General features: G+C 41.2%; 1 protein-coding gene across 1 annotated transcript; it reads left to right on the forward strand.

Annotated features, from left to right (window-relative positions):
- The first annotated feature begins 24,763 nt into the window (after nucleotides 1–24,763).
- Nucleotides 24,764–100,458, forward strand: SLC7A11 (solute carrier family 7 member 11). The gene is made up of 12 exons (XM_036241319.1): nucleotides 24,764–25,381; nucleotides 29,607–29,733; nucleotides 33,521–33,636; nucleotides 43,777–43,902; nucleotides 47,727–47,826; nucleotides 54,749–54,793; nucleotides 82,974–83,097; nucleotides 84,973–85,076; nucleotides 86,196–86,292; nucleotides 88,175–88,324; nucleotides 89,991–90,168; nucleotides 99,593–100,458. The coding sequence occupies exons 1-12, from the start codon at nucleotides 25,105–25,107 to the stop codon at nucleotides 99,658–99,660; spliced, it is 1,512 nt and encodes a 503-aa protein (XP_036097212.1). The 5' UTR covers nucleotides 24,764–25,104; the 3' UTR covers nucleotides 99,661–100,458.
- Nucleotides 100,459–144,179: the final 43,721 nt, after the last annotated feature.

The following is a 144,179-nucleotide window of genomic DNA, read 5'->3' on the forward strand; positions in this document are numbered from 1 at the left end:
CACGTTTAAAATGTCACAGAAACGTGACTTATTGTACAGGCTTCCCCTGCCATCCGAAAGGAGTGTGTTCCTGGGAAACCTTCCGTGAGCCGACATGGCATAAGTGAAGAAGCAATTACCTGAGGACCATCTTGCTAACAGATGCAGGAAATACAGATGCATTGAGATACAGCACAGATGCTCACAGACACCGTTCAACCCGGGGGCTTCATGCGGAGATGCTGAGTGTGGCCCTGGGGAAGGGAAGTTGGTGGGGCCCCTCCTGCTGCTCGGGGGCTGCGGACTCCGTAATGCTCTCTGCAAAACAAGTGCTGACCCTTATATGTGCCTCCCCCCCCCTTTTTTTTATAAAAACAAAAACTCTCTTTGGATTTCTTTCAGGGAGTGAAAACAGGTACTGATGTAGGTCTTTCATGGAATCAAAGGGGCTTGTACTGTACATTACATCATGTTATTTATCAATTTTATCTCCATTGAAGTCTCTTTCTTTATAAAATACAGTGGCACAAAGCAAACTTTTCAAACAACAGGAGATGCCTGTCTTTGGATGTGTTTTCTCATATGGCACTCTCCAACTATAACTGAAAAATAAAAAATTATTTAAAAAAATGACTATAAGCCCAGGCAGTATGGCTGAGTGGTTGAGCATCATCCCATGTACCAAGAGGTAGCAGGTTCAATTTCCGGTCAGGGCACACGCCCGGGTGGTGGGCACATGCCCAGTAGGGAGTGTGCAGGAGGCAGCTGATCATGATGTTTCTATCTCTCTCTCCCTTTCCCTTCCTTTCTCTAAAAATCATAAAAACATTTTTAAAATAATAATAAATAAATGACTGTAAAACACCCAGTTATGTACATATTTATTATTATTATTATTTGTTAATCCTCACCAAAGAATAATTTTCCATTGATTTTCAGACACAAGGGGAGGGAGAGAGAGAGAAACATCAATGTGATAGAGACACATAGAGTGGTTGCCTCCTGCACAACCCCGACAGGGGCTGGGGATTGAACCTGTGGCCCAGGTCTGTGTCCTTGCCCGGAATCGAACCTGAGAACCTCCGGTCTGTGAGCCAATGCTCTAACTGCTGAGCCAAACTGGTCAGGGCTGTACATATTTTTAAAAAATGACTTTCTTCTCTCTTCATCTTTTCCTTTCTTCCTTCCCTCCTTCTTTCCTTTTTCAAAAATGCAAACTAGTATTGACTTACTTTGATAGGAAATGATATTTGACACTAATAGCTACTGTTTGAACCCTTATTTCATTGGCACGTTGAACACCAAAACTTCAAAGCTATTATTGGCCCAATTTCCAACCACTCTTGTGAAGAAATCTAAAGCACAAAAGTCTGGTCAGATAACTAGTTGTGACAAAGGCCCTGAAGGTTGCAGCTGGGAACTGAACTAACACGGCTGCCTTCTGAGTTGACATTAGTGGAAGGAAAAAGGCCTTCTTGCCAAATTAAAAACTCACTTCCAACTTAGGGCTTTGGAAATTGAAGCTATTGTCAATCACGCTGTATTTGGGTATGTAAACCCCAAGCATAGCGTAACAAATGCATTGTTTCAGGATGTTAAACACGCTCTGTCTGATCAGCTGAGTTTACACCTTCCCCCCCTTCCAGTCTTCTCATGAACACCGACCTGGCAAGTCTCTACGTTTTTCCTTTCATTTGTTTTTCTTTTTTTAAAAAGTGTCCATTCCAGATTCATTGTCACTTTCCCAGGATATATGTTTTTGGCTAACGCCAGCCTGGATTTCCTTTTGGTTCTGTCGCAAGGTATGCATTTGGTCATTGGAGGGTCAGATGGGACCCCCTGCTGGGTAGCACTTTGTGCGTGAACCTGGTAGATTGATCAACTCAGAGTTTCCGTGGAAGGCTGCACATGTGTAACGTTGACGTGTTTGGTATAGTTGTCATTTGAGTGGCCACTTTAGCAGTTCTATATTTGCTACCCCCTCTTTTCAATCAACATCTCGCCGACACACACACACACACTTATAATGTCTTTGACTTTCAGGGGTCATAACTTTCCTGCTATTTCTGAGGTTTCTTATTTCTTTGTGCTCACATGTGTTATGCCATATAGTAAATTTTTGATTACTATTTTAGGAACTGATAAACACACACACACACATATATTTGAATAAAACTTGTATTTTGGGGGCAGAATTTTATTATTATTGTTTCAGTAGAGTACACTATACTGTAAGGCACTGGCCAGGACTTTAAAACGTATTTACTACTGCATATTTTACCCTTCAATATTACTTCCTCAAGATTGATTAGTTCTGTTTGCTTTTTTTTTTTTTCTCCTTTTCATTTACAGTATGCTTTCAAAATTGTAATAAGGAGGAAAAAAGAATCAGTTAGTGTCAGAGCTAGGAGAGGATTTCTCTTCTGCAGAACACATGCATTTCTTGAGACAAGTGCTGGGATGGGCCTTTTGTTTTGCGGAATGTCTCCCTGTGTAAACATAGGCTGGGCTGGGCGGGAGGCAAACCTGATTGCTCTGAATGACAAAATAAGAAGCCCACGTCTCTCCAGGGAGCCTGAGAATGAGAGAGAAGAAGAAAGTCAGCGAGGGAAGACAAACAGCTAGCAACATTTCCAGGTGGACATTTTGTCTGAAAGGAGTTTGGCCAAGCAGAAGTCTCCAGTGTCAGAAATGGTTAAGGAGCTTTAAAAGTTGACATATCTCATTTTAATCACAAGTTGTTCACTGCGTTGGTCTGATATGTAAGCCCCACCCCCACCCTGCCACCAACTCCCATTGCACCCAAACTTCACGATAGTCTGCAAGACACATGCAAGTCTTCAACTTTGGTAGTTGCTATTTGGGTGAATGTAACAGTGTCGGGGCCATATTCACTGGGGTGAAGAGGCAAGGAAAATCAAACAAGCAAAAAGCAAAGTTGGAATTGTGATAGAAAATTCAGCAGAAGTAAAATTTCAGTGCCAATGGTGGTTGGCAGAAATGTAGGCAGCTTCCTCCTTTCTCTCCAAGTCTTTAGCATATATTAGTTAAGAGGTTTGTCGACTTTACTTAAAATGAAGGGACAAGAGCCCGGCCAAAGTGGCTCAGTGGTTGAGTATCAACCCATGCACCAAGAGGTTGCCGGTTCGATTTTCCATCAGGGCACATGCCCAGGTTGTGGGCCAATCCCCAGTGGGGGGCATGCAGGAGGTGGCCAATCCATGTTTCTATTTCTCTCCCTCTCTCTCTAAAATTAACAAAAAAAAAGTTTTTAAAAAAGAAGGGACAAGATGACCTCAATACCATAAAGTACTTACTGTGCCCAGGGGCTAACATTTGCATTACAATGTAATCTGCATGAGGAAGGAGCTATGGGTATATTAATACCATGATATAAGTTTTTTGTTCTTTTTTGTTAATTTATTTTTTATTAATTAATTTTTTTACAGATGTTTCTCCTTTCCCCCCCACTGATTCCCCCCTCCCCCTCCCTCCCTGCCCTTTCCCCAGTTTGTTGTCCATGTCCACTGTTCATGCATACATGCATATAAATTCTGTGGTTTATCTCTTCCCCACCACTCCCCCTATTTAGGGGATTGTCAGTCTGTATCCCACTTCCACGTCTCTGGGACTACCCCCTTCCTCAGACTGTTATGTTCATTATATTCCACAAATAAGTGAGATCATATGAAACTTGTCTTTCTCTGTTTGGCTTGTTTCACTTAGGATGATACTTTCCAGGTCCCTCCATGCTGTCTCAAAGGATAAGAGATCTTTCTTTCTTACAGCTGCATAGTACTCCATTGTGTATATGTACCACAGCTATAATGGTGCTGGGAAAATTGGACAGCTACTTGCAAAAAAATGAAACTAGACCATCAACTTACACCCTACACGAGAATAAACTCAAAATGGATAAAAGACTTAAATGTAACTCATGAATCCATAAAAATCCTAGAAGAGACTGTAGGCAACAAAATTTCAGACATCATATGCAGCAGAATTTTTACTGACACATCACCTAAGGCAATAGAAACAAAGGAGAAAATGAACACATGGGACTACATCAAAACCATGATATAAGTTTTAAATTGTGCATTTATGTTTATTGAAACCAACAGAGATAAAAAGGAATACAAGTGAAATGAGAACAGAAAGCAGAGGGAAAAATAACAGGTGTTGGTGAGGATGTGTAGAAAAAGGAACATTTGTGCACCGTTGGTGGGAATGCAGATTCTACTATGGAAGACAGTATGGAGACTCCTCAAACAATTAAAAATAGAATGACCAGCCCTGGTTGGGTGGTTCAGTTGGTTGGAGTATTGTCCTGCTCACCAAAACGTTTTGGGTTTGATTCCTGGTCAGGGCATATACCTAGGTCACAGGTTCATTCCTCAGTCGGGGCACATTTGGGAGGCAACCGATTGATATTTCTGTGTGTGTGTGTGTGTGTGTGTGTGTGTGTGTGTGTGTCTATCTCTATCTCTATCTCTATCTCTATCTCTATCTCTATCTCTATCTCTAGCTCTAGCTCTAGCTCTATCTCTATCTCTATCTCTATCATCTCCATCTCCATCTCCATCTCCATCTCCATCTCCATCTCCATCTCCATCTCCATCTCCATCTCTGTAAATCAACAAAACATATGCTTGGGTGAGCATTGAATGAAAACAAAACAAAAACAAAAAAAAACCCAGAACAGATATATGATCCAGCAAGTCTTCTTCTGGATATTTAACAAAATAAAATAAAAACACCACCTCAAAAAGATATGTGCAATGCACCCCAGGTTATTTGGAGCATAACTTATAATGACCAAGATATGGAAACAACCTAAGTGTCCCTTGATGGATGAGTGGATAAGACATAGTATATATGTATATTCCATTATATATATATATATGTGTGTGTGTGTGTGTGTGTGTGTGTGTGTGTGTGTGTATATATATATATATATATATATATATATATATATAGTATAATGTTATTTAGCCATAAAAAAGAATAAACTATTGCCATTTGCAACAACAGGATAGATCTTAATGGACATTGTGCTAAGTGAAATTAGTCGGAGAAGACAAACACTGTATGATCTCTCTTACTTGTGAAATGTAAAAAAACAGCAAATAAAACCAAGCTCATAGAACAGATTGATGGTTGCTAGAAGCAGAGGCGGGAGATGGGAGACATAGGCGAACTTTTTGTTTGTTTTTGTTCTTAATCAAATAAATTGCATGAAAAAATAATAGGAAGAGAAAGAAAAGGGAGAGAGAACAAAGGCATGTCAGTTTTCCTAAAGAGATCATGAACTTTCTGCCAGTACTCTTAACTTCTCTTGCTTCTTTCTCTTCCTTTCCCCCTTCTTTTATTCTCTTCCTCCTTCCTGTTCTCATTTTCTTTCTTGCAACGAAAGAGAACAGACGGGGTGGGAGTGGTGTGTAAGAATTTTGACGCTTTCAGTCAGCAATTCCTGCATTCTCTTTGGTTTTGCGTGTACAGTGCAGGGACATAACTGTGTGTGAGTGCGCACTGAGTCTTTGCATGTTCACTGGATGACGTATATTTTCTAGTCATGGAGGTGAAGGCCAAGTACGGGCTTGTTGCTGAAGAGCAGGCAAGCACACAGCCGAGGAAGGGGTAAGAGGGAGGAGAAGGCTGAGCAAGCTTCCTAAGGGTACAGCATTGGTTTTCAGAGGAAAGCAGTATTGAATAACTGAGCAAGAGAGAGAGGGGTGGTTGGTGGAAACCGAGAGCGTGCCTAGTCTTTCTTAGGGACATTGTCCCCGGTGTTCAGACCGTCTCCCTTTCATTTAAGTCTCCTAAAGGTTTCCTTCTCAGCATTTATTGTCATTGCAATCAATTTACTAGTTGCTTCTTCCCTACTAGAGTGTAAACTAGACTATTAACTTTATGAAGGCAGGGATTATAAAGTGATTACGTAGTACTAGGCACATAACACATTATCATCATCATTATTATTAACCACTAAATACTCCCACCTACTATAATGCCTAGCACATAGTAAATATTCATTAAACATTTGCTGAAGAAATAAATAAATGGGTAGATGCACAGGGAAACATACAGATTGAAGAGTCTATGATTGGAATGGTTCTTCCAAAGTGCATGTTCTCATTTAAGGACTTCCCCATACAGGCAGGTGTATCACTGTATACCATTTATATGTCTTCGGAGGATGGTCAAGTAGAAAGGGAATTTGGTTGGCAAAATTTATTCAAATATTTACAAACATAAACAGATTTGAATATTAACCCAATTTTAGCAAAGTTTTCCATTAAAAATTGTTTACAATTTATTTCAAGTTCTTTGTGATACCTGCTATTGGGAGTTAGCCATTTTATAGAAATTGTTTTGATGAATTCTGGCCCTACATTTTGCATTGAGATTTTCATTTGACTCATGATTGAATTAACCAGGTCTGAAATCATAGTTTATTACTTTTTTTTTAAAATAGAGAAAATGTGTGAATTTGTTTATGTTAGAGACAAAGACTCCACCCTCTTCTACTTTCAATAATGCTTTTTTTTTTGTTAATCCTTACCCAAGGATATTTTTTTCTATTGGAAAGGAGGGAGGGAGGGAATGAAGGAGAGAGAGAGAGAGAGAGAAATCTCAATGTGAGAGACACATCTGTTGGTTACCTCCCACAGGACCTGAAGGAGTCCCAATCAGGGCAAGAGATCAAACCTGCAACCCAGGTACGTGCCCTTGACTGGGAATTGAACCCTCAACTCTTTGGTATGCAGGCCAATGCTCTAACCACTGAGATCCACTAACCAGGTCAGGAATGCTTTTGTTGTACTTGCAACTACCCTCTGGCAAGTTCCTTTAATAAGTACGTCCCAGTACCAAGTGTGAAGTGCAGAGCCTCTAACAACTTAGTCTAGTGAATGTTGACATACACTGTATTGCAGATATGCTGTCAGTAGTGATGAGGAGTATATCCTTTTCAGAGACTATAAGATTTCCTGCTTCCTAAAAGCACAAGGAGTGGAAGTCCAAGTTGAGACTTGCCTGTAGTTAAATTGTAATGACTCAATACATGATTGAAATCAAGGCACGTGCTTCTTTTATAGCTTGGATTTTTGACATGGAAATACCAGAAGAATTATGGTATTTCAGTTGTACATTAGAGTCATATTTATATGTATAATATAATTTTCCTTCATTGCTTCCGAATATTTTCTCTGGAGTTTACACATTTAAAAAAAAAAAATCCAAAGTTTAATTACTGTATCCTAGGTATTCATGAACGATTTTAGTTTGTTTAGGTTTTAATGTAACCTAAACCTCAACCGTCTGTTACACAAGAGTACTTACAGGCATTCCCTGCTGATTAATAAAAATTCATGTTACAGGAGGTTAAGTGATCTCCAGATCTCTTCCATGTCACAATTTAGGCTTAGCTGAGTAAAATAATTACAGACAAGACTGGACACATCTTCTGATTCCACAGAGTTCCCACTGCTGCGTGCCATGAATCCTTCCTGCCAGTGAAGGTGCGCACGGGGGCTTCGGGGAGGGTTTGAGATGTCAGGTTATTTTGTTCTGTAATTTAACTAAGTTTTATTGATAAAAGTATTCAAACCTACAGAAAAGTATAAAAGAATATATCAAACAAAGAGTGCCCAATTTAAACTTAACAGATGTTATTTTGCCACATTTCTTTGATCTCACACCTTGTTTTTATTTGAGAGAAAGAAAACATTCAAGAATCCAGCAAATGCTCATCCCCATAACTCTTTCTCCTCCTGCCTCCTCCAACATAATTACTTTTCCGGAGTAGTTATACCGTCATGTGTATGTTAGTTCTTTGCTACATATGCAATGGATTCATAAGCAATATACAAAATTGTACTATGCACTTTTAAACTTTATGTAAACGGTATCACACTGTGTGAATCCTACTGCAACTTGCTTTTTTCCCATTTAAGCTTACCTTTATATGATGCTAATACATGCAAATTTAGTTAATATATTTTACCAGTTGTATGGCATTTCATGGGAATGAACTACAGTTTATTCATTCCTCTATGATGAGTAGTTAGAATGTTTACACATTTTGGCTGTTATGAACATCAGCCAAAGATCCTTGTTTGTACTTGTCTCCTTGAGCACTTGTACGGGAATTTCTTTAAGGTAGGGTTCTGGAAGTGAAATGTATTACTCATAGGGAAAGTGCAACTTTAACTTTTCTAGATATTTCTAAATTGCTCTCTCAAGTTGTTGTATAAATTTACACTCTCAGATCAATATTTAGGTCTCTTTTCCCCATAACCTCACCAACCTGTGCATGTTATCCATCTTAAAGAGTCGTCAACTTGAGAGGGTTAACACATTGACTTTTCTTTTATTACCCTGTGTAAAAGAGCCAGTTAAGATTTGTTACTATGAGACTAGAAGATACTATTATTTCTTTTTATTTCCTTTAAGATCTCAGGCATAAGGAATTATAGTTATTGTATTCCTAGGTTCATGATACAAAATCATTATTAGTGCATGAGTGGCCATTTTTTAATTTACCTGTTTATTTATAAATAATGTCCCGGACACCCATGAACTCTCAAACCCGCTCCCTCTGCATCCCATAACCCCGAATGTTAGAGTGTTTATCATTTCCTTGCCTTTTAGAAATGTAGTGTGTTTGTTATTGCTTTTGCTTGTTTCTGAACTTCATGAAGACAGTATTATATTGAAAAGCTTTTGAGGCTGTTTTACTTAACATCATGTAAGATTCATTCCGTGGTTGCATGCAGCGACGGTTTCTTCGTTTTCACACTCAATTGTGTGAATAAAACACAATGTATTTAACATCCTCCAGTGGAAGAGAATTTGGTGGGTTTTTCTGGGTAATTTTTGCTTTCTGGTTTTGCTTGTGACATCTCATAGTGTGTGTGTGAGACTCTTTCTCTTAGTAAATTGCTATGAGTTGAATTGGTGGGTTGTTGGGTATGCAAATTTCCAACTCCATTAATCTTGAAAAGTCTTTGTAAGGTTTGCCTGTAAAAACGTCTGGACCTGTGTCAGTTAAAATTTCATACCTCTTCAATTCCTTTCATAGTTATCATGCCATTCAGGTGTTCTCTGTCTTCACAGGTTAGTTCTTTTTTTTTTTTTTTTATCCTCACCAGAGGACATTTTTCCATTTTTTGTTCAGATAGAGTGGGAAGGAGAGAGAGGAAGAGAAAGAGAGAGAGAAACATCGATGTGAAAGGGACACATCGAGTGGCTGCCACCCGCACAACCAACCAGGGCCGGGGACAAACTACAACCGAGGTACATGCCCTTAGTGGGAACCGAACCTGAGTCTTTCTGGACCGCATGTCAATGCTCTAACCGCTGAGCCAAACTGGCCAGGGCAACAAGTTAGTTTTATTAGGTTAATTTTCTATAAGACTTTGTCCATTTTACCTAGGTTTTCAATTAAATTTGAATAAAGTTATTGATAATATTTACTTCTTGTCTTTTAAATTTCAGTTGTATCATTGGTGAGATGTCTCCTTTACCTTTGATGATGTCATTTGTGCATTCTCTGTCTTTGTACCCATCAGCAGCACCAGAGGTTTGCTTTTATTCCATCGCCTTCTCAGAAAGATCTGACTTGGAGTTTATTAAACATCTTTATTTAATCTTTTTCTTCTATTCCATTTTTTTAGTTTTCTCTTTTTCTTTGGGTTTATTGTTTGTTTCTAACTTCTTACACTGAACATTTACTTTTTTTATTTTATATTTTTCAATTATAGTTTACATTCAATATTATTATGTGTTAGTTTCAGGTATACAGCATAGTGGTTAGATAATACACTTCACAAAGTGTTCCCCTTCGGTATTTCCAGTACCCACCTGATGCTATACATAGTTATTACAATGTTATTGGCTATATTCCCTAAACTGTACTTTATACCCCATGACTATTTGTAATTACAATCTGAACTCCTCAATTTCTTCACTTTTTTCACTCAATCCCCTAACCACTCTCTCCTCTGCCAACCATTAGTCTGTTTTTTGTGTCTATGAGTGTATTTTTGTTTTGTTTGTTCATTTATATTGTTCTTTAGATCCTACATGTAAGTGAAATCATATGGTATTTTTCTTTCTCTGACTGGCTTATTTCACGGTAAGATTTCATTCTTTTTCATGGCCGAATAGTATCCCATTGTATATATGTACCACAGATTTTTTAATCTGCTTTGGACATTTACTCTTTCAATTTTCTTCTTTCATCTTTTCTAATGTGACCGTTTTTTATTTTTGGTTAATCCTCACACAAGAATATTTTTTCCTTTTATTTATTTATAGAGAGAGTGGAAGGGAGGGAGGAGAAGGAGAGAGAGAGAGAGAGAGAGAGAGAGAGAGAGAGAGAGAGAGAGAGAGATCACTGATGTGAGAGAGACACATCGATTGGTTGCCTCCTGCACATGCCCTACCAGGCTGGGGATCGAACCTGTGACCCTTCAGTGCATAGGCTGACACTCTAACCACTGAGTCACACTAGCCAGGGCCTATTTTGTCCATTTAAGGCTATACATCCTCCTCTCTGTGAGGCCTCAACTGCTCTCCATAAATTTAGATACAGTATTTTCATTTTTATTTATAAGAATTTTAAAATTTATTATTTTTTTGACCAATGAGTTTTTAATGGGGATTTTACTTTTTCTGTTTCTAAATTCTAAGTTAATTGCATTGTTGTCAGAGAACATAATTTGTATACCTTCTTCTGAAAGGTTGTGAGGTTTGTTTCATGGCCTAATGTGTGATCAACTGTGGTAATTGTTTTGTATTATTTAAAGAGAGTATTTTTTTCCTTCTGACTCTGATTTGGATGAGGCTGTGTTAGCCTGGGGTGGATGAGAAGGTTTGTTCATGTCTAGGCATAAAGTACGGTAATTTGTAATCAAATTGTGGATCTTACTCTTCTGAGATTGATGGATACACTTGGCCCAGAAGAGGTGATCCTGGCATTTACCCAGGTCAGCTTCCATGCAGACTTGCTCCAGAGTTATTGATGTCACAGTCGACCTGGAGAGCATATGTCATGCTAGCAGAAAGCTAGAGGGACCTCAGTCATCTCATTCGTGTGTTATGGTCTGCAACTGGTGAACTTGAACCTCCATCTGTGCTGAGGCATGTAACAGATCTCTAGGGTACATCTTGAGTGCACTTGCTTCCTGTCCTGTGGTTTCAGTAGGTAACCTCATTAGATTTTCCCGAGTGGTGCTGGCCATTCCGTCCCGTTTATTACTGCCATTTGCCAAGAAAGTGTTTGTATACCTTCATCAGGTACGCATTTTTATGTTTTCTGCCAATGAGGATTTCTTTTCGTAGTCTGATTAAATCCTTTGTCCTAAATTATTTTTCTTATCTTATAGATTTGCATCTATATCTTTATATATCCAGGACTTTAATTCTGTATCTTACGGGAAATGTAAATATACTCTTTCAGATATTGCTTATGTCTATAGTTATGGTGATTTTTATTTTATTTATTTTTAAATATTAGACCTGCGATACATTTTATTTATTTTTTTGTTAATCCTCACCTGATGATATTTTTCCACAAATTTTTATTTATTTATTTTTTAATCTGTCATCTAGCTTTTATTTATTTATTTATGTATTTATTTTGTTTTTTTTTATTGTTGACAGTATTACAGATGTCCCCCTTTTCCCCACTGACCCCCCCTTCCCGCTCCCACCCTCCTCCACCTTCCCCAGCCTGGTGTCCTTGTCGATTGGTTGTGCATATATGTTTATAAGTTCTGTGGTTTATCTCTTCCTGCCCCTCCCACCCCCATCCCTCTAAGGTTTGTCAGTCTGTTCCCTACTTTTATGAATCTGGATCTTTTAGTCGATAGCTTATTTTGTTCATTATGTTCCACAAATAAGTGAGATCATGTGGTACTTGTCTTTCTCTGACTGGCTTATTTCACTTAGCATAATACTCTCCAGATCCCTCCAGATCATCTCAAAGGGGAAGAGATCTTTCTTTCTTATAGCTGCATAGTATTCCATTGGGTAAACGTACCACAGCTTTTTTATCCACTCATCTACTGATGGACACTTGGGCTGTTTCCAGATCTTAGCTATTGTAAATAGTGCTGCTACAAACATGGGGGTACATATATTCTTTCTGATTGGTATTTCAGGCTTTTTAGGATATATTTCAAGAAGTGGGATCACTGGGTCAAATGGTAGTTCCATTTTTAATTTTTTGAGGTAACACCATGGTGTTTTCCATAGTGGCTGCACCAGTCTGCATTCCCACCAGCAGTGTGTTAGAGTCCCCTTTTCTCCACACCCTCGCCAACACTTGTTTGATGATTTGTTGATGGCAGCCATTCTGGCAGGTGTGAGGTGATACCTCATTGTTGTTTTAATTTGCATCTCTCTGATGATTAGTGATGTTGAGTATTTTTTTCATATGTCTCCTGGCCATTTGTATGTCCTGTTTAGAAAAGTGTCTATTCAGGTCCTCTGCCCATTTTTTAAATGGATCATTTGTCTTCCTTTTGTTGAGCTGTATGAGCACTATATATTTTGGGTATTAACCCCTTATCTGATGTATCATTGGCAAATATGTTCTCCCAGAGAGTGAGTTCCCTTTTCATTTTGATGCTGGTTTCTTTTGTCATGCAGAAGTGTTTAAGTTTGATGTAGTCCCATTTATTAATTTTTTTCCTTTGTTTCTCTTGTCCTAGGTGATGTATCAGTGAAAATTCCACTACATATGAGGTCTGAGATTTTTCTGCCTACATTTTCTTCTAGCATTTTTATGGTTTCGTGGGTTACATTTAAGTCTTTTATCCATTTTGAGTTTAAACTTGTGTATGGTGTAAGTTGGTCTAGTTTCATTTTTTTGCATGTAGCTGTCCAATTTTCCCAGCACCATTTATTGAACAGACTGTCTTTTCTCCATTGTATGCTCTTGGCCTCCTTAGTCAAATATTAATTGTGCATACTGTCTTGGGTCAACATGTGCATTCTCTATTTTCCATTGATCTATATGTCTGTTCTTGTGCCAGTACCAGGCTGTTTTGATTACAGTGGCTTTGTAGTATAACCTGATATCTGGTATTGTGATCCCTCCCACTTTGTTCTTTTTTAAAATTGCTGTGGCTATTCGGGGTCTTTTATGGTTCAATTACGGTTATTTTTAATGAACAGAAGAATTACATCTTAATGTGGTGCATTTGTAAATGCTTCTCTTAATTTTTTTATATTTTTATTATTCTACAAATGTTACTGAGGGAAGCCTGTGTGCTAGGTACCAGGTCTTGGGGATGGAGGAATAAACACAAGAGACAAAGTTCCTACCCCCATCTCAGCAATGGTAATAATTGCTGTGATGAGAAATAAAACAGGGTAATAATGCAGAGAATGTCAAGCATAAACTGTGAAGGCTAGTATTTTGTATCTGGTAGGTAAAGAAGACCATTATGATTAGGTGACATTACAGTGTACAACTTATTAGGTGAGGAAACAAACCATGTAGATATACATTTTATTTAAGAAATCTTGCATTATCTGACTATATAAATTTACTTCTGTATACTTTTGACTGTTTTTTGAAGTTAGCTTTTTATTCTTTAGGTTTTTCATCTGTCTAAAATATTTGTATGTATGTGTGGTGTGAGGTAGGAGTCTAATTTCAACCTTTTCTGCTTGGATAGCTATTTCTACACCATATTTTGTAAAGACTATGATTTTCTGAACTTTTGTTATATTTTTAGACACTGTACAAGTTTGTTTCAGTTATTAACAATGCTATTTTTTTAGAAGGGGTAACATAGCATTTCACTTTTACTGATCATTTAGAAGGTATCAGACAGTGTTCTCTATATTTCTCTTAGCTTGTTTAATCCTCTACCATAGACCCATAATTAAACAAATTTTAATTAATGATATTTTTAATGTTTCTTTTTAAACTATTATATTTTATAATTGTTCATTCTATGTGTTTAGAAATGTAATTTTTTATAATGATTTTATTATTATTTTTAACCCTCACCCAAGGATATTTTTCCATTGACTTTCCAATAAAGTGAGAGGGAGAGAAAGAGAGAGAGAGAAGTATTGATGTGAGAGAGAAGTATTGATGTGAGAGAGACACATTGATTGGCCGCCTCCCGCACGACCTGAACCAGGGTTGGGGACCAAACTACAACCAAGGTACGTGCCCTTGCTTGGAATCAAACCCGAGACTCTTTGGTCCTCGGGCAGACGCTTTAACGGCTAAACAAAACCGACCAGGGCTGTATGATAATTTTATATCCAGCAACCTTATAGAACATTCTTATTATTTTAATATGTTTATTTATGTGTATTAATAAATATATTTATTCAATTTATCTCAGACTTTCTACTTAGATAATGTCTTCTGTAAATAACAGATTTTTAAAAAGAATTCTTAACATTTTGTTTCTTTTTTTGTTCTTGTTTTTTTTAGAAATTCTAATAAAATGTTAAATAGATTATGTCTACATTTTACTATATATGCTTTTATAAAAATAATATATTTCATATGAAAGATAAAAACTAATAATTTTTCATTAGTCAATTACACAGTTAAAAGATTACACTGATTTTTATATTATTAAATTCACTTTATATTGTGAGATAGCCTGATTTTATTATTATGAATTAATAAGTGCATTGTTGAATATAGTTTGCTAATAATTTTAGTATTTATGTTAATACTTTAGTATGCATTTATCTGTGTTTCAAGCAAAACTGGACTCTCATTTTTCTTATTTATTTTGTCTTGTTCTATTTTTTTTTCCTTTTCTTTATTGATTTTAGAGAGAGAGGAAGCGAGAGGAAGAGAGAGAGATAGAAACATCAGTGAGAGAGAACATCAATTGGTCACCTCCTGCATGCCCCCCACTGGGGATCGGGCCCACAATGTGGGCATGTGCTCTGACCTGGAATCGAATTGGCGACCTCTTGGTGCATGGGTCAGTGCTCAACCACTGAGCCACACCTGCCGGGCTTGTTCTATCTTTTGATATCAGGATTACACTAGCTTTAAAAAGAGTTAGGAGCTTTTTTCTCTTTCACTATTCTTGGTAACAATTTCCTTAAGACAAGAATTTTGTGTTTTTTGAATGTTTGTGCATCTTTCCTGTATAACCACCTGTATGTTTTTTGTTCATCTCTCAATATGGTTTTTAACTGCTGATTTATTTCTAGCTATTAAATAATTCAAAATTTTTATTTATCCTTGAGTAATTTGGCAATATAGATTTTTTTTCTAGAAAGTTGTCCATTTAATCTGATTTTTCAGCTAAATTGACTTCAGTTTGGACCACTTTATAGTTTGTAAATTTGTATTTTGTTAGTAGTTATGACTCATTTTTCTTTTACAAAGATTTATTTGTGCCTTCTCTCTTTTTACCTTGATACATCCTATCAAAAGTATTCTTAATTTGTTAGATTTTCATAGAATCATGTTGTTTTTGTTGTTATCCTATTTATTGTTATTTTATCATCTTTATATCAATTTCTATTATTACCCTATTTTCTCTGCAATCTTTGTAGCTTTCTCTACTGTTCTTTGTTACAGTTTTTGTTGTTTTCAAAATAGGTTTTTGTTCACAGTAAATATCAAATAGTATTTAAAAAGTATATAGTGAAAAGTTTTTTTCCTCCTCTTACCCTGTCTGCTCAACTTCCCTGTGAATAGTTTATGCAATCATTTATATACAGCCACACAATTGTTGCCCTTCCTTTGTTATGTAATATTATTTATACTATATTATATTATATTTTAGAAATTGACATCAACATTAAGAAATTTGAAGTTTTGTCCTGGCCAGTTTGGCTCAGCGGTTAGAGCGTCGGCCTGCGGTCTGGAGAGACCCGGGTTCGGTTCCCGCTAAGGGCACGTACTTCGGTTTCAGTTTGTCCCCGGCCCTGGTTGGTCGTGCGGGTGGCAGCCACTCGATGTGTCCCTTTCACGTCGATTTTTCTCTCTCTCTCTCTCTTCCTCTCTCTCCCTCCCACTCTATCTGTACAAAAATTGGAAAAATGTCCTCGGGTGAGGATAAAAAAAAAAAAGAAATTTGAAGTTTTAAAAAATAGCTGGTTAGTATTCCATTGTATATTTGGGTACTTACTTGACTATTAACAGTTTTGATGGGCGTTGATGTTATTTTGAAACTTTTGCTACTACAGTCAATGATGTAATGTCAATATTTTACTTTATGTGGTTTTTCTCTCTTTACACATCTTTGCTGAACCATTTGAAAAGAAATTACCTACACCATGACCTATGTATTTCATAAATATCTCTGAAGAATAGTGATATTCTCATATGCAATCACAATTTTCTTATCACATCTAAGAAAATTAATAAAGATTTTATATATCATCCAAAATATAATTCTCAAGTTTCCTCGATTGTCCCAGATATATTTTTACTATTTTTATATCCTTTTTAGTTTCTTCTAATATAGAGCAGTCTCCCTCTCCCCGTCCCTACATATTTTAAGTTACATTGAGTTTTAAAAAAAAGTTCTAGGCTGGTTGTTGAGTAGATTTTCTCCTGTTGTGAATTTTTATGATTGTCACCTCATCACTGGATTCAGGTTATACATTTTCAGCAAGAATTCTACATAGGTAATACTTTGTTATCAATATTGGTTACATCAATAGGCACTATTGATGACATTTATTTTGATCAATTAAGATGGTGACAGTATTGATAAAAAGCAGGTGTACTTGTGTTTTAATATCCCTTTCCATCTTTCCGTACCTCTTTTTTTATTCCCTGGGGTCAACACATTTCCTCTGAATTTGAGTTTTCTCCTGTTCTGTGCCCTTGGGTGTTATCCAGTGACCCGCTGATCTGATCAAATGACAGTTCAACGCCGATGCCTTGAGTTGAGACAAACTCTAAGGTATATTTTACCCCCAAGAGTTCTTCCTGCAGTATTACATGGGGCTTCACCTGAGATTGTACCTTTGCTTGTTTTCTTTCCCATCCCTGCTCCGCTTTCTACATTCCCTTGCCAGTAGTCGTGAAAGCATTTCTTTAGCAAATCACTTGTATATGATTTCTCAATTCAAGGTCTTTTCCTAGAGAACCTGAAAGCTAAGGAGATTGATACTGAAAGTACTGTAGTCTAAAATGCAAACTTTAAAAAAGGGATCTGTAGTTTCTACCTGTCAGATGGAAGTAAGGACCCCCATCACCAGTGCAAGTAGAGTATTGATAGCCCCTGCCAGGCTGATGTACTGCAGCTACTGAGACTTTCACCTGAGGTGACCTCGGATGGAACACAGTTGGAAAGGGATGCACCCACTGCCTGTGCAAGCTCTTTGGCCTCCATATCTGTAAATAATAGATATGCAGAGCCCATGGACACCGGCAACAGTGTGGTGATGACCAGAGGAAGGGGGTGCGGGGCTGGGTAGATGCTGGTAAAGGAGGGGGAAATGGGGAACATCTGTAACAGTGTCAACAATTGAAAAACATGCCTGTTCTGTTCTTTTCTAGTTCTAGTTTTATAACAGCTTTCTACTGTGAAAGATGATGAGTCAGCTCTTTGGCTACTCCTCTGTCCCCCCTCATCCATCCCTTTCACTCTTCCTATGGAGCTCTGTAATAATATTGTTTATGTTTCCAGGTTAATAACGATCAAATGTATATCCAGTACTGACTACTGGGTAACAGATAATGGGCTAGACATTTTGAGATACAGAAATAAAAATTTAGCCCAGGATCAGGGAGCTCACAATCTAATGAGGGACAGAGAAAAGTAACAAGCGAACTGTGCAATGTAATGATTATTGTGATAAAAGTGAGTACAGGAGGTGAGAGATTGAAGTGTCTAAATATTATGGGGATATAATTGCAGGCAGAAGGAGTAGCAGTTTCAAATGCCATATGGCTGGAGCCTATCGATCTTGTAGGAATATCAAGCTCGGAATGAGCAAGAAGAGTTAGTAGTAAGAGAGAAAATCAAAGAAGTGGTTTGTCAGTTCCTGCTTGTCCTTTGAAGCCAGATCAGCAAATGTTTTCTGTAAAGAACCAGATGGTGAACATTTTCCACTTTGTGGCCCATTCCGTCTCTGTTGCAGCTGCTCACCTCTGCTGTAGTGTGAAAGCAGCCAAAGACAACATGTGAATGGGTGGGGCTTTAATAAAAATGTACTTACAAAAGTCTTTGTCATAACCATTGCAATAACTCCAATTGTCTCTTCCTATTTGCAGTCATGATATTACCGGACCAAGGGTTGGCAAGTTCCCCAGGAACTAAGAAAAATGTTTACATTTTTAAAGGGTTTTAAAACACACACATGTGCACACATGCACACACAAAAACTCGACATTGGACAGAGACCATGTGCGGCAATGAACCTTAAAATATTTACTACCTAGCCTTTCAAACAAAGAGTTTGCCAACTGCTGCACTAGACTCACAAAGATGAGTTGGATATTTTTTCTTCGTTTTTACATTCTCTTGAATAACTTCTCTAAGAAAGAGATTATTTCGTGAATATTTGGCAGGCTTTATCTGTAAAACAAAGGATACCTAGCTTTGTTTTGCTATTTTTGCGCATCAAATATATCCTTGCTTACCACTTTTAAATTGTTATTTAATTTTCAAATTTTTAATTTATTCTATTTTTCTATTTTTTCTTGTGCCACTTCAGTATTTGTTTTCCAGAAATTTGTCCATTTACTCTAGGTTTTCATATTACTGGCACATAGCTCTTCATTACATTCCTTTGTTATTTAAAAACCCCAGGTCACTAAGATATTTTCTCTTTTTTATTTCATATTGGATTAATTTCCTAATTTTTTTCTTGTTCACTTTGTTAGACTTTTATGTATATTATTAGTCTTTAAAATAATTAACATTTTCTATTGACTTTTTGTTCTTACTTTCCTCACTCTTAAAATTATCTTTTTCTTCTTTGAATATAGTATTTTTCTCCCAAATTTTGTGTTGACTATTTAGCTTATTTACTCTAAATCTTTCTTATATTTTGATTACTGTAACTTATAGCTTTAAATTTTTCTTTAAGTGATTTCTTTACCGAGTCACACACATTAAAACACACTTTTCATTATTCAATTTTAAGTATTTTCTAAATATTTTCTCACCTTTCTTTTTTAATCAGAAGAAGTTGAGCCCTGACGGGGGTGTTTAGTGTTTAGAGCACCAGCCCATGTACCAAAAGGTCACAGATTCGATTACCGGTCAAGGGCACATAACTGGGTTGCAGGTTCGATCCTGAGCCCCAGTTGGGGTGCGTGCAGGAGGCAACCAGTTGATGTGTCTCTCCCACATCAATCTCTCTCTCTCTCTTTCTTCCTCTCCCTCCCTACCTTCCACTCTCTCTAAAAATCAATGGAAAAATATTTTTGGGTGAGGATTAACAAAAGAAAAAAAAAGGTAAGTTGATATTATGTTTTTAAATCTCCAGACATACAAGATTTATTTTTTTTGCTCTATATTGTTATTAATTTCTAATTTTATTACATTATGATAAGAGTGTATAGTTTGCAAGTTAATTCTTTAGAACTTCTTGAAGTTTTTCTTGTATCTTAGACATGGTATTTTTGTTAATGCTTTTTATATGCTTTGATTTAATCTGTAATTTTTTTTTTGGTGGATAGATAGTTCTCTATAGAAATACTATCCTAAGTTTATTAATCATACTCTTCAAATTTTCTATAGTTTTTCTTATCTGTTTGCTTGATCTATCTGTTTTTGAGAGGATGTCATATATTTTCAACTAAAGTACTTGTTTTTTCTTTTTTTGCATAAATACAGAAAAGTACAAAATGTAAGTGCACCACCCACTGAGTTATCATAAAGTTAGAACACTGAAATTACTACCCAGGCTGTAAAATAGTACATTACTAGGACCCTAGAACTGTCTTTGTGCCCATCAATTATTAGAACCCATTCATCTCCAAAGACAACAGAGCTCTCACACCACAGAGTTGTTTTGCTTGCTTTTATACTTTATGTAAATTGAGTCATACAGTATGTTATTTTTGTTTCTGTCTTCTAACATTATGTGGGAGTCATCCATATTATTGTACATAGTTACTGTTTGTTCTTTTTTATTGTTTAGTAGTATTTCATTGAATTAACCCAATGGTACATGTATTCATTCTACTGTTTATGGACATTTGCATTATTTTCAGTATTGACTATTATAAATAATGCCCAATATGAATATTCTCATTCACGTCTTTTGGTACATGAATGCCCTGCATTTTTATTGGGCATATTCCTAGGAGTGATGTGTATATTTAACTTAGTAGATACTACCAAACAATTTTGCATAAAGATACAACAACTAACACTCCCAGCAGCAGAATATAGGAGTTCTTCACATTTTTACCACTCCTGGTATTGATTCTGATATGAGATCTTTGCCAATTGTAAATACCTTCTCCCATTTCATGGTTCACTTTTACAGACTCTTAGTCACATCTTTTTTTGTTTTGTTATCCTCACCTGAGGGCATTTTTGCATTTATCTTCAGATAGAGTGGGAGGGAGAGAGGGAGGAAGAGAGAGAAACATTGACGTGGGAGAGATACATGGAGTGGTTGCTACCCACACAACTGCAACCGAGGTACGTGCCCTTAGTGGGAACTGAACCTGGGACTCTCTGGTCCACGGGCTGATGCTCTAACCGCTGAGCAAAACTAGTCACATCATTTGATGAACTGAAAGTCTTTATATATATTTGATGGGTTGCCTCTTGTGTGCACTCTGACCAGGGATCCAACTCCCAACCTGGGCATGTGCCCTGACCCAGAATTGAACCAGTACCTTTTGATGCATGAGATGAAGCTCAACCAACTGAGCCACACTGACCAGGGCTGAAATTCTTAATTTTTTATATATTCTAATGTATCCTTTTTTTATGGTTAGTAATTTGTCTGTCCCTTTTAAGAAATGCCTGCTTACACCAACTTGAGTACTACATCATTTTCTTCTGGATCAGCACTGTCCATAGAAACATAATGTGAGTCACAAATTTGAAACACGTTTATAATTTTAATTTTTAAGTAGCCACATTAAAAAACAGAACCGAACCGGTGGAATTAATATTAATAATAAAAACATTAAGGAGATCTTTCTTCTCCTTTCTTTACAAATAAGATATCAAATTCCCGTGAATAGTTCGCACTTACAGTATATCTGGTTTGAAACAGCCACCTTTCAAGTGCTGGTGACCACGGGTGTCTCATGGCCGTCGTGTATCCTATCAACCCAGCTTAGGGGCTTTAAATGACCTTCCACTTAAACTGAACGCTACCTTCCACGTGCAGCTGTTCGGGTGGGGGTGGGGGAAGGTAGCATACCCAGCAAGGGAATGAGGAAGCTTCTAGAAACAAAGGAAGAACCTCAGGATCCACCGCCAATCTGGGTCCCTTAGGACCTCAAACAGGGCTTGATGATACTGGCACTTCTAAGTCTGTCACCTGTGCGTAGTCTCAATTTCTTTCATGGGCATTTTTTCAACATGACAGGGGACAAGGCCCCCAGTTGTTCTGAAGTCACATTGTCATCAGTGGTCAAGGTGGTCCGGGCGGAGATGGCCTCTGGCCAGAGACACTACTCTGTACTCCCAGTTCTTGTCTTGCTTGTAGGAACGAATTCAAACAAGAGACAGCAAAAAGCAGCAAAAGCAGGTGAGGGTTTCTTTCTAGGAGAGAAATACACTTAGAACCTGTGTGGGCAACTCAGCCGGTGCAACCAAACCGAGGGCCCGACGCTGGTATTTGGAAGTTCAGAGGACTTATGCCCCTAGGCTGGCACACCCCTAGGCAAGGAGCAAGTCACTCCCTCCCTCAGATCTTAAAAAAAAATGTATCTTAAAACTCTAAGGCTCCTTGTGCCACTGGTTAGACCACATCCTGAAAGGTCTCTCCATGTTCTCTCCTCACATGGGGGTCTGCTGCCTCCATGGTTGATTTTTGGTTTGTTGAGGCTCACAGGTATCCCCTCCAAGCCCCGGCTGCCTTTCCCAGCTCGTATCTTCTCATCTGCCTACTCTAACGACATTGTACAACTTCCAGCAGGTGAGAAAAGACAAATCTCGTTCCGTTCCGAAATATCCCAGCTCAGGTCATATTCCTATGTCCTGCTGCTGGGGAGATGATTCTTTGGGGTCAGATCAGTATATGCCCATATTTATAATCATTGGATAGAAATAATTTAGCACGAAGGGGGAGCTACCATAGCATTTTACATCTGTTTCTTCCATGAGATGTGTTTAGGGAGCTGGGGCTATTCCTTGTACACAGTAGGCACTAAATAAACACTTGCAAATAGCAGTAGCGTAGTCTTCTAAGTTGATAGGAGTATTTAAAATAAGGCCTAGCCCTGACCGGTTTGGCTCAGTGGTTAGAGCATCGGCCATGGACCAACGAGTCTCGGGTTTGATTCTGGTCAAGGGCAAGTACCTCAGTTGCGGTTTGGTCCCCAGCCCTGTTTGGGGGTCAGGTGGGAGGCAATCATTTGATATATCTCACATTGATCTCTCTCTCTCTCTCCCCTCCTCCCATTCTGTCTGAAGATAAATGGAAAAATATCCTCGGGTGAGGATTTAAAAGATAAATAAAATAAAATAAGGCCTAAAGCAGGAGGAGGAATATAAATGCATTTGCTTGGAACTCATTTTTATGATACACACATATTTGAAGACCATCCAAATTCTTAGTTTATATGTTTAGACTGCTGACAATTAGGGTTTGTTAACACTGAAAATAGCTCGACACATACTTTGTAACCTGCGTTTTCTGCCAGTATCCAGGTGATTAGGAGAGGTCAACTGGTGTCTTTGGTGACTACTGCCACTCTGCAGAATTTTTTAGTGTGACTCCATCTTCTCTGATCGTCCACTCTTTTTGGCCGTAAGTGAAACATTTAGTGATTTTTCTTTATTAATTTTTAAAAAAATCGTGTAAAGGAGGAAAATGTTATTTGATATTGAAAGATCATCTTTTTCCTCTTTCAGAATTTATCTAACTTCCTGTCTGAGTGAGGTCTTGGTCTCAATTTATTAGTTCAGTCATTTAGCACAACATGTAAAATTACAGTGTGCTCTGTGCTCGTTAGAGGTGGAACACTGTTCCCTGGGATGCTGACTGTTCCCCTTCTAATCTGTCCTTCTTCAGAGCTGATATGTTCCCACTTTGGGGAAACAGGCCTCTCTTCGCTCCATTATGTTCATCCATCAGGAGAATTGTGTGAGTGGAAGGACGTGGAAGAGGAGGAGGAGGAGGAGAAACAAAAGAAGACTCTGCCTTTGCTTTTCTTTTTTTAGGAACTTTCAACAAGATCAAATGAGAAAAACTACCCATTTCTGTTTTTCAAAAGATACAACATCTGGATAAAAGTATTTATTTTGACTGTAGAAAAACTCAGACTTGGTCTACCCAAAGCAGATTGTGTAGGGCTAGGTAGACAATATAAAAGGTAAAGTTGCAGCCTCAGTTATTTGGATGGTAGAGTATCAATGTGGTATAACTTTCTCAGGTGCCAACATAAAGTCGTTCTGGCCCACAGGCTGCTTTCGCAGTGGCCTTTCTCTGCTGTGGTGTCCTGACCTCTCCCCACCCCACCTGGCGTTTTTGTTTAGACGTTCAGAAGCATATTTAATAGTGTGCGTACATGTAGCTTCAGGGGAAAGTCAATGTCCAGTTCTCAGTGAACCCAGACCACCTAAACCACAGCCAGAGATGGTATCTGGGATTTCTTTTCTTTTGGTGTTTGTTTTATGGACATGATTAAGAAAGTTAGTAGAGTTTAAAAATGGTTTGCCCTTCTTACTGTTTCAAAGTAAACAATTTAAACTTTGATAATGTTTCTAATTCATTTTAAATTTATAATCATAATATAAAAATAGTTCACAGACTTTAGAAAAGAAAATCATGCATGATATCATTACCTTCCAAATTATTATTCTGTGTATTCCTTTTCAAGCTTTTGTTATGTGCATGTTTTTATGTCATAGTATTATTGTTCAGTTTTTAAATTAGTTATTTTAGTAATTCAATGGATCAACATGTAAATGAAAAATATATATCTTTTATTTAGTTTAGGAGATCACCCAGTGCTAATGAGAAACAGAAATTGACAATTTTCTAGGATCATTGTGCTTTTAAAACTTGTCATACTCAGAGAGTGATTTTAAATACTGGTCTATTATTGGCAGTAAGAATAATTTTTTATCTTTTAATGTTGAGTAAGGCTCACAATTATTACGTGCATGACAACGACTAATACAGAATCATTCTAGCTTTGTAAATATTAGATTTGATTGTGTTGCTAGGAAACCCTGCCCCCAAATAAAATAAAATAAGCAGGAAACAGATTATGAAATCTAAATTTTGTTTTATAAACAATGCAGTTCTGAGTTCCATTCTATTATTGAAACAGTTCTGTGTAAAGGAAAAAAGGAACTCTACAGTGCTGTGATCATTTCCTGTTTCGTTTTCCACTTTCTTGGGTCAAGAGCTTTGGTCCCTGGCTGGGAGTTGCTTTAAATCTCTGGGAAGGTCTGTTCTGCATTTACGACTGACTTCTGGATTGGCTAAGACCCCTTTTAAGTGTCAGCTTTTCTTTGTTCTCTGAGAAGCTTAGGTCAGTTGAGCAACATGCTGCTACTGTTAAAAAAAAAGAAAAAAGAAAAAAGAGCTGAGTCATGCTGGAGCCTTCTCATGTGGCTGATGCAAACCTGGAGAATTTGCATCATCATTTAGCTGGAGTAAGTTGGTGTGACAGGCAGGAGCTTAAATACCAGCCCATCAGGAAGCCGAGATGGTCTGTAAGAATAGAGCAGCCGAGGCGGCCACAGCACAGAGGGAGATGGGGGAGCCGGAGTCCCCAGAACACACAGGTGTTCCCCAGGAGTAATCAGATAGCTGTGAAGGAGGAAACACATCTCTGAGTTTTTACCTGTAAACACAATAGCACTGAGAGACAGTCTGAGAGCAGAAAGAAAGAGATTAGTCACTCACACCAAGAGACACCCAAGTTGAAAGTTTTCAGGTTTTTGTTTTTTGTTGTTGTTTTTTTTTTTGTTTTTCCCCCTCTGTTTCATTTTCCCCACGCGTGTCACTGCAATGGGCAGAAAGCCTGTCGTGTCCACCACCTCCGATGGAGGTTACCTGCCGGGGACTGTAAACGAGAGGCTGCCTTCCCTGGGTGGCAAGGAGCCCCCTGGGCACGGGGCAGTGGTGCTGAAGAAGAAAATCACTTTGCTGAGGGGCATCTCCATCATCATTGGCACCATCATTGGATCGGGAATCTTCATCTCGCCCAAGGGTGTGCTCCAGAACACGGGCAGCGTGGGCATGTCTCTGATTGTGTGGACCGTCTGTGGGGTCCTGTCCCTGTTTGGTGAGTGCACCTTCTTCTCAGGGCGGGTGTCTGGCTGGGCAGGTCGCTCTCTGGGCAGGCAGAGGGTGACTGTGAAGCAGTGAATGAAGTGGCCAGGGCCACCCCCCTGTTTTCTGACTTTGCTTTAGGAACGCAAACCACCCAAACACTGCTGGGTGCCCTGAAGCCTTCAGACCTCTTCCTGCCGGCTGCGCTGGCTTTTCCTGAGGCAGACCTATCCTGACTTCTCCCTGCGCCGCCAACAGAGCACAGGCTGGCTTTGATGACCGGCTTTGATGACCGGCTCTGATGCCCCAGCGAAATACCTGCCGCTTGCTGTCCGGGGCTGTGCTCCGTGCGTGTGGTTGGGGCGTCCCGGCAGCTGGAGCTGAGGCACCTGGAAAGTGCAACCCGGCTCCTGGCCTGTTTAGACACGGAACTGGGTGTTCAGCAGAAGTTTTACTGTTTTTTTTTTTTGTTTTTTTTTTTAATTGACAAACAAACCGGTGGCAGTCATCTCCTTTTTAAGTGTTTAACTTCACGTGCTTGTCAGTTGCTGGGATTCTTTCCGAAGTCCTCCAGGTGGGGAGATGTGTGAGGGAACATGATTAGTCGCTGTCACAGGTGGTGTGTTGCAGGGGTCTGAGCATACTTCAGGTGTTTTTAACCTTTCCTCTCTCCCCAGTCCCTGTGAACTTTTGCAATATAAATTGTAAAACTGGCATCGGGTGTTCCTTCGCTTGCTTGTCCAGATCTGTTTTCCTCATTTATAGTCTGCTTGTTCTCGGGAGACACAGACCATTTGTCTACCTGTTCACCGCACAGAACTACTGGAAGAAATGTGGTTATTAATTTTCCTTCAAGATTGAGATTTCTTCTATTGATTTGACAGTTCATAGTAAAGAGGTAATAAATGTCCCCTCATGAGGTGAACAAATTACTAGAAAGCTACATGAGTTAGTTGTAAAGGTGACAAAAACTGTTGAATGGTTCAAAAAAAATAAATTTCATTTTTGCTGTGGGGTAAATGTTGAAGATATACTTGCTTTTCTCGGGCATTGTGTTTTGATTTCAAAAGATACCGCTCTCTAAAGATGCTAACTCTTTGTTTTAACTCAAGGCCAAGTTCTAACTCGTGGCTCTGCACAGATCAGTCCATTCATTCTTAAGGCCTCGTGATGCTTTAATGCATTGGGTTGAGCATTCATGTAGAGAACTCGAATTTCTATTATTAGTGACAAGGTGTTTTATTTATTTATTTATTTTAAAGGAAGAAAGTATTTTAAATCAAACTTGTTAAACCAAAGCCTTAGTGCAAAAAAATCCGTGGAGGAATAATTTTTAGATTTTTAAAAAGGGTTTGTGGTATTCATACGGTCTGGCACGTACATTTATAGACAAAGAGAAACCTAATTGTTGATCATCTTAAATGACTTCGTGCACCCTCAGCCTGAAATCTTGTATAACACTGGGTATATTCAGAATACATCAGTGTCTAATAGGGAAAACCATAACCACTTCCCTGGACTTCACATACTATGCGCGTGTAGCTCCTACTACGTACACCATCACAGCTTATTGAGATAGAATGAAATGGATTGCATTGAGGATTGAACTAGTTAAAGGGAAGTTGACTTGTACTATGAGAATATGCTTCTGGAAAAGTACAGCATCTCAAGCTCAGGGGGAAAATACTAAAGGAACTAACTAAAGCTACACTTGAGTTGGTATTCTTTGATTATTAATCGCAAGGGGTGTGTCTCTGTATGTATCCACTTATCAGTATTTGCATGGCATTTGTCACTAAAGTTACTGGAGGCTTTTTGTCATGAGGGCCTTCCTAGCAGGAAGCAAAGCAAAATGTAAGGGAAAAAAATATCCTTTCTTTTAAAACTCTGAAACTAAAAGTAAAGAATCTATATATTTGGTTTACCATTCTTTTTTAAAGGCAGGGTCAATACATGGATTTTTATATCCTGTTTTGAACTTATTTCATCTGGGTAAAATAGTTATGGAGCTTGAGACATTTAAATGAAAATCTCATTCCTCCAGAACTCAATTTAAACCTAGGGCAACCACCCTGGAGTTTCTGCAAAGCATGCACAGGTCTAGGTATTGATTCTCTGGCAACAAATACTGAGGTATTTAAGACTTTTTCCAATAACTTTTTATATTGGATGCTTTTCTGCACAGCCTACCAACATGGCAACTGGTGTCCAACAGAGAGTGAACTGCAGATAGCTATAATTAGTCATAAATAGGCAAACTGTAATAGCGATCTCCAAATATCAATCTGCAGACTAGTTACTTTACTAGTTACTAGAATCATCTATGCAAATTTTAAAACAATACATTATCTTGGATCCCTCTATTGGAGAGTCTAGACTTCTTGGTTAGAGTGTGGATCTGGGGTATGGCCCTAGCATCTGGCTTTTTGTTTATTTTTAAGTAAAATGTTCTTCCTAGATGGCTCAGATAAAATGCTGGCTCCAGGATAGGATAAGTGATACCAAGATTTCGTTGAGTATCCAAATTCTATTCAAGTTGGACTGTTCTACCTGAAGTCTTGCTGACCAGTGACAATTTCCCACACTTTTAGTCTCTGAAGTAGCTCAGCAAAAATTGTGTATTATGTCCGGCCGGTGTGGCTCAGTGGTTGGGTGTCGAATCATGCACCAAGAGGTCATGGGTTCGATTCCCAGTCAGGACACATGCTCAAGTTGTGGACCTGATCCCTAGTGGGGAGCATGCAGGAGGCGGCCAATTAATGTTCTCTCTCATCGATGCTTCTATCTCCCTCTCCCTTCCTCTCTCTCTAAATCAATAAGGGTAAAAGAAAAAAAAAGTGTTACATTTGATAGCAACATGGTAGAACTTTTCACATAATATCAAGATATATTTTCCATTTTCTTGATAAGTAATTATTCAAATTAATCGGTATAACTGTATTTCATGAGGTGCTCATTCCAAGTATCAGGGCCAGTACTTACCCATTATCATACTGATACACAAAAAATGAAGCTGAAGTTTTGGGAGGTTACATGACTTACTCAAGTCCATGTGAATTGTATTGCTAAATGTTAAAATTTGGTTTAAAATGAATTTTACCTAATGTAATAAATATAACTTATAGTATCTCTTTTTTTAAAGTATGTTATTTCACCCACCCAGAAGTATATACTTTTAAAAATCCAAGAAAATATTTTCCAGAAATAAAATATCTGAGTTAAAATTCATTTTTTTGCACACAAAATATGTCCTACAAAATAAGTGAAGCTTTTTAAGATCTAGAGTTCATACTTTTCTGAAAAACATAATTTTTGCTGTTATTACTTATTGATTTGAGAGAGAGAGAAAGAGAGAGAGAGAGAGAGGAGAAACATCAATTTGTTGTTCTACTTATTTATGCATTTATTGGTCAATTCCTCTATGTGCCCTGACCTGGGATCAAACTCCCAACCTTGGCACATGGGAACAGCATTCTAATCAATGAGCTACCTGGCCAGGGCCAGATAAATATTCTTAATTTTTATGTACCACAGAAATACTTATTAAAAGTATTCTCAGTATGATGAGGTCACTTTGGGGCTTTTCTTATCTTGGCGTAGTTATATGTTCTCAATATAGGTTAGTTTTATGCGTCTGTCTCCTCTTTTGCCCTTGTTCCCAGGTTTGAGATTCAGAATTCTTTTTTTTTTTTTTTTTTTAATCCTCACCCGAGGACATTTCTCCATTTTTTGTACAGATAGAGTGGGAGGGAGAGAGAGGAAGAGAGAGAGAGAGAGAGAGAGACATCGATGTGAAAGGGACACATCGAGTGGCTGCCACCCGCACGACCAACCAGGGCCGGGGACAAACTGCAACCGAAGTACGTGCCCTTAGCGGGAACCGAACCCGGGTCGCTCCGGACCGCAGGCCGACGCTCTAACTGCTGAGCCAAACCGGCCAGGGAGAGATTCAGAATTCTTAATAATATGATATTGTTTTAGAAGTTTGTCTTTACCATTTCAAGTAAACTTACATTGTTTGAATAGAATGAACTAGATCTCAAATTTAAGAAAGTTACAGGAAGAATTTGATGACTCTTGCTAGTTAGATGACCGTTATTTGTCTTGACATAAGGGTGTCATTTAGACCAAAGGATGTAGCGATATCCCATGAAATATAAACATTGCTGTATCAATTCTACTGCAGGATGACTTGGTGATATTTATCTTCGTACCTTTTTATTTTAAATATTTCGCAGGAGCCATGTCCTATGCTGAACTGGGAACGAGTATAAAGAAATCTGGTGGTCATTACACATACATTCTGGAAGTCTTCGGCCCGTTACCAGCTTTTGTACGAGTGTGGGTGGAGCTGCTCGTTATCCGGTAAGTGCATAGACAGAAAAAATTCGAGGAGAAATACACCTACTCATTACACCCGTCTTTGAATTACCATGATTATTTTAAACTAATTAAAATAAGCATGTCATTGTGACTATGCTATACATATGTCTACTTCGGGACACAAAGTCACACAAACCTTTCTCAATCAATGTTTTTAATGCAGTTTTGCCACAAGCAGTAGTTTGCCAACCATGCCAAACTTTTTAATAGCTGCTTTTCTTTAATCTTCTCTTATTCCCGATGATATTTTTAGGAAAGATGTTAATCTGAAAGGCTATGAAGCATCAAAATGCACCTTTATAAATCCTACCTGGTGATTGGCCAGACAAAACGAAGTGCTGTGCTAGGAACTGAAGTTTTTATTCTTGTGGATTACACCACTAAGGCATTTAATTGACTCAGTTTTGTGACTAGGAGCCTTCTGGGCTTCTTCACAACTTCATATTACAAGGGTGATACTTGACGAAGAAATAGGACATGACTTGACATACATGACTCACATTCAAAAAAATTGGTGGACTACAGTTGTAAATTTTTTTTTTTTTCCAGATAGAGTGGGAAGGAGAGAGAGGGAGAGAGAGAGAGAGAGAGAGAGAGAGAGAAACATCGATGTGAAAGGGACACATCGAGTGGCTGCCACCCACACGACCCAACCAGGGCCGGGGACAAACTGCAACCGAGGTACATGCCCTTAGTGGGAACTGAACCTGAGTCTCGGAACCGCAGGCCGACGCTCTAACCGCTGAGCCAAACCAGCCGGGGCTGGAAAATCTTTTTTGATTTTAGTGTTGTAGCGCTGTGTTCTTCTTCCCAAGACTCTTGATTTAGAATCGGACCCAGCTGTGCTAAATCCCTCTGACTAGCATGTTCCCGTCAACGTCATGGTAAACTTACAGTGTCCTAGGAGACTGTCGCATGTCGCAGCTCCTGAAGTTTAACTGCTTTTAGAAAACATGCCTTGCACATTCTGACTACAGAGTTGAACGAAAATAACTAGGAAAGCTTGTTCTTTCTGTAAACTTACAAGCAATACACAGCTGAGAACTCATGAGCATTTGCCTATCATTTGTGGGTAATGGGTAAGACAGAGCTAATGAGCATTGACTTAACACTAATCTTGATTTGTATAGTCCTACGAGTCCCTTTTCTAACAAAGATCATCAGAGTAGAATTTATTTCTTTGCTAAGTCTGTTCTCATTTTATTCATTTATCTATTATTTATTTTTCTTTATTGATTTTGAGAGAAAGAGGAAGGGAGAGGGAGAGAGAGAGAGAAACAATGATGAGAGAGAACATTGATTGGCCACCTCCTGCATGCCCCCTACTGGGGATTTGGCCCACAACCGGGGCATGTGCCCTGACCGGGAATTGAACTGGTGACCTCTTGGTGCATGGGTTGACGCTCAAGCACTGAGCCACACCAACCGGGCAGTCTGTTCTCATTTTAAACAACTCTGCATTATTTAAAACATGTTATAATAAAATGATGATAAAGAAGTACTTTATTCCTTTTCTAAACTCTGGGATTATGCCGGGAAGGGCCTTCCACTCTTTTCTGATGATCTGAATCTTACTCTTCAAAGGTCAACTTAAATTCTTTTTCACAGTTAATTTTCTGTTCACCCTAGTTTATGGTGTTTCTTTCCTCTCTAATTCTTCTGAAACATGCAGTCTCTGCTTCTCCTTTGATACCGAACATGCTATCTTGTATTCTTACTCAATATTTTAGATGTCTGTATTCTGGTTCCTTGTTAAAACTGCCAGAAACCATCTGCGAAACATAGAGTTCTAGGAAAGAAATACCACCCATCAGTACAAAGCAGGGGCCATCAGGTTGAATTCACAAATTCACCACATATTCAGTATTTATTGGGTTTCTACTGCGTGATAGACATGATACTGAACAGTGGGGATAAAATAGTGGTTAAGATGGACACAGTCTTGTACTCACGGAACTCAGGGTCAAGTGAGGCAAATCATCAAGAAATCACATGCGTGCATGTAAAGTTGCTACGATGATAAACACTGTGAAGAGGAAGCCGCGGCGTGCGCTGAGAGTGTACCCGGGAGAGCTCAGCTTCTCGGGCAAAGGGGGATGGAAGCAGACCGGAGGTATAAAGAACCGTCGCTTACAGGGCTCCAGGCAAAGGGTGGTGAGATCCTTCACGGGGGAAGAAGCAAACTGAAGAGGAGGGGAAGTATTACACTAGATGGAGCCGGGAACGGAAGGGTATTTGCCTATCCTGAGCATGCTTGGAAAGCACTAAAATGACATGATCAGATCTTAATTTACCCATGAAAAGATTTACAGATGATGGAGAACAGGAAAAATAGTCTTGTTTTAGAAGAGGAGGGGGGTCTCCAGCAAGAGAAGAATGTCAAGAAATCCTACAGCGCTGTCTGGTGCCAGCAGGCCAGGTCCGAGCACGTGATGGTTGGTTTTCTGACAGTCTAGGGATTGGCTGTGGGTGGGAGGCAACCATGAGAAATGAGAGAAGCTGGAAAAGAAGACCGCCTGAGACATTAGGTAATCCCAGGGGCTTGTGTGTGTATCCAAAGAATATGCATTCATGCATATATATGCATTGAAACTAAAATGATGTGTAATTTTTAGAAATACCTGAAGAATTAAAGTGAAATGGCGTGTTACCTATTTTGCTGTATACCTGAACTTATTTTCTCACTTGTGTAAAATTACAAGAGTACTTCTATTTTTCAGCTTATTCTTTGCATCTAAATATTTCCATGGAATTAAGGGTAATCGCTTGGCTCTTCCAGTTTTCGTCTGTCCTGGAAAAATAATAATAGGGTCAAGCATATATTTGCAGCGAACACGCACTCATTTTTTTGTTGAGTGTTGTGTTCATTTTCCTGACTGTGCCCATCCCATCAGGTCTGCGATGTTAGCACCTTCTACTGGGGCTGGTATTTCACTGTTGACTTAGTGGGAAAGACGAGTGCTTCATGTAAGCTCGGCTCTGGCAGGGTCTCAAGAATAACCCAGACTTTTAAGAAGAAAAAAAGGCCAATATGGGAGAACAGAGGCAAAACTGATAGCACCCAGCCTTGTCCCCCAAGGAGGTTTAGTGTAAAACCATCCACCAGAGTTATAGACAATGTTTCATTTGAAATGTTGGTGACAGCCCAATCAAATATGGAGTTCTGACAATTATAGACTTTTATATTTAACATGTTCCATATGAGGAATAAAAATACCTCATGGGCCCCACTGGTGTGGCTCAGTGGTTGAGCGTTGACGCATGCACCAAGAGGTCACCGGTTCGATTCCTGGTCAGGGCACATGCCCAGGTTGTGGGCCTGATCCCCAGTGGGGGGCATGCAGGAGGCGGTCAATCGATGTTCTCTCTCCTCGATGTTTCTCTCTCTCTCTCCCTCTCCCTTCCTCTCTCTCTAAAGAAATAAAGAAAAAAATAATTAAAGAAAAAAACCCTCATGGGCCCTGGCAGGTGTGGCTCAGTAGCTAAAGTGTCAGCCAGCGCACTGAAGGGCAGGTACCAGGGTTGCATGGATCCCTGGCCTGGGTCAGGGTCAGGGTCAGGGTCATGCAGAGGCAACCAGTGATGCATCTCTCTCACACTGATGTTTCTCTCTTCCTCTTTCTCGCTCCCTTCCACTCTCTCTGGAAATAAATGAAAAAATATCATTGGGTGATAGAAAAAACCCAAAAAACAAAAAGCCTCATGGCAGAAAAAGTGTATTGAAGATGCTATTTGTTTCTGTAGTAACTGAAGTCTATGTGTTTCCTAGCCCTGCAGCCACCGCTGTGATATCTCTGGCATTTGGACGCTACATTCTGGAGCCGTTTTTCATTCATTGTGAAATCCCTGAACTTGCAATCAAGCTCATTACAGCTGTGGGCTTAAGTGAGTATGATGGGCATGACTACGAAACAGAGTTCACAAAAATGGTCGGAGACAAAGTTTCTTCAGGCTTTTCATGTGTTGGGACCTGTTTCCCATATCCTGTTCTTGTTGCTTATAGGTCCTCGCCAATTTTGTGTTGGAAATAGTGAAAAGGATAAGTATTTGGAGTGATGTGTGATATGACGTTACAGTTTTCCATTGGTCAATAGCCACGGTGGCTAATCTTTTAAAATAGACAAAGAAAGTCTACCTTGTTGGTAAAATAGAAATTGGACTGTATGGGAAACAGACAATTACAGATGAAAACCCAATTGCTGTATGGATTTTTAATATTAGAAATTCTCCTTCCTTAGTGATAACGTGCTGAATTATAACCCAGTTATCCTCATGGAGCGATGTGTGAGTGTTGGGTGTACACATTGTGTTCATAGACTGTACAGTGTTAGCAGCTGTTACTCTCAGTGTTATGAGTTTAGCTGCCCATTGGTGGTCACACTGAGTCTTCTTTCTGTATTTGATTATTAGTAGCATTTCTCAAATAGGAGTTTTCTGTACAGTCTCCAAATTAGTAAGTTGCTCATTTTTATCAATGGGCACAGACAGTAAAACATTTTAAAAAAATAAATAAGAAAAGAGGATTATGCGCAACATTCCATACGTGATAGAAAGCCAAATTCGGTGACGTTCTTAGAAGGGTCTAGTTTCCAAACCCTGGACTCTTACCGGAAACGATAACTTAATTCTGGATGCTGATTGAATCACTATTTGAAGAATCAACTTTTGATTAAGTTAAAATTACTCGGAAATAGAAAGCTACACAGGAAGAACTGAATTACATGTCATAGAAGTCATAGTTATGTAAAGCTGAGACGTGCAATAGAACAGCGAAGAGAATGATGCCCGCTGACCACAGAGAAGTGGGTGGCTGGTTAGCTGGAAGGGAGTTCCACAGAGAAACACAGGCTCTGGAGGCGAGCCACCCAGAACTGAAACTCCGTGTCACAGTTTCTTAGTTGTGTGATCTGGGCCTAAATATTACATCGCTTTAAGCATCAGTTTTATTTATTGCTAAAATACCTATGGAAAGATCATTTATCTTGAATGGCTGTAGAAAGATGAAATGATGTCAGATTTGTAAGGCCTGTAGCAGAATTGCCCATAGAAAAGTCTTGATACGCCTGGTGCTCCACTAGGGGACGCACTAGCAGCCAGTGTGGTGTCCATTGTATTCTGGTCCTTGGATTGCCTGAGACAGAATCATCTTGCAGTTGTTACATTTGAAAAGAGAAAGGTCAGGGTAGTGTTTTTGAGAGCTCTGTGAATTGTCAATCAAAGATACTAATTAAAAGCCATAAGCAGCAAATTTCAAATAGATTCTATGTAAACATATGCAAATCTACAAATAATGCCGACTTTGGCCTTGAAATGAGCTGGATAATGATTAAAACATTGCTATTTGGGAGTTTAGATGACTGTTTTCTTATTTATCCAAATTCTATTAAGCGGTTTAAAGCGAACATTTGAATTTTAGGGGAGTAAATGGTAACTGTTCAAACCCAAATTTTCAAGAAATTCTATGTGAGCATAAGTAAATCCTTTGTGGCTTGCAAAACTTCTTTCTGTAGTAGAGATTGGTGGCGGGATAGTTTAACAGAGTCTGAGTATATCTTGGGTGAAGCTAGACATTTCCTTCTATTTCTGCCATTATAACATTAGTTTACAAATTCTGATGTGCTTTTGCAAGTTTGAAATTCTGAGGAAACATGTTCCTGTAATCAGAAGCACTAAAAGAGCCCTGGCCGATCTGGTTCAGTGGTTAGGGCACTGGCCCTAGGACCTAAGAGTTTTGGGTTCGATTACTGGTGAAGGGCACACACCTCAGTTGCAGCTTCCATCCTTGGCCCAGGTCTGGGTCCTTTGGGAGGCAGCCAATCAATGGGTCTCTCACATCTGTCTCTGTCTCTGTCTCCCTCTCTCCCTTTCCCCTTCCCACAGTATCTAAAAATCAATGAAAAAAATATCCTGAAGTGAGGATTAAAAAAACAAGAAGCGCTAAAAGATAAAATCTTATATGCTTATGATTCAGTGGGTGGGTAGGTAAGTCAATGGCCTAATTGGGAAAGTCAAAGTGTCTTTGAGAAGAATTCAGCTTTAATGGAGCAACAGGAAGTGGAGATTGCAAGGGAGAAGGAGACATTTCCCCCGGGGCGATTTCACACCATCTGCTGATTCAGAGGTAGGAGAGGTGATTTTCTGCCTGCTGGGGTGGAAGGTTAGTGAGAAGTAGAAAGTAGAGTTTAATTGCCTGAACTGCTTCCTTGTATTCCCTGGGGGGACGCAAATCATTTGTGGTAATTTGAAATCTTTAGTTCAACATAGAAAAGCAAACCTGATTGTGTTCTAATCAAATCACAGAAAAAAGGAATTTCAAGTTTTTGAAATTTCAATCATTTAAAAAATGAGAGTGGGGTGGGGGTAGAGAGTTACAAAATGCTAATTTACTCCTCACCACCCCCTCCCCCTTTAAAAAGTACAGAGGTCCCTGACTTCTGGTGATCCGACTTAGGATTCTTAGACTTTATGATGATGTGAAAGTGATTCACATTCAGCAGAAACCATACTTCCAGTTTTGAACTGAGTACTTCCCGGGCTAGCAGTGATTGGTAGGATGCTCCCTCGTGATGCTGGACCAGGGCAGCGAGTGCAGCAGTCCAGTCACTGGGGTGAACACCCCATCCTCTTCCGTGGGCACGTGGCCAGGTTTCTCATTTGTTTATTGTATTCTGAGCACCTGGGAGGTAGGCTGGGCTAAGCTATGCTGTTCAGTAGGTTAGGTGTAGTAAACGAATTTCCGACTTAGAATATTTTCATCTTGCAGTGGATCTCTCTGGAAGTGACCCCATCGTTAGCACAGGAGCACCTGCTCTGGACTCGTTTCTGTCAAATTAATAATGATGAGAAGCTGTGCTCACCCAGAGACCTCTTCATTGTGGCGAACACGTCAGGCATACCGACGTGTAACTGGGAAATCTTCTGTTGGCATTTGGCATTCTCCTCTAGCCCAATGCTGACGTGGTCCCCTTTACCTTCGGTGGAACTCCATGACTTTTCACTGTTTTGGTAGTTTCAAGAAGCGTTGAAGTGCATATGTTGAATATTTAGAATGATATTTTGTCTGCTGTTCTGGTGTCCTGAAACTAAACCCCAAATAAGCATACACTTGAAAGGAAGAATATGATAATATAAATGTCTTCTCAAAATGTGAGATCTAGTCCCAGATCCACCCCTGACAACGGATACCGTAGTAATAGTCCGGTTACTATTTAACAGGAAAGGAGTGGAGGGAAGACCAGGCGCGGGCATGCCATTACACAGCTTTGCCAGCAGGCTGCAGGCGCACACTCTCCAGGCCTATTCCCCAGACTGATGGGGGAAGGGACCAGACAAAGGCAATTTGGACCCATGCCCAGTAAAGTCTGAATGACACGGGAAGGTACTTACCTGTGTGTCACACCTGGGAACAAGTTAGTGACCAGAATAGGCGTGGCCACTGCACGGACACAAAACCTAAATATTTAAACTTCTGAACAAAGGATTTTCCCTTTCTCTCTTGCCTCTTGGTTCCCTCTCTTGCTTGCTCAAGCTCCTGGCTCTCTGGATGCATTCACCCATGTGGGCCACAGTCACGTGGACTCCACACAATGGACTAATGGGCTAATTTTGTACTCGACCTGGCTGCAACATGGAAGACAGCTCTGGACACTGGCCCTACTTCTAGCTTTGCTGAACCCACGGCTACTCCTTTTCCAGAACTAGGTTAAGGGATCTGGGACTTTGGAACCCAAGGGATATAACTTCATGCAAATAAAATCTATTCATTCTCCTGTGCGAGTCTTAGAAAATTCATTTTCTGATGATATTGTGCAAACCCAACTCCAAGGAGCAATGGGGAAATCTGGCCCACTGATTTCGCCTGCAACACAGCCTCCCTGAATCTGTGAGTTTAGTGAATGTAGGTGAGTGGACAGCCCTGCCCAGCTTCTCACGCCTGTGGGAATAATTAGGGGAAGCAAACAAAATAAAAATAACGTGTGATGACATTGTGAGGGAAAATGAATCAGCTCTACAAATACGTTACTGTATTTTCTTTTCTTTCTTTCTTATCATTTATTTATTTTTTGTCCTCACCCGAGGACATTTTTGCATTTATCTTCAGACAGAGCGGGAGAGAGAGAGAGAGAGAGAGAGAGAGAGAGAGAGAGAGACATCGATGCGAGAAAGACACATCAACTGGCTGCCACCCACATGACCCCAACTGAGGCAGGGGACAAGCTGCAACAGAGGTACGTGCCCTTAGCAGGAACCGAACCTGGGTCTCTCTGGTCCGCGGGCCAATGCTCTAACTGCTGAGCCAAACTGGCCAGGGCTGTATTTTCTTTTCTAAAAGAGTATTTTCCTGACATTAGTAACTTACATGAAAGAAAATCTAGAACCAGTTCTGTGCTAGCATTTCAAATGTCGCATGTGGAAGGACTTTGTTTGGTTTCTGAAGTCTGGCTATACTTACTCCTTTTCTACCATAACTAAATGACCAAGACAGCCAGTTCTTAAGTAGATATGTGTATTATTGAAATGCACAACGACTGCAGACAACAACCATTTTCTTGAGGAGGATGACAAGTAAAATGTGGCATCAGAGTTTCCGGAAATCCCAGCCAAGCCAAACATGAACCTTAGCTACCAGGAGTTTGGAAGAAGCAGGTGTAATCGTGAGCTACTTCCTCCTTGTTACCTGGAAACAAGTGCAAAGCGTGGACTCTGGAATCGGCCTACTAGCCTCCAGTCCTGTCGTCACGCTTACCTACGTGGACAGAGGCATGTTAATGAATGTCCTGAATCTCATCTGAAAAATAAGGCCAATGGTGATAAGCGTGTCAGAGAAATATGAAAATTAACTAACATTATCCATGTAAAGTCTTTACACAGTGTCTGCTATATCCTAATAGTTTACATTTGTTGCCAGCCTAAAGGGTTCATTTGCATGTGTGCATCAAACCCCAATAAGACACGAACAGGAGTTTGCAGCAAAGAAAGTTGGTTTTTATTTCGGAAGTGACCCAGGCCCGGAGACAGGTGAGCTAATGCTCAAAGACCTGGCTCCCAGGGGGCTCCCAGGGGGTTGGTGTATAGGGGAAAGGTCATGAATCACGGAGGAAGGGAGTTAGGGTCAGGGTCTTGGTCTCTACTGATTGGTCGGTGCTATGGGGGGGGGTGTCATTAGTCAATGTGTCTTGTCCTGGTGTCAACCTTGGAATCTCTGTCTAGTTTTGCTACTTTTTTGGGCCTGGAGCTGAAACAACCAAGGCTTCGATGTCATCTCTAGGTTGACTGTCACTGTCTCTGGAGCCAACAGACCCTGGGACTTTGTTCCTATGGTTATTTGGTGCTGATCAGGACCTCATTGTCCTGAGAAGGCTTAATGACTGAGGGAGTGGTCCTGCAAGGGAGGAGGGGCCAGGTGAGTCAGGGTGCTGGGTGAGGCCAGGATGAATCCCAAGGTAAGAAAGGAGAAAAGGTCATATCAAGAAATGAAGTTTCTACAGTGACAGAGTTATTTCATGCTTACGTTGCTTATTCCCAATAGTGAGAACCTAAATATGGACTGTTTATTGCTATACATCTTGTCTGAAATTAGGATATAAATGCGAACGAGGAGATAAGGCAACCCAAGCAGCTGGTACGGAAGCAGCGAGAGTGTCAGCCATGTAGTGTCCATGGAGCGTGCACGTATTTTATCCGGGCAGCATGAAGCGGTCAGAATTCAGAAGCCAGGGAGACCCTGAACCTGGCAGAAACCCGCACATCCAGGCTCAGCAATCACTCGGCCACAGCGAGGACAGACGGGGTTACAGACGGGCAGCGGGACATACTTGCCAGTTCCTAAGTCACAGGGTCAGTCCTTCACACCCCCCTGACATCCTCCTCAGATCAGCTCCCTTCAAACATGTACTTTTTATCTCCAGGATTTGTACACATGGCTTTCCTGGCTGCATTTCAGTTCTTAGGAAACTGCATCACAAAAAAGCGACCAAAATCTCTGTGTCCCTGTATTTTCATTTGGGCAACATTTAAGATAAACAAAATAATAATAATAATAATAATAATAACCATTGTCGTCGTCGTCATCATCATCATCATCATTATTATTGTCACCCCAAATTGATATAAGTAGTTCTTAATGTGTGAAATTAGCAGTTATTATTCAAAGGAAGTAAACCTAGGAGCAGAGAGCTTGCTCACATTTCATTGTTTATTACCTTGTGGGTAGGCAGCGTTTAAAAAACAAAGTAGGTATTATTTGTTTCAGAGACTCAGGAAGCTCTTGGATTTAGTGAATCCCACATCCCTTTAAATATTGTTGGATGAGCTTCAGATGTAGACTGAAATTTCTCCGTCAAGACCCACAATGCACAGCAGTTCAGCCCAGTGAGGACCTTCCCAGGGCCTCTGGACCGGCTGCCTTGTTACTTGCTAAGCTGTCTCCATCCGTCAGGGTCGCAGAGGTACATCTCAGCGGTACCACATGAGTGCGATGCTCAGATAAAGCAGAGTTTTGAGAAACCTTTGAGAGAAATCAATCTGAACCAGAATTTTTATTTCAGCTGTCTGAGAGCAAAGCGAGGTGAGATGATCAATTTGTAATACTTGTTTAATTTTTTCTTCCACTTTTCTAAGAAGACTTAACAAAATATAAAAGAAAACCCCAAATACTTTTTTTCTTTTTCAGCAGGCACTGAATACCCATACTCTTTTTTTTTTTTGTATCCTCACTCGAGGACATTTTTCCATTTTTTGTTCAGATAGAGCAGGAGGGAGAGAGAGGAAGAGAGAGAGAGAGAAACATCGACGTGAAGGGACACATCGAGTGGCTGCCACCCGCACGACCAACCAGGGCCGGGGACAAACTGCAACCGAGGTACGTGCCCTTAGTGGGAACCGAACCCGGGTCTCTCTGGACCGCAGGCCGACGCTCCAACCGCTGAGCCAAACCGGCCAGGGCTGAATACCCATACTCTTTATGAAAGTATCAAACCTCTTTCCTCTTCTCAAATATGTAGATAAAGGTTCCAAAAATAAGAATGCCTCTTTCTCTTTCTTCTTCCTCTCTCCCTCTCCCTCTATCCCTCCTTCCCTCCTTTCTCCTTCCCTCCCTCCCTCCCTTCTTCCTCCCTCCCTTCTTCCTCCCTCCCTTCTTCCTTCCTTCCTTCCTTCCTTCCTTCCTTCCTTCCTTCCTTCCTTCCTTCCTTCCTTCCTCCTCCCTCCCTCCCTCCCTCCCTCCCTCCCTCCCTCCCTTCTTCCTCCCTTCTTCCTTCCTTTCTTCCTTCCTTCCTTCCTTCCTTCCTTCCTTCCTTCCTTCCTTCCTTCCTTCCTTCCTTCCTCCCTCCCTCCCTCCCTCCCTCTCTCCCTCCCTTCTTCCTCCCTTCTTCCTTCCTTCCTTCCTTCCTTCCTTCCTTCCTTCCTTCCTTCCTTCCTCCCTTCCTCCCTTCCTTCCTCCCTTCCTCCCTTCCTCCCTTCCTTCCTCCCTTCCTCCCTTCCTTCCTTTCCTCTTTCTCTTCCTTCTCTTTCTCCCTTCCTCTCTCTGCGGCCGCTCTCTTCTACTGTGGAGTACTTTCAGGAATAAAGAGTGTTTTGGGTCTTAAAGTGCTGTTTAAAAGAAAATAGTGCTCTTTTGTTGGTAGTGGGAACATGAGTTCGATTTTTTTCAGGCCAAGGCTGAGTCTCCTTAACTGAAAAAAAACAATCCTCGTTGTATGACGACTTATTAATCAGAGTCATTTGCACAGAAATGAGAAGGAATCCCTGGATGAGGAAGATGAGAGCAGATTGCATTGTATTATTTTTGATATATAAGTACTTCATATTGGGGAGAGAAAAATAATTTTATTTTTTACCCTTTTTCAGATAAAATAATGCTCTGTGCCATTAACAAAGTTCCTGTCTCTTTCTTTATGTTTTTAGCTTCAAACGTAGATAAAAAAAATTTTCTTAACCTCCCATGTAGCTTATTCAGGGCCCAGACTTTCTGATCCTTCTTCCCCAGAAGCCTGTCTTCATTAGTAAACTCCTAGCTCCCTTTCTGTGGGATCTGCGGGGCCTTATTTTTTTCATCTTCCAATTAAAAAAAGAAAAGAAAATTTCTTTAATATTTTTGCTTAAAAATGCTACATATTCATTATACAAATTATTAAAATAATGCAGAAAAATAAGTGAGAAAAATGGAAAGTTATTTAGTGTCCTCTCATCTATAGATACCTCTGTTAATGTTTTGGTAAATAGTTTTTTAGATCCTTTCATTTCCTTTCTGTCTTTGTGTGTGGTTGTCTGTCTATCCTTCTCTGTCCCTTGCTGTGTTGGTCAGTATTATATCATGAACACCCTTTCATGTAATAAATATTTAACTGCATTATGATTTTAAATGCTTGCATAAACAAATCATTAAAAAGATGTACCTTAGCCCGGCCGGTGTGGCTTAGTGGATTGAGTGTTGTCCCATGGACTCAGAGGTCCTGGTTTGATTCCCGGTCAGGGCACATGCCCAGGTTTTGGCTCGATCCCCAGTGGGGGGCGTGCAGGAGGCAGCTGATCATTGTTTCTCACATCGATGTTTTTACCTCTCTCTCCCTTTTTCTCTCTCTAAAAAAATCAATAAAAACATTTATATATATATTTAAAAAAAGATGTACCTTAATCAACCTTCCTTTAGCAGGTCTAGGTTAATCAATCAATAACAAATGTACTGATCATTAAATTCTGAAATGAGTTAGTGATTATGTCAAACAGTGGCAAATATGAAGAAAACTCATTGCTCCACATAAGGAAAACTTCCTATTGGAATTTGAATTAGAAGAATCTTGTGTTTTATCCCTGGACAAGTATCTTCATACATTTTTGTTATTTGTTTAGGGGGAATATCCCTTTTTAAAAATAAAGCTTATAGATACTAGCTGCAAATGTCAGATATGGAGTTGCTTTCTGGAGGAGGCGGGGGTGTAACGCTGAGCATAGGGTTTTATAAAGTGCACACAGTTGAAGTCCACGGTCTAGAATAACCTCAGTCATTCCAGCAGCGTATAGGAGGCAGCGTCTTAAAGTATCACTATTCATTTCACGTCGTTTTTGGCCGATGGTAGTATTTTTTTGTCTTGGTTTTTGTTTTTTAAACTGAGTATCCAGCTCATTCATTCACTCACTCAACAAAGCCGTGACGATTATCTCCCTGGGCCAGGCATGAGCTGGGTGCTCGCGATGCAGAGACGAATACGGCTTGTTTTATCCTCCAGGCTCTCGTGGTCCACAGTGTGGGGGGAGCGGACAGTCGAGTGATGCCCGGGAAACTGCAGACAGCATCCTTCAGAAAGGGAAGCTCTGCTGGCTTCCAACCCGTGTTCATCCGAGCCTGGGCACTCTTTTGGACTCATCACTTACAATGTTTTTTTTCCAAGTCCCCAAACATGTGTTGGAAGCCTCTTCATTTCGGGTAGATTGAAAGTCACTCTTTGACGTGCTAATTGGAAAGTGGAGAGGAACACCAAAGTGCTGGCCAAGGCTAGTCTTCCTTGACTAAGGCTAGTGAATGAAGAAGACGGTCCTAGCCAAGTCCGAGGCATCTTACTGCTTCCCGAGTGCGGTTGCCCTGGGAGAGAGAGGATACCGCTCAGACGTGGAGGGGGGACCAGGTGCTGCCTCATCATGCTGCGGACTCATCTCCAGCAATCTGATGACGAGCTGTGATGACTTCAGGATTCACTTAGAAGATACTTGTCTATGGTCATTAAGGCGCTGTAATATACACTCACTCATGTTAGAAAGAACAAGAGATGACGTCTTACCGTCTGGAGGTTTTATCGAAAAGCTTCTCAGACTTGAATGTGCATAAAAATCACCGCGAGATTTTGTGGAGATGCAGATTTGTGTTCCTTAGGTCTGGGGCGATGCCCGAGTTTCTGCATTTCCAAAATGCTTCCAGGCCCTGCCAGCACCTCTGGCTCATGGAGTAACTGGGGCCTACGCTGTCTTCATGCCAGTGAGGATTCTCCTTTTGTAACTTCATCCGTTCTGTCCGTCTGTCTGTTTTTGCAGCTGTGGTGATGGTCCTGAACAGCCTCAGTGTCAGCTGGAGCGCCCGGATCCAGATTTTCCTAACCTTCTGCAAGCTCATAGCAATTCTGATAATTATAGTCCCTGGAGTCATGCAGCTAATTAAAGGTATGGACTGAAAAATAAATGCCTTTTAAAGTACGTATCTGCTTTTGGTCTCTTCGAACACTAACTTTCGCTTGTCCTAGCAGAATCCCTTAATTAGTCTGCTTACGGATGTTAGGCTCAGTACTGTCGTCTAATTGATGTGAAGGCTGCTACGCTGAGGATGAGTTGGTATTTAGAGCTAAATGGCAACAAGAGCATTAAGATTGGACCAAGCAACAAAATAAGGCATCAGTGAATTCTCCCTCGGTATAAATGATTTGAAGTGAAAACTCCAAGTGAAAGAAAAATCTGTTGCTAAACTACAGATAATATGTCCTATTAATTTTTACTTTAAAATAGTTCAATGATTGTAATAAAGGTTAAAGATGTCTGGAAAATAATGAAAGATGACCCATAATTGTTTTCCTTTATGGTTACTATTTCTTTTACCTTAAAAATGGAATCTTGTTAGGAAGGGAGTCAGATATGGGAGCCGCATTCCTAAAAAGCAACTATTACCTGACGAAAGTCATGATGAAAACCTATTTTTTATTGGTACATTATTTTTAATGTACAGAAATGTAACACCATTTTCTGGATATACTTGCCAAGGGCCATTTGGATATTTATGACATCATTCGAGGACCATACAAAATGATCAACTTAAAAAAGTAGCCTGCTGTATTTGGTCAGGCTAGTTTGGTGAGGTGTGTGATGTGAGCTGGTATTGATGTCGCGGGTCTTACGTGGCCCATGGGTTGGACTTTCCCTTCCTCTGCTAGAGTGGACTGTTTAGTAAGAAACATGACATGGTTGAGGGGGTGACGTCAATTAGAGTTTCAGTTGTTTTAGGTTTAGTGGAAACTGTTGGAAAAGAAGCTGGTCCAGGTGAGTTATTTAATTGGCAATGGGCATGATAGTAGGAAATAAATAGGAAAGTGAGATGTGATTGTAAAGCAGTTGACCTATAACGTGAGCATGTTAAATATTAAATGTTTTCATGGACAGTGTCTGTTCCAAGAAAGGGAATTTATTGAGACATTTAATAAAGTTTCAGAAGAATTACCCAAGGCCAAAGTCAATGCCAAAATTCAGCAAAATGGTAAAGGCATTCAACAATAACACACGACACAAGATCCATCTCTCTGCAGTTGGGGAAAGGGGTTTCTGTTGTCCATTTAATAAGCCCAGTGGGAATTCTTAGTGTTCCCCTGGCTAAATGTTGGCATTCGATCCAGCAACCTTGGCCAACTCAGAACAAACACAATAAAGAGAAGACGTGAGTTGGCTCTCCTCATTCACGTTGGCCTCCAGAGAGCTGGCCTGCTCATATTTTATCTGATCCATGGGAAATGAAGGAAAAATCATCTGTTTTGTTAATGCTTTTTCTTTCTGGGCTGACTAGTTTTCAGTAAGGCGTTTCTTCCATTTTTGAAGTGCAGAAACTCGGAGTCATTGACCCTACTTTAGTTCTAGTTCAGGTTCCGAAAGATGAAATATATCATCCTTGAAAACTATGTGTGTTTTTTTCTCTCTTTATCTTTTTTGGTGTAATGTATGACCATAGTTAGCTTTTACCCCTTGCTTATATGTGTGTGTGAGATGAGAGGAGGTTGCCCTAAGGTTTCTGTATTGCAAATTCCTTGAGAGCAAAACTCATGAGATAGCTTTTGGATCTTTTTCAGCACTTTACACTAGAATGATCCTTTAATTAAATCTTATTACATCAGTGCTTAATGTGGCCAGGCTTCCTCATAGATCTATTGTGAGCAATTCCCTGAGTATTAGCACATTTAAATTTTAACATTTTAGAGAGTATTTTTATCAGGAGTATTTTCTCGATTACTACAAAATGGTGATTTTCTTTTTCTTTAACTCCATCACATATTTTTCACATTAATTTAAAACTCCAGAGAGAGAAACAATTTACTTACTAATATAGATTGTGTATTTATTTCTACTCTAATCAGATCCTGAAAATAGTTCTGGGGTATTTACTTATGAGGACTTGTTACACTTTCCTTTGAATGTCATGACTTTCAGCTTCCCGAGACTTCTGTTTCGCAGCCGGAATCTCCCTGGTGTTCAGCCTCCTCTCTCCTGCAATACTCTCAGAGGGGCATTTTCAGGATCTATGCTTGGGACCTGATCTTTATTAAGTTTGGTTTCTCTTTCTGATTATTCAGTGCTGCTCTGTTAGGATATTGTCTCTTTAGGCCACGGAGACCAAAGATCACGATAAAAAAAAAAATACAACAAATGTTTTATCAGTACCAGCATTTATAGATCCCTTTTATAAGGACACAGAGATGTTTTAGTAAAACAGGCATTTCTGAATTCACTGTATCATGTTAAAAAATGATCTGCATTCGGGAATTGGATGCTTTGAGGGGAAAATCATTTAGTGTATAATTCAACGTTCTCCACTTTTGGTCTCAAAATTCACACACATTACATTGATATATATGTTGTTGCTGGGCAACCAGGCAGCAGGTGAGACATGAGTGAAGACAGAGGGTCTCATACATCAGCCACCTCCTTTAATTTACTTATGTGAAGACCAATTTTGAACAATGTCACACTTTCTCTTTGGCTAATCTTATTTGCTGTTTGCTTTGGGAAAGAGACTCTTTATGCTTAACTTTGAATATTGGCTGACTAAATCTGAATTTTTGTTTTCTGGTAATTATCCAAAAGATATACCAGAAAAGGGCCCATTATGATTCACAAAGTAGAGAAAAATATTATCAACAAAAGTGTTCAGCCCAGCCCTGGCCAGTGTGGCTCAGCTGGTTGGGCATTGTCCGGAGTACACTGAAAAATTTCTGGTTCCATTCCTGGCCAGGGCACATGCCTGGGTTGTAGTCTCGATCCTCCGGAAGGGGCATGCAGGAGGCAGCTGATAGATGTTCCCTCTCACACTGACATCTCTCTGTCTCTCCCTTTCCCTTCTTCTCTCTCTAAAAATCAATAAACATTACTTTTAAAAAGTGTTCAATCTTCATGTTGATGCAAAATTTGTTAAAATGTATCTATTTTAGAGTTTAGTACAATTTCTTTTCTGTGTTTTTAGAAGGAATCCATGCCATTCTCTAGAACAGCATTAGCAGACTCTACCCCGGGCCAGTCAGTAAATCCTTGTAGCTTTACGTGCCATGTGGGGTCTGTTCCAACTACCCTACCTTGCTGTTTTTGGGTGACATCAGCCATAGACAGATAGTGTCAATCATAATACCTAAACTGGTGGGCCTGGCTGTGCTCCAATAAAACTTTATTTACCCAAGAAGCTGGGGGCGGAGCAGATTTAGTTGCAAAGTTTTCCAACCCCTGTTGGTGTCCAATGAGCTACTAGGAAAGCAGAATGTTACATGATGTGAGAAGGTGGTTCTGAACCTTCCTGCCACTTCCTCCTTGAGAATAGACCCATGGGTATTTCTTCTCCAGCATTCTGCTATCTTTATTTGAAATAATTCTAGCAAACTCCTATACACTGTAGATTAGCGAAGATCCTTTAGTCTTCATTCATGGTCAAACTCTATCAAGAGTAGAGGCATGCTCAAACCAGGCTTTTTAAAAAAAATGCTGTAACCTCTTTGCTATATTTTTATCAAAAGAGAAGTTTGAAGTAGTGTTAGTGGTGATCAATATACTTTCGGGACTTCATCTCTAGAAGGGGTACCATATTAATAGGTCACATTGGCAATGAGCAAAGGGTAAGAAACCTAGACCTGAAACAGTATAGTTTATGTCCAACTTCCCCTTGTCCCCTTCGCATGTTTATGGTTAAAGGATGCATAATAGCCAATTATTAGAAAAGTATTCATATCTTTCTTTTCTCATTGCAGGGCAAACACAACACTTTAAAGATGCCTTTTCAGGAAGAGATGCGAGTATCATGGGCTTGCCGCTGGCTTTTTATTATGGAATGTATGCATATTCGGGCTGGTAAGTTGATATCTTTTTTTTTCTTTTTATTGATTTTAGAGAGAGAGAGAGATAGAAACATCCACGAGAGAGAACATCGATTGGTTGCCTCCTGCATGCCCCCCAGTGGGGATCAGGCCCACAACCTGGGCATGTGTCCTGGCCGGGAATCAAACTGGTGACCTCCTGGTGCAGGGGTCGACGCTCAACCACTGAGCCACACTGGCCAGACATTGAGTTGATATCTTAACATGGTGGTCAGTGTGGTTCATGACCAACTTCGACTCCTTTGATTGCCAAGCAAAGTGCTCTGCTAATGTGAACAGCCATAATCAGTGTGATTTACCAGGTGACAAAGGTGGTGTGGCTTCCACCAGGTCAAGTACTGTGTATGTGACAGCGTAGCTGAGGTTTCCGGTCAAAGTGACCACTAGATTTAGCCTGATGTCATACAAAACAAACAAATGCTGGGTCTTGAGAACAGTACACACACCTGTACGTGAGGCTCGGTCAGGACATAGTGCCACCGGATATTAACAATCGCTGTTTCACTTGTCAAAAGGCCTTTCCACTGAAGCGTCAAGGGTGTTCACAAAGAGTGATTGATTTTCCTCCACCTTCCCATGAGAAAGAAACAATTCGGACCCAAAAATAAGTAAGATGTTCCCAGAGGTACAAGGGCACTCAAAAAGTAGGGATGAAATAATTTGTGCCAGATAATCTGTTATATTTTCAGGGACCTTACAGGTCCCTGAAAAATGTTCTCAATATTTGAAAACAAAATATGCCGCAAAGCTCATGGGTATCACGATGCAGTGGGCGTACATTTCTTTGAGGCATGGTCCAACTGTGGGACCATTCTGGTTGAAGCATTAGAACTTTGTATTTATGCCTGGCTTTGCTCAGGAACTTGAATAATAATAATTGTGGATAAGAGTGGGATGTTTTCCTAATTAAATGCTATTGATGTGGTACAGTGGTTTTCAACCTTTTTCATCTCATGACATGCATAAACTAATTACTAAAATTTTGCAGCATACCAAGAAATATATTTTTTGTCAATCTGACCAAAAATAGGTATACTTTTGATTAATTCACACCAGACGGCTATTATTGTATTGGCTATCGTGATTTTTTAATTTTATTTGACAATGTAAGGGAAAAAAGATCAGTGCCCCTGACTAAATAGTCAAGTAATTCATGTTTTTAAAATTCTTGTGTCACACTGGTTGAAAATCACTGATCTAGTAAGATATAGTTGAAGTGCCTTTAGCTAGAAAGCCCACTGGGTAAAAAAGTATTATTTAAACATCAAAATCGTTGTAGTCAAATTAAATTTTACTGTTTGGAGGTGATTAGTAGCAATACTTTTTATTATTATTATTATTTTATTTATAGAGCTAATAGTTGTATAGTTTTAGCTGTGAGAAGGTTCTATGAGTCTAAAAATAGTATCAGGAAACCACACTAGTTTAAAAATTATGTAAATGCATTTTAAACACAAATACATTTTCTTATTGTTTCTTTAGTTTTTAGGATCTTATTTCCCAGCTAATGCATGGCATATAAAAATATCTTTCAAAATAAATGGAGTGTTTACCCTATTATTCTCATTGAGTTATGAAAATATAGTAGCAGAGGAGAATTAGGAGAGTACAGGAACTTAACTTAAAAATTTAGCAGCTTTTGAAGAAAAATATGTTTGAAGGTTGTTAGAAGATTGTAGTTCTAAGGAGTCTGGCATAAAATATTTGTATATTATTGAAATATCTTTATAGCCATTGCATGTGAGCATTAGTCTGGAATCTCTCAATATTTTGAAGTCTTTTTAATTTTTGTCGAAAGCACAATGTGGTGCTGGGCAGAGAAAAGAACAGAGTTGTGATCACAGGGTTAGCAGCAGAATCAGCCACTCTGCGGCTATTCAGCCTGGATCAGAACCCTGGGGCCTGGGGCATCCGCCAAGCAACTGGGAAGGTCACCAGGACACACCAGGGTGAAGTGGGGAGGTGACAAAGGCTTTCAGCCAGAGCCAAGAGTTGGGAGCCCGGCGATATTCAATCAAGAACGTGGACTGTGGAGATAGTCACAAGGGACATTAAATTAATTTTGTTGAATGAAGTTTCTCTTGCTCGTGAGGACCACGCATCTGTTCCTACGGAGTGTTAAAATACCCCTCACCTGCCTCTCCCCCGCCACCAGCACTGGCGATGCAGGCCACTTGCTTTTTCTTTATGAGTACTCCTTTGAATTGCCTCATCCCTCTCATGTTTAGTTGTATTGATATTGAACCCAAAATGTTACTCTTGTTAAAATGATTTAAAAAGACAACGTAGGGGATACAAACAAGCGAGATTTAACACTTCAGGGAGTGGGCAGCCCCCACTCTCAAGGGTGCGCAGAACTCACCGTGGGGTGGCAAACAGAAAGCAGAAAGCTGTTATTGGATAAAGAATAAGGAACAAGGAAGAGAATAGCAGAAATATATGAGGAACAAGGAAATAAGTACAGAGCCCAGAGCTGCTCGGTCTTCGGGAATTAAGCAGCTCCATGTGGGACCTTATCTCAACACTGTTTGGTACATGGGGTTTACCTGAACCTTTATTTATGCTTTTATCCATATAATCTTCATGTCCACTCCTCATTTTAAAGAACAGGAAACTGTTGATTTTCTTACATTCTTGAGGATTCAATCATAGTGCTGGAAATTAAGGCCAGGATTTTTAAATGAAATGTCATCTGATACAAGTGGCTTATGTAGGGGACAGATAAGGAACTGTACTCCCCGAACAGGTTGTTAGGCTGCCTGAATGCTGCTTTGTGGACAGGTGGAAGTAGTCTGGGTGTTAAGCTGTGGCCATCAGTCTTAGAAAAATGAAGCTGTGTTTAGAAGAAATAGTCTGTCGGCTTGGAGTTCCAGAGGAAAAGTTAATATCTGGATATAAAAGGAACAAGAAGGAGACTAAAAGTGTTCCCAGGGAGAGGGTCTTTCTCCACTTTCAAAGGGGGCCCTGCCTCTCTGACCTCTCTCTGACTTGAGTGATGTATTGACGAGACTGGGTTGCAGAATTATCAGTGGGCACCCGATGGGCCTTCACTCCCTCTGCTCCTGCTGTGACAGTGTTGGACGAGGAAAGCATGGGGCAGTGCACAGAGGTAGGACAGAGGCAGCGGCTGGCATCAGAACTTGGCCGCCTGGGGTCATAGAAGCAGCAGGACCGTGGTTGTCCTGGAGGTGCCAGTCCTCGGGTGGGAATACCCTCGGCTCTCGGCTGTGAGGAGCGCAGAACCTTTTTAGAATGATAAAAGCTCCTTCACAGAAACATGATTGGGGGAAAGAAATCATTAACCCAGCCAGGTCACAGAGTTGAGTCGGAACAAATTTCATATTCTCGCCAATGTCTGTATGCAGAGAAATACGCCTGCCTGTTTCCCTCGTGGCCCGGGGAGCTCAGCCGTTTCAGCCCCAGACCTGATCCAAGGCTAAATATTGGTTGGTGCGATTTTTTTTTTTTTAAACTGTGTGATAGAAAATAGGTTTTTGGTGTCTTTTTTCTTCCTTTTAAATCCAATCCTCAGTGGATTTGGTCTTTCTAAAGCACCTGCTGGGATTATTTTGTACCATTGTGTCAGACCTAATCCAAAGAATAAGCTTCTTTTTAAAATAATTCACATAGTCAGTGCAGGAATGCATTGTCAGCATGGCCAGGCCTGTTCTCCACGTCCCCGGAGAAGCTGGGACAATGGGTCGTGTGAACATTCTCTGGGGCCCCAGGAGACGAAAAGCAAAGAGGATGCCCTGGACGCACGGAAGAGGGGAGCGAGCACAAAGGTGGATTTCCCACCGGATGCGAGGATGCGAATGTGGGGACCAAAATAATCAGCTTTCTCCTTCCCACCTTCATCCCGCCCCAAGGCCTTTCCTGGAGTGAGTGCGAATATTTGGAATGGTGTTCTTGTTCATAAATATTTCCTTTCATGCTTTAACGTGGTTGGAAAAGGCGTTTCTAAAACAAGTGTTAAGAAGGAACTGGTTATTTTTGATGTGAGAACCCTGGAAATGTTTCTTAGTTTGTGTGCATTTTTTGTTTTTGTTTTTTGCATTTTCCTCCTGTACTTCCCACTGCCTCGGGCTTATAACCAACACATCACCCCCCTCGGAGCGCATATTCCAGATATAAGAATTGATTGCTGCTTGCCTTCTCGGTGTAACTACGACCTCTATTTTAAGTAAAGTGTACTCTAGTCATTAAAAAATATTTTCGGCTGCTAACTCTTTAGATCAACATTATCGTTGCTGTTTTCTCAGCGATTTACATGTTTCTACTTAAATCGAATCTTTAAAATATTAGACACCTTAACCTTGTTAAAAGATAAATGGATAAAATTAGCAATGTAAAGTGTTTATTTGAGCAAAAATTTGATTCCCGTGGGGCAGCTTCCCACGTGGGAGACAGAAAGGAGCTGTACCAAATGGAAGACTTTTATAGGCAGAAGGAGGTAGGAACGGACAAGCATCCTAGACAAACATGAAGGTTGCTTATTTCGCGGTTACTTTCCTGTCTATCAGGCAGGTGACCTAACTAGTTCTGGTCAGATGATTCCTGATTGACTGCTTTCAGATCCCATTTCTGGGAGAGCTGAAAGTATAGTTAGGTCTCAGTTTGGTGACATGAGGCTCAGCATAAGCAACCCCATTTTGGGCCTGTTGCCTTGTTTTGAACAACCATAAATTTCGACTGCCTACTTGTTAATTTAGATACGGTTTTTTTAATAAAGATAGAATATGACAGGTTCTCTCATCTTTGTTTTAAGTCATGAGAAAGTTTAAGTATATTAAAGGCTGATGGGTTAATGTTCCAGCCATTTGGTTTTAAATTATGGAGAATTTGTACCTATAGACCCATGCTTTTGTGTACCTACTTAACTGGTGTTTTGCCTTCCAAGGAATACTAAGAGAACAGAAGAGTATATTGAAAATACCACTTTTTTATTCTGTGGAAATTTTCCAAGCCTATGAAATGAAGAGGTGAAAAGGTCTTTGTCTTTTATATGTTCAGCTTTCCCCATATGGTCCCCTTTTCACAGTCCAGTTATCTAAGTATGTGTTTTTGAGGATGGAGTCTTATATCTTCAGTTATCAACGTGTAGAATAATGACTAACAATGTGCCTACACTTAGCTGCCTAAATAGAAAAATAGCAACTTCAGAGTCTTGTGACCTGCGATTATTATTATTATTTTTTATCCTCACCCGAGGACATTTTTTTTTCTTTCATTTTTTTGTTCAGATATAGTGGGAGGGAGAAAAAGGAAGAGAGAGAGAGAGAGAAAAATATCGATGTGAAAGGGACACATTGAGTGGCTGCCACCCGCACGACCCAACCAGGACCGGGGACAAACGGCAACCGAGGTCCGAACCCGGGTCTCTCTGGACCGCAGGCCGACGCTCTAACCACTGAGAAGACCGGCCAGGGCTGATCTGCAATTTGATGGGATGCATGCTAAAAACAAGTAAATCGAAAGGGAGACGTGTGAATTGAGAATTTATTATCTTTTATCCCATTTTGGTTCCCACCGGCCCTCTGTTTACATCTAGAAAGCCGGTTCCCTGACACTGAGCGTTGCTATTGTGGTACATCTGTGGCCCCACTTGTTTTGGTAGACTTGACATCAGGACTGAAATCTGGACTCTCGGAGGCCAGAGGCCGTGTGTACTTAATTCTGTTCTTACTCCCCTGGCACACTTGGGGCTGCAGCATACTCATCACTGCTCATACCTCCTGCGCATGCGCTCTGCTCTGTCGGGCTGTTCTTACACCCCTTCACCAGCCCATGTTAAACAGTTTGAAGACTCAGCTGGCCCGATGCCTCCTCTAGAACACCGTCCCTGACCTGCCCGTCTGGGATAGACCTCGCCCCTGCTCCCATGGTGCCCTGGGTGTGGTCCAGCAGTACCTCCTACGCTATATCTCACTCTTTGATGGACCATTCAATAAACCGTGAGCTCCTTGAGGACAGAGACTGTCTTTCCCACTTTCATTTCCCCAGTGACTGACACATGATCATATCATCTGTTGCTGGGAGAGGAGTAAAAAAATGGTCCCAAATAGTTGACAGTAAACATATGTCTACCCTATAACCCAGATATCGTGTTCTGAGCAGAGAGTCTAGACAAATGAAGGCATGGACATTCATTTGGACAAGCATATTAATGGTATCCATAGTCAAAATAGCTATGAATGAGAAGTAATTCAAATGTGCAACAGTAGGCTGGATAGTGCAACATTTACATAATGAAAAACAACGATGGAAAAGAATGAATCATCACTACCCACAATAGTATGGGTGAGACTCATAAACACAAGGACCAGCGACAAAACTAGACACAAAAGAATAAATAGTGTATAATTGTTATATAAGCAAACATCAGTTGACTGTGAAGAAACAAGCAAAGCTAAGCTATGGTGATAAAGTCAGAATAGTGGTTGCCTCTGCAGGAGCGTGGAGGAGATGGCATTGCTGGAAGGGCGGTGAGGGAACCTTCTAGAAAAGTTTTATTGTGTTGGTTACATAGGTGTGTAACTGTGTAAAAATTCTTCATTACACATTAAGATGTGTGCACTTTACTGTTAGTATGTTATACCTCTATAAAAATGTTAAATAAAAAAAATAACTCCATCAATACCGTTTAATAAGAAAATGATTTGTAGGAGCTTTGGTCGTGGGACATTTTCATCCTCCTGTGCGCGTTTGTTTAGAAAGTTTTCATAATTCTCAGGTTGATTTTAGATATGTATACAATATACAGATGACATGTTGTAGAATTGTATACCTGAAACCTATGTAATTTTAAATAAATGAATTAAATAAATAATTTTGGAAACTTTGAATTATGCTCATAAAATATATTAATGACTTGTAATTTCTTGATATCTTTTTAGGTTTTATCTCAACTTTGTTACTGAAGAAGTAGAAAATCCTGAAAAGTAAGTAGCCGTATTTACTGTGAAATATTTATGAGGAATAAATGTAATGTTATATAGTTGAAAAAGTAGACCTCAAAAGAAATTTAGTGTGAGCTAATCAACTTTATACTTATTATCATTGTCATTCTCTTAGGCAGGTAAAATTTATTTAATTTTATCATAAATTAAATGTCAATAACTTTATAGTATCATCTACATTTAGTAGTAAATTATATAACCTGAAAGAATAAAAGAATAAAGTTATATTTTAGGTAATCTATTTATATATAAAAGTAAATATACAACTTAACATGGTCTTAGTTTCACACTTTGATAATATAAATATTTCAATATATACAAATACTAAAGAACAATGATGTATTAATTCAGTGGTTATTTTTTATTGCAAAAAAATTTTCTCACCTCAAAAATGTGAAAATAATAACAGCACCATTGGGTTGTGGAAATGAGTTGAAATGTATAAAATACCTTGATTAGTGACTATCAGTTTTTATTCTCTACCTAATTGTTTGGTTGTTATTACTATTATTATATCTTTATTTTACAAGAATGGTAAATGTTACTCATATAAGAGTGTTTTCTGTATTTCAATAGCCTAATCTATTCTCTTTCTTCAGTGTTTTTGATAGAAATATGAAAAATTATTTTTACACCATATTGAAACCAGTTTTCTAAACATTCAGTACTAAAACTGAATATGCATTTTATGATCTCTCCTATTCTGTGTACAGATTTCATTGGATCTTTATATTCAGAGAAAATAAACTTGCATTTTAAAGGAGAAACATAAGCTATAGGAGTTTTATAATTAAAGTAACTATCAAAACTAAGATTATTATTACTGGTTACATTGGGTGAAATGTTTTCATTTTCTGGAAGTCATAATTCTGCAAAATTCATTAAATATTCCTAGAATACTTTTAATTTGATATTATATTTTAAGGTCTTAAACGAAAGAACTTCTCAGGAAAGATTAAGTAAGAATTTCTGGATTTTTAGGTCAAGGTAATGAGTTACTGTTAATACTTAGGTTGAAGAAAGACATGTCTGATACCTTTTTTCTTTCATACTAAATACTCAGATATTTAGTTTTTACATGGAAGAGTTTGTGTAGAACTTAGCCAACACATTATTTTCTCAAAATCAGAATACGAGAAATCCACAAAATCCCCTTAATGGAAACTAATGATTAAATTTGTACTGTGTATTATTTATCAACCAAAGAAATTCAGGGTTTTGAGCAATTTATTCAATGTATTGATTTTAAAAATAACACTTCCCTGCAATGTTGACAATCAGTCCGGATTTTAAAAACATAAATCTTATTTTTTTAAACACAAAGAATGCTTTGGGAAATATTTATGGTTGACTCCAGAGAACAGATGGTAAAATTACGTGGACCTGGTCCAGATGTGTAATTTGTATTATTTTGTAGGTAGACACAGCTCCCTTTCGTTACAAGGGAGAATAATTATGATTCCATCTCCTTGGTGACGTGCCAGGATGAATGTGTTTCCCGATCAGTGGCGGGCGCAGTGTCCAGGTGTGCGGCAACTTCTGGCAGCTGGTGAAATGAATCATCCGCTGCAGGCACAACCCCTTTTAGTGTCCTCCTCCACCTAGGCAATAAATTTCTCCTAAAATTGTGATCGAATAGAAAAAGTGCTCATTAACTTCGATCAGCGAAAATGTGATTTCAAATACATAGAATGTAGAAGAAGTTTTCGTGATCACAATCGACAACCCTTTTATACAATTTAATTTTAGTGGAGATCTTTCAAACTGCCTAACTACTCTAAGGAGTAATTTCTGAGCTTCTGTTATGAGCGTGACGTTTGGAACAGCTCTGTAAGTGTTATAGCAAGTGAGAGAAACCGGGAGATGAATGGAATCAAAATAACGAGTGACTTCTTTCTGCTATTGTCTCACTTACTCTTTATAGCTTGTAAAGCACAAATCTGAATATTTGAAGCCAAATTCCTGCTGTAGGATTACATTTATAATGTTAAAAAATGTTCCCATGATCTTTCTTATAATGTTTTCTTCTCTAAGAGCCATCCTTGAAGAGGCATTTAACATTTTTATGTGAAAATACAGTAATATCTTTGACATTTTGTGATAATATAAAAATATTGCATGCAATAATTATCTATAGCATGGTGACTGGCTCCACAAATGAATATATTAAAATAAGAATAGTATTTTAAGGAGCACAGAAGTCCAAAGTTTGGATCATGTAGGTGACAGAGTCCAAGGAGTATCTGAATTTTAAAATGTTACTTACCCTCCCTCCAATGAAGTGTGTACTACTAATGATCACTAATGAGCACATTTGTTTTAAAAAATCAAAATGTTTTCATTTGCAAATCTAGTAGGTTTTGTCTGTGACATTCCTTTTGTGGTGGCTGTAATCTATCATTGTTCAAAAACTTACACAGTGCAAAGAACATATCATTGAGATGTATAATGTTTGTAATCTGGCTCTCAGTTTGATAAATCATGTCTTGTGTTGATGAGAGCCAAGAAATGAATTGCTTGACTTTGACCTTGGGAGTCTGAGATTAGTTGGTTTGCCTATTAGACTCGTTTCAGTGTTCTCCTCACTTCATTTATTCCTTCTGTTCTGAAGAGGTAGAAACAGGAGACTTGGAGCAAGTCAGTAAAGCTTGATATCATCAGTCATTTTTGAAGAGCAGGCTATCAACATGCTCTGAATAATCAACTTTAATAGAAAGTTTAAATAATCAGTGTCATGTTTAATTAATACTCTGCCTGCTGCCAATTTATATTAATTGATGCCTGAAAGTCATCACACCTTATATCAATGATAACTTAAAAGAAGAGAAACTTGAGTTGGGAAAAATGCCCAAAGACCTTCAAGGCAGTGTGATGGAGCAGGCTGGTTCATAAATGGTCCACAATCATGCTCTTTTCATTCGGTCCAGATGCTGCGTACATTCTTAGTACATGTGCTTTGATCCTCATTGACGTGTATTAAGCTAGAGTAAAGGTATTTATTAAAAATGTTATATTTTTATAAGTCCTATTGCTTATAGGACATATCAATCTATTACCTGGTGAAAGTAATAATCCTTATTTTATTTTTTCTAACACCATTTATCACCTCTCTGCCCTCTTCCACCTCTATCCCCCCTCCCAACAATCACCACTGTGTCCATGAGTTCTCTCTTTTTAAAGATGTTTTGCTCATACCCTCTCCAGAGCTGTTTTTATTAATGACAGTAAGGTGTTCGAATTATATTAATATGTGACAATGAATCTCTTCAATTGTTGAAATTATTGATACCTAAATTAAATTCATTTTGTTTGGTGCATTGTTTTCTAGAAACATATAAAAAGTTTTGCAAATCCATATTTAATATGTTTCACAATAGGAGTGTAATTAAACTGGTTGAACACTGAAGCAGGCAAAAGGTCAGTATTTGACCAGATGTCACAGAAAATAGATGATTCTATATTCAGTGAACAAGGTCATCAAGTTACTTGTCCTTGCCTTTGCTCAGTCTAAAAATTTCCCACTAATGGAACATGTGGTTGATGTACCCTGGGATCAAAATTCTTGCATTTCTCAGCTTCACATATGCATAAAAAATACATTTGGCTCAAACAGTTTGTTCATGTAAGGCTAACGTGTCAAATAAGTGGTGCAGAAATTACAGGACTGTATTATAATATTCTATCAGGCAGTAATCAAAGAAGACAGATATTAATCCTTCAAATGCTTTGTAGAAGCCATTTAGATATACATATATATTTTTTTAATTTTTAGGATTTTAACCCCATGTTGAGACAAAAATTTGAAAGTCAATGCTTTGAACTGTTCTACATCCTTTCATGTTAGTTGCTTCTGAATTTGAATTTGAATATTATTGAAGTTTATATTCTGAGTGTAGACTCATAAACTCATTCTTTAGGAGCAATAAAAGTGAGTGATTTAATTTTACTGTATGTTTCTGTTCCCTTTAATTATCTAGAAAATATTCAAAAATTTTCAGAATTAGAGGGAACCTTAAAGACTATCTAACCTAGCTCTTCACCACATGCATGGATCTCCTCTATAATACCTTTAAGCAGGTATAATTCATGTACACTAAAATGAGAAGCTGACTGTAACTTCCTTGAACTGGGTTGTCAGTATGTTTAATTGAATGTGTTGATGAGCAACCTGCTCATTTCTATGACCATTTCATGCTTTGATAAATTGTGGCTTGGGTGGCATGAGTAATTAAGGGAGAAATTAAGTGACACCCACCAGAGATGACGGTGTCAGAATCCTCTTATCTGGAAAGAAATACCTTCTACAATCAGAAGCAATGTCAGCCATTAGTTTGTCTTCTGCTTTTGAGTTTACACTTTAGTAACTCCTCACATTCATATTCTCATTTGTGCAAATCACCTGTCCGTCTCCATGCCTGGATTTCAAAGTTAATGACTATACCCAATAGGTGGCTCATACGTAAATTTGATATTCTGAATTATACTTGGTGAAAAACTTCTTAGACCACTAATCTGTGGTCTGTGGCCTGCTGTGTGGCAGTCAGTAAGATCCTGTGTTGTTTGAAGAATCTCACAAAAATAGAATAATAGCCCACGTTGTTTGTTATAGGCAGAGACAACATGCATCCAGGCCATTATACTTCTACTTGCCGTGCACTGAAGTAATTTTGATAGTTTTGTTCTCATCATATTCGAACATTGACTTGGCTTATCAATCTGCTCAGGAAAATGAGCAACTTTTGAATTTGTATAGGTGCACGCTAAAACTGTATTACCAGTGTAAACATCTAAAGTGAACCAAGTGAAGTTGAGACTTTCCAGTAGAGAAGGATTTCCTTCACTTTTATGAACTATAAAAATATTTACTTTCCGAGTCTTTAGTGTGGTTCAAGAAATCAAAATTGGAATCCTGTCTCCTTTTAACTAGCTATTTGACCTTGGATAGACCTCTAAATTGCTTCTGAATCTTTGTTTACCACTTTTAAATAGAGGGTAATAATCCCTATATTACAGTTCTCATGGGATTGTGAGGATAAAATATGTGAAATTAAAAATGTTAATGAGCTCAACAAGCAATATGCAAACACCATCTGCAACCAAAACCTATATTCTTCAAAGATTAGAATATTTCATAATCTTTGGAAAAAATTAGAGGATTAGCATAATTGTTTTATGAAAGTGGGTGCCTTCTCTACACACATGACCTATTAATCAGCTTGAAAAGTTGTTCTGCATCATCAGCAAAGTACCGATTATTAGTAGTTAAAAGGTTCAGAAGATGATGAGAACGGCTTTTTATTTAATAATCTCTAACCTCCTCAGGTGGCAATACACTCACACATTATAATCAGAATGAATTTCTTAGCAGATTTTTTTCCCACTTCTGAACCAAACATTTATATGCCCACAACGACACTGTTGCCGTCACCCTGTTGACTGATGGTGCAGATACAATGGACGAGACTATTGTACTTAGGCGGCAGTAGCCTATTTTTAGGTTCACTGTCTTACCAAGAAACTCCTTTATGAAATCTGACAAACAAGGTCTTGATCTGAGGGCTGGTATCATGCATTTAAGTTGTTCTTTGTATTTCTAGAAAAGAAGCTGTTGAGTTGTGACAAAACAGGAGAACACAAGTATTAATGGAACCCCAGATGGTTTTTATGAATTTTTACTTACTTTAAAAATACATAACCTTTATTAAAACTATCAACAGCATTTTCCAATGAGTACTAGAAGGATTACAGGGTAGCACTTCAGAATAGTTTTAATGATATGACGTATTATTTCCATTCTTTGGTTGAAAAGATTGAAGCTCATAGAAGTGAGGTGACTCTCATGGCTGGGTTTGCCATTGGTCCATGGGAAGACTAGGATTTTAATTCATGTTTGATGGAATATATGAACTCTTTGGCCCCAAAGCTCATACTCTTTCCAACATGCCAGTTGGTCTCTTTGGGAGGCAAAGCAAAGTGATCCATGGGTGTAGGTGGTGTAAAGGCTGATTAGGGAAGTAACTGGGCTGTGGAAGGGGAAGTTGGAAGAAGAGTAGGACTCAGAAAGGTCGAATAGAGAAATGAAGGCATCTCAGACAGGGATGTTCATCAAGCTGTGAACTGCTTAATGGTTCCAGGGCTTAATGGGTAGACTGGTCTCACTAAAGCAAAGGATTATGAAGGGCAGAAGACAAGAGGGTAGTAAGGTGTGCATGCTGGGATGCGGTGACCCTTAGCCTCCGTTACAGGAGTTTGGGTCCTGATCCACTAGCCAGTGGGACAGGGTGAGGGAGGTACGTTGCAAGTGTTTAGTGTATATGAAGCAGGGGAATCAATAGACTTTGTTGTTGTTGTTACATATGTACAGTTTAAAGAGAGTTGCAGTCCAAAAAGTCACATTTCAATCTTCTTTTATATGTTTATTTTATTTTATTTTTTTTTTATCCTCACCCGAGGACATTTTTCCATTTTTTGTTCAGATAGAGCGGGAGGGAGAGAGAGGAAGAGAGAGAGAGAGAAACATCGACGTGAAGGGACACATCGAGTGGCTGCCACCCGCACAACCAACCAGGATTGGGGACAAACTGCAACCGAGGTACGTGCCCTTAGCAGGAACCGAACCTGGGTCTCTCTGGACCGCAGGCCGACGCTCCAACCGCTGAGCCAAACCGGCCAGGGCTATATGTTTATTTTTTAATAAAAGCAAATGTCATTGAACAGTTAATTGCCTCCTTGAGTTGACTCTATTGCTAGAGTCAAACAAGGTGAGAGATCATCGGGCAGAGCATCCTGGCAAATAGCCAGACCCAGTGTCCCAGCCCAAAGACACAGATTACACTGCTTGGAGAAAAGGGATGAGTCAACACAGTGTTCACACACTCTCCTCAAGAACATCCAGTTGTCTTGTTGTTGTTGTTGTTTTAATTAAAAGAATGCTGTCATTTCTTCTCTGTACCAGAGGAAGAGCAAATGAGATTGAGTTAAATGAGAAGGGAGTTCATTTTAGGATAAATTGTACATTCAAAAGGGTTGAACCCAGGGAATTTGGTTAGGCATTGGAATTCTCAAAATAGTGATAAGAGGGGGATTATCATTTAGCCTCAATTCTTTGCCTATGCAGGTTGAAAAAAGGAGGCAGACCATTGAGTTTGCTTCGAGGTCTGGAACATTACGGCTCTATTTTTAGGCTAGTGAATGTATAGGAACCAGTGTGGGGAGGCCTGTGCTCCCCCACAGGCCTAGGTTGGGGAGGGGTATTTCATACTACTAAGATAAGGGTAACCCTCAATTAGATTTTAAGGTCAAATAGAAATTCCAAGTCAGAGTTGGGAAATATTTCACATAAGATGTGTTAAAGATTTGACTTTTACACATTTTGTATTGTAGGGGAGGGCAGGTTAGGGAGGAGAGGGAAACAGCGACACCAGTGCAGAACACGAGCTGGCCAGGGAGGCCACCGGCACCGCTGGTGTGAAAAGGACTCTGAACTTGGAGTCAAGTGGCTGAGGTTCTTGCTCTGGAAATATCTAATTTTGTGACCTTAGCTGCATCCTTCATCCTCTCGGAGCCTCTGATTGCTCAGGCACGGAAACGGCATGGTGGAGTCGTGCATTCTGAGCTTCCTTTCCACTCCAGGGTGTGCTGTGATTCTTGTAGGTGACATGCAAGGACCCGGTTTGACAAGGAGAAGATATTATTTTGGAGGCGTGGCCAAGGGATAGAAACCTAGGCAGGAGAGCTGCCTCAGGAGTTAAAAGTGTCAAAAACACAGACACACAGAAGGGATCCTGTGCCCAATTTCTGGAGCTCATGATGATCAGGAGAGTAGATTGGACTCAAGTTTTTTGAGTTATTTCAGAAATGGTAAGAACTTTGAATGGACACCTGGGGGAGTGAAGCCTGATGGGCAGCCCAGCACATGGGAACTTGACTATTAGGTGTGAAGATCTAGGGTTAGATCCAAGCTGTGGCATCTAATTCAGTGGGGTCACCTTACATACAGGGTCTGTGACAGGCGGAGCACCAGGAAGAAAATAGATGTTAATACACTTGTCAGGGTAGTCAGTGATATATGTGACGATAAATCCTAGATTCTACTCACAGTTTTATCATATGTACCTACAGAAGGTATGAAATGGGCCCTGGCCAGTTTGGCTCAGCAGTTGGAGCGTTGGCCTGCAGTCCAGAGAGACCTGGGTTCGGTTCCCACTAAGGGCACGTACCTCGGTTGCAGTTTGTCCCCGGCCCTGGTTGGTCATGCGGATGGCAGCCACTCGATGTGTCCCTTCACATCGATGTTTCTCTCTCTCTCTCTTCCTCTCTCTCCCTCCCACTCGATCTGAACAAAAAATGGAAAAATGTCCTCGGGTGAGGATAAAAAAAAAAAGAAAAAGAAAAGAAATGGTATACGCGCCTCTGTGGTACAGGATGTTCATACTAGCCTTTTACTATTTCATTTTTCTCAAAAGTCTATACATATATATTGAGGGAACTGCCTGTGCAGAGAGGTACCTTCTCTGACAGATCTGCTGTTTAAAAAATGGATTTATTTTTAGAGAGAGGAAGGGAGAGAGAGAAATATCAATGTGAGAGAGAAACATCGGTCAGTTGCCTCCCACACATGCCTCAACCGGGCTTAAACCCCAACCAGGGTATGTGCGCTGAGCAGGAATCGAACCTGCGACACTTTGGTGCATGGGACGATGCTCCAGCTAACTGAGCCACACCAGCCGGGCTGACAGATCCGCTTTAAGCATTAGACAGTTCCAATAGTCCAGTTAGGGCTGCGTTGTTTATTCATTATATTATGCTACCTACCTGAGAAAAACATGGGAGAGGGGGAGTTTAGTAGTAACTTTCAAAAATTTATATTCATTCCTTTACCCAACCACTAAGGAGGTATTCTAATGCTAATTTTGCACAGTTTTTGTGAAAGTTAGAAATAACATACTGATTGATGTGTCTGACAATATCTTGCATATAGTATACCCTTATTTAATGGTAGACCATTTCGTTTTTATTATTGTTAACCAAACATGATGTCATTAGCTTGTTTGTAGTCTAATAGGGGTTATCTGATCAGAATTTGTGAAGGTGGGCAAACCGTTTCTTTTCCTCTGCACTGCCTGTGCACTGGGCCTGCAATCCCTCGACAAGGTAGCAGACACCCTTATTTGAATCACCTTGCCACAGGGAGCAGACTTATCTCAGTCTCAAAGTTAGGCATTTCTAATCTCCGACATTGGAGGTTGTTTTTCTTTTTCTTTTTTCTTTTTTGAATCCTCACCCAAGGATATTGTTTCCGTTTATCCTCAGATAGAGTGGGAGGGGGGGAGAGAGAGAGAATGAAAGAGAGAGAGAAACATCGATGTGAGAGAGACACATCCACTAGTTGCCTCCCGCATGACCTGAGCAGGGCCGGGGACTGAACCACAGCTGAGGTAAGTGCTCTTGACTGGAATCGAACCCGCGACTCTTTCATCTGCGGGCCAGTGCTCTAACCACTGAGCGAATCTGCCAGGGCTGGAGGTTGTTTTTCAAAAACATATATCATTTCATTGGTTTTCTAAGGAGACGAGCTCATGGCTTTGAAACATCAGAAGGTTTCCCCAGCTAACTAGTTACTGCTGTGCTGTAGTCTCATATTTACCCTGTTCTCATATTCTCTCTCCTTCATGAAATGCAGATGTGGAGCAGGCAGAGACAGCTGTCTATGACAAAGCCTAACAGTACTCAATACTGGGCATATTCATCGAGTGTCCAGTGCTCAGATACCAAGGCCACTGTTTTATATGGTTGGATGTACAATTTTATGTGGAAAAAAAGTTTATGAAATGAAATCTGTGACATAGCACTAATATTTTATAATAAGTGAAGAACTAGAGCTTATATAACATAACATGAGAAAGAGACGGAAAATTATAATGCACGATTTTATCAGCAGTCATTTCTTGATCCTGTAGGCTGCCCACCATCCAGTGCTTTATATAGCAGTCTTATCCCTCACTTCCTCCAAAGTGTCTTTCTTGGGGGACTGTCACGGTGCCATTTCTCCTTCCCTGACATTCTACTGTCATGATCCGGACAGAAGCAAAGGGTATGATAATGTCTAAATGGTTTCAGTTTTACGTGGCCCGTGTATACAAATAGTTCTCCACAGTTTTTCTCCTTCGGTTCACACATTAGCATGGCTAGCCTACTTTATTAGTCTAATTCACGGTCACAATTAAAAACACAATGAACTTGACCTTGAGAGAATAAATCACAAAGGCCTGGGATGTTAGAATTGCAAGCGGTCCTCAAATTATCCAACCCTTTGTAAAGATAAAGAAATTGAAGCCAGCCCTGGCCAGTTTGGCTCAGCAGTTAGAGCGTCGGCCTGTGGTCCAGAGAGACCGGGGTTCGGTTCCCGCTAAGGGCACGTGCCTTGGTTGCGGTTTGTCCCCGGCACTGGTTGGGTCGTGCAGGTGGCAGCCACTCGATGTGTCCCTTTCACATCGATGTTTCTCTCTCTCTCTCTCTCCCTCCCACTTTATCTGAACAAAAAATGGAAAAATGTCCTAGGGTGAGGCTTAAAAAAAAAAAAAAAAGAAATTGAAGCCATAGAGATGGATTGATTTGTCTATATTTACAAGTTAAAATCCAGATTCCTTTCTAGTCTTCTTTCCAAACAGTTGGTGTTGTTGAATACAAATCTAAGGGAGATACATATGGCAAGACTGTAGCCCTGAAATTAGCTGGAGGGAAAATGTAATCATTAGGAGTGACCCCTATGTCATTTGAGAACAGGACAAAACTGCTTTTAAAAATGTGTCAAAGCATTAACATTTGCCTGCATTCAACTTTCTAAAGCTGTTACTCGAACACGTAATGGAAGAGGGTCTATGCTCGCAGAATTAAGTAATTCATTCCAGGTCGTTTATTGAAGGTCATTGGTTACGAGATTAAAACAGAAACTTTATGGTTAGGAAATGCTGAAACGATAGAATATTATCAGGAAATAGCTGCTTTTTATTTTCTCTAACATCTTCACAGATGTACGGGTTCCTAAACTAGTTCTGATATCTCTTCGGGGGGCAATATTTATTCTTTCTTGTCAAATAATCAAAGTCTCACTTCCTCTATTCTGGCCCGAGGCAAGCAAAAGAGAAATTGATATAGCAGACACGATTAGTTTTGTTTTGAGTCAGACAATGACAAAAGAAATGAGTGAGATAGATAGCAAGAGGAGGTCACGATTTGAAAAGACTGTTTTGTAGCTGCCCAGGGTCTGGTGCAAGAAAGGTTAAATATGTTTTAATGTGTGTAAGTGTTTGGCTCTTTGATCCTCATAATGCTGTAACACTTGCCAAGGAGAGGTGATCAGCTTGCAAATGTTGGGAGAACGTAACTGCAAATCGATCAGTGACTTCCCTCTCTGGGCCATGAAGCTGTTTGTCTTTATGCCAAGCTACATCCTGAACTCTGAACTGCATGGGGGGAGGCTTCAGGTTGGGTACTTCTGTGCTTTTCAAACCCTCATATGTATGGTGCACACCCGTGTGTAAGCAGGGCAGGAATTTCCGGTTCCCCAAAAGACATGTAAATACTCTTCCTGTTGTTGCCATTTCTATAGCAACTAGTGGGCCCAATACCCTCCCCTCTCAGCCCTGCCTCCCCAACTCCACACCTCTGGTCCAGGGGTGCCAGGAAGCACAAGATACTCTTTGTTCTCCTCTTTCTCCTAACAGACACGGCTTGTTCATTCCATTCTTACACAGCTAGAACACACATCCCCACGTAGTAGTTGTGGTCAAATGGCCCATTCAGTCAAGTTGTAGAAAGGAAAACTATATATATATACATATATATATATTTATGTATTCTGTACCCTAGTAGAAAAAAAGTCAAAGTAAAACGTGATGATTTTCATATATTTTCAATAACAATTTGTAACCTTTCCCCTTTTGTTTTAATAATAGTAGATGGTCAAATTTTCAAGTACCAAACATACTGAAGAAAATTAAAATCTCTTATCTCATATTCACATCAGAGTACTCACTGTCATTATTTCCTGTGTGTGTGTATGCCAGTGACATGCATGTAAGTACTGTACTACAATACTTAAGAGAAATGTATACATGCATTTTTCTCTATCACCTTGGCATTATATAATATCCTGACTTGTTTATTTTCTGTCTGTTTCCCCTACGAGGACCAGAGCCTTGTCTGTGTCACTCATTGTGGTACTCCCAGCAGCCTGAAAGCACCATGTAATCTTCCCTGCTGTTATCAGTGGCAGTGGGGTGTCCCTTCCCCACTGGGTGCTGGGGGTGGGATCCGTATGATACCTCAAGAAAAATAATTTTCTGAGACTTGCACAGGAGGATGAGTGATTTTCATCTGCGTGGAGTTTCATCCCTGGGTTTGCCAAGTCCCATTTCCCTCAACCCAGTGCTGGGAGCAGAGCAGCAGGGAGTCACTGGAGCTCAGAGCAGAGCCAGTGTCCGGAGCTTCCTTCCATGTCGGAATTGGGTCCGTTCGGCATTAGGCTGGTTGCACAGTTCATTAGTCCAGTGTGTGGGTTCACATGGCTGTGGCGTTCACAATGGACTCATGCGGGAGGAGCGCGAGAGCCCCGCAAGCCAGGAGTCAGCCAAGAGGAGCCAAGAGAGCAAACTTCTTTGTTCAGGGATCAAAGATCTTACATTTTGCACCCTTGCAGTGGCCATGCCTACTCTGGCCAAGGATCTGTTTCCAGGTGTGACTGACAGGCAAGTACCTTCCCCATGTTACCTAGACTTCACTGGGCATGCGTGTGTTTCCCCCCTGTCCAGTCTCTTCCCCCAGCGATCTGCAGGGAATAGACCGGCGGCTTCCTGGGGAGAGTTAACTGCGGCTGCGCCGTGGCATGCCTGCGCTGTTTGGCCTTCCCCTTGTCCCTTCCTGTCACTCATAACCGGGATAACTACAGTGGTCTCACTGCCACTTGTGTTCGCCGTATCTGAGCTCAGCTTTCGCAATTTGTATTTATCTAAATCTATCCTGCTTTTTTCACTTAATGTCATTTCATTTGATATTCCTAGATCTTTAAAGTCTTAGTAAATATCATTTCTAATGGTGGTATAGTATTTTATTGGGTAGATGTACCAATATTTACTCATTTTCCTGTTAGGCATTGAAAATGTCTGCAATTTTTCTTAGTCTAATAATGCTATGTTATATGCTTAATATATGAATCCTTGTACATATTTAATTATTTTCTTAGGAAGATTACTAGAAGAGAGTTACTGTATCAAAGACAATGAACTTATAAAAAGTCTCTTTTTGTTTGACCAAGTTGCTTTTCAGAGTGGGTATATCAGTTTCCTCTCTCAATAGCTATAGTTAAGAATATTTTTTTAGCATTGAGTATAGTTATTTACAAAAATATTTAATTGAAAAACAAAAATTATACCTCATTGTTTTAAATTGCATTTTTTATCATGCAGGAGCTTAATACTTCCCCCATATTTTAGTAGCTGTATGTGGTTGCCATTTGGGAGCATGAATATTTGTGATTCAACAAGATTCTTGGTATATTATGGGTACTAATTATTTTTGTGCAAAAATTTTGTCATACATTTTCTTTTTTTTTTTTAATTTTTTTTTTTATCCTCACCCGAGGATATTTTTCCATTTTTTGTACAGATAGAGTGGGAGGGAGAGAGAGACAGAAACATCGACGTGAAGGGACACATCGAGTGGCTGCCACCCGCACGACCAACCAGGGCCGGGGACAAACTGCAACCGAAGTACATGCCCTTAGCGGGAACTGAACCCAGGTCTCTCCGGACCGCAGGCCGACGCTTTAACCGCTGAGCCAAACCGGCCAGGGCATACATACATTTTCTTTTTAAAAAAAATATGTTCTTATTGATTTTTTTTTTTTTTTTTTTTTTAGAGAGAGAGGAAGGGAGAGAGAGATATAAACATTGATGTGAGAAACATTGATTGGTTGCCTCCTGTACACCCCCTACTGGGGATTGAACCTATAACCTGGTCATGTGCCCTGACTGGGAATTGAACCAGGACCTCTCAGTTCATGGGATTATGTTCAATCCACTGAGCCACACCGGCTGGGCTTGCCATACATTTTCATGTAACTAAGTTTTCTTTATGATTCAGCTTTTTGAACTTTGAATTTAAGTATAGTAATTTAATAAGCTAAATATTTAAATTTAACTACATTTAAATGTAATAGTGTGTTTTTCAAGTCTGTGTATTACTTTTATATCATAAGTCTTTCTGTATCCCTACATCATTTAAATCTCTCTTGATTTTCTGGTTTGTTTATTTGTTTTGTTTTGTTTCCCTGATTTCTTTTTATGTCCAACTTTTTAACTAATTTGGAATGGATTTCTTTTAGGGTGATTTAATGTAGGCTCTTGGTTTTCCTCCAAATTTCCCAATATTCCAGCATTTATTAAAAACTCATATTACCCCTTAGTTTATGATTTTTTTACTTAGTTTATAATATTCACATTATGAATTATGACACTTGTCATTATATTATATATAAGTTTTTATGTTTTAAACTAAGTTGTATTTCGAGGTAATCTATTCTGCTTCACTTATCTTTTCTACTGATATATCAGCCAATTATTATACAGCTTTTATTATTAGCAGTTTTAATACTATTTTCTTACCTGGGGGAAAGGTGGCATTGATTATTACTCCTTTTCTCCAAATAAATCAACATTGAATATAGCTAATACTAGTATGAAGGCCATTTCTACTTTTAGGTTTTCAGGCATCGGAAGAGAATCTGTACAGTGATTTTGAAACTAGACACCAAGTGGGTCTGAAGCTGCCTGTAACTACTTGAGCCAAATTAAACAGGGACAGGGATGGATCACATATGAGCGTCCATTCCAATAATGCCGTCAGTACGGAGAGAGCAGCAGGTCATCCTGAAAGTTCTGCTCTCCCGCCTCCTACCAGCCGGTGATTATATAGGGAGAGGGAAGAAGGGCTTTGTGCAAGGGGACCAGGCAGGGTAAGGGCTGCAGGGATTTTGAAGTCTGATAACAAAATAATTAATTTTCTCTGATGTTAAAAACAGCTTAATGGTCAGAATTCCTAAGGCAAATTCCTGGAGGGGGTTAGAGTCCAGGCACAGCGACCAAGTCAAAGCAGGTTTTGTCCTTGGTCTGCTCTCAAAATGTATGTTCTTTTCTGAGTAATGGACCCATCCGGGCTCCAAGGCATCTTATCTTTTTACAGATCCTATTTTCTTCTTGCAACACATCCTCCAGTCCCCCAGGGTCTCTAAGAAAACCTCTTATCTCTAGTTAGTAAGGTGACTAATCACAAAACAACTGTGGTCCTGTTCCTAGTAGGTGCCCTTCCCCTATCAATTTGAAATGTAAAGCTCATAGTGTTTAAGTTATTTTGGTTGTTTTATGTCATCCTATAAGCTGTGTTATATAAATATATAGTCTACATGTCTGGCTAAATTCTTTATAGTCCAGAAATTTCTTTTGAGTACTATGATTAGTTATGAAGTTGGTTTGTTCTTTTTCTTCTTTCAGATTTAAAAAATAGTAGCTAATGAAAGTAACCTACAAGGTAGCTGCCAATAATATTAGTCTTCTCTTTTTCCCTTTTTTTAACCCCTGAATCCTACTAATAGAGCACCTTTTATAATGATTTTCTATTTTCCAGAATATTTTTAACAAAATGCCAAAATATTCATGGAAATATCAATGAAAACATGCAAAAATTACATCTTTATGATCCTTATTATTGTTGAAACTGTCCTAGAAGGGATTAAACATAAATGAATTTAGTTATTATATATGCAGCCAACTAGTTGATGTATATTTCTGAGAAATAATCCTTTACCACATAGGTTTTAAACAGGGTAATACACACAGTTCCCAAGCAACATATACTAAAACGAGTAAGAAATTTTTGTCCTTGTCATCCTTCTTGTCTTTGAACCAAGTATCTGTTGGAAAATATTTGAATCATATTTTTCCACATCGCTTAGATGTTTCCTACTCTTCTTATGAAATGAGAAAGACATTGTTAGATTATTTCATGACTAACCTTTGTTCTCTCACGGTGGTTTTCAATTCACTTGGTATAGTCTGAATTTATGTATAAAAGTCAACATAAAACACAATTGAGCTGCTCTCTCAAACCCAGTCGTCATTCAGGAAACCATGTTTTGTCCAAGAGAGGGAGCCACCTGCTGCGGTAGACTTAGTGAGCCTGTCTCTCCTTCCTGGAGACGTCATTTCAGGCTGTGGTCCATGTCCACTGGCCGCGTCCTCTGGGTGGTGAGGCCTGGCCCCTCCATGGTTCCGACACCCCGTCTGCCGTACTGCGACGCCCCACTGATGCCGCCCCCGCGGTGTGCGCTGCTTTATGGGGAAGTGTTCGTGAGTGGCTGCTGGGTTTGATATTAAATCTGAGATGAACTTCAGGAGGTTTCTTGCTTTTTATTAAAAATGATTTTGGCTAGGGGCTGTGTTATCCTGTTCATAAATCAGAGATTTAATAATTTACAATTCACATGAGCACTGGGTGGAATAAACATTCCTTTTCTCTGTTAAAGCTGCCTCTTAACTTTGCTTGTTTGTTTATTTATTTACTTACTTACTTATTTGTTTGTTTTTCCTTTCGTTGCTTCCATTTAATTTTTTAAGTCTTCTTTGGGGAGGATTGAGCAGACTTATCTCATGGCTGTGAAAAATAAGTGGAAGAGGAAGAGTCAAAACAATAGTTTAGTTTGGTCGAAATAATTTAAATATGGTTAAGTTTTGTGAATCTTCCCATCACTACTGGAAACAAACTTTTATTTTAATTGTCCCCCCACCCCTTATTGATATGAGAGAGAGAGAGGAAGGGAGAAGGAGAGAGAGAGAAACATCGATGAGAGAGAACATCAATTGGCTGCCTCCTGCACGCCCCCCACTGGGGATCGGGCCCACAACCTGGGCATGTACCCTAGCCAGGAATCGAACCAGTGACCTCTTGGTGCATGGGTCGATGCTCAACCACTGAGCCACACCAGCTGGGAAAATGCTATTTTTTTCATTCATTAATTAATTTTTTCAATCCTTACCCGAGGATATTTTTCTATTTTTGTTCAGATGGGGGGAGGGGGGCGGAGAGAACCATCGATGTGAGAGGGACACATTGACTGGTTGCCTCCCGCACGACCCGACCAGGGCAGGGGACAAACCGCAACCAAGGTACGTGCCCTTGATTGGAATCGAACCTGTGACTCATTGGTCTGTGGGCCAACACTCTAACCGCTGAGCCAAGCTGACCAGGGTTGGCTTTTTTTTTTTTAAATCCCAAGTTATATCTTCTGAAGCAGTTATCCTATCTCTTTGTTCTAATGAATCATTTCTTTTAGGAAATGTCCTAGAAATAAGAGGTTGGTAAAACAAAGTAACAAAAATAACAGAGGCTAACGCGGCCAATAACTCTTTCTGTATATACGGCGCAGAGCTACATGAAAAGCAGAGTTATCCTTGAGGGTTAGAACCAGTCCCCGCAACCCCTTTGAGAAGTTCGCCCTGGAGGCTTGGAGCAAATACTCGGGGCACTTCACAAGGCTCAGTGAACGGCCTCCCTTTCTTTGTAGAATCTGGTGAGTCTCTATACATAAATAAAGTGTTTGAAAAGAAAGAAGTTAGAAGATGTTTCATTTTATTTATTTATTTTCTCATTATAAATAGTAGAGAATGGGGAATACTGGGGGGTGGAAAGTATACTTAGAAAAAGGGGGGACGATTTCCCTGAAGGGGGGACTTTGATGTGAGAGTAACTGGCAAGGCTGAGGCAGCCGTGTGGGGACCCGGGTGGGTGAGCTCTGGGTCCAGGGCTAGGGCCCTGCGTGTCTTACCTGTTAGAATTTTCAGTTCCATGAGAGAATACATGTTTTTGTTGTGGTTGACATCCTTATCCCTTTACTTATAACAATGAGTGGCATAAAGAAGGTATTTGATAAACATTGGTTAAAAGAGTGAACTGTATATAAAGGGCTTTGATGGACTGCAAATGATACTATCCTTAGTAATATTACTCAAATGCCCTCCTGAGATTCAGATGAATTTTAATACTTTATTTGCAATGAAGGGTTGATAGACCTAAAGGTATAAAGTACAGCGGTTTATGGACAGCCCATGAGGGTCTCTGATGATGGGCCCCAGGGTGGGAGCCTTCGGGAGGTCTGGCCTGATCTCCAGACCCCGTCTTGGGATCTGGGAGAGTGGACGGGCCCCTTACCCTTCACGTGACCTTCTGTAATGATTGATTTTTTCCCAGCCGGGCTGACACTCTGAAGTGTAGTGATGGGAGGTGATTTACTGTGCTGGTGTTCCTGGCTGAGGACAGCATCACACCCTTCAGAGCACAGGGGAAGAGAGTGCGGCGGCAGTGTCCTGTTGTCCCTCCGACGGACAGACGGGGCGAAGGCAGACATTTCCTTAGGCTGCTCGGATCAATGAGTGTGCAGCTGCCTCTTTGAAGTATCCTGTTAAACAGTCCTGATGGAGTCACTTCATTTGCGAAAGGGATTGAATAATGAACTTTTCAAGTGAAAGAGACTTTAGATTTAATTAATTCAATGCCTTCTTTGCATGATGAGGACATTTAAACCCAGAGAGACGTGGTGATCTCCTGCGTCCCTGCCAGTGATGGGTCATGACTAGACCCCGCCTTCAGATTGCGGCCCAGAGTTTTCCCTAATTCTCTGAAATCAAGGTAAAGCCAATATCAAAAGCAACAGTCCAGAGATAAGATGCCTCAAGAAGGCAGTTTACACTTGGGGTAGTATATATAAATTTTTCTTTTTTGTCATAAGGTTATAATTGGGGAAAGGTGGACGAGAAAGGAAATTAGGCCCCTCTGCTTCCCCAGGACAAATAGTCCCTCACCCCCGCACCCTGCGTGTGACTTAAAGAAATTATCCCTGGAGGGAGGTTTGCCTATGAATCTTTGTAGTCTAAGGCAAGGCATAATAGATATAAAATGAAGGCACAAAAGCTTATTTTTCAAAAGATTTAACTTTTGAGCTGAAAGATAAAAGATCACCCTATTTCCATTTCTGCTGGGAATGGGACTCTTTGTAAATGGCCAGCCCGGGTTGAGGGGAGGGAGAGCTGGCGGGAGGACCTGCCGTGCCGCGGGCCTCTGTGACCTTTCCAGGGAGCTGTCACCTGTTCCAATCACAAGGCTTCATCGTGGCTTTCTTGCCGATGACATGTCGTCTCTCTCAATGGCAGGGTGCTTAGCCCATCAACTCTGTTTCTTCTCATCTTCTCTCTCCTCCGCGGCTCCATTTAGCCGCCGTGTCATGTCCTCTGTGGCCCTGCCGTGTGGATTTACCTCTCTGACGAAAGCCAGGCCAGAGCCATTGGCTCTGCTCGCCCTTCATAGCCTCCGACTGAGAATTCCCCCTCGACTGCCCTAAGAGCATAATAGGAATTGGTTGCATTGAAAAATTATTTTCAACTTCATAGGGTCAGATGGCTACATACATACCTACATAACCATTCATATATGGACACTTGATGAAACCAATACACATATTTTTGATACTTGAGGAAGCCATCCTTGGGTCCAAAAAAAAATGATCTAAAGACATCATTTGACTTGTAGAATCTAGAGCAGTCATTTAAAAATGATTTGAAAGCATTGATCACTTCAGTTGTCTGGCAGAATATTAATACATGAAACAAGTGAAGAGCACTGATCTGGTTGGGGTAAGTGCAGTAGCCTGTAATCCTATCAATTGTCCTTTAAAAAAAAAAAATCCTCACCCCAGAACATGCTTAGGGAGAAGAAGGGAGAGAGAGACAAACATCCATTAAGAGAGAAACATTGATTGTGCATGCCCCAACCAGGGATCAAACCTGCCACCCAAGTACAGATGTGCCCTGACCTGGAATCGAACCGGCAACCTTTCCATGTACAGGATGACACTCAACCAACTGAGCCACTCTGGTCGGGCCAATTGTTCATTTTCTATTTCCATTCCCGGAGCACCCAGTTGGAAAGCCAATTATCTACGTGACCACCAGCTATCAAAGTGAAATGATTACTGACAATTAGACTCATCATTATTGGTTAGGAATACTGAAGCTGTGCTTGGTGGTAAAAGCAGTAGTTCATTTGTCATGGTTGAATGTCCCCGTGTTTACCTGTTCCCTTTCCTATTTTGTGCTGATCAGAAAAAGTGTGACTGGACCTGATTTATCTGTATATAGTAGAAGTGTTATCATAACGTCCCTTCTGAGATGTGCGTTTATAGCCTGAGGGAATTTTGACTCTTAATTCCCATTTACTAGGCCAAAGTGAGTATATTTATTTTATGTTGTCTTGTTTTTGGTATGTTAATTTAACATAGTTTTGCTATGTGTCCTTGGGCAAAACAAGGGGCAACTAACTGTGCTTTGACCTTGGTTGCGTTGGTGACAGTTAGAGGTGGAGGAGAGTTTGTATTTCAAAATAATGAACAATGGGCTCTATCTTTGCTCTGTTTCTGGGAAGATAATAATACATTTTTCACTGTTCTAACTTTTTTAGATGTAAATGATTTATTTAATTTTTTTCATTTGGATCATTATTTTAAGAATGTTATATCACATACTAGTCCCTTATAAAACAAACAATAGAGCCCAGGACCCATTTTAAGTCTTATATAAACCAATGAATTGAGATTTTCAAATAAAATGAAGCCCTTTGTTCTTTTATGAGTTAGGATAATGCCAGCTGCTTTAACCACACATTTCTGATGGCTTTCAACAGTCAGAAGTTTAATTTTTAAATTGAGTAACAGTCATCCACGGTCGGCGTCCCCAGCTGCTGGTGGGCTTCCCTCCACACGTTGATTCTGTGACCCAGATTCCTCCCAGAATGGGGCTTTGCCACTCTGTAGCTGTCAGTTAGCAAAATGGGGTGACAAGGCGACCCACTTCTTAACCACCTTGGCGTTGTGTTGCCACATTAGTTAACACACAAGAATGAGTTGCGTTGCCATCTGCAAACGAGAGAGTCCAGGAAACGCGGTCTGTCTGCTGCTTCTCAAGAATAACCTCTGCGTTGGAAAGAGGAACAGAGCTGAGGTGGGTGGTTAGTGCTCTCAGCCATACATCCGAACGTCAGGAACTCACCATAAAAAATGGTTCACTGGGATGTGGTATTACCTTGGTGCACTTCAGACTAAATCCTGAGGAAAATAATGAAAATTTAAGATGTATATTTTAAAAACACTATAACAACAACAACTAGCATTGAATATTAGTGTGAAACTTAAACTTATTGGTATTAAAAGATTCTATCTCAGTTATTTAATTGCTAACATTTTATTGGAAACCAGTTTTGTTTTTGTACACTCAAACTTGCCTACTAATATCTTTATGTTTACTCATGATAAATATGGATAACTGGAGGACACACTTTACATCTTTAGAATATGAGAAAAAAATGAGATGCAGACAATGCAAAATTTTACTTGTAGGAAATGCAAGCCAATGAAAATTTACTCTCAAGCTATATTTGCTGAATAATTTTATTGAGGCATGAATTTATTCTAACTGGATTAAACTAAAAGTGTTTTAAGGGATAAATGCAATCTGACTTCTGATTGCCCTGTTCCTAAATTGTAAGTTTTAGTTCATGTTTTCCACGTGGTTCTGCTGCATCTTCCTCCCTCCTGTATGTGTCCGTGCGCATTTTTCCAGGAGCCTCCTCAGCCCTGCAGGCTTTTAATCTGTGTCTGTTCATGTCTTACATCCTCCCTACAGGTCTCTCTGTCCTCTCTTTCTGTTTATGGAGTTCTTCATCTGTGGACAATGGAGCATGGTGAGATTTAGTTGAGATAAATGTAAATGTTGAAATGTCAAATGATTCAGTGAAAACCACCATAGCCTTATGATACTGTAAGAAGCAGAGGACAGTTGTTTAATGCTTGAAATCAGTGGGAATACTGTGTATCTTTGTGTGACATCTGCTTGTCACATCACTGTGTTTAGCTTTGGCCCAGAAATTGTCATTAAGTTAGAACATGAACCATGGACTTTTAAGGATGTCCATAAGTAGGTTTATTAAATGCATTCTTCCTTTCTTGCTTCATTTTTTTTTCTTTTAGTATACCTCATGCCATCTCCTCAACCACTTGCTGTGTCTCAAGTGCATTTTTCTTTTAAAATGTTATTGATGGCCGATTCCCACACATGGTGGCTAGCAAAGATCTGGTGATAGCATGAAGTGACAATGAAGCAAATCACTGAAAACACAGAGAGGGATTCGTATAATTCCAGTCATATGTAATCTAATTATTTCAAGTCTGGAAAGCTCTCAAGCACACGTATTTGCCATTCAATCCCTGCTAAAAATATCAAAGATCTCATAGCCAAGTAGGACAGTTCCATTTCTCAGGGTCTCTGGAGAATTCAGAATGAGTAAGAGTCAGGGAAAGTACGTAAAAATATATGGAAGAAAAATCCTGTGACTGGAAAATATAGATACATTTTCTTTGAGATATACTTTATCTTTTTTGTCAGTAATACATGGCTGAAGTTTGAGGAGTGAGATTAAATTAACAGCAGTGGTAATAAAATCAACAGTAGTTCTGCAAAAAAAAAAAATTATAAATCACAAAGATGTTCAGTAATTTCTGGGTCAGATCTAAAGAAAAGCTTTCAAGGTCTCTTTTGGGTCATTATAAAGAAAATGTGAAATAAGTATGATTCTAAAATGAATACTTGGAATCAAAAGATACTTAATGTAATCTTAAATACTTGAGGTTGAGATGAATCACAGTTAATATTTCAATTATATAAATAAATAGTCCCTACTTTAGTAATAGAATTGAAAAATACTTTGAAAAACCTTGTTTTTCTTTTTTAGTATCTCACATAATAAAACGTTTGCTATTTTCTTGCCCTTCTGAATCTCTTCTTTTATTCCCCCCTCCTTTTTCTGGAATGCCAAATACATGTGTTAAAATATTAATGGTTTTTAAATAGAAAATGTGAAGCACCAACCACTTGTCTTAGAAGATTCCAGAATACCCAAATGCCCAAGAACAGGTTCGAACAGAACTGTCATCACGGGAATCCTCATGGCTCAAAGGCAATGTTAGATGCCCCCAGATCAATGAGTTCTGTGATCCCCAGGGTGTACCCAACACAGGAGATTGTATGGAACTTACTTTGACTCACACAAATCTCAGAAGATCTTGTTCAACTTACAAAACAATTTTAGTAATATCCTAAATTCAAATGATTACGGAATTACTCATATGGTCTGCATATCTGAGATCCCTGTAACCTTTAGGTGAGCTCAGCTCTCTGGAGAATCGAGCTAGGTTTACTCATTCTGTTTTCGTAGCTGGAGTCTTTTTAGCCAATATGAAGCCCTGGGAACAATGGTTATTTCTGATTCTCTATTATAGTTGCAAAGCCCATTTAAAAATACAACCCATGCTGCATGTGTATATGTGACTATTAGCTATGCAGAAAATATCCTTGGCTTAAAATGTGTCACATTGTTAGCATCTGATATTACGTATAGAAAATATAATACGTGTTTGTCAGCATGGACGAGCCCTGGCTTCCTTGTACAGAGAGGTAAAGCAGGTGCCACGCAGCCATGACATGTTGAGATACATCATATTGTGGAACTTAGAGCTGGAATTGCTGGGTGCAAATTCCAGCCCTTCCACGGACTGCTTCTGTGACGTCAACCATGTCACGTAAACCCCGCTGAGCCTGCGTTCCCTTGTTTGAAAATGGGGCTATTACCTCCTATTTCAGGGGCCGATTGTGACATTTTTTTAAATTAATTATTCACACTCTAGCTCATTCCACAAAGGGTTTGAAATGACATATATGTTTGAAGATAAAATGTGTTTTATCTTAGTGCTTTGTAGATTATACGAATGTAAACTGCGATTCTGGGAACACAAGGGTTTCTGGTGAGGTCTGTCCCTTAGAAGGAAGGGCTTTGAAACAGTTGTCCAGACTTCCTTGTAATAATTTCAAATGAAACAAGTATTTATCCATCGATATTTGTTGACATAGACTGGTCGTAGGTACCGATTTAAAATAAACCCATAAGAAGACGACCCAAGACCTTTTGATTGAAGACCACTTACAACTAATTAAAAATATCACATTCGCACATACCTGATGCCTATTATTTGAAAAGACTACGTAGGGTGACAGAAAACTTCTCGGGATTAAGTCACTCTTTTCAATACCTTTGTATTTTGTTCACCATCACACACATTCACAAATACTTGAGAAGGAGTAGACCTCATAGGTGTGAATCGTTTTGATTCTGCTTAGAGACAATGGTTTTGTTGCCCTTGGAATTAATGGCAGCCTTGAGGTCACAGAGAGGCTGTGAAATATCAGTGACCTCGCAGTCCCTTTAGTTCATTTTATTAACAGGTGCCATTGGCTTTAATCTTGGGTCTACCCCTGCATCCAACGCCTTTGGAAAGAGGCTGTGGCCTAATAGCTTTTATGGGCGAACCCAGCAGCTCTTAAGCTTTGACGTTTGAAACCCAGGAGTTAACCACAGGTGCCAAGCCCTCTGAACAGGTCCACCGCATTTCTCCTCAACAGACTGCGGCTCGTCTGGAGGCAGCCACCAGCCCCTCTCCACCGTCCCTCTGTCCGAGTGAGACAGAACCCAGGACGGAAGAGAGCGGCTGATTTGTCACAACCTCTCCAATTCCTGGGGCTTATTTTACCTAGAGAGGAATTACCCGGTGTGTTAGGAATTGCAGCAAGGTTAGACCGTCTCTCTTCTCTTAGATCGTAAGCTCCTTTGATTTTTCGGCCTCTAATACCTACCGAGTCTACTTACTGATAGTAAAATTGTTCATCTAGTTCAGTTGATCTGATAAGCATGCTTCCTTTTCCTTCTTTTCTATAAACGTTGTCTAGGGAAATTAATGAAGTTAGCCTCTGTTGTCTTGTAAATTAAAAGAAAAAGGATATCTACTTCCTAAACAGCAAGCCCATGTATTACGGTTCATGTTATGTGAAAAGCTGGAAAAATATGGAATAAGGATTTTCCCCTCCTTCCTAGTAGATGAAACTGCATTTGCAGTGATTGCACGAGAAACACAGCCTTGGTAAGCGCTCACCAATAAACATATTCCACAATTGTGATTTCTCTGGAAAGTGATCGTGTTTGAGGACCTGCTCCCAGGAGACTGAGTCCACAGCGGTATTTCCGGTGCTCTGGCTTCAAGGTAGGCGGGCTCTGAGCTGGCTCTGCCTTCCCACCCAGCAGCTGTGCATCCTGGCACAGTCATGTACATTCTCGAAGACTTCATTTCCTCATCCACAAGATGGTGATGATGATTCCAACCTACAGGGCTTTGCAAGGATAAAATGAGGCAAACATGTAAAGTGCTTAATAAAATGTTGGGCACATAGCGGACACAACATAAAGGGCAGCAGCTGCTGGTGGTGTTTTTTGTTATGGACAAGCTGAGAAAAAAAGAAAAAGGAACCTGGAAGGTTAGATTTTTTTTTTATCCTCACCCGAGGACATTTTTCCATTTTTTGTACAGATAGAGTGGGAGTGGGAAGGAGAGAGAGAAAGAGAGAGAGAGGGAAACATCGATGAGAGAGGGAAACATTGATGTGAAAGGGACACATCGAGTGGTTGCCACCCGCACGACCAACCAGGGCCGGGGACAAACTGCAACCGAGGTACGTGCCCTTAGCGGGAACCGAACCCCGGTCTCTCCAGACTGCAGGCCGACGCTCTAACCGGCCAGGGCAGATTTTTTTTTAAGGACTGTTTCTGCTAAGATTAATTTAGAAAACTTGGCTCAGAAGGACCATAATCTCCAGGTGGGAAACAGGGGGAGGGGAGGCTGGTATTCGGGGTCCCATGCTGGGAGCCCCTCCCGTGTTTGAGACTTACTTCTCTCTGGTGTTTTACAGCATCACGGGATGAGACAGGACTACCCATCCTGGGCAGGGCAGGTTACTTCACCGCACTTAACCATAAGTCACCCCACTGTCTACTACCAGAACCTGTCCGTTTCTTGATCATGTCTTCATTTCGTTTCTTCATACTGCTCTTGCAAGGAATAGAGTCTCTCTCTCTCCCTCTCCCTCTCTCTCTGTTTCTCTCCTCCGTGGGAGGAACAGGACACCCCACGAGGGGACATTATAAAGCTGGAAGGATTCCGTTTACAGGAACCCAGCGAGTAAGTGCAAAGTGCCACCAGCCTCCATGTTCTCTTCACCCCCTGCGTCTCCCTATCACCTCGCTGTCAAAGAAACAGAAGTCACCTGTAGTTTGCCTTGCGCCATTCACTCTTTCGTATTGCACAGGCCCGGTGATTTCCTTTGCTTAAATTAGCATTTATCAATCCCACCTGGCGGTGCACGCCAGGTGTTCAGAGAAAATTCCCAGGCGCCTCTCCGCCCGGGGAAGGGAATGCCTGCTCCTTTGCCGTCAGGATGCCAGGATCTAGAGGTCAAGGCGTTTCTCCATCACGGCTCCGACTTTGGGGAGCAGGGTTTAGGGGCTGCAAGCAGCATACTGACTGGCCAGGTTCGCCTGCCCCCCACCGTGCAGCTCAGCAAGGCAGCTGGGACCTAGTGAGCTGAAACCCCCTGCCCGCGAGGGAGGCAGGCTGGGCCTTCCCCTTCCTTCCTGACCCTGTGTTTTCATCTCCGAAGAAACTATGTCTATTGAGGTCTTCATTAGCGGCACCAGGAGGGCTAAGGCCCCTAGAGGGCTGATAAGCTCTATGGCTAAAGGAAACCCACCCCCAAACCATCAGTCTTTGTGCAGGAGCTGAAGTGTACGTTGCTTGAGCTGGGAAGAGCCATGTGCACCGGGTAGGTGGGACCCAGTGACGGGGCGGGTCGCTCCCCGGGTCAGTGAAGACACAGCGTGCTGTGCGCGGGGCAGTTCTCGTGGGCTGCGCGGCGTGGCGCCTCTGAGTTCGTGGGATGGTCTGCGCTGTGGCTTCGACGGGCGCTCGTGGTCTCCAGCGTCCCCGCGCCCGCGGCAGGGCAGTCACGGTGGCGAGCCCTCTGCGCTCCTTGCTCATCCACAGAGCTATCATTCCCACCTCTTGGAGAGGTGGCGATCTCCTGCTCACACTTTAGACGTATTTTGGAAGTAGTACCTGCTGGGAAGGGAAGCCACTGCCGGGGAACACCCCTGATGTGCAAGACCTTTCGGGGTACTAGTCTCAGAAAGGTGTCAAGGCAGCGAATTAGTAGGAGAAAGGCAGAGAGGGCAGCGGTTCTCCAGGTGTGCTCCCCTGCCAGCAGCATCGGCATCACCCGGGAACTTGTTAGAAATGCCCAGCCTGCCCGCCAGTGTGGCTCAGTGGACTGGGCGTCGTCTCGTGGACTGAGAGGTCCTGGTTTGATCCTGGTCAGGGCACATGCCCGGGTTGTGGGCTCGATCCCAGTGGGGGGTGTGCAGGAGGCAGCTGATCGATGTTTTTCTCATATACATGTTTCTCTCTCTCTCTTACAAAAGAAAAGAAAAGAAAGAAATGCAAAGCCTACTGAATCAGAAACTCTAAGCTGAGCTCAGCTTCTTGTTTTATTTATATATTTTTTTCTTTTCTTTTTTTATCCTCACCCGAGGACATTTTTTCTGGTTCAGATAGAGTGGGAGGGAAAGAGAGGAAGAGAGAGAGAGAGAAAAACATCGATGTGAAAGGAACACATCGAGTGGCTGCCACCCGTACGACCAACCAGGGCCGGGGACAAACTGCAACCGAGGTACATGCCCTTAGCGGGAACCGAACCCGGGTCTCTCTGGACCGCAGGCCAACGCTCTAACCGCTGAGCAAAGCCAGCCAGGGCTCAGCTTCTTGTTTTAAGAAGCCTTCCAGGGGATGCATGCCCAAGCCTGAGAAACGGCGCTGTAGCCTTCACGGAGTTCAGGGATGGGGTAGACCCGTGTGTCCCCAGGGTGAGCAGGAGACACGACAACCCAAGTATCTGCAGCATCTGCCCCATGGACTTGATTATGTTACAAAGGAACTGTTTATGCATACCCAGCAGAGACTATAATGATCATACGTAGCATCTAATTTTTGTTTGAATTTGCCTATTTTTTTTTGGTTTCAGAAAATGACTAACAAAAGATGGCTAATAAGCAATTCCGTTGTGCATTTCAGAAACATCCCCCTCGCCATAGGCATATCCATGGCCATTGTCACCATCGGCTACGTGCTAACCAACGTGGCCTACTTTACGACCATAAGTGCCGAAGAGCTTCTGCTTTCCAGCGCGGTGGCCGTGGTAAGTCCAAGCTGGGGAGACGCCAACTTGAATTTAGGTTAATGAGTTGATGCAATTTCATAGTAGTTCCTTCCAACAGAGAGGGTTTTGAAATTCAGTAATCTTTTCTTGACCTGAATGATAATGAGTTTAAAAAAAATGTAGAACACACCTTAGCATATTCTACTTAACTGATACAGCTAAAATCCTATATGATTTCTCTGTAGTGTTAATTTCATGTAAAACATTTCCTCATGTACATGCTTGAGAACACATTTCCACATATACACACTGAATAGAAGGTGTTATTCTTCCAACATGCCTTTAAGGACAGGTGTGCAGTTACTGAATTTAAAATGATGCATTTCTTTGGTATGCAAATTGCAATTTATTCTATACTCGTTCCTGTTTATAAACTTATCAAGTGCTAACTTTTCAAATATTTTTCCCAAAGCACCACTTAAGAATTTCCAAGTTGACCATGTATATTGGTTTTGTTTTGTTGTTTTTTTGGCAAAGCCTTTTGAATACTAGTCATGGGATATTATTAATTTTGGGGGATGCTGAATTCAAAGTTAAACAGATATCATTGTTATAGTGCTTCTCAGAATATTAACGATGCGAATGTGCATTTTAACTCTCTAAGAAATGGACACTCATAATTTTACACTTTCCAAAATTCATTAGACTTGAGAACTATCTTCGCTCCCAAAAGTCAGGTTATGGGACTGTTGTTCTGTGACACGTACTTTAATTTTGTATCAAAACTTAGGTAGTAAGAGAGCCTTCCTTCAAGACCTCATAACAGTGAAGGGGGGAAAATAACTTCCCATCATTAGCTGTCAGTTTCTTTAAAAATAGTCACTGTTACCTCATATCAGCAACATCCACAGGGAACAGATGATCTTATTTCATGTGAACCTATGTACGAGTTCACATAAAAAAAATAAAATAAAAAAAAAGACTTCAGCCACTGCTGTAAGTTCTAGCAGACACCCCAATGCACAGAGCTCACTGATGCTCACTGATGTTGGGTCAGCCGTCTCAACTCTCTAGACAAAGGGCAGCACTTCTTCTGTGAGCGTAATGGGTCCGTTAATAACCCAGCACCGGCTGCACCAAGGACGAGTGAAGAACCCCACATGTTTTTTTTTTTTTTTGAAAATGCCTTTATGCCATGTCATGAAAGGAAATTTCAGCAGTTTTGTTTATCTGCTCTATTTTCTGTGGCTTGACTCCTTTGGACTTGCCTCTGTAGTCCAGCCTTGCTGTAGGAAACCACAGGAGACACTGCCAGTCCGTGGAGAGGGGGGACCGATTCGAGAGCCAGAGATTCAGCCGATGTGACCATTCTGGGCAAAAGATTTTCAGAACATCTAATAGATAGGATGTTAGTGATTAAGTCATCAATTCTTTTGGCCACACTTTTATGTCACAGTGGTGGGGTCGGTATATGAAACATGTACCTGTGATACTTAGTACACGATTGTGCTTCACCATCAAAACGTGGCGTTCTAGGCCACAGAGAAGGCTCTGTGCAAAGGGATTTCCCTCTCGGAGCCAGGGAGTCTCCTGCAGGCGCTTTCTCCATTGACCAGAACGATAGATTTGGGCCATAGTTGATAAAGATTCGGTAAATGGATCATTGCCTTTTGAAAGTAGAGAACAGGTGCTCGGTTAGACCTTTGCCCATGTTTTTGCAGCAAGCGATGCCGTGGTACCTAATTTTGATTATTGTCTACAGAGTTAGTCTGACCTTAACCAGAGAGAAGGATGATAAAACATTCTCGTATCGCCAGGCTAATAGGAAGTCATAGAGCGAGTCTGGCATAAATTGTTTCATTTTATTCCACTTTCTGGCACAGCCTTGATTTGCGCTGTTCTGTCTTTCGCTAGACCTTTGCTGAGAGGCTGCTGGGAAATTTCTCATTAGCCGTTCCCATCTTTGTTGCCCTCACCTGCTTTGGCTCCATGAATGGTGGTGTATTTGCTGTCTCCAGGTGAGTGAGTTCAAGCATTTTCAGAAATGTATTTCTGTTTTTGAGATTGGATGCGATAAGGATAACTTTACAAAGAAATAGCGCCTCCAAATCTGTTGTTTTTAAAGGGACATGCAGCATCGAAGTCTTTGTCCAAGTATCACCAGCATGTCTTATTCTGCCCACTAGAGGGCACTGCTCCTCTATTCATAGCCGAGTCTGAAGCCGGGCAAGGGGCGTTTTTTTATAGTCTGTCTACAGAGGCAAACAACCGCATTTTATTTCTGGTGATAAAATCTGTTGTTTCTCTAAAGGTGACAAGAAAATAAGCAAAGTAAGAGACACCAGAAACCACCACCTCACCCTATCTGTATCCCTATTGCTTTCTTTGATGCAAAAGTCCTTTTTGTTTTCATGTGAGATTAAAACCCAATCAGATAAATATATCTGTTAGGTGTGTTGTCATCTTTAAAAACGAACTAGCCAGTTGTTTGTTAGAAAAACGAGTTTATTCAGGAGTAAGAGAGGAATTGCAATTCAGAACTTGCAAACTATGGCAACACGGAATCTGGAGGACCAAGGAGTGGGGCAGCATTTCCAGAGGAAGGGGAGGTGGCTGGGAGGGGGTGGGTGAGAGGCTGCTGGAGGGAGTTCAGGTTGCTGAGGTTCTCTCACCAGCTGGGTTATTGCTGGGCAAGGAGAAAGGTCTATTCTCCAGCTGGGGTAGTGAAGAGAGCTTCTTCCCGTTGAGCTCCCCCGTCTATTTTAAGTGAGGTTTCCTTTATCTGTGTTCAGTGTGTGTGTGTGTCGGGTTGGAGAGGATAGACTGCACCCATACAGTACTGAGAACCCAGAACTAAATTCATCATCAGCTGTTTACATGTAGGGAGAGCTATGCCGAATGAGATGTTGCTATTGTTTCTCCTCAAAGAATATACGACGTTCGCAGGTATTATAACATTCGAAGTCAGATCTTTCATGATGTTCTCTACTTTATCTGGAAAGTGAAATCTAAGTAATCACCTAAGAAATGTCAGACCGTTTGGTGACAAAGATGCAAGTTTTTCTTAGCTCTCTGGGATTTGTCCTTCTGCAGTGATCAATGGTGTAGTCAACTCCTCCCTGGTTTTCTCCCATCAGGTTATTCTACGTGGCGTCTCGAGAGGGTCACCTTCCGGAGATCCTCTCCATGATTCATGTCCGCAAGCACACTCCTCTGCCAGCTGTTGTTGTTTTGGTAATGCATATTAACAAGTAGCTAGATAGCACCTCGAGTAACAGGTTAGCAAAGAGGATTTCCCACCAGACTTCAGAGAGTGCTCTACTTTCTCATTCATTGCAAAATTGGTTCTGGGAATATCTTGGCGGAGTTTGGGTGGCAGGATGTTTCCCAGGGCTTCCCCTGCCTCAGGATTTCTGACGCCTGTTTGATGCTATGGGGCCATAACCACATCGCTTTTTTATTTTACCTTTGTGGAACTTTGTGAGTTCTAAGGGAAATGATTCCCTGGCTCCTGTCATTGACAGAACCTCGCAGAAAAGGATGCAAAGTACGTTCCAACTCTAATTACAGAGACAGAAGCAAAAAACTGTAGTCCACCAGATGTCTCATCATAGGCCCCTTATTATGAAATGCACACAAAATTATAAAAAAAAAAAAAGAAGACATTTGAGCCCTGACCAGTGTGGTTCATAGGTTTGATTCCAAGTCAAGGGCAAGTACCTGGGTTGCAGGTTCAATTCCCAGCCCTGGTCAGGCAGGTGCAGGAAGCAACCAATCAATGTATCTCTCACACTGATATTTCTTTCTCTGTCCCTCTCTCTCCCTTCCACTCTCTCTACAAATCAATGGAAACAATATCCTTGGGTGCGGGTTAAAAATAAAGTGAGACATTGGAGCAAGCACCAGGACTTCGGTTTGAGTCGTAGAGTTCCTTGGGCAGAGAAGGCGTCTGTAAGGCGTGGGCACAGAAGACCGCACGGTGTGACAGTCCTCCGGTACCCACTGGCGGTGTGACAGTCACTTTCACCTACCATTTCGTAACATATTTCTCCAACGGCCTCTGTTGCAGGAGCACTGTAGAATTCACGGAACATTTCTTTTTCATGCATCTAATTTGTTTCAGAATGTTTCCCTGAAATTTCTTTATAAAGTACACAGTGTTCTTTGTGGGGAATCTGGAAGGTGGCGGTCACGTGTGGGCACAGCCTGCATTCCGTGGGGAGGGCTGGGTTCCCCCTCTGCTGGCGGCCCTGCTGTCCTTGGCAGGCTGAGCCGCGTGCGCTGACCCCGTGTGCGGTCCGGAGGGTCACCGTGGCCTGCGCCCAGCGAGGGTGGGGCAGGAGAGGTCAGCATCGTCATTCGGGGGACCACAGAGGCACCGGGAAGTGGCTGCTTCACGTGTACATCACCAAGACTCCTCAGGCCCCGCTGGCAGAGGTTTCTGCAAACTTTTCAATAGGATACACTTAAAAAAGTTTTTTTTTGGTTAATCTTCACCTGAGGGTATTTTTTCCATTGATTTTTAGAGATAGTGGAAGGGAGGGTCGGGGAGAGAGAGGGAGAGAGAAAGAGGGAGACGGACAGAAACATCAATGTGAGAGAGACACATCGACTCCCGCACTTGCCCCGACTGGGGCTGGGGATTGAGCCTGCAACCCAGGTACGTGCCCTTGACTGGGAATCAAACCCGCAACCCTGCGGTGCGCAGGCCAATGCTCTAACCACTGAGCACACCAACCAGGACTAGGGTACACTTGATTTTTATTACTAGTTCTTTATCATCTCAGTCTTTGGGTGTGTACATTTGGAGTCACTGTGTGTGCCTTTGAAAACACAATCTCTTCTGTCCAATGTTAAAGCAACTAAAAATCAAACATCCATGGAAACATCCTTCTGAGTGACTGGTAGTGACGATGGCCCTCTCATTCTGTTGCTGGTGGGTAAAGGCATTTTAAGAGCAGAATATAGAAAGGAGGTTAGGTTTTCATCATAATGGTAGTTGATCAGTATAAATAATCATTTGGAAAAGATAGTAATGATGTCTGGTGATGCTGTTGTTGGTTGTCACCTGTGTTCCCTTTAACTCACCCAGCATGGTTTTTGTCCCCTCCCCCAGTACCCTCTGACCGTGGTGATGCTGTTCTCCGGGGACCTCTACAGTCTCCTGAATTTCCTCAGTTTTGCAAGGTGGCTTTTCATTGGGCTAGCGGTTGCTGGGCTGATTTATCTTCGATACAAACGCCCAGATATGCATCGTCCTTTCAAGGTAACCTCAGCAGTCTTGATGGGTTTACATAAATCTTTCTCCTAATCCCTGGTCCTCCCGTGGTCATAGTTAGATGGTGGGGAGCTTCGGCAGGGGCACCATCCTCTGCCATAAGGTGTTTAACTCTTGCAGGTAGTTCCTTCGGATTGGATTGATTTCAGTTTGGAAAACAGTTCACCACATTTTTTTATGTGATGTACTGAACTCTCTATGTCATACTTTTGAAAAAAGGGGATATTAATAGAGGATGTTTGTTATGCTGACTTTTCATGATATGTCCAACAAGCTGATAAATTCAAAGTATGGGATACTTTGATCTATCTTTTTATTTTATTTTATTTTATTTTTTTATCCTCACCCGAGGACATTTTTCCATTTTTGTTCAGATAGAGTGGGAGGGGGAGAGAGAGAGAAACATTGATGTGAAAGGGACACATCGAGTGGCCACTTCCTGCACAACCCCAACTGGGGCCAGGGACAAACTGCAGCCGAGGCACATGCCCTTAGTGGGAACCGAATCCCGGTCTCTCTGGACCGCTGAGCCAAACTGGCCAGGGCTGATCTATCTTTCTTAAAAAATATGTTTTTATTGATTTTTTAGAGAAAGAGGAAGGGAGAGAGAGAAACATCGGCTGCCTCCTGCACACCCTCTACTGGGGATTTGGCCCACGACCTGGGCATGTGCCCTGACTGGGAATCGAACCAGGAACTCTCAGTCCATGGGACGATGCTCAATCCACTATGCTACAGCGGCCAGGCACTTGGATCTGTCTGTATGCTGAACATTGTGGACAGCCAGCCTGAGAAAGCAGATCCGTATGGAATTGTGTCACTCGTTAAAACTCTAGAAAGGACACTGTTTTATAAAACAGGCATTTTCAGTATTTTTAAAGGTTATAACTTATTACATTGCTCCTTTTCTACATGATACACTCTAGAAGGAATAAAATGTAAAAGATAAAGGGAGAGCAAAGATGTATGAACTTATCATTTAATAGAAAGCACAATCACCATAACTAAGCATCACCTTTTGGGAGGGTTGAAGAAGATGCTTCTCGTCTCCTCCAGTCTTGAACATTCATAGATTGATTAGACCTCACTATTCATTTTCTTTGAAGAAATAACAGATCGGGGTGTCAGTGCGGTTGACAGAATTTGTTTCTAATTATATTCTTGGCCTAATCTGGGCAACGTCTTCATTAGCGAGTGAGTAGGCGTTGGCCTGTTTTGTTCCTGTCCTTTCCGATTGCGAATCCTCAACAGAAAATCCATGCGCCTCGAAAGGATGTCACATGTACCCAGCGGCCAGAGTCTTGGCTCCACAATGACAGTGCATTCTAAGCACAATTATCCAAGAGCCTGTCTTTTATTATCAAAACCAGAAATTATAGTGGTGCTCAACCGTTAAAATAGTTCAAACAACTTCTCTAATGAAACACACTTATTTATCCTGAGCTTTCATTCTATCTAAATATATATATTTAAAATTAAGGGATTATGTTTAATATAGTCTCTGGGCCCCTTGAGAGAGATTTTGCTGCGCAGGTGAGGTAGGATGGTGCCTGTCCCCGGCCATGTGACCACAGTATCACCGATGTCACGACTGGCCTCATCGGGAACCACCGCCGCTCGCGCTGTGTCGAGTGATGTCTGCTCTGTGTTCCAGGTGCCGCTGTTCATCCCAGCTTTGTTTTCCTTCACGTGCTTCTTCATGGTTGCTCTCTCCCTTTACTCCGACCCGTTTAGCTCGGGCATTGGCTTCGGCATCACGCTCACCGGGGTCCCAGCGTACTATCTCTTCATTATATGGGACAAGAAGCCCAAGTGGTTTAGAAGACTGTCAGGTAAGCCACTGAAGTCGTTTCAGAACCTTTTTAGGGACCATGTTGTAGAAAACTCAGCTAAGTATCTACGCATAGGGTGCACAGCTTCAAGTTCAAAACTACAAGTGGGACAACGGTGATTCAAATAGACCCGGAGAAGGACACGTGGGTGGCGTCCAGGGCGCAGCTGCTGCCTCCTGGGTTGGGGGGCTTCCTCCCTTCTCAGGGGCGCAGCTTTCTCAGGGAGGCTTTTATCGCGGTTCTGAAGGTGGCCTTGTTGCTCTTCTGAGGCCTTTACTAACCTAATTCTTTTATTCAACGGGGTTGAATGCCGTTTGGGGATTCTGTATCATAACAGGCTCCTTGATGGGTGATACGAGACCTGGTGGGGAGTGAGACACCTGCAAGGTCTTAAATATCACGACCAGGCACCACCCTGTTTCATAGGCAGGGTAAGTCCCCCAGGGTCGTCAGACAGACGAGCAAGAACAAGGAAGAGCAGGATAACAGCTCTCGTGTGCTGTGTGATCTGTGGATCAGTACACATGTGACTTTATTTAATCTTTAGGAACCTCCTATATTTTCCTCTTATATAGACGTTGAGTGATAACATGGGAGAATTTACACCACTCACTCCAAGCCACGTAGATATGAGGGTGAAGAGCTAGACTCCAAACTCAGGCCGTGTCGTATCTTAGAAAAACCACCCTGGAGACAGGCTAGATCAGAGGGAGAGGAGGCTGAAGACAGAGAGGGGAGGAGGCTGGTTACCGCAGTAATCCTGGCGAGGACCAGGGAGGGTCCGAGCACAGGCAGTCAGCGGGTCCAAGGGAAGGGGAAGATGTTGGGGAGGAAGCACCCACAGAGCGTGGTGGCAGGTGAGCTGGGGGAGGAGAGGAGAGGAGATCAGTAGGAGGAGGGTGCGTAGGAGGAGCCTCTGTTGAAAGCCCAGCCCTCTGTCCGGGCTCTGCTGCATGAGCCCTTTGCCTCAGGTCACCCCCTCCTTCCATCCCGCACCAGGTCCCGTGGGAGGTGGGATTCCTCAACCATCAGCCAGGACTGGAATCCCCAGCTGCCGGCCTTCAAAGTCCCTGGTTTTTCTAGATTGGGGACCTGGGGACAAGGGGGTGGGGTCAGAAGCATGGCCAGACAAGCAGATAGGTTCTTGCCCGGCGAGTTTAGAAAACAACTTTTGTTGTCCTTCGTTTCAACGTACTTACTTTACCATAATTATTTTGTAAAAGTTCAGCAAACAGTACAGCGAGAGTTCAGGTCCAACTGTTGGTAAATAAAGCCACTGCTACTAAAAATAAAAGGAAACGATTTAGTGTACCTGTTGACTCTAGTGTGCTACACGAGCTCATTGAGAAGCCAGTCCTCTGAAGTCTGTTGCTACTGTTGCTCTATATTAGTTTTAATTGGTATTTGGTATCCTTAGACCTTATCTATGCTACTTTTACTGAAATCTGTTTTCTCGCTGGCGATGCTGTTCCCCGAAGTGTTACTATGTGAGCTGGGTTCTCGAAGGCTGGCACTTAGCACACTGCCCAGCAGGTCTTTCAGCTCCATTTCTAGTTTCCCACAGAATATTTTCAGTTCTGTTTTCTCAGATGTAGGCAATACGATCCCGAGCAAAAGGAAGAAGTCTTGTTAAACAGTACTTACCATTAGGGTTGCTCTCCCCGTTCCAGTTGCTCAGGACAGACGGACGCTGACCCTGCGAGCTGTGTCTCGGGGCCCGGCCAGAGCCGGTTCCCACCCGTGAGCACCGTGGAAACCACGCGAAGGCAGGACGGGAGCGCGGCCCGGAGTGGGACGCCCCGCGGGGAAGAGGGACGGGGGAGCAGGTGCCTGGTTTGCTCCCACTCAGGAGCCTTTGCCCTTCGTGTCCGCGGCCCGCCGAGGGCGGCTCCCTTCCCTTTGCTGACGCAGCCGGGCTGCAGCGCTTCTGGGTCCGTGGTGCCTGACCCGTGTCCCTGCTGCTGCTTCCTCTGAGGGTTCCCTGCTCCTGCAATTTACGGTTCGGGGTTATTTTCCGTCTCTAACGGTGTTTTGATCACTTCCACGGACTCCAGGTTTAGTGTCAGCCGTTCGTGGAAGCAGCACGATGTCGTGGCCCCGCGATGGTTGTTGGGGTCTCAGAAATGCCGCCGAGCCTCACGCGGGGTCTGTCCTGCCTTCCCCGCCCCGTCCCCCGCCCCCCCCCCCGGCCCCGCCCGCACCTGCACCTTTGCAGCCGCCTCGGAACGGAAAGCCACAAGCTTCCCTCGGTTCTGTTTGATTTTCCTCTTAGGCAGCATTCTGGTGATAAAATAAAATAAAAATTCATAGTATTTCTTGCTGCAGTAGCAAGTATTTTCCTAGCCTTTGGCCAAAACCAAACACTCAGACAGGAAACAGAGGGCAGGGACCAGGAGTCGCCCCTCCCCCGCCGCCCCCTTGTCTTTGGAGACAAACTCTGGGTGAACTGAGGCCGGAGAGCCCAGGCCGGGGCGGTTTGTTCAGTGATTTCACATCCAGCTGTGCGGCTGGGGAACATCCTTTAGCCTCTGCACTGTCACGTATTTTTACCCTGAGACCCAGGAGCCTGTGGAATGATGGCTGATCACACACATCTCACTTAGGGGCGCCCCTACTGCACACGTGGGCCACCGACCGCTCAGAGACGCGCGGCGCTCCGTGCAGGCAGCCGGGGTGTCCGGAGGATGGGAAAGTGCCCGAGGACTGACGGATGTCTGTGGCCACAGGATGCCAGTGTTGAACCACGTTGTCTGGAGCAGCCTAGGGCGAAGGCCAACGGCCTCTGGAGGGACCAGTGAGAGACACAGAGGGCTTTGTCCTGCGTCTGTGCCAGCAGGCTCCATTCTCCTGGCTGTGCAGTACTCATTTATTTATAGAAACACGACCTTCTCACGAGGAAAACAGGGCAGACACCCACTGACACGCTGGGACGCCTGGTGACACCCAGACCTGCAAACCCCGGCGGGCTCCCAGCAGCCCTTTACTTGACCGCCTGGGTTTCTGAGCCGGACCCGCATGGCAGACAGTAGTGGGGTCACTGGCAGCTGGTCCCTCTTGCTCAGGGCGAGACATGGAGGACAGCTGTGTGTAAACAAAGTCTTTGGTTATAAAGACTCATACTGGGCAGCCCGGCAGAATGGCTGTATCCATTGTGATGGTGACGAGGCCGTTCCGAGTCCTAAAAGCATCCACACTTATAGCGTGTCGCAGGGACTTCCTTTCTGCTACTCACCGCTGACCGCAGTGGACAGCCCCTCGCGAAGACTCCAGGGCCGCGCGTGACATTAGTGCTACATTTCTTAGAGTCCCCACCGTCCAGACTGTAAGGATAAGAGGAGACCATCCACATGAAAAGGTTTTGAGGTCTTTTTTAACGTACTTTTTTTCTTTATTGATTTTAGAGAGAGGAAAGGGAGGGAGAAAGATGGAAACATTGATGAGAGAGAAACATCGATTGGCCGCCTCCTGCATGCCCCCCACTGGGGATCGGGCCCACAACCTGGGCGTGTGCTCTGACTGGGAATCAACCGCAACCTCTTGGTGCATGGGTCGACGCTCAACCACTGAGCCACACTGGCTGGATGAGGCTTTTTTTTTTTTTTTAAGTACATACTATTATTCTCACTCTGACTTCTGGGGAAGATGGTTCTCATGCTAGTATCTGATGACTTCTGGCTGTAGTTCCTCTGCTTGTACCAGGTGTGGTTGGTCAGTCAGATTCTGCAAGGTCAGTCGTGGTAACTGGTTTCAGGAACATCTACTGCAGATGAAAGGTAAAACTGAAACTACGACAATTGCTCTTTGGTCTTGTAGCTTGTGCTTACTGAAAACACAAAATGCACCACACTCACTGGCTCAACTTTGTCTGTCTGTCTGTCTATCTATCTATCATCTATCTATCTATATATCTATCATCTATTTATGTTTTATTATTGTTAATCCTCTCCTGGGGATATTTTTACCATTTATCTTCAGACAGAGTAAGAGGGGGAGGGGTGGGGAGAGAGAGAGAGAGAGAGAGAGAGAGAGAGGCATTGATGTGAGAGAGACACTTTGATTGGTTGCCACCCGCATGACCCCAACGGGGACCGAACTGCAACCAAGGTATGTGTCCCGGGACGCTTTGGTCCATAGGCGGACGCTCCAGCCACTGAGCAAAACTGGCCAGGACTGGTTCAACTTTATTTAAAGGAATAGTAGCATGGGGTCGATTATCTGCAAAGCCAAAGGACTTACATGAGCATGGATATAGTTGAATTTCACATGCCTGTGCTTTGCTGGGACAACAGGAAGCTTCCCAGAGGCTTACTTGGGTCTGTCGAGCACCCATCTGACCCCGTGGCTATAGAAAACCTAGAATAAAAGCTGGTGTAACTCCAACAGCTACTCAGAGCCAAAACCAGCCACTCCCCCCAAACCTCCATCATGATGAAGATCATCTGAATCTTGAGATTCCAAGAGAGAGCCTAAGAGAGCCCCAGGAGACGGGACTGGTTGAACGTGGACAAAGAGAAAGAGCTGGGTGTGCGGAACCAGAACAGAGAGGCTTTGGCCTCAGCTGTGCTGTTGGATGGAGGCTCCAGACTGAACACTCAGGGAGGAGAACGTCCCACTAGGAGAGCAGCAGGGTCTCCACGCGGCTCTCCCTTCGCAGTGTTGTGACCTGGGTAAGCAAGTTGTCTAAGAAAACAAAGGACTCATGGTCCCAGAATAGAGAAAGACACTTTGGAAGAGGCTTCTGTTTTAGACATGGAGGAGCAAATGCTGAATAAGAGAGGCACGTATTAAGAAAAAGATAGAACAAAGGAAAATTTCAGTAGATAAATGCATGCACACACATACACATGCACACATATACACTCGCACACACATGTGCACACATATACATGTGTGCACACACATACACACGTGCGCACACACATACACATGCGCACACATGCACACACACATGGCAGTTGGGGAGATAGTTCAGGGAGCTACAGCAGACTTCTCTGAGGAGGAAGGAAGGATTGGGGAGGATGTGGGTTCAGCCTCACTGGTCTCATTTGACCCCAGCAGATGCTACGGCCACTTGGTTCACCTTCTCAGATGCCTCTCGCTCCTTCTGTGCCTACAAATCCACTTCTTTCCACTACTGATTGACACTTTTCTAGTTTGTTTTCTAGGATAATTTTACCATTTCCCTTTGCTGTAAGCATCAATGTTTATTGCTCCAGGCTGTTCCCTTGTGCCTCATGTACATCTCAATGTAGAATGAGCTGCGACAAAATAGAATTTATTTAGGAAACGTTTACCTGGAGTTTGCCATTTGCCAGAACTGCGCTGGGCCCCGTATAATTGATGGATAGTGTAAAACTTTGTGTGCTGAGGAGAACAGCATTGGGGAAAACAACTGTTATAAAGCACAGGACGAAAAATGTAACCTTTTAGTGGTATTAACTATTGCTCGGAAGGAAGTATTACAGGTGACAAGTCATAAAAGAGGAAAAAGGCTGTATGTCTGGACGAGAGGTGATCTGGGTCTGGAACCATCACGAAGCTGGAGGCTCCAGGGCCAGAAAAGTTGGAAGAGGGTCTGTAGGGATTGATGACAAAGATGAGAGGTGAATAAGAACTGATGTCCCAGGAAACCAGAGTCACAGAGGTCTAGGACTGCCGAGATAAATGACCTTAGAAATGATCTAGCCCAGTGGTTCTTACATTTTAGTCTCTATCAGAATCACAGATTTCTGGGCCTTCAGCGCCTGATTCAGTAGGTCTATGGTAGGGTGTGGAAAGATGCCTTTCTAGTGTCTCAGCTGGTCTGCAGAATAGCCTTTGAGAACCACTGACCTAGTCCAAGTCCCTCATTTTTCTTTTTTAATGAATTTATTTTTATTGAGATGCAATTGACATATAACATTGTATAAGTTTAAAGTGTACAATACTTTGGTTTGATACATTTATATATTGCAATATGATTACTACAATAGCGTTAGCTAACACCTTTATTATTTCACATATTTATCATTTCCTTTTTGTGTTGAGAACAGAAGATTTAGTTTCTGATCAACTTTTATAAAATGGTATGTTGACTATCATCACTATGTTGTACATAACATATCCAAAACATATTTACTAGTTGTAAATTTGCACCCTCAAACAATATCTCCCCAATTCCCTCACCCCCAGCATCTGGTCATCGCCATTCTACTCTATTTTTACAAGTTCAGTTTGTTTAGTTTCCACATATAAGTTATTTTATACAGTAGTTATCTTTCTCTGCCTGACTAATCTCACTTAGCACAATGTTTTTAAGGTGCACTCATGTTGTTGCATGAGTTTTCTTCTCTCTCATGGTTAAGTAATATTCCTCTGTGTGTGTGTGTGTGTGTGTGTGTGTGTATTGCATCTTCTTTTTTTTTCCTCACCCAAGGACATTTTTTCCATTTTTTGTTCAGATAGAGTGGGAGGGGGAGAGAGAGAGAGAAACATCAACATGAAAGGGACACATCGAGTGGTTGCCACCCACACAACCCAACCAGGGCCGGGGACAAACTGCAACCGAGGTACATGCCCTTAGCGGGAACCAAACCCAGGTCTCTCCGGACCGCAGGCGGACGCTCTAACCGCTGAGCCAAACCTGCCAGAGCGCTTTGCCCAATTTTTAACTTGGATTATTTTCTTTCTCGGCTATTGAGTTTTCTGCGTTCTTCAAATATTTGGGGAATTTGCTTTGCTCAGATTTTCTCTCATTCTGTAAGTTGTCTTTTCAACTTATTGTTTCCTTTGCTGGCAGAAGCTCTTTAGTTTAATGTGGTCACCGATTGTTTTGTTGTCGTTGTCTGTGCTTTGGTGACTTGACCATTGCCTAACTAAGGAAAAGGAGTTTTCCCTTATGTTTGCTTCTAGAGGTTTTGTGGTTTCAGGTCTTACATTTAAATCTTTGAACTGTCTGTTTCAAGCTAATTTTTATGAGTGACGTAAGGTAGGGGTCCGATTTCCTTTCTTTGCTTGTGGATATCCAGTTTTCTGTCCTTTCCCTAGTGTGTGTTCTTGTTCCCCTTGTCAAAAGTAAGTTCATTGTCTCTATGGGGGGTTGTGTATCAGTTTTCTATTTTGTTCTACTAATTGATGTGCCTATTTTTATGCCAGCACCATACCATTTTGATTACTATAGCTTTGTAATAGAGCTTGAAATTAGTTCTTATGATGCCTCCAGCTTTGTTCTCTCTCAGCATAGCTTTGGTTATTTGAGATATTTTGTGGTTCCAAACACATTTTATGACAGTTTTTCTATTTATGCTAGAAATGCCATTGGAATTTTGATTGGGATTGCACTAAATCATAGATCATGTTGGGTTGTATGGACATTTTCACATTATTAATCCTTCCAGTCCTGGAGCATGAGATATCTTTCTATTTCTTTGTGTCTTCTTTAATCTCTTTCATCAGTGTCTTATAATTTCACCTCTTTGGTTAAATTTATTCCTAAGTACTTTATTGTTTTCAATGCCACTGTAAATGGGATCACTTACTTAATTTCTCTTTTAGATAATTTGTTGTTAGTATTCAGACATGCCATTGATTCCTGTATGTTGATTTTATATCCTGCAACTTTACTAAATTCATTCATTAGTTCTAACGATTTTTTAGTGTCTTCTTTAGGGTTTTCTATATATAGAAGATGTCAGCAGTGAACAGAGATGATTTTTCTTCTTCCTTTCTGATATGGATGCTGTTTCTTTCTTTTCCTGCCTAATTGCTCTGGCCATGACTTCCAGTACTACTGATGAGCCACCCTTCCATTTCTAAGATAAATCCCACTTGATGGTGGTGAATGAACCTTTACCGTGTTGTTGAATCTGGTTAGCTAATATTTTGCTGAGAATTTTTTCATCCATATTCATCAAGGTTATTGGTTGTAATTTTTCTTTCTTATAGTGTCTTTGTCTAACTTTGGTACCAGGGCAGTGTTGACTTTATAAAATGAGTTTGGGAGAGTTTCCACCTCTTCAAATTCTTTGAACAGTTTGAGAAGCATTGGTGTTTATTTTTCATGTTTGGTAGAACTCACCAGTGAAACCATCTGTTCCTGGGCTTTTCCGTGTTGGGAGGTTTGGATGGGTCTGAGCCTTGAACTGCCTGGGGAATGGGGTTCAGGGTAGTGGCAGTGCCCCTGGCAATGGTGGGTCAGAGCCAGGACCTAGGACCCCGGGGGCAGGGCCTGGGGCAGCTAGAGCCATCTCAGCAATGACAGTTCAGAGTCTTGACCAGGGATGGGGGAGGGGAGGGCTAGGCGGCAGCAGCACAGCCCTAATAGTGGCAGCCAGAGTGTGACTTGGGACCCTGGGGGCGGGGCTCAGAGCAGGAGGAGGCTGCCTCCGTGATGGTGGGAAGAAGCCTAACCTGGGGCCGAGCTGGGCACAGCAGCGGCAGCTCAGGTCTCAGGTATGGTCCGGCGCCGTGGTACCCAACCCCCGAGAGTGGGGCACAGCAACCAGCAGGGGTCCTGAGGACCCGTCTCACCTCAGCCACAGCTGCAGCACCTGGGAGCAGATGCAGAGGTGAGGCCCCACCGGGCTGCTCCATCAGGGTCAGCATGTTGAGGACTGTGGGAGCCCTCTCTAACAAAAGCCGCACACAGGCACGAGGGGAGGCTTACAGTGGTCCGGGCTCTTCCTCTCCGCCAGCTCCCTCAGGTCTCTGACTTGGGGGGGGGGGGGGCCGTGATGCAGGCAAAAATGCTTTCTGAACTGTGTGCCCATGCTTGACTTTTGAGCTCTGAAATCAGGGTTTTGCTGCTGCTTCTTTATTGTCTAGAGCTTTTCCTGAGCTATTTTCTTCAGTTTGCAGCTATTTATTTTTCTTGTTTTTTTAAGGCGGTGATGAGCCTTGGGATCTCCTAGCCCTTTACCTTGCTGACATCACTACCACGTCCCTCATTCCTACCGAGGAGGCAAATGAGGTCCTGGGAGATAGATGCTTTGCTCAATAATACCCTGCACGTTTGAGACTGGGAATTTTGTTCTGATTCTACTCTTGATTTTGCTGAGGACTTGATTGTAATCTCATAGGTGCACAAAGAGCAAAGCAATTTTAAACTGAATATGAAATGTGTTTTTGAACATTTATTTACATCTTGATCCTATTGTCTCAAAATATTTCCAGCCTCCTGATTCATAAATGAATTCCTTATTTTAACATAAAATTTTAGCGTATTCTTCTGAGAAGCCATTATGGGAAGTTACAGAAGTGACGCAAATTAATTGAGCATGATAGGATTCTAATGAAGTAAATAACTCCTGGAAGTGCTGTATGAAATAGTGGTTGTGTGTTTTCAGTATTAAACCCAAGATAATTCATGTTTTGCTGTGTTTTTTTTTTTTTTTTGTATGCATTTCTGATTTTTGTGCATTAACTTTTCTTCATTATTTCTTTGTAGGCAGAATAACCAGAACATTACAAATAATACTGGAAGTTGTACCAGAAGAAGATTGTCATAAATTTTGAATTAATGCATTTGAAATCTTGGCAATCTGTCCTTGGCCTTGTTTCTGCCCAAAGGGCTGAAATAAAATATGGACATTCACTTCATTTCATGAAAAGCCGGAGGATTGCAGCTTTGGTGACGGAATAAAGGAATCAGTTATTTTTATTCATATCTTTTAGTGTATTCAAACTGGTTTCTAAGAAATTTAGTTCTGACTGCATGTTATAGAAAGCTGATAGGCAACGATACCATGAGTTCATGTGATTCTCGAGTCCCTGACACCTTCCTGTTGACGAGAAGGGAAGAGACTGCGGGATGGACAATTACTTCGGTGGTCTTTCTCTGTAACGTATCTTATCACGGCTAAGAACCTTCAAATTGAAAACTGAGCTATTTTCTGTATATATGGGTTTTGTAAAAACATTTTTTTACATATTGCAGATGACCATACTGTGAAAAGTGTGTTCTAGTCTTCTAGAGAAAGAAAAGAAAGGCGTATGTCATCATTATGGACAGAGGAAAGAAATTTGCTTTGCATTGGCTTTGTGTTGCTTTCCTGTAGATACCAACTTAGACGTCACCCATCTTCTAAGGGACGGTACTCAGAGCATTTTGAACAAAGGACAGAGGGGATATGCTTGACTTTAATCAGTACGTTAAAGAAGAGCTTCTAGGAGCTCTTGTTTATGAGACAAATCCAGGAATTATGTTTATGTAAAAATCATTGAGAACTTAATGTTAGGATTTTGTTTTCCACTCATCATCAGGAAGCTTCATGGTTATGTGACATTTTGTTTTCAGGGCAGCCCATTTGATCAGAAAAGGATGTAACACATTTCTCTTTTTTAAAAACATACTTTTTTTTTTTTTTTTTTTTTAGAGAGAGATAGGAAAGGAGAGGGAGAGAGATAGAAACATCAATGAGAGAGAAACATTAACATTGATTGGCTGCCTCCTGCATGCCCCCTGCTGGGGATTGCGCCAGGAACCTGGGCATGTGCCCTGACCGGGAATCTAACTGGCGATCCCTTGGTGCATAGATCGATGCTCAACCACTGAGCCACACCGGCCAGACATAACACCTTTCTTATAGTAAAGCAATAGTCAGTTTGGTATTAAATCCTTCTAAGCATAATCACCTGTTTCACAAATAACTCACCCTTGATAAATATATCTAAATATGTGCATTTTCTAATCTTCAAATTACAATATCAACATAAGACAGAAATCACCAAGAAAGAAAATGCCCCAAATATTCTGCCCAACCCTATAATCATGTCTATAGGCAATGATAGTAATTCTGAACAATCTTTTTATGTCATCATTATTTTTACATGCTGATGAATTTCGACAGGTTGTACATTTCCTTTATACATTTTATACTCTGTTAAAATATCACTCTAAACAAAATTGTCCAGATCAATTAGGAAAAAAACATATATTTACATAAAAATTGAGGAAGAAATGTCACTGCTAAATAAGATGCAGAACTGATGTTTCCAAAAAGTTTCCACTTCTGTTTCTAGGTTTTGTCAGTACTTTCCTCACTTTAATTATCATCCAGTTTGCCAAGGAGATAACTGATGACAACTTCACCGAAAGAAGTAGAAACTGCATGCATGTGTACATCCAGACAGGCGTTCTTATGCTAGGTTCAGAAAACACTGTGGTTTTCTAATGAGAGCAGTATCGTGATGAAACTCGTTGACTATTATTTACACACATCTAAGGGGAAGCAGTTCATCAGAGCCAGAGTTATGTTTCATCCTCTCATTTTTGTCTATTTGAAGATAAGAATTTTTGAAAGAATTACACTGATTAAAATCACAAAGAGGAGGTGTCAAGTTCATGGACAGTTGACCAACGTGGCAATGATAATTCATAATTTGAGACAGTTCTAGTTCACCAGTTTCCATTTCTGCTCTTGATAACATTGAGTAGATACCCAAGACTGACATTTTCCAGCCAGCCCTACTGTTTGGGTCTCACACAAGTTTTTTTTCTTTTTCTCTTACCATGGGGTTTTAACATTTGATCCGTAGTCTCTGAGTCCTGTATCTGTTTATCCCAATCTCTCCCACTGGATTGTTGCTAGAGGTGTTGCAGTGCAGGCTCATAGAACTCAAACCAGAAAACTCTTCTTGAACGTTTTATGTAACAAGATAAAAGGTCAAGTCTCATGGAGCGTTTCGTGTGGTTCTTGACCATTCCTGGGGTTAATGTGTGTATATCAACAGACAGGACTCCGCGTTGTATTTATTTACTTAGGGTTCTGATTTCTCTTTAAATCTATTATTGAACAGGCTAAGTAGAATACATATTAATTAATCTTTTCCTCCTTCTCAGAATGATTGTTAATTATTAAATTTCTAATACCATTCTAACCAGACAGAAAGCCAGTCAGTGATTTTTTTAAGAAAGTGATGGAGGGTAAGTTAGACTTATTTTTAGGGTGCATCATGACAAGACACAGGGTTTCTGTAGTCAGGGAATCAATATTCTTAATTGTTATTCAGAATGGTGTCAAGTCTTAGAACAGGTGGCTGCCTCCGGACCAAACAATAGGTATGCGCGCACACACGTGCTGTGTGTTTGTACGTATCTCCCCCAGCCCCGCTGACACAAATTAGGGTAGATTGTCAGGATATGTTAGAAATGCATGACAGCTTCTCTAACACTGAAGTAACTGTGTTGTAACAAACTTCCAGATTGTCTTCTGTGTCTGGTAAAATTGTTTCCCCAATTGCTATTTGGGGTATCAACAGATGCTTAACCTGAGTGTATTTACATCACTCGACAGAATTCTTCACAAACTGTAATCTGTCTTCAGGAAACTCGTTGTTTTGTCTCTATTTGAAGATAAATGTAATGATAGCTAAGAAAGGGAGCATCTGTGACCTACAGTTGATTTCTTATCATTGAGGTATAGGTTATGAAAAGATAGAAAACTAAAGGTCAGAGTACCAGGAAATGAAAGTAGTATGTGATGGGGGGAACACTGTTGCGGTGTAATTTATTATGCAGTAGAGCCAGAGAAATGTTAAAAAGCCATTGCCTGCTGCACACAGGTGGATATCCTGAGAAGCTAATGAATGTGAGTTTCAGTGTCCCTCACTTAGACATGCCCCTTCAAGGCCCTGTAGCTAATTTTGCATTAGGAATTATGTATTAATTATCTTGAAGAAAATCAAAATTGTATATCCTTCTGGCCCTACATGATCAAATACCCCCTTGATTAAGGTAAAATTCTTCCATTACATTTTCTATTAAAAATAAGCATAGGTATTTGTAAGATATATTTTTAAATAAGGTTGTGCGTTAGTTGAAGTAGCTATATGTAAGTGGCCTTCTCATAATATACATTATGTGATATATAAGGAGAAAGTTTCATTTTTGACATATTTTGTCAGTTCCGAATGACAGAAAAGCAATAAATGGGATTCTAAATTGTAGCTCTTTTTTTAGGTTGGAAAGAAATAGAAAGAGACTTGGGATTTGAATGCAGATGAGTCAAGAAAGGTAATTTTACTTAAATAGAATCTTGCCTCATTGTACCCTATATGACAGGCTGTACGCTGGTGCTGATGTTTACCGTACATTTGGCTTTCCTAACCAAAGTCAGTTCCTTGTGGGACCGGCCTCAAGCTCGTGGTGGGTATAAATGAGAGCAGATAATGAGTCATTTTGACAGCTTCTGTTTACATTATTTGTATATAGGTAATAGAATTGATACCTGTGACTTTTTAAAGTATAATTTCCCCATAAATGGCATTTTTAATCTTAAATATAATACCTAAAAGTGTAACCTCTAGGTAGTGTTCTTACTGTACTTAAAAAGATATTTTGACAGCCATTTTTAAGAAATAATTCTTTCTTCTTTTTTGTTACATTTCCAAAGTAGTTGGTATGAAAATATAAATGCTCAGTCTGGTTCTATTTGATACAAATCCACAAAGGCATGTCTCACAGAAAGTTCACCAGTTTTCTGAATGTTGTGAGATAATTGTTCTTCTTTACATCTCCAAGGGTATTAACGTGATCTCTTGGAACCATTTCTCTGGTTTTTGTTTTTGTTTTGGAATGAATCAGTGATTCCCTTTGTATTATTTTTTGGCATGATATCCTCAAGATAGGAGTGAGTCTTAGTTGAATTTATACAATTACTGAACTTCTTAATGTGAAACTACCACTTAGGTTCCTTGGCAGTCTCCTGACCCATCTCTGTTACCACTGGCTTTAAAATATCACTGGTGAATGGCTACAGTCTCCAAATAGCTATCTATTTGTGTGCATTTCAGCTGTAGAGATCGAGGCTACATTTATAGTATCAATAACCACCTTAACACTTTATAAATAACAGTCCTCTCAAGAAATTGGGGAGCATTGGGCGTCTGAGCACCATCCAAATGGATGCAATGGTTTGCAAGTGAACACACCTTTTGCCCTCAACATACACACTACTGATTTTTTTTTGAAGAATGACTTTCAATTGAATTAATTTATTGGTTAGAATACTTGCTTGCTGAATCCTTATAACCTCTCGTTGCAGCCTCTAAAGGCCACGCTGAAAGCTAGAGGGAAAATAAAGACTAATGCACAGTTACCTCTTTTGCAGCAGTGGCTGTATCTTGAGGACCTTGTGTGATAGGGTATTTTGCACATCTTGTGGGAAAACATCAGGCCTTTGGACATGACAGCTGCAACGGTTGGGTTGTAAGTGGTCTGACTTAAACGGGGATTGTAAAGTTAGACCCCACGTATTCCTGCTGATGCTTCCGCACATGCTCAGAAGCATATTCATCTCACACTGGGAAGCAATGCAATGTGGTTCCCTGGTTCCAGGTTCGAACTGTCTGCTTTCAAAGAATTTCTGAGTCATTTTTTCCCCTAGCATTTCCCCTTCATTCCAAATTTCCATTTACTGACTAACATATTATATTTAAATAGAAAAATCGTTTGGAGAAATAAAACAGATTGTTTCAAATGAATGTACACTTAGAATAGAATTGATCTACATTAAACTACTGTGTGTGTTCATAATTTCAGACACTACCACATAGCACTTTTTAATTGTTCTGGAAGCAAAAAACAATCTATGTATAGGTACGGTTATCACACAGACAACAAGAACCCTCCCAAATTTTTAAGTAGTCTGGGATTATTTTGATCCTGTCTTTAGAGAAAGGTTTTACCTAATAGTTTCCCCTTGGGAATGTTATTGCTACTGCCATAAATCTGGCACTAAACTATATTAATACTTACATCTTGAAACCCAGGATCTTCTTTTTACATTATCCATTTTCAGAGAATGGCATATCCCTTAACTCTTTTAGGCTATTTGGGGCCAATGCCTGTATTTAAAATAGCCAGTTATTTTAAACACAGGGAGTGACCCCAGATTCTTTGTAAACTAATTGTAGCACAAGTAATGAGTTTGCAGAGTTTCTCTCCCAACTATTTTGAGAGACTGCAAACACAAGCATCAGGTGTGCTAAGGGTGCACTGCTGAGTACGGCGGAATGGAGTGGCCCCTCAATGCCACGGGTGAGCAAACATGTAGTGGTGTCTTACTGATGTTAAACGCTGGCTACCTATGCATTTATAATAAGCACAAGTCAGAGGAAGGCAAGCCACATGCTGCCTGGCCTGGATGCCTGGGAACTTAATTTGTCCTACTTTTCAAACAGAGATTTGATTCAAGATTTTACAGAGCTTGGTTTTTGCTTATCGTAGAGTGGATTAGATGGTAGTAATGCACTGGTAGAGATGGTTTTCAGTTACTGACTCAGAATTCATCTCAGGATGAATCGTTCATGTGTTTTTATCATAAGTATATCTGTATTTACTTTATAAAAATGGGTTTAGTGAGATTTGTGCTAAAACTTGACAGTGATAGTAACTTCTTTTTCAATGATCAAGGGATAGGCAATGTTTTATGTATGTTGGTATGTTCATTTTAACATATAATTAGGTACTATATATGAATGTATTTAAATGCCTTTTATATTCTATGTCAAGCATCAGTAATTGGCACAATGGAATCGATTTAGCCCGGTGGGAAGGGGTGGTCCGGTTACTCCGGTGGGCGTTCTGGTAACCATCTCTTTGATCTGCGCTTAAACTGCAGTTTACAGACCAGCTCTACTCCTTAACTTGGTCTGGACGCATTTGCCATGACCTTGTACCGTTCTCCTGATGGGGGGGGAGGGGAATGATGGATTTGGCCTGATCTAGGAACAGAGAAATCCAGCTGAGGAAGAGTGAGCCTCAGTTTCCCCAGTGGTCCTCCTCGGTGGGGGTTCTTCACCTAGACATTGTGATAGTGAAACTTGGTAAAGGGGATTGTGTGCATTTTACACACATTTTACACCATGTCTTGTATTGATAAATTCTTAAAGAGCAAACCCCTCTTCTGCACCTACATTCCAATCCTACTCGGAGCCCTAAGATATTTAACTGTGAAAACGGAAATGGTGCGCAGGACTCTCACTGTGGGTTCTCCAGCACTAACGCCCCTACCAGCATGTGATATGTGACATAAAATGGATTCTTTTTACAGCTTAATGGTTTCCTTCTGGGCAGAGTTCTGGTGCAGAAATCACGCTACCAGATGGTGTTTATGGGCTGTTTGTGTAAGCGGTAAGATACTATGAAATGAGTGTGATTTCATCGGGTGGAAGCTCTTGACACATATGTTTCTGTGTGGAAGAAATCTTGGTGCAATATGATGTCACTCAGTGTTGCATGGAACTGAATTTCAGTTGTGTTTATGGGTATGTATGCCTCTTGCTTCACCTTTTGTATGTATAGTTTTGTACATATTTTGACTTGAAAATATTTGAAATGAAAATTAAATAAACATTGGATGGTTTACATAATAAAGGTCATGTTTTGGTGTGTGTTTGTGTGTGTTTATCCTCACCCGAGGACATTTTTGCATTTATCTTCAGATAGAGCAGGAGGGAGAGATGGGGGAAGAGAGAGAGAGAAACATCAATGTGAGAGAGACACATCGAGTGGTTGCCACCCACACAACCCCAACTGGGGCTGGGGACAAATTACAACCGAGGTAGGTGCCCTTAGCAGGAACCAAACCTGGGTCTCTCCGGTCTGCAGGCCGACGCTCTAACTGCTGAACCAAACCGGCCAGGGCTGGAGTGTTTTTTTAAAAGCACTGTACATTTCACTCATTTGAGGGTTTGGGCTTCACTGATCAGATTCATCTATCACAGACTGAATTTGTTGGTGTCTCCTCCCCACCTTCATCAATTTCCTGTGCTAGACACTGATGTGGTGGCAGGTTCAGTCAACACTGCAGACCTCTTCTTCCTCCTGACCTGCGACCGTCTGGCTTCCGGTCCAAAACACCTGGTCACTTCCTTTGTTTTCATGTGTCCTAGTTCCATGTTCTTATTTCTTGCCTCTTGTCTCTCATTCAGCCCTCACATGTTTCTCCAGACTGTTCTTTCTGAAAAAGAAATACTATAAAAATTATTAATGGTTTCATTTTTCTTTTTTCCTGGATAGATAAAATCCAAACCCCTTTATATAACTTACAGGACTTTCCATAATCCACTACCTTTCTTTCTCCAGCTGCAAATGACCACTTCTGTGTTCTCCGAAGCCATAGTAAATATCTTTTTTAGTGCCCAGCTGGTGTGGCTCAGTGGTTGAGCATCGACCCCTGCACCAAGAGGTCACTGTTTCAATTCCTGGCCAGGGCACGTGCCCAGGTTGTGGGCCAATCCCCAGTGGGGGGCATGCAGGAGGTGGCCTACAGATGTTCTCTCTCATCCATGTTTCTCTCCTTTCCTCTAAAATCAATGAAGAAAAAATATTTTTAAATATATTTTTTGTGTGGAAGAATATATATTTTTTAGTAGTTTAACAAGGAAAAGATGCCATTATTTCAATGGACACACTGTAGATTCTTACAGGAATTCTGTTTTTCTCCCCAATTCCTATCTCCTGCTCCCCACCCAGCAAACTATCACCCCACACTTGAAGCTGGATGAAAAAGTCACCTCAACCAGAAACTTTCCCCAGCCTGACCCCGGAACATCTTCACTATCTAGGTCGCACCTTTCTCCATACCTGTTGGCCATTGGTGTATGTTTTTGAAAAATGTCTATTCAGGTTCTCTGCCCATTGTTAAAATAAATATTTAATAGATTTTGTATTCTGTTGAGTTATATGAGTCTTTTATATGTTTTGGATATTAATCCTTATCAAATATGTGGTTTGCAAATATTTTCTCTTATCCTATAGGTTGCCTTTTCATTTTGTTGATGGTTTCTTTGACTGTGCAGAAACTTTTCAGTTTAATGTAGTCCCACTCGTTTGTTTTTTATTTTTTGTTTTCTTCTTTATGCATTTAGTGTCATCTACAAAAAACCACTGCCAAGACCAAAGAGATTTTTCTCTGTTTTCTTCTAGAAGTGTTATGGTGTCAGGTTTTATATTTAGGTCTTTTTTTTAGAGAGAGAGGAAGGGAGAAAGAGATAGAAACATCAATGTGAGAAAGAAACAGCCATCAGCCGCCTCCTGCACACCCCCTACTGGGGATTGAGCCTGCAACCCTGGCATGTGCTCCGACTGGGAATCGAACCGGGACCTCTGTCTGTGGGATGGTGCTCAGTCCACAGAGCCACACTGGCTGGGCACATTTACGTCTTTATGCTAAATTATTTTGTGTGAATTATATAAGATAGGGTTCCAATTTCATTCTTTGCATATGAATATTCAGTTTTCCCATTACCATTTTCTGAAGACTATTCTTTTCCTTCAGTGAGTATTCTAGATTCCCTTGTCAAGTGCTAGTTGCCTGTATATGTGTGCACTTATTTCTGGGCACTTCCTTCTATTCCACTGGTCTGTGTGTCTGCTCTCATGCGGGTACCATTCTGTTTGCATATTGGAGCTTTGCCCGTAATGGAAAACCAGGAAGTGTGAGGCCTCTAGCTCTGTCCCCCCTCCTCAAGACTGCTTTGGCTATTTGGGGTTTTTTGTGGTTCCATACAAATTTCACCATTATTTTTCTATGAAAATTGGAATTTTAATGTGGATTACATTGAATCTAGAGATCGCTTGGGGTTGAAAGGACATTTTAACAATGTTGATTCTGATCTATGAACGTAGGATTTCTTTCCATGTATTTGTGTCTTCTTCAGTTTATTATTGTCTTCTAATTTGCAGTACACAGGCCTTTCACCTTCTTGGTTACATTTATTCCTGAGTATTTAATTGTTTTTGATGCTATTGTGAATAGGATAGTTTTTTTCATTTTTTATTTTTCAGATGGTGTGTTGTTAGTGTACAGAAACACGATAGATTTTTATATATTGATCTTGTATTCTGCAACTTTACGGAATTCATTTACTGGGTCTAATAGTTTTGTTTTGTTTTTGCAAAGTTTACTAAATGTATGATCATATCTGCAAACAGAGACAATTTTACTTTTCTGTTATTTTATTTCTTTTCTGTTATTCTATTTCTGCTACTTGCCTGTTTGCTCTGGCCAGGACTGCAGCATGTGTTGAATGGAGTGGCGAGAGAGGGCTCCCTCACAGGGTCGGCTTTCGCCCTTCTGTGATGAAGTCTTCGGTTAGCTCTGGGTTAGTCAGATGTTTCCTTTAGTATGTTGAGGTATGTTCCTTCTATACCCAATTTGTTGAGAGTGTTTATTTTATATTATACGAGGATGTTCTATTTTGTCAAATGCTTTTGCTGCATCTATTGAGATCATGTGATTTTTATCTTTCATTCTATTTATGTGCTCTATCGTATTCACTGATTTGTGTATATTGTTCCATCTTTGCATCCCAGGACTAAACCCCACTTGGTTATTGTGTATGACCCCTTTAATGTGCTGTTGAATTTGGTTTGCTAGTGTTTTATTGAGAATTTATGAATCTGTATTCATTAGGCTGAGCTCCCCAGCCAGATGGTGTCACTGGCTGGACTCTGTTTGGTGTGGGCCGCAGGCTCAGCTCCATGATTGGACAGTCAGCTGGCTGCACTCCACTCTTGGGCAAGGCCTCTGGCTGGAATCTCTGGTGAAGGAGGGCAGCAGCTGTACTTTGCATTTGGGTGTGGCCAGAGGCTGTGCTCCATGGTCAGGCAGGGCTGCTACCCAGGCTCCCTGGATGGGTGAGGCCACAGGCTATGCCCCATGACTGGGCAAGGTGGCTCGCTGGGCTCTCAGCCTGGAAGAGGCGCCTGCTATGCTCAGCAATTGGGAAGTACTGTAGCTAAGATGCTGAGGCTGCCTGAGGTCACTGTTGGAGATCCCTTGCAGATGAGGGTCAAGGTTATGCCCTGCAGTTGGGCAGGGCGGCTGGCTTGTTCCTCTGCTTGAGCAGGGCTGTAGGATGAGCTCACAGCTGCCCAGGTTCTCCGACCGGCTTGCTGGTCGGGCAGGGCTGGAGGCCATGTCAGTCAGTTGAGTGGAGCTGTTGACTTGCTTTACTCTCTGGGCAGGGTCATAGTATGGACTCTGCCACTGGGACAGTCTTCTGGCTGTGCACCCAACCTGGGCAGAACTGCCAACCAAGCTCCCTGGTCGGCCGGGCCACGGGCTCGTACAGATGGCCAGGCTGCTGTCTGGACCTCAGGGGAGCCGCCACGGCCAGCAGGAACGCTGCCTGCCAAGGTCTACACGCTGCTCTCCACCTTCTTCCTCTTCCCTTCTCGGGCTGACCCGCAGGGATCCTTGTCAGGCAGCACCTAAGTGTGTTTCGGGGAAGCTGGGTGTCTGCACCTGACTCTACCTACTGGAGAAAGTGTAACCAGGGAGACCCCTAGGTGTGGCCTTGCTCCGGTCTGGGGAGGGGCGATGCAGTCCAAGTGAAACAATTCCTCTTCCCCTACTAGTGCAGTTTTTCGCAGTTTTTCACAGTTTTTGTGTTCCAAGGTGGGTGCTCTAGCCTCACCCCAGTTCTGGGGTCTTCACAAAGGTGTCTTGTCTATGACTAGTTCCTAGTTGCTTTCTCTGAGGGGAACAAAAGTCAGGAACCGCCTATTTTGCCATCTTGCTCTGCTGCAGGTTTTTACACCAGGGTTTCCTTGCCCAACGTTCCACTACCAGATGTTTCTCTATGCACTTATAGTGACATATTGATTTCCTTAAAAGAATAATTTGATATCATCCAGGTGTGCCTAATGATAAGAAAAGGTTAATGTAGAAAGTCTATGATTATTAGTTAAACACTTTCTCAAATTAACACTCTCAGATTTCAGTGAGAGAATATTGAATCAAAGGACTGAAAGGGCAGAAGAAATTGAACAATGGTTCAATTTTGTAATAGATGTTATTCATCATTTTTATTAAACTTTGTATTAGCGATGTGCTTTGCATTGACTCGGATACTCCTCACCACTCTCTGTGAATAAGACAGAAGCTAAGTCTTACTGCCATGTTTGGGTTTAGAAAATAAGTCCAGAAGAACTGAAATGGCTTTGCTTAGAACAACAGAGAAAGTCAAAGAGGTCCGATTAGAAATTCTGATTATCAAATCACTCTTGCCTTTCAGACTATTTAATCAAACCATCTCTTAGGTGAAGACAATTACTTTTTTCTTTATAAGCCAATCAGTCATTAAATATTTACTTTGGATCTCCTACACAATTAGCAATACATATTATGGTATGGAAAATGTAGCGCAATGCCTCAGCTCTAGGAACCCACAGCGATTCAGCTTGGATAAAGAAGAATGTTTAATAAGCCACGGGACACACCGCTTAATACAGTGTGTTATTAGCTGTGGGACTGTGTGTTACAACTGTAAATTCATGAAAAGATAAAAGTGTTGGGTTTGGCCTTAGTCCTTAAACATTTAGAGGAGATGGTCAGGAGGGTAGAAGTTGATTTTGGGTGTGTGTGTGTGTGGTTTACAATTTGAGAGAAGGCAGGTCTGCAAAGCATATTTGGTTCATAAAAGAGTTAAGTCTGAGTCGAGTCAAAGATAGTAAATACAGAAATGTTGATTGTGTATCATGTCTACTCATGGCAGAGTCTTTACATCCGGAGAATGAGTTTGATCTGAAGATGGAACCCACTGAAGCATTTATGAAGGGGATACTGTGGTTATATTGTCAGCTTGCTAGAGAGGAATAATTAATAAAGAAAAATCTGGGATCCCCAAAATCTAGCTGATGAGCATTTGTAACAAGCAGGCATGAAGTCTAGATTAGGATCAGAGATAAAAGAGCAAATGAAGGAGAAAATCTGGAGACCAAAGCAACAGGTCTTGGTGCCTGACTTATTATGGAGGAAGAAGAGGAGGAGGTATTAAGGGTGACTCTGGGATTTCAAGCCTGGATGATCTGATGAATAAAGAAGCATGTGATTTAAACAGGCATCTTTGGTGGTCAACTTCTGATTTCCTTTTATGAGGAGACTGGAGAACATTTTCATGATGAAGTGTTGAGGTTGAGGGTATAAAAATTCCATCTGGGTACATCCCCTGAATATTAGATTTGGGGCCAGAGCTCAGGTGAGAGGAGAGGATTTGAGACACATATTGTTTATATTCTTGGCAGGCTTATAAACATTGCTTCTCTTCCCTACTTGAATTATAAATAAATGAAGACATAAGTCAAAGTTGTCAGGCAGGTAGGGGAACAAAATATCACCTTCATTGCTGATAACAGCTAATATAGAGGAATGTGATTCATGACTATGGGCAAGTAGGCTTTCTCCGAGTGAACTCTACAGTCAGAAAGATTTGCTCATCCCACTGCAGTCAGCCTTGTGCATTTCAGGCCTCCTCCCATGGATCTCTGACCCTGTAAAACGTAAGACCTGGAGCAGCACAGCCGAATGAATGCCCTCTGAGGTCAGGATAGCTCCCAAGAGGAAAAAGCCACATAACCGTTTTTCTTTCCAAACTCACTGATCAAGACACTAATCTTCTAGAATGAGGCTAAGAGTGTTTCCCTAACGTGGCTCCTTCTACGTGGAAGTAAATATTAGGGTCGGAAAAGAACCATCTCCTCATCTCTGCCACCCATCATCTTTAGGAGCACTCTGTGCAGAAATGGGCCTTGGGTTCAGAAAACATATCTTTTACACTTTGTATCCTCAATCTAACTCAAACATGGTGCTTGGAAGACATCAGGTAGTCAACAAATACTTTTTGATTCAACGAGTAAATAAAACTAACAGTTGAAGATGATGGGAATTGATGGCCTTCGACGGAGAGGATGTAGAGTAGAAGAGGGTGACCCATGGGGTAAGCTGGCGTGGACTAGGTAGGAAGATGAACAGGGCAGGGAACTAAATGGAAAATGAGCAGTGGGCACCAACTGACTCTTCGGATCGAAGACGGATGTCTGTTTTGGAGGATGACAAAATATTGTAGTTTCAGACTACTCCCATTGATGTCTTTCCCTACTTCTCCTATGTTGTTCCAGTTGGCAGCCATCCTGGGCTTTGTGATTTCAGGTATGTGGTAAGTGAACAGATGTCAGTGATTACTGTGTTATCTTCTGATCTCAGACGCCAAGTCACAATCTTCAGCCTTAACAAGCACATTTCAGCCTTAATAAAGCTTGTTGTGATATATTATATTATTTAGGATTCTTTAGGATGCAAGTAACAGAAACCATTTCAAGTAATTGAAGCAAAAAAAAAAAATGAGCATGATAAGGATAAAGCCCCGTCTTGAACTATTCGTCAGGAATAGTCTGGCCCTGAAAAGGCCCCACATCTCGAACAGAAAACCTCCGGGAATCCAGGCAACATTCTCTCTTCATTTCTCTCTGTCTCTGCAGAACCCCATTATATTTTTCTCCTCTGTATAATGCCTGTGTGTATACATCTCTCCCAATCATGAGAACAACTCAGACAAAGACTCAAATCTTTTACTCGCAATTATAGGTAACACATGTAACCCCAAGCAGAACACAGTTATGGCCCTCAGACCTCAGGCCCCTGAACCAGTGAATGGCTGACTGCTTTTGAGGAGGTGGGATCACCAGAGACTATACTAACTATAAAGTATTTCTTCTCTCTCTCTGTCTCCCTCCCTCCCTTTCTCCTTCCCTCCTTCTCTCTCTCCTCACAGACCTACATGCACACAAAGCATGAATAAATCAAGAGCTTGAAAAGAATAGAAAAACTGAAATACAGCCAATGATAAAATAACTAATATTTATCAAATATATATTGTATGCCTTTGGCACTGTTCTAAGCATTAACTATATACCTACTCATTCAATCCTCATGACTCTGAAGTCCACATTATTATGAAAAAGCTGAGGCAAGTTGAAGTACTATGTCCAAAGTCACGCAGTAAGTGTCTGGCACATTTTAGAAGTTTTAAAATAAACGCACCTTAAAATTATTCCTACTCCGACCGCCCAGTGTTTTCTTTTCAGTCTGTTGTTCATAGCATTGAACTTGATTTGCTTCCTGGGGAAAAGCAGAAGAAACTTCCATCAATAGGAGGAGCGTGGTGGACATTACTGCTTGTTCGGGAAACCTGTGGGTCGCAGGGCACACGGGTGTTTACCGGGACGCCTCCCTAGCTGTGGGGAGATGTTAACAGTGAAAGTGTGATTTGGGAGGTGCCCTCACCGCTGGAAAATCCTGCAAATAGTAAGACAATTCCAGTCAAATTGCAGGCCTCATTACTATGATCTGCCATGCGGCCAGACCTAGCAAGGATAATTTTACTTCTAATGAATAATTCCACCTTCTCCTTCATTTATTGCTTTTAGAACTTTTTGTTTTGGTAGGGGTGAACAGGACAGAATAACAGGGAGATATGGATGAATGACCAATTTTAGTCGGAGATGTTAACACTTCCTCAGACATTGTTTAGATTGAACTGACAAGACAGGAAGTTATAGAATGTGTGAGAATCACAATGAAACATATGTAATTATGCTTATAAATATGTGTATATGTTTATATTAAATTATGCTATGTATTTTATATAATTATATATTTATATGCAAATCATGCATATATTTAACACCTGATATGCAAATATTATTTTTGAACACCCAGGGACCGTTCACAAAAATTTAGTTTCTATTGGGTTCAATGAAAACCAACTAAATCTCAAGGAAGCAATACCTTGGAGACTGTGACAATAATATAACAAAATTAGAAATCAGTAATAAAAGGATCACTTTAAAAGGTCTGTATATCTGTAATCTTCAAAAGAGACTGCTAAAATAGTCTTGGGTAAAAAAAAAAATTAGAATTAGATGATAATGAAGAAAACAGCAAGCCAGCACTTTTAGGGTACAGCCGGGCATTTTAAGAGGGAAATTTAGAAGGCAAGGGACATGGCGGTGTGGATCTATGGGGGAAATGATCCTACAACAGGGGAACTACAACAGCAACAAGCAGAGCCGAAGACGGGTCGCACTGGCCCATCAGGGTGAGGGAGCGGGAACTGAAGAAATGCCTAATAGTGTTTTTAAGAGACAATAGTTTTGAATGAATTAAATAATGCAGTGAGAATGTGTTCCATTGAGACCAGTTTTTAGCCAGGAAGGGGAGTTAACAGGAAATGAAAATTATGTTGAAGAGTTGTGGTAGAAATGCCTGTACCAAGAATATACTTGTCAATGCATGTTGTAAAATACCAAAACTTTTTCAGTTATTGATACATCTGGGATCTATAAAAGAGACAGGAAAAAAAAAGAAAGAAAGAAAAAGATGCAGGGTGGTTAGTTTGTCCATCCCACCGTGGACTGCAGCAAGCCCCTGCCTCACCATCAGTCAGTTCACTACTGTTTCCCAGATTTCAGAGGCAACCAAGCGTAGAACAAACTCTCTCACCCCTTGCCTTGCCTGGCAGAATCTCTGACCTAATAATCTGAAGTTCCCAGACAGCGTAATTTTCAAACACTAATACCCATGAATCATAAGACATTCTCCACAATTTACCTTGAATGCGATAGTAAATGAAGCAACAAAAAGAAGCTCTGAGATGGGTTTATTACCCTTTAGCTATATAATAAGATAAATGTGGCCATGAAAGATCATTCCAGAGACTTTCATTTGAGTTCCAGTATGAATATGGATGTTAAATTTCGGCTTTTCTCTCTAAAACCTTTTTCCCTCATTTACCAAACGTGAGTCTTATCTGCATCACACAAATACAAAGGTAATTTGCACTTTTAAACTGGAAATTTACCATTGCAGCCCTGATTTGCTTTGTACAACAGTTCCTATCTTAGACAGATTTTCCAGGTTATAAATAACTGAATGAGTGGTAATGTTTTATAACATGTTTTAAATTTCTTTCACTGGTAACATATGTTTCTATCACAGTTCCTCAATATCATTCCAATTGCTGGTAAATAAGTCCCTTCCCTTTGCTAGAAACTGATCTTTTTATTCATGTACAATATTGTATTGTTTAATTCAATCATTTCATTCAACAAATAATAAGCAAATACAATATGCCAAGTCAAGTGTTGTGCTCTCAATGATAAAGCACAGCTTTTCTCAAGGAATTAACAGTCTGATGAAATAGAGACCCATAATCAGATATAAGGCAGTATTGTATTGTATTGTATTGTATTGTATTGTATTGTATTGTATTGTATTGTATTGTATTGTATTGTATTGTATTGTATTGTATTTTACTTTACTTTATTTTTATCCTCACCCGAGGACATTTTTCCATTTTTTATTCAGATAGAGCAGGAGGAAGAGAGACACATTGAGTGGTTGCCACCCACACGCCCCAACCAGAGCTGGGGACAAACTGCAACCGAAGTACATGCCCCTAACCGGGGCTGAACCCGGGTCTCTCAGGATCGCAGGCCAACGCTCTAACCGCTGAGCCAAGCCGGCCAGGGCTAAGGCAGTATTTTAAGGGACTGATAGAGGCCGGATGGGGCCTTGGGGGAGCAGCTAATGATGGAAGCCAGTGATGAGATCCCGGAGAACATGATTCATAAACTGGGATGAAAAGCTACCCAGGCAAAGCTCCTTTTGCCAGGTAAGGTAACATAGGTAAGTCCTCACAGGTTTGAGAGATTAGGCTCTAGGCATCTTTGACGGCCACGGTTCCACCACGGGACAACGTGGAAACGTAGCTGGGAGGACTTTTCCTTTACGAAGCCGGTGTGGGATGAGTGACAGAAGTAAAACATCTCCCTGGTATGTCGCTCAGCTGTAAGAAGACAACTCAACTGAGGCGAGCACAGGCACACCTGACTTCGCAACGCTTCGCAGGTGCTGTGTTTTCACAGACTCAAGGCAAGACCCTCCACCAGCGAACAGACACCAACTCGCTGTGTGGCGCGCTGGCTCTGCTGGGGCGGGAGGAGCCCGACATCGGGAGGCCTGCGTGGATTTCCGAGGGAGAGCCCTTCCACGGGAGGCGCGGGGTAGAGGTCAGTGCCGGGGCCTGGGGCCCGTGGGGGCGCCTGGCGGGTGGGCCGCTGTCTGCACCCGAGCCTGTGTCGGAGGCGTGGACTCGGATGCTCCCAGCCGGTAGCAGCAGAGTGGGAGCCCCGTGGGGTGAAAACACAGGGCGAGACTGAGAGTGAGGATCTCGAGAGGAAGCCCCGTTCCTGGTGCTGAGGGAGGGGTGGGTCAGAAAGGGGACCCAGGGCACAGAGCTGGGCTTTTACACTGTGCCCCCCAGGGCCTCGCTGGGGGCCACTGCCTGTCCCGCAGCCGAGGGGTGCACGGGTGGGACTCCACGCCTCTCACCAAAATCAGAGAACCTGTGCTTCTGAGTCACCAATTTGCATTTGTTTATTGGATTTTTACCGAATAAGGGGCTTTGTGGTGAAATTGTATCTAAAACGAGAAAACCTCTGCAGTAGAGAGCTGGAGGTCGAGGGAGTAATGAAGATCACACGGGCGTTTGGCTGTAGCTGGTCGGATGCAGCCAGAACGAGGAGCTGCTGGCTGCTGGCGTCTGTGGATCTGGGTCATTAACCGCGAGCGGCTGAGGTCCCTGCGTCCGCAACAGCGTCGTGGGCTCAGCTCTATCGCGGGCCTCTCATCCTCTCTTCAGATTTGTTTTACCTTCTCTGCGTCCCCTTCTAGGTTGTAGGCACACTGAAATTTTCTCCAGTGATTTTTATCTCTATTGCCAAAGTGCAGATGTTAAGAAACATGTATTCACTAGCCCTCCTCTTAGGGAGAACGCTGGCGTCTGCAGGGGGAGAGACCGACCTCAGAAGCAAACCCAAACGTGGTGCTTACTAGACGGCTGTGCAGGAGGAAGAAATTGTCCTGTTGGCAAGGAGCAGGGTGAGGAGAAGGAAGAAAGAACGAAACAGAAAGGGAGAAAGGAAGATCGCAAAAGGGAAGGCAGATGTTAAAATGCAACTGCGGTCCATAAATTGTCAATTATGTTTCTATAATTATAAATCCTTTCTTTTAAATTAATAACTGATAAAGGTTCTGCATTGTTGGCTGAGTTAATGTAGAGTAAAACAGAGACAGTGTGTTTAGGGGAAGTATTTGACGAAAGTGTTGTGAAAATGTAGTATTTGGGAATTTGAAGAGATCACGAACAGGCTTTGAATTTTAATAGGCTAAGGGTTTTAGAAAAATGATATTTTAGCCCTGGCCGGTTTGGCTCAGCGGTTAGAGCGTCGGCCTGCGGTCTGGAGAGACCCGGGTTCGGTTCCCGCTAAGGGCACGTACTTCGGTTGCAGTTTGTCCCCGGCCCTGGTTGGTCGTGCGGGTGGCAGCCACTCGATGTGTACCTTCACGTCGATGTTTCTCTCTCTCTCTCTCTTCCTCTCTCTCCCTCCCACTCTATCTGTACAAAAAATGGAAAAATATCCTTGGGTAAGGATTAAAAAAAAAAAACAAAAAAAAAAAAAAAACAAAAAAAAAAAAAAAAAAAAGAAAAATGATATTTTAGTGTAGTGCTGCCCAGTAGAAATGTAATGAACCACAAAAGGCAAGCCATGTAATGTAATTTAAATGTTCTTGTAGGCACATTATAAAAGTAAAAATAAGTAAGTAGAATTAATTTTAATGTACTTTATTTAACAAAACATATACAAAATTTTTTATTTATACATGTAATCAATATAAAATTATTAATGGAATATTTTATGTTTCTTTTTTTTCTTTTGCAATTTTAAAAATTAATTTTTGTTACAGATATTTCTGTTTTTTCCCTCCTGGACACCCTCTTTTTTTGTACTAAATCTTTAAAATGTGGTGTGTGTTTTATATTTACAACAGATTTCAATTTGAACTGGCCAGATTTCAAGTACTCAATAGCCATATGTGGATAGAGCGGCTTCCATGTTGAACATAAAAAAAGAAAAATCTGGCCTTGGCCAGTGTGCTCAGTGGTTAGAGAGTCGGCCCACACACCAAAAGGTCTCCGGTTCAATTCCCAGTGGAGGGAATATGGCTGGGTTGTAGGTTCAATCCCTGGCCTGGTCAGGGCATGGTGTGGGAGGCAACCAATTGATGTGTCTCTCTCACATAGATTTTTTTTCTCTTTCTCTCTTTCTCTCTCTCTCCCTCCCTCCCTCCCTCCTTTCCACTCTCTCTGAAAATCAATGGAATCTCACTCTCCTTTCCACTCTCTCTGAAAATCAATGGAAAAAAATATCCTCACGTGAAGATTAATGAAAAATTGTGTGTGTGTGTGGTGTGTGTGTGTGTGTGTTTAATCTAGCTTTCCATAGTATAGGTAACCTGCAGCCAATGCTAAGATTTCATTTTCAATGCTCCTTTGGGATTGTTGAACTGGGACCAAATGTGTACCTGTGTCTGGGACGCTGCTTAACCAGTAATACATTCTCACTGTAGCTGCCTAAATGTTGGATGCATGTAAGTTAGGACTCAACAGCATCAGTGAACACACAGTTTCTTGGCTGCAGAGATAATGATTAATTATCAGGTCTTCAATCCATTCTCTCCCTTTACTTGAAAATGCCTCCAAGAAGGAATAAAGATACCCCAATCCAGCCTTCTTACAAACACTGATTCCAGAACTCTCGGGAAGCACACTCAGGCATTTAGTCACAGGAGATGCGAAGGAAGGCTTTGAGCGGTGTGCCCGGTCTGCCGACAGCTGCTGATGGCAGTCTGCCCTTCGGGGCGGGACCTATGGATGTGAATGCGTGGATTTCCAGGCAATGTCATGACAGCTATTTGGGTGCAGGTGGAGATATCTCCTGATTAAAACAGGTCTCTTCTGTGTAAGTGGTGCAGTTGCAGACTTCATCAGTGATCCCCACGTTAATCAGGCCGGAAGGTATTCTGACGTGGCAAGTCAGCACCAGAGAAGCCGCCCTGGGGACCGCTTTCTGTTTTTTTTTAATTTAATCTTTTATGTTTTTTTTTTATTAAGAGATTAGAATATTTAATATGAAGAAATTGAAGTCTGTGAAGATGTGCTTAATGACTTGGTGGCCTGATTATTAAGCGAGTTCTTGAATGCCTGGCAGAGGTGACTTTATCTAGAGTGCTTGTCCTAGAGGACAGCCACTAGCCATGTGTGGCTATTTAGATTAATTAAAATTATACAAAATTAAAACTTTAGTTCCTCACTTGGACTCGCCACATTTGAAATGCTCAATAGCCACATATGACTGGTGGTTATGCTATGGTGGTTATTCTATTCTATTCTACTGGTGGTTATTTCTGTCATTGCAGAAAGTTCTATTGAACAACCCCGTTCTATGAATGAGACTTAATTGGGAACTTGAGTGTCACGGACTAGAGAGAGGCTTGGCTTTGACTTAGGACATGTCAATAAAATGAGGCAGAGATGTCAGAGACGCAACTAGGAGAAGTTTGTTTTGGCCTTGATGGATGAGGGAGAGTGGTGGGAAGGGGAGAGAGAGGTATAATGGGAAGAGAGGCAGAGAGCAAAAAATGGGAAAAGACTTTATATTCTGCCATGTAATTCCATACTTGTGAGTACTGTATTTTTAATAGCATTACTGAACTTGAGAATAAGCATGTATGTGTGTGTGTCTTCTGAAGTTTGAGACATGGATAGGTTTGGAAACAGATGGCACCAAGACCAGGCAGGCGTCTGAAGTCACAGCAATTGTGATAAAGGCTTTAGCTTTTCTGGTGTTTTAGAAGTTGCGACTCAAGCCAAACATCCAGTCCCTAAGAGAAACAGGGATGATGCACTTAACATTTTGATTATATTAATACCTGACGTGATGTCTGCTGCAAAATAGTCTCAATAAGATGGTCGAATTCATGGGTTAATCCAGGACCGATTGACTTTCTTGAAGCAACTTTTGCTCACAGACAACTATTAATGTGATTTTCAACCTTTTTTTTTATCTCTTGACACACATAAACTAGTTACTAAAATTGTGGCACACCAAAAATATATATTTTTGCCTATCTGATCAAAAAATAGGTATAATTTTGATTCACCCACACTGGACAGCTGCTGTTGTGTTGGCTGTTGTCATCTTTTTATTTGACAGTCTAAGGAAAAGAATCCAGTGCCCCTGACTAAATGGTCAGGTATTGCCATGTTTTCAAAACTCTGCGGCACACCGGATAAAAATTGACAGTGTACAGAAGGTTAATGCAGCACAGTTTTTGACTTGCTTTGATTTTGCAGTGACAATATAAATTTAGATCCGTGGCTGTTCAGACGGAAGTACTCTTAGAAGCTAGAAGGCAGAGCAGCTTCCCCTTAACCTTGGGAAGTCTACAGTGTTTCTTTATGTTCGATTTATCACTAGACTGAAAACTCTGAGGAAACTAAGTTTGCAAAAATCTGCAGCACATCTTCTTCACCTACAGAATAAACCTTGTAAGTTGAAAAGGATTTTGCAGACACCATTAAGATGAAAAGAAAAATGCAAAAAGTAGATGACATGAATACATTGCCCTTTTTGACTGGTTGTAATAAAGGCGGTTCTAGAAGTACAGCTGGGGTTTGATCCTAGCAAACCAGTCCTGGGGACTGACTCCAGTGCTGTCTTGTCTGGGACCTGGTTTAGATTCGGTGTTACTGAACTATATATAAAAAAAGACTTCATTAAGTTAGCTTTCATTCTGTTTATGCCTTTGTCATTTCCTCCAGTGTTAAAGTGAAAATAACACATAAGAAATCATTGCTGACAGGCCTAGAATTTATCTTCTATTATGTATTGTGATAGTCTCTCTCCATCCACCATTACATTCTAACAAGTCAAATACAGTTAGAGGGGTGTTTAGGACCCTATAATTTACAGCCCAGTGTCTGTTTTGACCACATTGAGTGGCCGGCACGTACTCCAAATGAGTTAAAGCATAGTATTGTGTGAGCATTTATTTTTACTACTTTCCTGCCTTGTTAAAAAGTTTCCTATTCCTCCACTGCTTTTCTGTTCTCTTGTAAATTCAATCACAGTATGTAATTAGCTAATAAACAGGATTAGGTGCTGCACCAACCAGGTGGACACGTGTAGGAAATTACCACCACACTGACAAATGAATAGTGTGTACATGTATATCAAACACACTGGCTTCACATTTTTCCACATGTCTATAACTACTTGAGACGTTTTCCCGGGAACTCCACCCAATTTGGGCTTCCCTCTTTTACAGAATGGTATCACCATTTATCTTTTTGCTCAAATAAGAAAATCGACTATCATTCTCCACTGTCACCCCTACACTGTTTCATACTTATCACATTTAGTACATTTAGGATCTAATTGTATACTGTACAAGATAATTTGAGTGAAGCTAAGTTTTTTTTCCCCTTCATCCCCTTTAGGAATTATCTAGATTGCTTGAATGTGCATCATTTATGGATGATTAATTATATAGACTTTAGTTTTTCTTTTATTCACAGTAATTTTGTTTCACAATTGAATCAGCCATGATCGTGAGTTTCTCAAATCTTATTGTGTTTAATAGCTTTCAATTATTGAATAAGAAGGGAAATAGTGATTTAGATATGTTAAAATATTGGTTCTTCTATTCTTCTTAAATTGTCTTCTAAAGGACTCTGATGAGAGCCTGGACATCTATAGCAAATGTAGAAGGAAACTCAGTTTACATGCTAGAATTAGCTTTCCTGTAAATACATGTAAATGTTTGTACAGTTAGGTCATTCATATATCGGCTATTGTTAAGAAAACATTCCAGCTTCCTGCCAGTTATTTCTATTAGAGGCAGAGAAAAGTATGTTCATAGCACTGTTGGTTAGTTGGCTAGTTATAATTATAATCTGCATTAGTTCTATGCAATTTACTGGAATAAGTATCAAGGGAGATTAAGAAAAAAATAATATCTGCTTATAAAGAGCTATAATCTAATGCAAAAGACAATACAAAAAGATTTAAATAAGTAAAATTCACAGTCAAATAAGGCTTGTAAAATTACATACTCAAGCCTTGAGTATCAAGATTAAGATATTTTTATAGTATCACTGACAATGGCAAATGATAGGACACAACCTAAATGTAATGGCACAATAAGTAAATAAAAGGGACAGAATATAACCATTAAAAATGTTGCTTTCTTTTGGAAACATGAAAAATGCTCACAATATTATGTTGAGTAAAAGTAATATATGAATCAAAGTCAAATACATAGTGACTATGCAGCTTCCAGAAATTTACCTTCACTCTTATGCAAAAACCAGAATCTCTTCTGCTGCTCAGTTCTTCAGCTGTGTTTTGCTCTACCCCTTCTGGCTGGGATCACCTATTGCATCCCCCGTCAGTTTGTGAAAGTTTTGGCACCTGGCTTCTCTCCATCAGAAGAGGTTATTCTTCACTGCATTAATTGACAAACATCTTATTAACTTGTAATCATAACTATTTCTTCCTAGGAAGAAATGGTCCAGAAAAGGTACAAGCATCCAGTAGCAAAGTGACCAATAAAATAGCCTAGATCTGCCCTGGTCGGTTTGGCTCAGCGGTTAGAGCGTCGACCTGCGGTCCGGAGAGATCCGGGTTCGGTTCCCGCTAAGGGCACGTACCTCGGTTGCAGTTTGTCCCCGGCACTGGTTGGGTCGTGTGGGTGGCAACCACTCGATGTGTCGCTTTCACATCAATGTTTCTCTCTCTCTCTCTCTCTTCCTCCCACTCTATCTGAACAAAATATCGAAAAAAATGTCCTCAGGTGAGGATTTAAAAAAAAAAAAAAATTTGCCTAGATCTGAGCATTTTATATCTACACTCTTTCTCTCTGTTGAAGATCAGTGAAGCTTGTTTGGAGCATTCTGTAGCCAACAATTGAGACCATTGCAGAAGCTCATCACTATGTAGAAATAAAGAGATGGATGCTGGGATGGATAAATCTTCTAATATTTCAAATGAATTGGATGTAGATTAGGGTATTTGTTTTTAGAGACACAATCTTTGGCCTTTATTCATCACTATATTAATTCTTTGTTTCAACCCAGTGGAAGATTTATCATCAAATTATCCTGCATAAATTTTATAAACAGTAATACATTCTAACATGTAGCAGATCTAATGAACATGTATCAGAATTGTCAAGTTAATAGTTACAAAATGGACAGAGCTAACACTTCGAATATGCCGTGTTGACAGCTTTACTCACTATCATTTGCTTTAGGCACGTCATGGTTTACTGGAGCAATGCATTTGTATCATTGAGGCTCCCTGGCTGTTATACAACTTCCTTTGGAAAACACTTCAGATGATATTTCTGGCTTAAAAAATAGAATTTGGGTCAAATTATGAAAATTAAAGCAATCCCTAACTCAAATCTGACCATTTAAGAAACAAGTGAAATTCAGCAGCAGAAGAAAAGTTAAAGCAATCTCCAAGAGTTTAAAAGAAGAAAGAAAAAAAAGCATTTTCATATAGAAAAAGAGAATTCTTTACCACCTTAATCCATTATTAAAGGTGACCATTCATCCTTAGTAATCAGATCAATTTGTGCTGAAATTTAGTTCTATATGTGTGAATTGGAAGTGATCTTATTAGTGTTCTACTACATCAGGTTTGATAAAATCCCCAATCCATTTCAGTTAAGTTTCTATTGATCCACTTAAGAGATCAATTTGGACTTGTTCGATTCTTTTGTCAAGGGATTTCATCTGGCTTGAGTTAATGTTATGAAATAAATGTGATTTAGAAATGTAAGATAGAATAAGAAAAGAGTCCAGATGAGTGTTGACAATTATTTGAACTCAAGTTTTTGCATTTGAGGATTTGATAGGGCATTGCCATTTAGAAATGGCCTAGACAAACAAAGGAGTTAGAGTACCTTCCAGAGTACTTCACAGTCACACCTCCCCTCATTGCCACTAGTGACTATGCTTCCTAGGTAATCTACCAATTTGACATCTATTTGTCAATCAAAATGTAGTTTTACTTTTATTCTTAAACATGTTTTACATCTACGAATACTGACTTTATTAACTACATATTTCCTTCATACCTATTTTTCAGTTCTCTATTATTTTCTGCATTTCACCCTAATTTTTCTTAGAACAGTAAGAATGGATTTTAAATGTGTGGAGATCTAGGGGACAATGACCAGAGCTCCACCTGATAATTACTTTTCTGTCTCCTCCCTCCTGGGACAGTTGTAGAAGTGCTCCTAGAAAGAGAATGGCCCGGAAACATTTCTTTTTCCTACCTAATTCTATTCTTTGTTTGTAGAATAGGTGAGGAGCTCCTTGAGCAGGAAGCTGTCTCCCAGGACTTGTCTTCCCCTGGAGAAGAAGAGTTATGTAGTTAGGCAGTGAATCTGCATGCATTGCACTGTCAGGAGAGTTCAAAGTAAGCTGAAGACAAAGAGGTTTGAAGAGAGAGAGCAAACACAGTGCAAACAAGTCAGAGACTGTAATTGGTGGTCAACGTGTTAGGTAATGCCATCGTAACCATCAGCTTTCAGGAGAAAGAGCTACTCTAAGTTCCATGGGAATAAAAGATTTATTAGAATTTGTGGAAGAAATTAGACTATAGACAAATGTGGGGGCTTGCTGAGGAAGTATTGTATGGAGGGGGATGTTGGAGGACTAGAGAAATAGTTATAAAAAATCATGAAAGGACAGGTGCCAGCAGACAAGTTGGGTCTTGTAGGAAGTCCAAGAAACTAAGCCCTCCCCGTAGCCAAAGTGGGACCAGATGTGGGAGCGCACACTCCCACGGGTTCTAACAGCACGAAAAAGAGAAGGCAAAGATGATGAAGAAAGACAAGGCCTTGGGCAAGAAGTAAAATAAGAATGCCCATTTTTACCAAATTTTTATTTCAGTTATTATTCATGATCAAAGATGAATTTTAAAGAGCCCTATCATCACATTTCTTATGTATGTTGATTTACTACATGATTTACATGAGCTAGTTAAAACATTTTTTTTGGCCCTGGCCAAGCTCAGTTGGTTAGAACGTCATCTGTCTATGCAAAGCTTGCGGGTGTGATCCCTGGTCAGGGCACCTATAAGAACCAGCCAGTGCACGCATCAGTAAGTGGAACAACGAATCGGTGTTTCTCTCTTGCTCTAAAATCAATTAATTTAAAAAACCTTCCTTTCACCCTGACATACATAGACGATTGTTTGGGTTCAACATGCTTCATTTTAAAGATGAGTAAATGGAGATCTAGTAAGTTTAAAAAACCCATTCGGTATAACACAATGAGTCAAGACAGTTTGCTGTCCACCAACTCTGACGTCAATGCTTTTTGCTCTCTCCTCTTTGAAGAGACATTTTGACTTAAATTGCTGGCCAAGTCTCACACTCTAAAACTCTCTCATCCCCTTGTTGACACTTACCTTAGCAAACCCCCTCCTCAAGGCTCATTTCTGAGAGGCAGGAGGGTCTCATGCTTCCCTTGAAACCATGCTGAAAGAAGTGGGTGACAAAATATAATTCACTGTGTCCTTGCAACCTAAGGATATTCATCTTGAACCAATTGCACCCAGAAATTCTGACAACCTCTTCTTCTCTGCCAATTGGGCCATTTGAAGAGGTGCAGAAAGGACCAGAGATGATCCCTCTGCTTTAACGTGACATCTGTCAGGTAGTTCTGATGACCCGTTCTGTTTCCTTGGGTCACATTCAACGACCTCCACATCCGCTTTTCAAATGTGGACGTGCCTGCCAAAGTGGATACATGGAACGTTGAGCTCAAATGTGTTCCAGGAGAAAAAAAAAAATAAAGGGTGTGAAAAGGGATTAAACATTTTTCCCCCTGCCCTGCTGGTGTGGCTCAGTGGTTGAGTGTTGACCCATGCACCAAGAGGTCTCTGCTTCAATTCCCAGTCAGGGCGCATGCCCAGGTTGTGGGCCAAATCCCCACTTGGGGGCATGCAGGAGGTGGTCAATTGATGTTCTCTCTCATCAATGTTTCTCTCTCTCTCCCTTCCTCTCTAAAGTCAATAAAGAAAAAAATTTTTTTTTTTAAAAGAAGATTTTTTTTTTCCTCCAAAGATACATAAACATAGGAAGAACCTTAAAGTAAATGCATAGTATGTTTTGGCATAAGACAACCTGAAGTTTTTGAAAACTGAAACACACTAAACCAAAGTCTATCCTAAAATGTTTACGACTTAAAATCGAGCTGTGCTGGTGCAGGGATAGCGAGAATTGGATGCCTAGATGTCTGTACCATTTAATAGCTGTTTTGTCTTCCATTCTTGATGTTGCTCTGTTTATGGCATGTAAAGTTGTCAGTGGCCGGTGCCATTGATCAGTAGTCATAGCCACACTTGGGAGCTTAATCAATCTTCAAAGCAATGTAGTGTGTGTGCCGTTTATAGCCAATGCTGCAATAGAGATCTTTTTTTTCATGCATTTAAAAATCACGTAGACATGGCCTTCTCTCTCCTTCAGGGTGGTGGGCTGTTCCTTCTCCGACACTCTGGAAGTGGCTGGTGGAAATGAATAATTGTCGGCTTTTTGATAAGTTACTAAAGATGAAACCCACTTTTCAGGAGAATGGTGGCTGTTCTGCCATCCTGTTCCTTATGCTAAGAGAGGGTTGAGAGCAAAAGTCCACGAGTAAATGGAAGGATAACTAATGGCAGGGATGCAGCACCAGTTTCGAGGGGCAGTTATCGGGAGGACGAGTGAGCGAGAGGAAGGGTGGTGGACGCATGCTGAGCCCACGGGGGCATCGGGACTCCAATTGCCCTGTTTGTGGTCGGTCTGATTTCTCCTGCTACCTGCTGCTGAACACTCACAACTCCTAGGTGCTCAGTGAGTTCTTATTTTTCCTTTATTGATTTTAGAGAGAGAGGAAGGGAGAGGGAGAAAGAGATATAAACATCAATGAGAGAGAGCATTGTTTGGCTGCCTCCTGCAAGCCCCCCACTGGGGATCGAGCCCACAACCTGGGCATGTGCCTGGACTGGGAATTGAATCGGCGACCTCTTGGTGCATGGGTCGATGCTCAACCACTGAAACACACCGGCCGGGCTCAAAGACTTTTTAAAAAAATTCACTATAAAAAAAGTTGTTAGAGAAGGAGTTTGGTTTTGAAACAAAAACTTTAAAAGAAAAGGTTGAACATACATGGATTTCAGTGGAGCACTAGGAAACAGGCATAGCACCTGGTCACATCCGCTCCAGCCTCGTGTCTTTTCTCAGCTTCTTGCCTTTTCCCACCATCTTCTTAGCTCCTTACTAACAGTTCTAACCAGCTCCAGAAACTTAAGAATCAGCAATCCAAATGAACGTAAGCCAACATTTAAAAACCGCAACTAAGGGAAAAGAAAACGACGTCAAAGTGGCCCACAGCCACTCACCCACATGATTTGTTGACTTTTCACTCGAATCTAGGGCACCATATGGGGGCGTTGAATGGGCTGATTCCCTGCACAGGAAAACCGAAGCAGCCCTCCTTTGTACATCGTGGGGAACGAACAGTACCCAGAATGTTTACTGTGGGAAATGGGCCCCCAGGGCAGGAAGAATCCATTGGTTCAAGATTCAGTTATTTTTCTGACCCGTCATAATGATTAGCAATTACCAATCTAAATATTCAGAAATAGAAGGAGGTCAGAGGGAGACCTAGAGAATGCAGAGGGGAGGGGATGCGCATGGAGTGAGGAGCAGACAGGAAAGGATGGACCAGGGCTTCAGGGGAGGATGAGGCCTCTGTTGAGTCCACTCTGCTAATGTTATGTAAATATCTCATTTAAGCCTCCCATACCTTATGCATTTAATGTCACTGGAGGAAAATAATAAGTGCCCAGCCAGTGTGGCTCAGTGGGTTGATTGTCATCCCATGAATAGAGAGGTGCCAGTTTGATTCCAGGTCAGGGCATATGCCCAGGTCGTGGGCTTGATCCTCAGTAGGGGGCGTGCAGGAGGCAGGCAATCAGTGTTTCTCTGTCACATCAATGTTTCTTTCTATCTCTCTCAAAAAATATTTGAAATAATAATAAGTAATATACAGAAACAGTTCTCCAGTCCTTATCCTAGGTCCATGTAGTATGTTACTACCTTCAGCCAAAAGCAAACCAGAAACAAAAGGCTGGCCACTTCAAGTTGGTTTTTGAGACTTCTAGTATCTCCTTTTCTCTGATATTCTTTACTATTGCCCTCACTTTGTTTGTGTGTGTGAGAGAGGCTGGCCACCATGCTTAATACAGCATAGAGGAGTTTAATTCTTAAGTCTAATTGAGCAAAAGAATTGTCAAAGGATGTTTGGGGGAAAATGAAAGGAATTGGGGCTTCAGTAAGTATGAAGAAGGAAACCATTTTCTGCATTGGGGTGAGAAGTTTCTTCACTGACGTCCAAGTCTGCCGGTGACCACCTGCTCCGGACAGGTAGGCTAGTCAGTCACCAGCAGAGGCGAGCAAGCAGGGTTTTGAGATATTTGTTCAAGTCTAATGGCTGATTTGTTGCTCTGAAAAATTGGTTTCTTCAAGAAAATTTTCATTTGAGTCTTTTTGTATCTGGACTACACAAAGGGACAGGGACCCCACTGTAGATAAACAGGCTCTGTAGGTTCTAAGTGAGGGGAATACTGACCTCAACTCTTTCCAGCAGGGTGGTTAGGCAGGACAGTGGAGATGGCTTATGAGGCGAACTACCACATTGATGTAGGTGACATAGTCTTCCCTTCACAAATAGCTTTGCCGTTGTCTTCCCACACAGCAAGTATCTTCTTTTGAGTCAGCAGAATAGAACATTTGTTCTCTTACACATTTAAATGACTGGTTCATAGAAAGACTTATAGAGAGCCCAGCTGGTGTGGCTCAGTGGCTGAGCGTCTACCTAGGCATCAAGAGGTCCCAGTTCGATTCCCGGTCAGGGCACATGCCCAGGCTGTGGGCCTGATCCTCAGTGGGGGGGGGGGGTGTGTGTGCAGGAGGCGGCCAATCGATGTTCTCTCTCATCGATGTTTCTATCTCTCTCTCCCTCTCCCTTCTTCTCTCCCTAAAATCAATAAAGAAAAATTATTTTTAAAAAAAAAGCTGCATAGAGAGATAGCTTACACATATTAAAAAAAGGATAGACTCTGAAATTTCCCATTTCACACTGGCCTTTCAGTACTTGTTTTTAGTCAATATTACTTTTTGGAACATTTTAATTGGAAATGAAAATACACAAATAAAATTACTAAGACTCTAAGGGTTACTGAAACAAAGAGTTATGACAACATTTCAGGACACTTGCGGTGATTTTGCTGTTAATCAGCTTCAAATTCCAAATTTTCATCTTATTTTAATGAAGGAACTACATCTTTTACAATACTATCCTCAGGGTGGGTCTTTTGAAAGCCGAGTAGCCTACAGTGTGTCATATTTATGGTGTATTTTCTTGGTGATTTCAGTATCTTGGAAAGAAAGCAATGCCCTTAATGAATGTGACGGCTCCGTAGTTCTCATACTTCCCAGCTCGGTAGACATTACAAGGCATTTTGAAAGCCAAGATTTCACACCTTTATACTTGATGGGATTATAGCCGTGAGGTAGGTGGGCAGAAGAGTTTTGTTCACCGACCCTTTCAAGGAGAAAGAAGGAGACACGGCGAGTTAATGGCTCCCTGCCAACATTAGGAGCAAATGAGAAGACGAACAGGTTTCTCCTGAGCCCTTCAGTTAGTTTTGAAATCATCCTACTCTCAAACTGTGTATAAAATCTAAAAAATTGTACCTAAGAGTGGCAATTAAAGAAAATGTAATAATAGTAAACTCCAATGTAACATGTTTGACTTCAGAATATGGAAGTGTGAGAAAGACTGGGTCACTTTAATTTTGTGTTTATTACTTATACCCTACATTGTTAAGATGAAAAGTGTTTGACGGGCTTATAAAAAAAAACATTTTTTTTTTTTTTTTTTTTTTTTTTTTTTTTTTTTTTATCCTCACCCGAGGACATTTTTCGATATTTTGTTCAGATAGAGTGAGAGGGAGAGAGAGAGAGAGAAACATCGACGTGAAAGCGACACATCGAGTGGTTGCCACCCACACGACCCAACCAGGGCCGGGGACAAACTGCAACCAAGGTATGTGCCCTTAGCGGGAACCGAACCCGGGTCTCTCCGGACCGCAGGCCAATGCTCTAACCGCTGAGCCAAACCGGCCAGGGCAAAAAAAAAACATTTTTAAGTAAGAAAATAGAATAGAAAAATAAGTAGGGAAAATAGGATAAATCTGGGGATGATATTTCATCATCAAATACATTTCATGATGTTCAGTAGACTTTACTGTAGCTAGGCTGAAATTTTCCCTCAATCATCCCATCACCCAACACAGACAACATTCAAGGAGGATTTTATTCCCGATACTGGAAGATTTTTCCTGTGGATCCTACCGTCCCTTTATATGAACTATGTATTTCAGTTGCTCATTTCCTAAATAATAAACTTAACAAAGGGGTACTATAGTGACAAAGGATTATTACATTACAAAAGCACATTCAGTTTCAATCAAAATATAACCCAAATTAGTTTGTCACAGACTTTTCATTGGGATGAAATGGTTTCCTGGCTATGCTGGGGAAAAAAAAAAAAAAAACTGAAGAGAAGATGAAAGTGGACATTCCTATATTTTCATGGTAATATTTCAACATTCTCTGTCTACCTCAAGATTATAGTGAATAATTGTATTCTGACCAGTTATCAGATTGATTGAATAGGCCCATGAGAAATGGTACGTATATTTAATACAAGCTGAACATATCTACTTATCTCTACAAAACATGTTGGAGGCAGGCCAGTGATGCTGGCCGGCTGGGAGACCAGCCAGAGATACATTTGGACCCTGACATCCTTTTCCTTGTGTCATAGATCATGCACGTATCTGTTCCCCACCCGCATGTTAGTTAAAATAATAATGTTAACAATATTTATTGAGTAACAATTATGCATCGGGGTTTTATAGTTGCTACAGTTGATATTGAGAGAGGAAAAAACCCCATAATTTACAGTGCATACAACATAGTAAAGGTATGGAATATAAGACTGGACGACACAACCTACCTGAGGAAGGCCATTGAGCCACCTCTGATGGAGTGTCGAGGGCAGGGTGGCCTCTTAGGAAGGAATAAAGTTTCATGGAAAAGATGACATTTAAGATGGGAATTGAGCCTGGCCGTTGTGGGGTGGACTGAGCGCCGTCCCATGGACTGAGAGGTCAAGGTTCAATTCCCGGTCAGGGCACATGCCTGGGTTGTGGGCTGGATCCCCAGTAGGGGGCGTGCAGGAGGCAGACGATCGATGTTTCTCTCCCACATCCATGTTTCTATCTCTCTCTCCTCCCTCTTCCTTCCTCTCTCTCTAAAAAAAATCAGTAAAAACGTATTTTAAGAAAAAGATGGGATTTGCGAAACGGACACGACGTGGACAGTGGGGGAGGAAAAGGCACGAGGACAAGCACTGAGGGGTGTTCAGTTCCGGCCACCCACGCACCTCCCCGCCCACGGCAGCCCAGAGGCAGCCACTGGCGAAGTCGCGTCACTTCTCTCGTGGACACAGCTTCCCACTGCATCCAGCCTCCTCTCGGAAGCTTGACCCCTGCCCGGTTTCTGTCGTCCTGGTTTCAGTGCACAGTTCTCATTCAGCCATAAAAACAAATGAAATCTTCCCACCAGTAACGCTGTGGATGGACCTAGAGGGAATTTGTACAGAGTGAAAAAGTCAGACAGAGAAAGACGAATGCCGGATGATGTCGCTTATATGTGAAATACCAAAATATCAAATAAATATGTGAAATAAATGAACAAACAGAAACAAACTCAAAGGTACAGAAAACATTTTGACGGGTGCCGGATGGGAGGGAGGTTGGGGGATGGGTGGAAAAGGTGAAGGGATTTAGAAGTACAAATTGCTACTTACAGAATAGTCATGACATCCTGGCCAGTGTGGCTCAGTTTGGTGATCGTCATCCTATATACCAAAAGGTCACTAGTTCTATTCCCAGTCAGGGCACATGCCAGGGTTTCAGACTAGATCCCCAGTAGGGGGCGTACAGGAGGCAGCCGATAGATGCTCCTCTAGTGCGGACATTTCTCTCTTTCCCTCTCCCTTCCTCTGCTCTAAAATCAATAAAAACATATTTAAAAAAAGAATAGTCACAGGGATGTAAAGTACAGCATAGGGAATATAGTCAATAATACCGTAACAGCGATATATGGTGTCAGATGGGTACTAGATTCATCGAGATCACATCATACTTTATATAAATGTCTAATCGTGGGGTTGTACACCTGAAACTAACACAATACTGTGTGTCATCTGTAATTTAAAAATAAACAAGTTTAAAAAGAGAAAGTAGACAATACCAGTAAAAACGGAAATATGCATTAACCCCGTGGAAGTCTTTAGTTTAACTGGCAGAGACTGGAAATGGAGACAGATCTCCAGTTGCATGCTCTGCTGACAGCAGACACATGGTTCAGTTAGTGCAGCGTGTTTACGGGCTATTGAGACCCTTGCAGGGTGCAGTACACTCGGCAGCTCTCTGTTGCATCATCTCTGTCTTGCGTCTTCTACATGGAAGTATATTGTACCTCAGTTACTTTAAGTAGGATTTAATCAGTTGCGGTGTTAATGATGGCCAGGAAGGGCTGACAGAATCCTAGACTGATGTGAACGTTTTCTTCAATGAACCAAAGAAACCTCCGCCAGGGCTGTATAGAAATTGCAGTGGACTGAAAATAATCAAATATGAATGGGTTTAGGTAGCCAATGGCACTGGCAGCTTATGAAGCTGAACACCGGCCTTTTTTTTTTTTTGCTATAGTTTATGTGAGAGTCACTGAAGAAAGAAACTCTCGGCATGGTTGTATTTTCTTGTGGAATGTAACTAATTTCACAGTGGAATAATTTTGACAAGAGTTCCCAGTTTCCTTCCCTATGCTTATTTCATTTTCTAGAAATGGGGTCCTTGCTCTGGCACATTTGAGTGCTATGAAGCACCATAAAAAACTGTTTATTTCTTAGTGTGATCATCAGTGGCAAAAAAAAAAAAAGGAAGAGGAAGAAACAAAAAGAGAAGGTGAGTCAGGGGGAATTGCTCTTGCATCCAGCACGGAGACCTCAGAACCAGAGTGGGGATGTCTGGGCCCCTCCTCAGGGTGTGGACCAAGGAGAAAGTGACAATGAACACGTGTGTGGAATTCCACACCTTCCTTCTGCACCTGAGACCAAGCGTGTAAACCCTTTGCTTCACAGTCAGCCCGAGGGGTCACCGCGCCCCCTTCCGCTGCAGAGACGCCGAAGAAGCAACCGCACGACAATAAGTGGTTGATACCAGAAAATTAAATCTTCATGTTTTTCTATCAAAAGATAGCCTGAAATTTGTATCTAGGGTGTGCAAGGAGGAAAATAAAGAACAAAGAGACATAGCACTGATTGATGTTGGATTCGTTGAAGGGCAGGTGTCTTATTTTCTTGAATTTTTATATTGATTTACTTCAAAGCTATCATTTATAAACAGATTCTGGGGGGATTAGGGATCTGGGCACAAAATCTGCAGTAGGTTCAAGGAGGCTTTGCTCTGGCACTTAATTTATTTTACAGCTTGAAAAAGAAACGTAGGCCCGTAAATGATTACGTGAGCCGCCTCCTCCGCTTCTACCCCTTTCACGTTGCCCCATTTTGTATTGTACCCCAAATAAAAACCAATCAGATGGATAATTTCCATTTGTTATTATCCATTATGTCAGTTGACTAGAAAAGAGACACGACAAAGCAGAGGTGTAAAGGCTGTTGTATGCAGCGAGCACCAGGTTAATTATTCTAACTCAGTGTCAATTTAAGCTCAAAAGAAAACAAAATAAAACCCAAATGATTCATTCACAGAAAATTTATTGGTGACTTTTAGGTGCCTGGCATGGTGCTAATGGACAAAAGGCATGCAAGGAAAGTTGACTAAGAAATGATACCTGCTCTTGAGATCCTCAAAGGCTAATATCTACAATATTTGTTCCTTTATAGAAATACTTGTAATGAGTTTAATAATACATTAATAGTTAATAGACAGCTGGAAAATGAGGAGGGTTACTATAACAGAGTAAAAATCAAATAGCACAAATTAGAAAAAAGTTGCAGCTCATAGTAACAGAAAAAAAGATCTAGTACTACTAACATGTAAAGAACATCTATTGACAAATATGCTTACCCAGTAGAAAATGAGGAAACAATATTAAACAAATAAATCTTTAAAGGATTTACACATAACCCTTAAAAGCTATTGAACCTTAATTATGATAAAAGAAATACAAATTTATATTGCACTGAAATAACATCTCTTACCTGTTGGGATTGACAGAGATACATAAGTTTGAAAACGCTGTGTTGTCATGAATGTGGGGCAAATAAGCACTTCACATACCACTTGAGAAACTATAAATAGCTACAACATATATATGCAGGGCAAGTGAAAATGTTGATCAAAATTTCATCTCTGATAGAACAGTTCCCCAATTCTGTAGGTATGATACTATATATTTACAAAATTACATATTACAAGGTTATTATTGCATCATTGCTCAGAATAACAAAAGTTAGAAACAACTTCTAACTTTAGTTCATCAGTAGGGGACTGATTAAATATACTATGCTATAACCCTACAATAAATACTTTACATCTCAGAGAAGGATGCTATGCTCTATGTATTAATATGAAAGTACCTCTCTCCAAAACATATCATTAAGTGAAAAAAAAGCAATGAGCAGAACATACTGTATGATGTGCTATCACCTATATAAAAAGAGGAAAATTGTGCTTGTCTTTGCTCATTTATGTATACATATTTTCAGAAAAACAAAAACCAATGGGAAAGAATATTGGGTGACAAAAACAATCATATAAATAGCATGCCTCTTTATATTTTGGAGTTCTGAACCATGTGAATGCATTACCTGTTTGAAAAACTAAATATATTTTTTAAAAAGAAACGAGGAAGAAACAGATAATTCCAGCCTGGATGGTAGGAAAGACTTCAGAAAGGAGGTGATTTTTGAGGTGAATCGTGGAAGACCAGAAGTTCAAGCAGAGAGGAAGAAAGAAAAGTATGTGGAGGGTTAGCATAGACATAAAATGGCATTTAGAAGGAAGTTCCAACGAGCTAAGAAGACAGAGACAGCAGGCTGTTTAAGACAAAGAGAAGGGAAGCGTCAGGAGGTAGGCCACGGCCATTAGCATCACCAGCTCCGGCTCCGGCACCCTGCAGCTGGTCGGAGTGGATCCTGTTTTCAGCTCCTGTCTTTTTGCTGTTGGACTCTGTGGTTAAGGGTGGTGGTTTTATTTTTGGTTTTGTAGATTGTTTTGTATAAACATGTCTCTTGGATAGACACCTGCATAATAAAACAGTAGCAGGAGGAGAAAGCGATGACTTCAGAAATTCAATCTGTTTTGTGAGAGAAACTGTCTGCCAAGCACCTTGTGGACTTGGCAAAGCATCTACCTCAAGGTACGTCGGATGAAGTAGCACGCGTGTTAACCATCATTCAGGGCGATTTAAAGGTAAAGGAGGGTGACCCAGTCGTGAAGATGCCGAGATGAAATGAAATCTCACCCTAGCTTAGGGTTTTCCTCAGACCTAAGCCGGGTCCCCTGAGTGTTCCTTCAGACTTTGAGGAAGTGCTCAGCTGTGTGGTTAAATGAATAAAAGGGGCTGGGGTGTCAGAAAGACTTCATGGATTTATGCTGGAAAAATGAGTAGGACACACCAGGAAAAAAGTGGGCGTTGGGTACTGTCAACAGAAGAAACAACAACGTGAGCAAAACTGGGGTCTTTGGAAAGGAGCTGATGTGCTGAAGGATCAGGGAATAGCAAGGGCACCTATAGGTCTGACCTGTGGGTCCTTCTCAAGGTAGATGACCTTGGTCTAATCATTTCACCTTTCTCAAGCTCAGTTTACTCAAAAATGAGTAGTAGAATGGACAAGATCCATGGTTCTTAATTTTTCCCTGAGCAGTGCACCCCGCCCCCCAAGAGCACACCTTCTTAAAAAGACCAGTAGAAGAGTCTGGGCCCTGGCAGCGCAGCTCAGTTGGTTGGGTTCCGTGCACCAAAACCTTGCCAGTCCCATCCCCTCGTCTTATCTCCCGCTCCCTTCTTCTCTCTCTCAAAATCAATTAAACATACATTTTTTTTTTTTTTTTAATAAAGAGAGTGATGGGAGCTATTCTGGGTGAAGCTGATGTGGACAGCCAGTTGTCCTCGCTCCTTGGAACTTTTGGGGTAGCCTCTAAATGAAGCAATGTAGCCCATTCGTAAATGACCAAATCTGAGCATTTTATGACTCCTTCAAGATCTAGCTTTTTATTTTTCTTTTTTTATCCTCACCCGAGGATATTTTTCCATTTTTTGTACAGATAGAGTGGGAGGGAGAGAGAGGAAGGGAGAGAGAGAGAGAAACATCGACGTAAAGGGACACATCGAGTGGCTGCCACCCACACAACCAACCAGGGCCGGGGACAAACTGCAACCGAAGTACGTGCCCTTAGCGGGAACTGAACCTGGGTCTCTCCGGACCGCAGGCCGACGCTCTAACTGCTGAGCCAAACTAGCCAGGGCAAGATCTAGCTTTTTATTTAAAATGCTCACCCAAGGACATGCTTTTATTAATTTGAGAAAGAGAGAGAGAGAGATTGAAACATTGGTCAGTTGCCTCCTGCATGCACCCCAATCGGACATTGAGCCTGCAGCCTAGGTATGGGCCCTGACAGGAATCGAACCAGCAACCTTTGGTGTACAGGACAGTGCTCCAACCAACTGAGTCAGCTGACCGGGGCCAAGGTCTAGCTTTTTAATTGTCCATGGCTTTAATATTCTAAGAGCACTAACAAGATGAATAGCCCATGGGTGAGGTTATTCTACGATATCCTTTGTCAACATTTCCATTAATCATTTTAATAGTCTTTCAACTTTTCATTGTAATAAAACCATCTACCTGGGTATCCTAGTGTTTTAGGCCACCCCAATAACCTTACTGAGATACCTATGTATCAACTTCAGAATCTTAAAAGTGAAACATACATGGATTAGCAATTATTTATTAGTTACACCCTAAGGGCAAAGACAATGTGAGCCATTTAAAGCAATGCCACCTTAACATCAAATTCTGTTCCTTGGCATTATATTTTTCTCCTATATTAGTCTCCCATTCTCTTATATCTTCAGAATGATCAATCAACTTTGAACAGAAGAATAATGTCTCAACCCGTTTATTTTCCTCACAGTGTGGCAGCTTTCTATCTGTATTCGATTATGGAAAATGCACACGAAAGTTCATGAAACTCAGAGCTAAACTGTTGTCATGATTTGGGCTAAACTCTTAGGAAATACTTGAAGCAGTCCAAGTTAGCTTACTATAGAGAACTGGCCCTACCCAAACAGTTAATGGATCCGTATTTCGAACCCTTACATGGTGTTTAACTCAACATTGGGAAGCCAGCTTCTTGCTCATCACAAAGATGGATTGATGCCGCCTAACCGCAATGAATCCACCTTCTCAAGGTAGTGGCTGTCGAGGTGAAGAACTCATGGTGCTCGGAGTCCACTTTATTCAACCACACTGACTGGAAAGGGTTAAGTTCTGGTGCGTGAGGACTGTGAGGCCTTGGCTGCCTTCTGATTGCTCGCGAAGGTGGTTCAGCAGGTCGCTTCGTCTTGCCTTGGAGAGTCAAGGAAGTCCCCTTATACGCAGACCAGCTCCTGTTGCTGGGATAAAGGTGGCACGTTGTGCTGTCCTTGCCATTCCTGTTACGTGCTGTCCGTGATTGGCACCTGCTCCAGAAAGCAGCGCGACTGGACAGGGGACAGAAGGGAAAGCGAGAATGATATCAGGGGCCTCCGCAGAGGATTTGTCCTGAAGCCTGCCATCTTGTCAACATTGTTTCGCTACAACCGCTGAGGCTTTTGCCAAGTATTGAACATCTGACCCCGTTTGGCTTGTCACTTTAAGCTCTGCTTTATTCTAAATGAGAGGGCTGACCCTCTGAGAAGCCATAGTCTGAATCTGAGTTTGGTTCATCACCAAGTTCAAGATGCTTATCTGAAGTTTGTTTGAACCTCAAGGGAGAATGAAATTGAACTGAAAAATCTCGCCAGGGCGAATTTCACCAGTGATGTTTGGCCTTTCAGCGTTTGCTTAGAAATGAATGACAGGAAGGTAGCTCATGCCCTCTGGCCACTTGGGACTAGATGGTGGAGTCCAGATATATCATGTGCCACTGTGGTGACAATCCAGCAGGGAAAGAGATATATTTAATCATTTTTGAAATGAGAAATAGGACGTGGACTTTAGTCTCAGGTTTAAATTGTTTCTTTTGCTGACAGAGAGTGTCATATACAACAGTTTATGTATTTCAGCGCCTAGAGACTGAGATTTTTCCTACTAAAACTCCAATGGCTAGAATGAATCAAATGTAAACTCAGAAATAGTCCACAAGAATGCAAACGTTGGCCCTGGCCAATTTTGCTCAGTGGTTAGAGCATCAGCCCGTGGACCGAAGGGTTGCAGGTTCAATTCCTGGTCCCAGTGTCTCTTTCACATCAATGTTGCTCCCTCCCTCCCTCCCTTCTGCTCTCTCTAAAAATCAATGGAAAAATATCCTCAGGCAAGGATTAAAAAACAGTGCAAACTTTGGAGTTTGTTAAACCTGGGTTTAAATTTGGTTTATACACTTCCTTTTTTTTTTAATCCTCACCTGAGCCCATTTTTGCATTCATCTTCACATAGAGCAGGAGGGAGAGAGAGAGAAACATCGATGTGAGAGACACACATTGACTGGTCGCCACCTACATGACCCCAACCGGGCCAGGGACAAACTGAAACCGAGGTACATGCCCTTAGCTGGAACCGAACCCCGGTCTCTCTGGTCTGCGGGCCGACACTCTAACCGCTGAGCCAAACCAGCCAGTGCTACACACTTCTTAGAGATGCAACCAAAAGAAAGTTATTCACCTCTATGAACTTCATTCTACTTATTTTTAAACAGGGTTGAAATGCCTCCTTTACAGGCTGGAAGTGAGGATTATATAACCTCTAGTATAGAGTTTAGATCACAAATTATCTAGGAAAGTTAATTTTTTATGTTAATAGAGTGCACAGTAGACATGTTATATATATTATTAACCTACAAACATTTTTAGTCACATTTGCCACCATCCCTTCCAAGGCCAGAGGTTTTATTAAAGACAACAATGACAGTAATACAATGCTGCCTTTGGAGGGGGATTATTATGCTGAATGTTGTCATTTTATGTTATAAATGTTTGTAAGACAGGAATCATGTTCTTTTTTACTGCACATCATTGGTATTTGCTATTTTTTCCTTTAAGAAATCTGCCACGCCACTGGACTCCATCAGCCAATATTTTAAGAATTTTTAAGGGAGAATAATTGTGTTCATAATGATAAGAGAGGAGAGGTTTGTTTAGGTCAGAGATTATAATTTAAGAGGTTTTGAGCCTCCGACTCTTGCCTTCCTGATGGAGAAACGTGGCCATTCTTCAGACTATAAATGACTTTGCCAGGAGGGAGTAATAGTCCCAAACTGGCTGCAGATTTTGCACTAGTACTGAGCTGGCTCGAAGTGGCAATTGAGGACCACAATATAGTACTTAGTTTGTGACATTTCAACTAGGTGGGTAGTTTTTTTCTTAAATATTTACCAGTGATACAGTGTAGCCTCATATAACCAAATTAATAGTAAAATAGGAGAAGATTCGTGAGTTGGCTCATGACCACTCACATAGTCTATTTAGTACATTAGGATACAAACATTGAAGGAACACAAATTTGTACCTATATTAATAGTTAATGAGTTTTAAACGTTTTTTAATTCCATGTATGGATTTGTCAACAAAATGAGGCGGCATCAAGTATTCTGAGAAGACAATGTTTATTTTCATATATTAGGGAAAGGAGCAGAATTCAAGTCATTATATAGGATATGACAAAGCTAAGCACAATCAATTACAAAATAAGATGAAATGATCACAGAGTGTGCAATACCATCAGACTGTATCTTTATAAAAGTGCTTCTCCTAAATGCATCCTGTCAATGGTGGTGGTGGTGGTGGTGGTGGGGGGGGGTGCTTCATATATTTTTCTTTCTTCACGTTCCAGTCATTATTTCTCTCATTTTTCAATTATTAACATGTACTGTTCTGTTTCATTTAACCAGCAACCTGTATTCCCGCCTCCCCTCGACCCTCCCCCTCTTTGCAGAATTCTGCTTCTCCTGGTGTCACGCAAGGAGGAAGAGGAGGTGACCTCTCTGGTCTTTGCAGGGTCTTTTAATGGCTCTTCCGTTGCTCATGGGCTTCTTTCCCCAACCTTCAGTCTTGCGAAATCATGGTTCCATTTTGTTGTCGTCGTTGTTTGTACTTTGAACGGATAGGTGTTGCTTGGAAAGTTAAAATTCCTAGTCTGCAACTATAAAAGTGCCAAGCCTGATATAAATGTCCTAGCCACTGCTTCTTAGAAGATATACTATTATAGATCATGGCGACTATTTCATTTATAAAGAAAACACAGACAAATTTGATCATAGATATTGAGCCAAGGAAATAAAGAAAACATGACAAGCTGAGATAAAAGAATGTTTTCCAATTTAGAAAAAGCAATTTATATTCTAGGTTCGTGGAAATCTCTTTTAAAATAGTGCAAAGGCCAGAAAGTACAGTGATTTCTCTACCCTAAGAATGTTGTAGGATTGGAACAACAGAATAATTTGGGGGAAAAACAAATCACTTTAGTGATTTTTGTGGTTTGTTGTCATCGTCCATTCCCGTCCGTATCGCCAAAGGGCTATTAATCTCATCTTGGAAATTTTGAAGTGCCCGGAATAATGTTTCCTGTGAACAACTGAAACTCTCTCGTATACTAGACATAAAATTTCAACAGCAACACGCAGTCTTAAGCTCTTCTGAGCCACAGAATTAGTGACAGCGTTTGATTTCATGCAGCTGTTTCCACGAAAGGTAGCTGGCGCTGCTGAACTCTGTGACTTGCTCCCAAATGGATCTCTTTCGGTAATGAATGCAGGCCCTTAAGTCATTGAAACTAATTTTGAAATCATGGTACTATACCTACTGTCTACTGTAGAAATAATTTATGAACATTAATTGCAGGAAAGAGAGGAGCTGTTTGCTTCCCAGAGCCCATCAGCAAGCTGTCCTTCCTGTTTTATCAGTAAGCCAAGCCGTGAGCAAATAACAGATGGAACTGTCCCTTGGTGGCGGCCCAGCACGCTCATGAAATATAGCACAATCTTGTTCCGGCGTGTTACGTTTTAACAGTGGAGGATCAGAAGCAGGCGAGGTGAGGGCTCAGTGAATGCCTGCCTCTGATGAAACATCCCTTTCTTCTTGCAAGATTCCTGTCGCAGATTGGACTTTGGCAGTTGATCTTAGTGGCTTGACGGAGTGTCATTACAGAATGCACCCGGAACATTCTGTGGGGACAGGACAAAACTCAGAAGATTAAGGTGACTCTAAGGCCTGGTCTGTACTCTTAATGAGCGGTTACATTCTAGTTCCTTTAAACGACCATCAAAGACTCCACAAAGCCAAAGACAAGGCTCTCAGACCCACGATCGGGTCCTTGCTGACCATCTGTCAAATCATTTCATCCTCTGGCAGTATTTTCTTTTCCTTACTCTAACCAGGCATGTGTGCATTTTATGTGTCTGGGTGTGTGTGTAAAATCCGCATCTGTTGTTTGGATCATCACCTGGGAGGCTCTTAGGAGGGCTGCAAAGCTGGATTCAGTAGATGCATTTTTGGGGGGAAAATCTATCAGCCCAGCTTCGGTGGCAGAGGTGGAACAGCTTCTCAGGCGCTCAGACAGGACGTGGTCCTCAGTTCCTCTAGCAGGGCCTTTAGCCATCCCTGGCTCACGGTGACTCTCCCACTCACCCCTGGCTCCTACTCGGCCTCGTTCCGTCCCCGCTGAACACTGCTTTTATCTCCCATTTAAGCAAAAGCACCAAAGCTGTGTGAGAAGCCACCTGTCATCAACCACTGCCACCTACCTCCACCTCCCACCACCCCTGCCTTCATGAATTCTCTCCTTCTCTTCGATTTTAGAGAGAAAAGTGACCCGCCTGTCTCATAAAGTTAACTTAAACACGTGTGTTCTTAATTTAAGCCCAGCTTACTCCTTCTCCCGTTATTTCATCAGTTACTGAAACATTCAGCCTTTTCCCCTGAATGCATCTTCCGATGGACCTGCATCCACCCCGATAAACAAAGAGAAACAGCGTTACTTCCAGGATTGGTGCGTCAGACCCTCTCCTGTTCCTGCTAACCTCCTGGAAAGACCAGCCCAGCGTTCCTGCCTCCACTCCCTTCATCCGCGCTTCTCCTGACGGCCGCCTCGGTCCCCGGTCCCCGTTCTGGGCTCCGAGTGCACCGTTCCTACCTGGAGGGTGGCACCTGAGCACTCCACTCAGGTTTCCGCCCTGGCGGGAGGCAGGGCCTCACGTGCCGGGATGGAGAGCTCAGATGCTCTGTTCCTCTTCACCAGGCAGCCAGCCTGTCCCACCGGGGCACCCAGGAGAAGTGTGCACAGGGGGCGGCAGCAGAGCCTGGGACAGAGGTGATGGTGGTCGCGGGCGTGTCTGCGGTGTCCCAGGCTAGGACACCGGTTCTCTGCAGTGTTACCAGTTGACTGATCGCTGTTGGCTCCTTCCTTCTTTCTGAGCCTGGTTTTCCAGGTGTCATGTAATTTTGTGAGCTAACTAATATTTTTGCCATAGTCTTTCTTTGTTTTTTTCTTTTAAATATTTTTTATTGACTTTAGAGAGAGAGGAAGGGAGAGGGAGAGAGAGAGAGAGAGAGAAACGTAGATGAGAGAGAACATCCATTGGCCGCCTCCTGCATGCCCCCTCTCCCCGGGGACCGGGCCCACAACCTGGGCATGTGTCCTGACCGGAATTGAACTGGTGACCTCCTGGTGCATGGGACACTGCTCAACCACTGAGCCACACCAGCCGGGCTGCCATAGTGTCTTTCATCCCTTAATTCAAATATATTTGTTTTACGTTTCTTTGAGTTAAGGACCGCATGAGTACAGAGAGAGGTACTTGGAAATGGGTTACTGTGATGGAGTTTGAGAAAGCAGGTCAGGAGTGGGGATGTGGCTGATTTCAGATGGGGTGACAACAGTGAAATCCCATCCGTCTGCGGGGCGGGACTCGGGCGGCCTGTGCACGT

The sequence above is a fragment of the Molossus molossus genome, unplaced genomic scaffold (assembly GCF_014108415.1).
Source record: "Molossus molossus isolate mMolMol1 unplaced genomic scaffold, mMolMol1.p scaffold_m16_p_4, whole genome shotgun sequence".
Classification (NCBI taxonomy): Eukaryota; Metazoa; Chordata; class Mammalia; order Chiroptera; family Molossidae; genus Molossus; species Molossus molossus.

Excerpts from the sequence above, each read along its gene's own strand:
- SLC7A11 (XM_036241319.1), top strand. The coding sequence starts at position 25,105 with ATGGGCAGAAAGCCTGTCGTGTCCACCACCTCCGATGGAGGTTACCTG. Across the intron at positions 85,077-86,195 it reads GGTGTATTTGCTGTCTCCAG|GTTATTCTACGTGGCGTCTC; the intron begins GTGAGTGAGTTC and ends TTCTCCCATCAG. Across the intron at positions 86,293-88,174 it reads TGCCAGCTGTTGTTGTTTTG|TACCCTCTGACCGTGGTGAT; the intron begins GTAATGCATATT and ends CCCCTCCCCCAG.